The sequence below is a fragment of the Tenebrio molitor genome, chromosome 5, assembly GCF_963966145.1.
Source record: "Tenebrio molitor chromosome 5, icTenMoli1.1, whole genome shotgun sequence".
NCBI lineage: Eukaryota > Metazoa > Arthropoda > Insecta > Coleoptera > Tenebrionidae > Tenebrio > Tenebrio molitor.
Genome location: NC_091050.1, coordinates 6,320,978 through 6,436,860, shown reverse-complemented (window position 1 = coordinate 6,436,860; position 115,883 = coordinate 6,320,978). Strand labels below are relative to the sequence as shown.

General features: G+C 33.1%; 11 protein-coding genes across 24 annotated transcripts; 3 read left to right on the top strand and 8 right to left on the bottom strand.

The window, feature by feature from the left end:
• The first annotated feature begins 11,765 nt into the window (after window positions 1-11,765).
• LOC138130536 (uncharacterized) lies at window positions 11,766-16,525 on the top strand. 11 transcript variants are annotated; one of them, XM_069047061.1, is made up of 7 exons: window positions 11,766-12,080; window positions 12,278-12,314; window positions 12,368-12,415; window positions 12,467-13,019; window positions 14,985-15,138; window positions 15,198-15,590; window positions 16,155-16,525. In XM_069047061.1, exons 3-7 carry the CDS (start codon window positions 12,373-12,375, stop codon window positions 16,239-16,241), a joined length of 1,230 nt encoding a protein of 409 aa, XP_068903162.1. In that variant the 5' UTR covers window positions 11,766-12,080; window positions 12,278-12,314; window positions 12,368-12,372; the 3' UTR covers window positions 16,242-16,525. The 11 variants fall into 11 exon arrangements, with proteins under 11 accessions (XP_068903162.1, XP_068903158.1, XP_068903157.1 ...); XM_069047057.1 differs by having other exon boundaries at window positions 12,362-12,415; XM_069047056.1 differs by having other exon boundaries at window positions 12,275-12,314.
• A 131-nt stretch (window positions 16,526-16,656) lies between these two features.
• NaPi-III (Na[+]-dependent inorganic phosphate cotransporter type III) lies at window positions 16,657-22,920 on the bottom strand. Of its 2 annotated transcripts, none has more exons than XM_069047051.1 (8): window positions 22,732-22,920; window positions 18,647-18,922; window positions 18,289-18,531; window positions 17,879-18,235; window positions 17,378-17,828; window positions 17,133-17,318; window positions 16,927-17,079; window positions 16,657-16,876 (listed from the first exon to the last, which is right to left on the bottom strand). In XM_069047051.1, the coding sequence occupies exons 2-8, from the start codon at window positions 18,840-18,842 to the stop codon at window positions 16,783-16,785; spliced, it is 1,680 nt and encodes a 559-aa protein (XP_068903152.1). In that variant the 5' UTR covers window positions 18,843-18,922; window positions 22,732-22,920; the 3' UTR covers window positions 16,657-16,782. The 2 variants fall into 2 exon arrangements, with proteins under 2 accessions (XP_068903152.1, XP_068903153.1); XM_069047052.1 differs by lacking the exon at window positions 22,732-22,920 and adding an exon at window positions 22,488-22,636.
• A 1,981-nt stretch (window positions 22,921-24,901) lies between these two features.
• DCTN3-p24 (Dynactin 3, p24 subunit) lies at window positions 24,902-26,067 on the bottom strand. Its single transcript, XM_069048188.1, has 2 exons — window positions 25,916-26,067; window positions 24,902-25,860 (listed from the first exon to the last, which is right to left on the bottom strand). The coding sequence occupies exon 2, from the start codon at window positions 25,851-25,853 to the stop codon at window positions 25,290-25,292; it is 564 nt and encodes a 187-aa protein (XP_068904289.1). The 5' UTR covers window positions 25,854-25,860; window positions 25,916-26,067; the 3' UTR covers window positions 24,902-25,289.
• An 881-nt stretch (window positions 26,068-26,948) lies between these two features.
• On the bottom strand, window positions 26,949-58,181 carry LOC138132153 (uncharacterized). The gene is made up of 16 exons (XM_069049552.1): window positions 57,935-58,181; window positions 56,567-56,678; window positions 38,436-39,126; window positions 35,474-35,620; window positions 34,944-35,065; window positions 34,187-34,426; window positions 33,942-34,131; window positions 29,510-33,887; window positions 29,373-29,457; window positions 29,082-29,321; window positions 28,872-29,023; window positions 28,568-28,817; window positions 28,206-28,513; window positions 27,994-28,156; window positions 27,791-27,936; window positions 26,949-27,735 (listed from the first exon to the last, which is right to left on the bottom strand). The coding sequence occupies exons 3-16, from the start codon at window positions 39,122-39,124 to the stop codon at window positions 27,550-27,552; spliced, it is 7,296 nt and encodes a 2,431-aa protein (XP_068905653.1). The 5' UTR covers window positions 39,125-39,126; window positions 56,567-56,678; window positions 57,935-58,181; the 3' UTR covers window positions 26,949-27,549.
• Window positions 58,182-61,633: 3,452 nt separating this feature from the next.
• On the bottom strand, window positions 61,634-64,478 carry LOC138132154 (MFS-type transporter SLC18B1-like). Of its 2 annotated transcripts, XM_069049554.1 has the most exons (9): window positions 64,381-64,478; window positions 64,100-64,311; window positions 63,454-63,623; window positions 63,253-63,400; window positions 63,014-63,197; window positions 62,648-62,954; window positions 62,489-62,584; window positions 62,119-62,433; window positions 61,634-62,061 (listed from the first exon to the last, which is right to left on the bottom strand). In XM_069049554.1, exons 2-9 carry the CDS (start codon window positions 64,205-64,207, stop codon window positions 61,860-61,862), a joined length of 1,530 nt encoding a protein of 509 aa, XP_068905655.1. In that variant the 5' UTR covers window positions 64,208-64,311; window positions 64,381-64,478; the 3' UTR covers window positions 61,634-61,859. The 2 variants fall into 2 exon arrangements, with proteins under 2 accessions (XP_068905655.1, XP_068905654.1); XM_069049553.1 differs by having other exon boundaries at window positions 64,100-64,468.
• Window positions 64,479-67,598: 3,120 nt separating this feature from the next.
• LOC138132155 (protein takeout-like) lies at window positions 67,599-72,349 on the bottom strand. The gene is made up of 5 exons (XM_069049555.1): window positions 72,116-72,349; window positions 68,911-69,151; window positions 68,411-68,544; window positions 68,079-68,231; window positions 67,599-68,025 (listed from the first exon to the last, which is right to left on the bottom strand). The coding sequence occupies exons 1-5, from the start codon at window positions 72,195-72,197 to the stop codon at window positions 67,871-67,873; spliced, it is 765 nt and encodes a 254-aa protein (XP_068905656.1). The 5' UTR covers window positions 72,198-72,349; the 3' UTR covers window positions 67,599-67,870.
• A 5,347-nt stretch (window positions 72,350-77,696) lies between these two features.
• Window positions 77,697-88,515, bottom strand: LOC138130179 (protein takeout-like). Its single transcript, XM_069046581.1, has 5 exons — window positions 88,337-88,515; window positions 79,001-79,093; window positions 78,568-78,715; window positions 78,204-78,487; window positions 77,697-78,155 (listed from the first exon to the last, which is right to left on the bottom strand). Exons 1-5 carry the CDS (start codon window positions 88,431-88,433, stop codon window positions 77,959-77,961), a joined length of 819 nt encoding a protein of 272 aa, XP_068902682.1. The 5' UTR covers window positions 88,434-88,515; the 3' UTR covers window positions 77,697-77,958.
• A 559-nt stretch (window positions 88,516-89,074) lies between these two features.
• Window positions 89,075-92,978, bottom strand: LOC138130178 (protein takeout-like). 2 transcript variants are annotated; one of them, XM_069046579.1, is made up of 5 exons: window positions 92,617-92,978; window positions 92,310-92,550; window positions 92,110-92,243; window positions 90,292-90,441; window positions 89,075-89,270 (listed from the first exon to the last, which is right to left on the bottom strand). In XM_069046579.1, the coding sequence occupies exons 1-5, from the start codon at window positions 92,693-92,695 to the stop codon at window positions 89,119-89,121; spliced, it is 756 nt and encodes a 251-aa protein (XP_068902680.1). In that variant the 5' UTR covers window positions 92,696-92,978; the 3' UTR covers window positions 89,075-89,118. The 2 variants fall into 2 exon arrangements, with proteins under 2 accessions (XP_068902680.1, XP_068902679.1); XM_069046578.1 differs by having other exon boundaries at window positions 92,310-92,978.
• A 1,589-nt stretch (window positions 92,979-94,567) lies between these two features.
• On the top strand, window positions 94,568-96,657 carry LOC138130181 (protein takeout-like). The gene is made up of 3 exons (XM_069046583.1): window positions 94,568-94,709; window positions 95,639-96,004; window positions 96,094-96,657. Exons 1-3 carry the CDS (start codon window positions 94,646-94,648, stop codon window positions 96,393-96,395), a joined length of 732 nt encoding a protein of 243 aa, XP_068902684.1. The 5' UTR covers window positions 94,568-94,645; the 3' UTR covers window positions 96,396-96,657.
• A 2,169-nt stretch (window positions 96,658-98,826) lies between these two features.
• LOC138130180 (circadian clock-controlled protein daywake-like) lies at window positions 98,827-100,828 on the top strand. The gene is made up of 3 exons (XM_069046582.1): window positions 98,827-98,970; window positions 99,025-99,390; window positions 99,441-100,828. Exons 1-3 carry the CDS (start codon window positions 98,901-98,903, stop codon window positions 99,746-99,748), a joined length of 744 nt encoding a protein of 247 aa, XP_068902683.1. The 5' UTR covers window positions 98,827-98,900; the 3' UTR covers window positions 99,749-100,828.
• Window positions 100,829-102,391: 1,563 nt separating this feature from the next.
• On the bottom strand, window positions 102,392-108,454 carry LOC138130260 (uncharacterized). The gene is made up of 10 exons (XM_069046690.1): window positions 108,048-108,454; window positions 107,590-107,830; window positions 107,406-107,539; window positions 107,202-107,351; window positions 106,867-107,022; window positions 104,250-104,354; window positions 103,774-104,014; window positions 103,586-103,719; window positions 103,380-103,529; window positions 102,392-103,323 (listed from the first exon to the last, which is right to left on the bottom strand). The coding sequence occupies exons 1-10, from the start codon at window positions 108,121-108,123 to the stop codon at window positions 103,166-103,168; spliced, it is 1,545 nt and encodes a 514-aa protein (XP_068902791.1). The 5' UTR covers window positions 108,124-108,454; the 3' UTR covers window positions 102,392-103,165.
• Window positions 108,455-115,883: the final 7,429 nt, after the last annotated feature.

Here is a 115,883-nt window from a genome sequence, read left to right as displayed (position 1 = left end):
ATAAAAAGAATGAACCGACAAAAAATGAACGCAAGTAAAAGTAAAAACATGTTGATTCATTTTGTATTTACACACTTTATTACGAAACCAGATAAAAATTATTTTAATTTCTTGGTAGCTCCAAATACAATACAATAAATGTTCAAAATGCCCACCACCACATACAACATTGAGCACGTTTTATAATTGTTGCAGGTACTTGTCCAAGTGCTTCTGTATTGTTACGTGAATCCTGCCTCATCCGTGTATATCACATTATTTAAAAATTTTGATAAATGTTGCGTCTTTAATATTCACCAAATAGTACTGTGTGCAATGTTATGTTGACGTGCAAGTTTTGTAAAACTGGTACCTGGTTGATCCTCGACACTGCTCAAAATATCTTCTTCGCTTCTTCCACGACGAGGACGTTGTACACCACGATCTTGTGTTTGGGGTTTATAAGATCCATGGTCTCGGCGATGCTGAACTATTCTCACAAATGTACAGTCGATGGACAAATAAAACTGGGGCAAAAATGACAATTACATAAATTCAAAATTTACAAATTTCCATCGTTTAATTACGGCTTTATCACAAATAGGTTAACGTTGGTATGACATATTATATAGAAACTGACAAATATATTGACAATTCAATAGTCTGATTTACACGGCTTAAATGTTAAGTGTCCCAGTTTTATTTGTCCATCGACCGTACGAATGTTGGATATTCGACGATTAGGAAACTGCTCTTGTATTGATAGACGTGTTGGGCTTGGACCGTGTTTTGATCGGTTTGTCCATATGCGAGCACAATATCGGTCAATTCGTTATTTTAAGATATGCCATTTTGATTATTATTACAGTTATTATTGCTTCCGCAAATTAACACACATCACTGACAACGGCAAGACGACAACTGAAGGATGGAATTATTTTATCACTTTTTTTCAGTTTCAATTAAGAAAAAACAATGGAAAGTGATTAGGAACCTAACAACTTTTGACTTCTCACTGCTTAATTCGTTATTTTATTTACGGTCGATTTTTTTTTAATGAAATGAAAAGTTTATTTTAATAAATACAGAGATGTAAACAGCTCGTGAAATTAAAGGGGGGTAAAATGACAAAATAATTTTAAGAATTAGCAAAAATTCTAGTTTATTGAAAGAGTTCGTGTGTAAATTGGTCTTTATTTGGCACGCGAGTGCAACGAGCGTTTTAACGGCCCACGAGTGCCAAAAAAGCCCAATTTACACACGAACGAGTTGAATACAACGTTTTTTTGTTCGACGAGACACTTAAAGGCTCAAAATCGCTTAAAATCTTTGTAAAATTATTGTACCATTTCTGATACACCCTGTATATTCGATTAGACCAAGCTCTTCGGTGAAACAATTTTTTTTTTAAAGAAAACAGCTGTAGGGGGTTTCAGACGTTTCAAAATATTCAGATTTAAATTTTTAGTAGATTGTGGAACTGATGTTGTCTGAATGTTATTTAATTGAAATTTGAAAAAAAAAAAATGAATTTTTGCTCTACTCTTTCTAGGTGCGCACACCTGAACAGCATCAGAAAATCAACAAAAATACATTTTCAATAATGAAATACCATGTATGGGTTGCCAACGAGAGACGAGATTACAATGATATTCATTTCACTGTTTGACGTTTACTAAAGTTTGTTGTCTGCAAATATCTAGACGGTGAACATTTCATAGTGAATAATGCGTGAGGTCACGATAACGTATCACCGTCATAGGAATTTGATGACATGCAAACTGGTCCAATAATTGTTATTATTATTGATATCGCCCCGGCAGCAGTTACAGACGTAAGTCGCGGTTTTTCCCATGCCTCAATGTTATTATAATAAAAAGTCTGTCACCGTTGATAGTGAACTGTAGATCTACCGTCATGGTCAGTGGCTTGCCAGTTCTTGAACTTTTTATTACACATTTTAAGCGAAATAATATTTATTTGAAGGGAGAGCGGAAATGTATGCATGACGATCTTAATAATAAGCACACTCCTGAAGACAACGAAAACGCGTCCGGTCGGAGAAAGTGGCTCCAAAATGAAAATTATTTACAACTTAATAACTATTAAAGACAACGAATTGGAATCATTGCTTCCGTTACGCAACCGCAACGAGATTCGGCCGTAAATTGCGGTTTTAATGTTACTGCCAACGTTTTCATGTTAAAAAAACTGACCAATAACGCTACAAGATGATAACGCTTGGATGCACATTGATTTCTGTTGCATCGCTCCCAGTTTTATTAATTTTCCTAGACAGATGCGGGCTCTTAAAATTTGTATACGAGAGCTCAGATAATTGGTTCAATTGATAGAGTCACGAGCGACGACTATTAATGGTCGCGTGTCCCCCATATACCCTCAGCTCTCAAAATTAAAATCCAGAACCACAGTTCATTTGAATCATCCTGCAAATATCTAGTGATTCACGTTAATTCCCCTCAGATGTGTGAGGCTGGTTCTTCGAAAACCGGCGAAGCCGTCTCTGGTCAGAGGCGGATTTTTAATGGCTCAAGCTGGAACTCCGGAATCACCGCACCATATCGTTTTGCATATATCGTTGCCTTTTAATCCATTAAATTTATGCGTGAGAAATCGCTTTATTCGTTCGCAGCGGTAGACACACCAAACTTCCATATCTAAACATTTCATTTCAAATATTTATCAGCAGACGCATTAAATGAAATCAAATAAACAAACAACACAATCGCTGACCGACGTTTTCGCACCACTAATGTATTCGCTTTTATTACAGGTAGTTAACTAATTTGAACGATACTTCCATTCAGACGCTGATTTAGAAATTTATAGATTTCACTGCCAATAAATTACGAGAAGCCGTAGGACATATTATTAAATTTATGGTGTGTTTATGACTGCTGCAGCTGGAGAGTTGATGGTTTTGATTTTGTTTTATTTTTCTCATTCTGGGGGTAATTATCGATTTCATGTTGGCAGTCAAAATATTTCATTTTCAAACAAAATCTTCTGGTTGATGCACTGAGAGCTATTCAATAAAATCCACTTTAAAATTTAAATTGCACAAGTTTACGTAATAGAATTAACTGTTTTGTTGCTCATCGTGCCGTTTACACAGTTCGACAAACAGACAAGTCCGTTTTCGGTTAACGTGGGGGCAATAGAATAATAATTATGAAGTTATTATTTAGTTATTAAGAGTAGTTTGAATGTAAACACTTCAATTCAGTGAACTATACTGAATGCACTGATTAAATTATTGATCAATCTCAATACATCTTAAATGTTTTCTGACGTGTCTTACTGTGTACAAAAGAAAATTAACAAAAATAAAACGAATAACAAAATCAGACGATATTATGAACACTTTTCAAAGTTCATTTTCGTTGTTAACAAGTAAATCTTAAAATATCCGTTTTAAATGTCAGACGGGGCATGATGCGTTAGTATTTGTGTAAATATTAAGAAGTTCAAGAATAATATTTATTACATACACAAAAACACCATATAGTCATATAGTCATTTCAGGGTTGTTAAATTTCCAGTTAAATTTTCATTCTGTATAAGTGCTTAAATATATTAAAATATGTACATACATACTGCTTAAATAACAAAATATTTGCAGTATTTTACACGTAAGTATATGTAATTTCTTTGTAGATTCGTCAACCTTTGAATATAAATACTACTCGAGCTCATTTATTAAATAAAACGTTTTTTTTTTCGTTTGATTCAAAAAAGATTAACGCTTCAATCTAATTCCTAAATGATACGGCCTGCAATTATCTTTTCATCCCTTCTGGCCGGAACCACGGACCAAAGGGATCGGTTAATATTTTCCATTTTAATTTCTTCGTTTTTTTAATTGAAAATTTTGAATAAACAAAACAAAGCGATCTAAAAAATCACGTATAGCCTCAAGCGCTTCAATCTACACTGTCAAAATATTTTGACATTTTAAGCATAGACGATAACAGTGTTTTCTTTTTTACTTTTTTTGTTGTATTTTTGTTACGTAAGTGTATACTTGTGATACACATATTGTTTTCAGAATAAAAATCTCCATCAGAATTACTAAAAAAAGTATGTTCGAATTTGTAAAAAATGTTTTTAACAGTTTAGCCTTGAAGCCCTTGGGACTATACGTGATTTTATTACATCATTTTGTTTTGTTTATTCAAAATTGTATTAGGCCATTTGGTAGCGTATTCACAACCATTTAATTTGGTGTATAGATAATTAAAATAGTCCGATAAATAAGGAAGCTATGGACTCGTCTTTTTTTTGGGGGCACCTGTATAATAATAAAGATTCTACACCTAACAATGAATTGCACTTTTCATCATCTTAAGAGTGGAAAATTAACAATTTTTTAATAAATTCTTACCTTTGCAAATTTAAAAAATTTAACTTGTCATCAACATCAAGAAAGCGCTTATTAACTATGTATTTCATCTCTAGAATTCCTTGAACTTAAATAAATCCAACAGCTCCACAGACGAATTACAAAACTGTGTGATTGTCGACAGACATGCATTTATTGTGACAACAATGATGAAAAATAAATTTACTCGAAATTACACAAAACATGGTATAATAACGACCGCATCAAACAAGTTTATTCGATTGACGAAGAAAACGTACCATCATCCACGCCACCATCTCCATCGACAAACTTTCAATTAAAGAATACAAATTTTCAAGGTTCGAAGACGGAAGTTTCTTCAAAATGGTGATTACACGATCGTGGCGTATTCGTGAGCGTTGACCACAAAAACGTAGAATAATGACTCTTCCACAACATTTTCTTGACCGTACTGTACTCTAATCAACAAGGACGACTCGTCAATCAGTCAGTCAGCGTTCACGATCGTCATTCAAGAGTGAAACAATCACGCCAGAAATGACCCTTTCGCGATGGTTATTGCTCCAGTGGATCCATGTACTGGAAAGTTTCGCTTCATTACTGCTCTCCGCAGACTTTTACACATTTAAATCCAGTTTATCCCAGAACAAACGTAAACGAAACTGCGACGCTCGTCACGTGACTCCTTTCACTGCTTTGTTGCTAATTAATTGTCGGTTTATAATTATGGTCCTCGGTGTGAAACAACAATTAGCTCGACAACATGTTAAAGCAGGTGTACTCAACCCGAGCCTCGTTTTTGGAATCACAGACTCGATCCGAGTAATGACACAAGCTCGAAATAATTTGGGTGTACGCCACTGGAAGCGAAATAATAATCATCGAAAGGCAGGTGGTAGGATACCTACCTGAGAAAAAGAGCAAGATAGTGAGTCAGACCCCTTTGTATAAGGTACGGACCCCTCTCTGGCTAACTGTAACAAACGGCCGGCTCTCCACGACAAAGAAAATCTTTGGAGCCTCGTCTTGGTACAGTCCCATCAAAATAAGACATAAAAACAATAGAAACGTGCTGCTGTAAATGATACAAGAGATTGGTACACCGCGCCCAGACTTGGAACTAAAGCAAAATGTATCATCGCCGGCATATCAAAAATAAAACAAGTGCCAAAAGGGACAACGAAATTCAATCAGGAACGACTTTTTCAAACGCAATCTGCTCAAACAACGCTTTTGGACCTGTCGCTTCCGGTTTCACTAGTTGGAACTGCAGCACACCACATAAATTTTATTTTTCAGGTAGTCCCACAAACAGGTCCCAGCTCTGGCAACCCAGATGAAACAGTTGTTTGAGTTAGCAAGTTTAAAATACACCAACGTTAAACACGAACTTGAGGGTGGTACTTTCTGATAAGAACTGATTATGGTACTGGAACTGATCAGCTCATTAGAAGCATTTACACCAACCGAATTAAAAAATAAATGGCGATGCCGTGTCTTGGTGTTATTAAATCAGTGCGAGTTTCCTAGTAATTTGCCTCATAAATTACAGATCCACGATTTACGTACCTGTGCCAAACGTAAACGTAACACCTAACACTACATGATACGCATAAAAATGAAAGCACATTATTTCCCGTGTTTCATAATGTCTAATACGATTTTAATAGCACCAACACGAATAATCTAAGGTGAAACTTGTATTCTACAAACCTAAATTGAAAGAGATTTTGAAACACAATGCCACTGTCTAAAGAAAATTTACGGACAGTAAGCAGTGCGTTTGCAGCAGTTTGTTATTGCAGAAGGAAGGACGAAAGTCTAAGGCTGTGTCTTGCACACGGTAATGACAGCGAAGGTTTAATAAGAGGGAAGAGTAATGTGGCAAGATATATTCTTGGACAAAATTAATAGTACGCATTTTCAAACGCAACACCGCTAGATCTAGTTAAGACAATTAAGTATTATAGTAATTTACTTTGACAGTAAATTTTAGTCGTTTAGATGTATAATCTACTGCAGTACATTAATTTTGCGTTGAAAGCTTGTAACGGTTAAAAGTTAGAAAGGTAGCCTGGGTAATTTGTAATAAAGCAAAGGTCCCCTGCGTGTCTGATTTTAGAACGAATCCGCATTTAAATTCCCTTTACCCATCACGGTTGTTTTATATTTTGCTCATTTTTCTTCGGTGTAGCGTCGACCGCTATAAATGGCTTCGGAACCCCGAAGGTAATTAACAAATAAACGTGCTAAATGAAGAAACAAAGAAGTATTAACATGTAGGAATATGCCCAAAAGAGTACAGTGCGTTGACTTTAAGGATCAATGACTCCACCATTTTTTTTGCGGCGTTTTTTTCAGATTTCATGTAAACCGCTTACACTCAGAGTGAAGTCGGTGGGGGCTGAACGAGGAAGAGGATGCTATTCTCTTCTGGTTTGACATGATAAAGGATAATAACGCAAAGCAAACTTCCATCTATCGTTATGGGTACCTAGTCAAGACTTACGTGCATAACACCCGGCGAACACGTATAGTTCAAGGGCAGTCATCTCTTCTCTGCCGAGTTGTGGAGAAATGGCTTTAGCGGTCACTTTATAAAACCGTACCAGTGGCGGCAGCGGCTACGGCAGCGCGCATCCGGCATCTCCAAGACCAAACAAACATAGTCCAGCAGCGAGTCGTTATTTTTCGCGTGTGAAACAAGCGATAACGGCCAATAATAATCAAAAGCAGTAACTCGATATCCTGGAAAAGCTGAGTCGGCTATTATTTTAATCGAGGAATGTATTTCCATCGCGATGAATGGGTTGCAGCGTCGCGGACGAGGGTTGGGGTGGTTGGTTAACAACCCGCATTTGTCAGGAAACATAAAGGAAACGAAATAATTCGCAAGGGCGGCGAAAATAATAGAGACTAGGAAAGGAGTTTTGTTTGCGCCGAACGCGATATCATGTCTGCTAAAGTCTGTGAGAATATTTACAAACGATTCCTTGAAAAATATTGGAATACACTTCCTGTCAGTGTAATAGTTGCGAATACGCATATAAGTTACCGATAACACAGTTGCTTAGAGTTCACGTTTGTAAATAGCAATTGCGTCCCTATTATTGTTTCACTAATGTGACTTTTTAATAGTCGAATCCGGAACCGGATTTGCTTCTGAGGATGTAATTTACCACCTCTAATATCATTATTTGCGTGAATTCAGGTTAAGTTGAAGACGACCAGAAATAGTTGCTATAATACGCGAAAAATTATTGTTTGTTATGGGAACTTGCCCGCGTAAATTCAGTACCGTCCGTATCTTACAGCAGTCATCAACTTCTCGACAACACCGACGCTGTATTCTTGCCATTACGATCATCTTTTGTTGACGGGTTAGCCACCTCCGCAATATTTTTCCATTTTTTCCAGATAAAGAAATTCAAATTTTTTGTTCCATAAGAAAAATTCTACCAAATCGATAAATAATGCTTTACTATTCATTCTTCACTTTTTCACGCTGTTGCGAACAACTTGTGCGATTATTGACCAACCGTGGGTAGTATATTTACAATTTTAATAAACAAATAAGCGACAACAATAGTTAGTCTGGAATATTAATTGGCTAATTAGAATAATTTCTCGTAATTTGATAAATTACAGTCGATTAAAAACTAGTAGTAGAGTAGTGGGTATACAATTTTAAGTAAATTTGAAATACATTAAAAATTATTGATGCGATCAGTTCAAACACATCAAATGAACTTGCGAATGGAATGAATTTTAGAAACTATAGTTTTTCCTTAAATTGTAATAAATTCCTTAATTTAATATTCACCATATTCAAATATACATAACCATTAAATAACGTTTATAATAATGGTAGCTCTACACAGTTGAAATGTTATGTGCAAATATCCGGCACTCAATTTTTTTCCTTTTAAGAAATCTAAATACAGATACAGTTATTCTAAATACTCAAAACTATTTAAAGGCAGTTTCTTTATTGGCTTCATTTATTTATTTATACCTACCTGTAGATCGAATTTCTTGGAATCTTGAAAATGCTACAGTGTGGGTTTCTGCAAGTCGATAATCCTACTCCATCCAGTTCATACATTTGAAGCAATTTCAATATTTTCATTTGAGAACTATTCCCACAAGATTGATATTTAATTTAATCTTTTACAAGGTCCAAGTTATACGCATTTGAAAATTATTCTGCTCTTTTGAGGAGTAAATTTTATTAGAAAATCAAGAACTCTCAATCTAAATTGAAATAATTTATCATATCGACGTCCATAATCTTGAACATTGCGAAATGTAACGTTTCCCAGGAATATAAAGATCAAATCAAGTTTGCGCGAAGAAGTGGCATTATTTATGATTAGATAAAGACATCTAGAACCGGAATCTTTTTGAAACTGTTTTACTTCTTTATCGTAAAAAATAAGTATCTTTAGAGGCACAGACGTATTCTTGAAGTAAAATGTAAAACTTCCACTTTGGTTTTGCCCATTCAATTGCCACATTTTAAATAAAATTTTTAGTGACTGCTCATCCTCGCTGTTACATCACATTTCAGTATCATTCGCCCACAAGAGGTTTTCATTCTAATATCAACTGTCGTTATATTGTAGAACTATAAATAACTTTATTGTTAGTATCATTTTTTAGAATAGATAGGTTCAGTGATTTTTAAAACGGAACATACATTTTCCTTTTCAAGTATTTGTGGTAAATTCATTCCAATTCCATATAAAAAATTTGTAGTGATATAACGCGAGTGTTGCAACTCCAATTATCCAATTCACATCTTTAGAAGTACATACCAATATTAAGTCAAGCAAAAATGGTCGACATATGAAACGTGTTCTAAATGAAACGTAACGTTTCCTCACGTTTTTTAGTATCGCGTAGGTATTGAAAATATTTTGTGGTGGGTATATTGATGTATTTATAGTACTATGCATTTGGAATTGAAAGGTCACGGTATCCACCCTTCTATATTACTATGAAGTGCATTTAAAACCAGGTGTTAATAGATTTCTCAGATGGGGTAAATAATGTAGATCGAAACTTTTGATTATACAGTTTAGTAAGAGTGAAGCTTGTATTTTTACTTGAAAAACGTATCTAATATCTAATGACTGCAATGAATGTGCTAAACGTATTAGTTTTAAATATTTGTGGTGTTTCATAGAAAATAATGAAGTCCTCTTAGTAATGGAATGGAAAATTTAAAATAAGACTTCTTCGACAAACCTCGTATCTATATTAAATTTTAATTAAGACGTTCTTACAATTATTACATACAAATTATAACTTTCTTAATCGCTAGTTCTAAAAATAATGTACTTGAATATGTAATTTAATTTATTGAAAGAAATTTATCGTCATCGTCAGTGTGGCATGCAGTAGAAATATATTTTTTAAATCACGTATCATGTAAAAATTGTAATTACAGAAGATGAAGTTGTCATTATTTTCTGTTAAGTGTGATAATGATAATATTAATAACATAACTATTCTGTGAATCAACAAACAATGCGTTTACATTTAACAATAATATCTAATGTAAAACAATAAATGAATGTCATTGTCATATGCTCAGTAATTTGTTTACCGTTGAATGCTTTTGAATGGTGTTTTAGACGAACAGTTTCAAATTTATGTATTACAATTTAATTACATTTAACAAAAGTTGATAAATATTTCAGTTGTAAATTTTCGATTGTTCGATACCTTTTACCTTGGCTAATTGTCTTCGAACGAGTTGTCTAATTAAAAATGAATTACGAAACTCCGAATCAGTTTCAGGGAACAAATTGATCTAAATTGCTACTTAATTACGGTTTTGGATTTTTCCGAACAAAAATAAATCCTGTTATACACATAACGAATCCGAGACGAAATTTAAACAAATTAATGACGAAAGCAGTATTTAATAACGACAGAAAACAAAGGAACCGTCCGGTAAAAAAGAACAATGACCACCAGCAAGTTTCACATTCCAAAATTCGCTGCGAAGACGTGAAGAGGATGAATGAGAAAACTATCAACTATGCATTATGCCATGATTTTAACGGAGGCAAAACAATAGTTCTCTGGAAGTAGGAATTTTACTCAGCATTTTTTATACTATGACGCCAACACAGTAAAGACACAACACACTTGGGACGCACTTTTGAAATTCTGCAAACTCTGCATTACCGTAACGACTGGAATACACAATTACGAAAAATTATGTAATACCATTACGTATGAATCGTGTAATTTGTTTTATATTTCAATTTTAAAATATAAAAAAAATCCAAGGTTTTGAGCACGACAGTGGTTGCAGCTTTGGCGCGAAAATGTTTTAGAATATTCGGTAAATAAGAAAGCGATAATTTTGAATATTTGATGATGACACCAAATTTTTGGATGAGTGTGGATCTAGTCATGATTAAAATAAAACATGCACCAAACCCTCACCCATCAAAAACTTAAGGATATACCGCTCTTTTCGATTTATAAGCATTTTAAAAGAATTTCTTACCGTATATACCGCACTAGATAAGTACAGAGTTTCGGTGACCACCATCAGTTACACTATCACCAAATCGAACTGACCTCCCCTCAAGAATGTACAAACAAAAATCTAAATCTAATGATTAAATCACAGTAACCCAGACCGCTCCAAAGCCGATTTCTAAATGGGTTCCGATTTATTTTTCAAAAATTCTACGGTTGGCTTGGATGAAGTGGGAGATAATGATAGGTGCCTTGACCAATGGGAATTTTTTACGATGGTTGGAGGGGAAGAGTAGAGCCTGGCGTTGGGACGTATGTCTGAGATAAAATCATCGCAAACACACGCTACAACATAGTAGATTTAACGTGATGTTTTTTTTATTGTTCAATCGTTACGAGATTTTTTGTTGTAAAAAAAAGAATGAAACTCGTGTATGTAATTCCCAATAAATAGCGAACAATCGAAACTAGGAAATTTCAGACATGGATTGTTGGGAATCCAAGTAAATTGTGTAATCGCGTTTTCATCCAAGGCATTTTTTCGTGAATGACAACCAAATGGTATACCCGCAACAAAAATATCCGTCGTCTCCTTCTGTAACTGACTGAATTTTGAACCTATTAACGTTATAAAAATATTTATTATGTATCTTGTGTAAAATACATATTAATGAACAAGTAATCTAACAACGGTTGAGAACTTAACTAGTCTCAATATATGGCTATTGTGCGTATCAGTAAACAAATAAACATATGACATGAATCATATTATGAGGAAATACAATTTCTATTCTTTAATTTTCTTCGATACTGCAAAATATTGATTCTCTGCACCATATACAAATTTTGAGTGGACATATCGATGACGTAGCAGGATACTTCGGTCGGCTTGGTCGCCATATCGGTATGTTGGTAGAGTAACAAAAGTTGCTTGAAACTCTGCAGTCCCTAGATGTGGTGGTGCTTTCGGCATCATATTCTATTCAGAGTTGTTATAAAATACTAATAATAGTGTTAATAAATGGTAAAAACCATTTAAAATAAGTTATTGTTGTGAAAAGTGTTGAGAAAGCTTGTCACTTTTACAATTTCCTGACATAACCTAATTGTATTGACATTTGTGTGAAATTGTTTTCAAACATCAGCTGCGTAATTTCGAATGTTGTCTCTTTAATAAAATTAAATAATTAATTGCAATTTGTACTGGGTGTTACAGGTAAGGATAAATCAAAAAAAATATTTCACACACACCCATCCCCTCCATAGTGACGTCACTAGTCAATTTTGTTGCATGTTGACCTAAACATAACAGCCCAACAGATAAGTTTTTGTTGAGGACTATGCAAGATTTGTTTATTTATATTGTTTAAATTCGTTGTTAATATAAAAACAGAGTCTCCTTTGTTCTAGAAGTTGTCAAACGTTTCGATTAATGCATGACTGATTATAAGTAAGTACATTTTCAGGAAGCTGTTGCTCCTTGAATAACATTGATAGTTTAAGCATTTATGAAAATGTCGAGCCCCAATGAGTATCATATGAGAGAAGTAGGTTAGTATGGTGTGTTCAGAGTATGAATGGTAGTTTAATATTTCATTTTAGTGTTTACAGACCACCAAAGATTCCAGTCAACTAGTAGTGCTGAAGAGGAAGTTGAAACAGGTTCAGATGAGGAACAACCAATCATGTATCATTATCATACAGTTGAAAAAGCGGCTATTAAACGGCGCGGTCACTTACCCAAAGATTCTGTCAAAATTTTAAAAAACTGGTTATATGAACACCGTTTTAATGCTTACCCCACTGAAGTAGAGAAAAATATACTTTCACAGGAAACTAATTTAACAGTTCTTCAGATAAGCAATTGGTTTATTAATGCCCGAAGACGATACCTCCCTGAAATGATGAGAAGGGAGGGTTATGATTCAATGCACTACACTATTACTAGGCGCAGGAGGGTCAGGCGTGGTGTTAATGGTGAAGTGTATCATAAGGGAAGTAAACAAATGAGAATTGATGGAGGCAGTGAGGATAGCCAATCAGATTATGAAGAAAATACAAATGGCTATTGTGAAGAGGAGTCAAATGAAAGGAAATTTAATCCTTGGCAAGCTGATATTCATTATGGACTTACTGTTAATCCAGCTGATAGAGGGTAAGATGTTTTTATTGTTGAACAAAAATGTGACATATGACAGCTGTCAAATGTCAATTTCATGTCAATTTGGAAAATTGATCTTGGAGACATTTCATTTAATTAAATTATTCATTTAATATCAAATATTTTGTGGTGGAGCTTTTCAAAGAAACCACATACACATGATTAAAACGAAAAAATGAAGCGCATGATTGTTTGAATTTACATAATCACTGTGTGTTGTTTTTGTTTGCTTAGGTATATCATAATAAACATAAAAAACTAAATCTAAAAAAATTAATAGATCCTTAATAGCCGTTTGCACCGTCGTATTTTAAAATTAAGAAGAGCTTAAAACCGTTACAATTATGAAAAAATCGTAGCAACAATTGTTTTTAACTTTTTAAGCTTGGTTGAAAAATAAGGAACGTCGGTGCAAACGGCCATTAGTCTCATCTTAAGGTAAGTTGTTTCATTTTTTCATCAATTTAATTAGTTTAAGTTGAAAAAAAGGAATCTTCACCTAAGTTGACTAAGGTCCAGTTTACAGAAGCGAAATTAAGTTAATCGTAATCAAATGCGAGATTAACTGAACACGTGATCAGAGTGGACCAATCGAAGTTTCGGATTCATGGGTTAATCGAGCATTAAAATTTAATTCTCTTTCTATAAACTGGCCCTTAGTCTGTTATATCAAATTACTTGCTTTTATGAAAATTATTTTAAATGGGTTATCTCTTGTGTTTTAATTAATAATTCTCAGTATTCAGTTACAAACTGAGTATTGATTTTCGTAATTTAGTACGGTCTGAAAGTAAAGTACCTTCAAGGTTAACAATGAAAGGATTTGCATTATGAAAGTTTTTCGTAGTGACTGACAGGATAATGCTCTATTAAATATGATCAGAAGGATTGATAGAATAAGAAGCTTATCTGATAAAGGAATTTTTATTTTTGTGTGACAATTTTGTATTCTAATTATAAATATTTGTTTTTTAGTTATTAATAAAAACAAATTGTTGAAGAAAGTACATTGTTTAGTAAAAATATTTGATGCCAATAGTTATTGTTTGTCTTTGAACTGTTTACATAAAAGCGACGTGACGTAATTTGTGTTTCATTATTTTGCGTCATTATTTCAATAATGAAATAAATTTATAATTAACCATGATAAAACGTGGCTGTATGACTACTTGATCATTTATGGCTGGTGGAGAAGGAAGAGATTTATAGGCATCGTGAAAATGCATTGCAGGTTTCTTGACGCAACAAAATTCTCTAACAAGTTTATTAATAAAAAATATTTTTTTAAAACAAACGAATTAGTTTTTTTAATGTTTGAAAACTTATAATTGGAGTTACAACGCTCTAAAGGTTACTGTGGAACTGAAAAAAAACGAGGTTTCATTCACATGTTTATAACATATGCAATTAGGGTACTCGTAAATATGAAATGACTGAAATAAATAGTATGATTCCCTCGTGTCGATCATGGCTGAAACAGTGGACTAGTATTAGTTGAAATAGTCATAAATAATTATAATATAATATAGTCAGTCATCGCCAGCCAGATGTGAAATCGAAAAAATCGCCTGTTATTTGTAATGAAGTTTTTCTCAAGCAATAGACCACATCGGTAATTATGCTCGTCATCATTTCTTTTCATTTATTTTTATAAATACATAATGTGCACCTTAAATAGTTACACATAACGCTGGAATAAAAAATTATAACGTAATCAGAATTCTAAAACGTTCTTTATTTCACATTAACTCAAAGACTTCAGAATACAAATACTACAGTTTTCGTTCTCACATATTCGTTAATTATTACTTCGATAATAATTGGGCGTAACAGATAGATTTTCAAGACTTTAGACCAGACGTTCAGATGTGTCAAGAAGGAAAAAATAGTTTTTTCAATTTTATCGTAGACCAGCACCAGTGTGTAATTTCTTTACAACGTTGACCGTTACCGTTTCAGGAACGAGACTTTGGAAGTAAGTCATACGGAGGAAGTTGAAAGCACAAATGATGTATCAACCGTCACTACTTACCCATCTAGTTTGGTGATGGTAAAAACAACTTCAGGCAAAAATGTCATTTTGAAAGTGGTACCTCAACAAAGCGATGCTGATGTGAGTGGCCGGTTGAAAACCGCTATTATTTTTTCAATTTGATCGAGTCATTTTGTTAGGCACCAAAAACTTTCCTTTTGAAAACTGCGAAACTGATCAAACAAACAGCGTCGCCTCGCGAGGTCATATCAAAAGCGGAGCTTGTGGAAGACGTCGAAGACGACGATGGCCAATTGCAATATGAGCAAGAGCAAGTGGAAGAACAAGTGGGATATTGTGAGGATGTTGAAACAGAAGATGCTGAAGTGGAAGAAGAGCAAAACGTAATCGACGATGGAACATTTTTAAACGAACAGTTGTTTGAGAGCGCCATGGTTACTAAAACTTTTGATGAAGAAGTGTTTGTTAATGAGGTGACTTTGGAGGATAATGTGAACGAAGTAACAATTGAGGACGAAGTTACTTTGGAAGCGGCGTCCAGTAACGAAGAAGAAGAAGAACAGCAAGAGGAGGTAGTTGATATGCTTCAGTAATAACACACTTAACTAATTTATTTATTGCAAGTTGAGAATATTCTCCTTACATGTTATTGTAAGTTTTTTTTGTACAATGTACAATTTCTTTTATAGGATTTGGATGTAATTAATTGTACCCAAAAGTCAACTAGTTAAATAGAATATTTTTTATAAAACTTTATTCAGTTTCTAATTCATTCGCTAATCATAATTTGACATGTGCCGTACATTTTTCGTCAAGTTGTTAACAATACATTAGAAAATATATTTGAAAAAAATTTAACGTATTCAATTTTATAAATATCGCAACTTCGATGAAAATATTGTGAAATAAAACGAACTATCTTCATTCAGTTCAGTTTTATCAACAATACTTTTTCTTGCCTTCAAGATAACAATCGTTTGAACGGGAACAAGACACTGGCAAAATTATTTTTCAATATTTCAATCACAGACATGCCTCTAGAATCTAGTTCGCCAAATTAATTACAAAAATACAAACTATACACTTAACTACCCAGATGGGGTAATATTTTTCAAGTCTAAAGTAAGTTCTTTCAGGTTAGAAAAATAAATGTTTTGGTACCAAGGTTGTCGAAAGAAAAGACATCTAGAATTATTACTTCCGCTAATCTAACACCATGTTGAGACATTGATTTTAATAAAATTCTGATCATGCAGATAATATCGCTTTACTCAAAAGCCATTTATGACCAAAATCTTAAAATATCAGTGCACGCAAGTCAACTGGAATTCGAATCGCAAATACCGTTAAGGATGTAGTTCTACCACAAATCAATAATTGCCTTAATTAAGTGTAGGAGTTTCTAATTTATTCTGCATTCAAATGGGCTTTCTTCTTAAATATTAAAAGTAGTCTGTTGTAACATTTTGATTTAACATTTAATAAAGTAAAACCCTTTGAAACAGTGGTTTTGATGTATTTATTGGAAGATTTTCACGAAAAAATTAATGAACAAAATTTACCCAATAAATCGTTATCTGAGCTATCTAAGTACATAATATGTTAGTTACCGTCCACGAAGTGTTGAAAATAAAAAAATAATTGCAAGATTGTATTTTAGTCAATGAAATACACCACGAAAGTAACTATGTACATCCGAATCTGAATTTTGAATAAATAATATATTATCTGGGTGATCTGACACTACTGCTAGTGTTTAGCTTCTTAAACCAAAACTGCGTAACGCAACAGAAACATGGTTATAGCAGAGAGCAAAGCTGCTATGGGAACTGTTGTTAACCAAGCAGAAATAATATTTCTGAAAAGTAAAATGTTAAAAAACTGTATTCCATTCAGAAGAAAATATACCTAAATAAACTCCAGTCTACTCCTTTTTTCGACGAACTAAAATAACCAACGAAAACGACAGAACCGACTTTACAATGAGTGGTGGAGATCGGGATTCCTATTTTGCTAGCCAATAATACTGTAAACGCTGCGCCAATTTCAATAGTGAATCCACTGGAACAGATGTAATGTATTTTTATTTGTCTGAAGTAAGGTTGTAAACTTACGTTGAAGGGGTTATAGTGGTCAAATCTTCTCCTATAGTTTGAATAACTCGCCTCCCCCAAAGCCACAGACCTACGGATATGCCAAAGCCCCCGTACAAAAGTATGTAGATAGGAGTTTCCGATTTTTGATGAACGGTACCTTCTGTATAAATAAGCCATAGTGTTATCAACGGCCCTATCGCGTTACTGGAACAAATACATTACATTTGAGAAGTTTCACAACGAATAAAATTTACAAAATTTACCTAACGTCATTTCCACCGTGAGCAAAACTGCCAAACATGGCGGTCAGCACCTGCAAGAAACTGAACAACTTCGATACGCTCTTATTTTCTACAAGAATCTCTTCGTTATCTTTGATATCCAGAGCGCAGATGCCTTGGTCGCTCTGTGTCCTGGTACTTTTGTTAATAATTAAAGGAACTCCGCTAGAGCTTGGAGATAAAGTAGGATTCACATCACAAGCGCTTTCAACCAGTTTTAAAGTTTTAGGTCTTGCGTGAATTTCAGTCTCTTTTGCCGGCATGTAACCATTTTTGTTATCACTGGTCTGTATAGGGAAGATATATTTCGCGGCCGTTATCTTATTTTCAATGGCCTGAAGCTCGGTATTTTCTGATATAACAGTTAATTGACGTTCAGATAAAGCCGTAGAGTTTCTGTTGGACCTCTTTGGGCTACCTTCCGGAGAAGTGTCTACGAATCAAATTTTCCTAAGAGAACCTCTCGAGAGGTAACGTGTTTACCTGTCGATTCGCCGATGTTAAAATTCACCGGAGCTTTTTCGGCGAGCAAGTCGGACTTAATTTTCTTCCTGTGCCACGGGACCAAAACCAACCAGATGAAAATCATGCTGACGAAGGCAACGGAAAGACTTATGGTAGCTGCCAGCCACAACGGAATGTTATCCATGTACAGTAACTTAGGGCCATCGTGTACGATGGAAAATACGTTGACCAAGATGGTGAAGCTGTAGAACAGGGGCAAAGAAATCAGTCCAGCTTCCAGAGGGTCAGGTTTAGACAAGATAAAGCGCTTTATTATCAAAAAGAAACTGACCGAAGTCAGCCCACTTAGGACAGGTGATATAAACCATGAACCCACTGAAACAAAAACGAGTACTTTAGGAGTCCCGAGGGCACCAGGTATTAATTACCGATTTTGCCGAGTGTGCCCCAGTGCACGCCTCTGGTCCCTCGTGCAACCAAGCTGTAGCCGACAGTGGCGCCAACTATGCTATGGGTCCCCGATATAGGCAATTTGAAAAACGTGGCTACCATCAGCCAAATGGCGCTGGATGTCAAGGCGCTCAAAGATCCCAACATGAGCTCGATTTCGGCGTCGTTGTATACCTTGATGTCCAATATCCCCTTCCGCATGGTGTCCGAAACCTTGTAGCCTTGCAACACATCAATTACCACAATTAACGCCACTAATCATCATTTTATTGCCTCCAATGTCGGCTTAATTAAAGCAGTGACTAATTACTAAGATAATGCTAAGAAAGTTATTACCTATGAGAATCGCGCCGGCGATTTCGAAAACTGTGGCTAAACAGCATGCTTGGAATATGGTGAGTACTTTAGATCCAACGCTGGTACCAAATGAATTTGCCACATCGTTAGCTCCGATGCCGAAGGCTAAAATAAAGGCTATCACAAAACCCACCACGACTAGCCATATAAGACTGGGGGAGTAGGGTTCCAACATTCTTCTTTTTGTTGGTTGAAGAAAACGAAGCTTGAGATGTTAGTCTTTGTCGACGCTCATCGTGGTGAAGTTAAAGCAGCCTGGAAAAAATATTAACACTGAAACTTGCAAATTTGTTTAATGTCTTAAATAGTGTTAAAGTGATCACGTGATGGTATACAATGGGGATAGGTTTACGCGTGGTTGTACAAGAGCAATTCTGAAAAAATAATCTAAGGGATGTCTTCTTCGTTTTGCAACCGAACCGTATATAAAAGCAGCGCCGTTTATTTTTCAATTTAAAAAACGGGATTGCAGCTTTATATTTTTTTCCTGAAGTTTTGTGTTCGAATAATAAACAGACACTGTTTATTATTTAAATATTATGGTTTATTTTTCGATCAGAGAAGACTTTCGATGAAAAGTAACTTGAAAGCTGTTTGCTTGATGGAGCTTTGTCTCAATTCATTTTTATTTTTCCAATAATTCCATTCATTTGATAAAAAGATCATACTTGCTAAATTAAGTAGTAAGTCTCAGTTTATAGTCAGTGTTGTTTATCTAACATTAAAAAAATATATTTTGACTACGGAAATTCGAGTTTTAATTAATTACCTTAACATTTATGCTCAGTTAGCAGTTTCCCAAGTTTGTGGATTATATATGACAGTCTATTGAAAATAAAACAACAGGCTCTATTTGAATTAAACGTCGTAGCTGAAACTTGAGGAAATTCATGGAGTATGTCAACAGAGGCGCAGCTGCAAAGACATGAACGCTGTAAATAAAAATGTAACGATTACGAATGAAAAACAAAGGTTTAATGCTTTTTAATTAGTTCATCTGTTAATCTGAAGTCCTTTTAAATCCACCAAAGCCTCTTCCTGAAGATTTTTAACTTTTGGCAATATGAATATGCACAGAGATTAATAAAGAATCTGATCGCAGCATCTTATGAACTGTTTCCCCATGTCTTTGATTGACAATCCAACTCGAATATTTTTAACCAATTAAATTGCAGCATTTTTCAAATTTGGACCAATCAAATTGATTTTATAGTGAAAAAACACCCAGCGGAGTTTTTCCGCGAAAAAATGTATGTCAAAATGAAACGTCAAATTTATTACGTCAAAATGAAATGCAAAATTAAAATTAAATCGATACACACGTGTAACAAACAAGGCCCTAAATATATGATTAGTATTACATTCAACATTATTCTTTACTAAATATAATAATTGCTGGTACAAATGGTTGCGTATACCTATGCGTCAATTTTCTCCTTTTGTCGACTCGTGCAATTTTCGTTGCAAAAATTACTTATGTCTTAAATGACAAATTTTGTTGGAAAAAATCAGACCATTTATTGAATTATATTATATGAAAAATATTTGACAAGTTGTCAGTTCGACGAAATTCTTCAAAGTGATTTCTTTGGGTGGGATTTTACCTTCAGAGTGTCGCACTTACGATGAAGACATCCTGATATTTTAGTTATCTGCAAAAACACATATCGGGTGTGTCAAAAAGGACGGACACCAAAGAAGGTACACAATTTAGAGTGTTATTGATGTGGAAACTTAATTTATGTGCCAACTCTCAAAGGTGCCCTCAACAGATATTCAAAAATTCCTTTCATGAATACGTTTAAAATTCGTTTCTTCGTCAGTGTTAAATATGATGAAATTTGGGGTAGGGGGAGTAGTTTTAGAACGCGGCAACATTGCTAACATATCATAGCAACGAAAAAAAACCACCTTTATACGTCAAAGAAATTATGACAGTTTTCAAATTATTTTCAAAATGAGTTTTACCGTAGATGAATGTTTTAATGTGTATTTAGCTTTTGGTGACGCAGAAAATGCGTTTTCCTAACGGAAGGCATCCCAGTGTGAATGTTATTAGGCGTGTTGACCAACGACTGCGAGAAAAAAAATGTAACCATGACAACTACATACAGTAGTTTTTAATTACCTATTGCGTTGCTGCCATTTTCATTTTCACTTCTGAGAGTTTTTTCTTTAACTGAAAGCTGCAGAACAGTTTTGGGTACAAAATCGGGGTCTGTGTTATGCTATGCTATGCTACTACGCCTGTCAGTCCTTTTTGACACACCCGATATACCGAGTTTCAATGCAAAATTCACATTTTGATTTTTTAAAATAAGTTGTAGTTTTGATCTTCAGTTTTGAATAAAGTGTCATGAAAACAAAGAACTTGTAAAAAACTAATTTAAAAAACACTGCGTTTTTTATTTTACAAAAATTTAAATAAATATGGAACAAACCTAAATTGATTATTAAACTATGAACTATTGAAAATTACTAAAACATCAAAATACGTTTACTGCTATCTTCATTGATCTCTCTGTTTGTTAGGCTATAATACGTATTTATCTCGTCTAAATTCTACATTTCATTTGGATTTGCTATACGAAAATATATAACGAAGTTCGTGAAATACGGTAAAACTTTTCTAATAATAATTTGTTTACGTTTTTATTGAAACCTCTTGGAAAAAAGTTGCTGAAGTTTTGTTGATTGGTGTGCAAAAGTTACAATATCGATAAAAATCTCCAAAGTTTGCATTGTTTTCATTCCATTTTATAAAATCAATAAAAAGCACGTTCATATAAAGAACAAACAAATTTTTTTTATTTATTTAGATAACAATAACAAATTTATTAGTTGTAGGTACCTACCTACATCATAGTTTCATATTTTTTTTAACCGGATTTTGCTTATAATTTAAATAAAAACGAATCTAAATTGGTTTTCATGTAGGTGTTGAATAAATACAAGAACTTTTAACGGTGTAATTAAAAGTAACAAATGGAACACTGGTCATGTTTGTTTGGTGAACTCCCCACATTAAGTAATAATTTGCCGGATTGGTGATCATTTGTGGCTTTATATTGTGTGAAAACAGAATATTGTGTAATTAAACATTTAACGATTTGTGACGGAGGAATATACAAACAAAATTTATGATTTCTAAAAGGACGCAAAATTTTATTTTTAAACTGGTCGAGTGTAACTGAACCACGGTATTAGACTCGCTTGAAAAGTATTTCAACGTTTTGCAAAATTTTCAGAATTGAACAAGACTTTTTCAAAAAAGAACTCGTTTAATGTATTTTTTAAAACTTTTTTGCATTTATAAATGGTATTATCGTCACAAGTGAGTGCGTATGTCAATGCCTAATTAAAATTTGTACGACAAAGCTTCAAATACTACATTTAGCTTCAAGTGCATTTATTCTAAAAAAAGAAATGTGCTTCCAGCTATCACTAACCTGTCCTTACTGTATTTATATCAACTGCTTCGATACAAATATCGAATTACTGTTGCATGCGATCTTGCTAAAATCAATGACCGTTTAAAATTTTGGATAATTGTGAAATATTGCAAATGTAGAAAGGAAAGCGTCTATTTTAAGAAAGTGATGTCACGGGAAAAGATGTCTTCTTAAAGATTCCGATCTAATATTAAATGGTGTATCATCTGTCACATTCCCATCATATTGGATGAAAAATAAATTGGATTCGAAGCGACTTTTACGCGCGAAATATTACAGAAGTGGACAAAATAGACCAACATTGCTATCGATTTAAGCGAAAAGGACGAAATGGCATCAACAGATAATTATTAAGGAGAAAACCTTACTTGCACAGCTCCGGTTGCAACGTGGGTCTGTTCTCAAAAATGCTTCATTTCGAGAAATATTAAATAAAACGACTATTGATTTTGCAAGAGAGCGGTAAAGGCACGTGTTGCTGCAGCACAACTGCCGTGAATAAGCTAAAACATGCAGCCAATTCTATAGAAGGGTGTAAATTATTGGCAGGACTGATCTGGGGGTGACTAAGTTACTAATAATGCTGTTGAAAGTATGTGTAAATATATTTACTTTTGGAGCTTCGCTGGGTCGGCGACGGCGGCGGATTTCGTCATTGTTCTATGACGCCATGTTAAAGGGAACGCGCGAGGACGCATGGCATCTCGGACTGGAATTTTAGCAAGGGTGCGATGCAGGACCGGGTTAGGTTCAGTCTGACAGAATGCGATGTAGCAAATTTCGTCGCTTCATGAGGTACCACGGCAAACTGGTTTATTCGCCATTGATTTGAAAATCAATGAACGCCGAGATCGCGAGATCTTTATTAGTTCCTTGAATTTCCATGTCAGAAAGCAACCCATCATGCGTCATTTTCGTTATTTCTTGTCATCCATTTGATTTCTCAGATTTCTGTTTCAAATGCCAAATTCTAATATACCTAATTTTTAAATTCCTACAAAAGCAATATTTATCAATAAGTTTTTTTTTTGTCCTTTGAGGACCTATTCCAATAGTTTCCGATATTACTAATATGTAGGTACATATCTATATAACTGTCCCAGTCATTTCACCTTAAAGAAGCAAACATTACTTCTCTAAATCGATGATATTTTATGATAATATTGGCTTTATTTTTATTCTTTGCTTATGCAAAGTGTATAAGAAAATTCGTACTTTGAAATTTTGAAGCTGCTCAGTTGAAAAAATAAATTTGTCACGTGGACGAAATCAAACAAGTGACATCATTGGCAGTTTTCCATAGCGCAGTGTGCAAATATTTCCAACTTACTGAATAGCGTTCCATGTGGTTTCACTGTAATTATTATGACTGTAAAATTATTAGAACTGACAGGAGAGAACAAACTCTGATTTTAATTTTATCGCTACCTGAGAATAGGACAGCGTTGTGAATAAATTTGTTAACATTTTTATGTTATGAATATTTAAATAACCTGCATTTAATTTATGTACTCAGGTCACATTTAAAAGACATCTTCAAACAGGCAAGATATGTTGTGGTTTCTCCATGCCGTCAGCCTTCTGTTTACGTGACATGCTCGATAGAGTGTCGCATGGGTACCTAATAATAAATGATATTAGCCTATAAAATTGTATCCGTCTTGCTTCCAACAGTAACATGGAAGAAGGATGTATTTTTTCAGACTGTATTATGCATCTAAGTTTTCAATGAAATTTTACTCAGGAAACATCGTAGGTACTTTTGTTTAAGAACAAGTTTATTTCTGATGTTTACTTAATTCGGTTCTCATTATTTAAATTGTAAGTTAGAGAAAAAAAAATTCTTTTAAACGCAGGCGTTCTTTTACAGGAATTCTACTGACTCAAAAAGACAAAAACATAACAAGAGCAAAAATAGTACATTCTTCAACGAGCGCTTAATGAAAATTCCAACATGAGCCGTAGGCCAGTGGTGGAATCGTCCGAGTGAATAATAGCCATTATACGCGAATTGAAGACTATACTGTCTCCACGACTATAGGTACCAAGAAAAAACATTTTTTGAAAATTGAATTACATACTTTGATTTTTAATATTTGACAATTTAAATTGTGCTTCGTTTAGCGGTTGCTACGCGATGCGCAGGTGTTTCTTTGTGAAGAAACATTTGACATTTTATACGAATAACATATCAACATTATTAGTTATTAAACTGTTATAAATATTAACAGATGTCAGATATAATAGCAGTTCTACAATAAATAAAATAAGGATTTTTTTCACGTCCGTCAAAAAAAGTGCAAGATTTTTCATTCATTTAGGTTCATATAATGTGATTTTTGAATCGGTCCATAAGCGTTAAAAAAAATGCCGTAGCGTGTCATTTTTCATTCATAATACATAGTATATTATTCAACGAGTTCGTGTGTATGACATGAGTGGATCAGTTTAAAACGCGAGTGAAACGAGCGTTTTAAAGGCCCAAAAGTTTACACAGGAGAAAATTATCAAATTCTGACAGTGTCAAACAAAGTTATTTAAACTTACGGGCGACAAAATTTTTTTGTATACAACTCGTTAGTAAAGTATCTTTTTTTTATTCGGCGGATTTGCGCATTCGCTTCGCTCGTGCGGCAAATTTTCCGTCTCGTAAAAAAAGTATTTCTTTACTCACTTGTTACATAAGTCTCTAACTATTTTTTATGTTATGAAACAAATAATATTCAGTTATGTTAGAGTTCAAGGAACTATAAATCGCTCATCAAACAAGGAAAGGGAAAAATCTGTGTAAATACTTTATTACAAGCATTTCATATTTACATTGCAGTGTAAAACTTTTTAAAAACAAAGCACATTAATTGCAATACTTTATTTTTCACTGTAATAAAATAGAAACTGTTAATGTGAATGTAACAAATCTAGGTAATATTATACACAATTATTTTTTAACATGTTTTAATGTTATTCAACCATAATAGTGCTTTTACTGTACACTAAAGATTCAATAATTTTACAATAGAAAAACTACACAAGTTTACAGGATGTTACATTCTATACAGATAAGTTTGTAAACTGGGTGCTGCCACTTAAAAAATGAAGTTCTGAACATATCAAAATAAAAAAAAACACTAGTAACAAATATTCTAAGGTACAAAAATACTATTAACTTCTTACTCTTCAGTTACAAATTTAGGTAACAAGGCTGCTTCTAGATCTGTTATAGCTTTATCAAGTTGAGAAAATAAGACTTTGATTGAAGAGATTATATCATTATATTGTTGTAGCGCACAAACAGTTTTTTGAGTGACTTGCTGACTTTCTTCAAAAATTTTCAAATTGTAGACAGCCAAACTTTCTAATTTATCTGTTAACTCAGTTACTTTCAAGATACTTTCGGAGTCTGTGTAAGGAGTTAGATTTTCAAATGTTGAGATCAACTTAACTGTATCTTTCAGTTCAGGGTACAGTTCCAAAAGGTAGTGACGTTTAGCCTCAACTTCTAACTCATTTTCTCCATTACTAGGATCAAGGTATTCATTGATAGTTGTCATATGTTGTAATATGGAGGTAATAGCTTCCCTACAACTTAATGCAGAACTGATCATTGTTTGAGTTTGTAGCAAGAGATCTGAGATTTCTTGAGTTTTGTCATCTATGGCAAAATTGGGATTTTTTGGCAAAATTTGCAGTTCTAAAGCCTCAATACGTTTTTCCAAAAAATCAAGTGAATCCATCTTGGACCTACAAAAATAAAAAAACCTGCGTCTTTGGTGTCGCACATTTCTTGAAAAATTACCACAAATCCTATTTATTAACGTATTTTATCGAAAAATTGTTTGACAACTAATTGACAGTTGGTTTTGTTCATTTGTTCAAAAAAGCTGCCATCTATCTATTATTATCAACATGTGTTACCAATATTACAGAATGGGTTGTGGACCTGATTGAATTTGTTAATTTGCTATGAAGAGGGCAGTACACGAGTTTCCGTTCCATAGATAAAATAAAGTATCTATAGAACGCATGGATAGAACGCAAACTCCCTATTATTTTTGGTTCTTAAAAAAATACGCCATCTGTTGGCTTGTGGACGGTGCTACACCATAGCCTGCTAGATTGTAGATTATTGTTTTCAGAATAAAAAATCTCTATCAGAATTGCTAAAAAAAAAGTATGTGTTCCTATTTGAAAAAAAATATTTAGAGAGTTTAGCCTTGAAGCGTTTAGGCTTATACGTGAATTTATTAGGTCCTTATGTAGCCTATTCACAACCATTTAATTTGGTGTATAAATAATTAAATAAAAAATAAGGTAGTTATGGACTCGTCTTTTTTTTAGGGACACCTGTATAAAATGCGTGTTTTTTTAAATCTGGCGACGAAGTTGGCGTTGGAGAGTCGGGGCTGGAAAAAAAAAACAAACGAAAGTGAAACCATTTTATTCATCGAATGCAATAAGATGGGAACAAAAACATTTAGTTTTTACGATTCCTGTTTAGAACGTTTTCAGATTTACAAAATTGCATTCAACGTTAACGACACGTCAAAAATCGACAAATCGAAACTTAATTTTCCAAATTCCTAGAAACTTTATTTAGAAAAGTTGTTGTAATTGATGAATACTATTACCAGTTAAAATAAATGCACTTTTATTTGTTACATCCTGTATATAACAATGCAGGTTTAAAAAAAAAATGAACTGTGCGTTTCATTAAGTACCTATTGTCTGATAGTTAAAACCGTTGAATTGAGAATAGGTGAATTGTAAAATTGTTAATCATTTATTTTGATTTTTGTTATGATGTTTAACGTAACTGAATTAAAAATGGATGAAAATCGAGTTTTTATTTAGTTTAATATTGATAAAATTTAATAATAGGTACAATACTAACTTGAATATAGACAATAAAATATTAAAAGGTGTATTTACATGGTCCTTACCGTCACCTTTACTTGCATATTGGCACAAGAATGTGTGACTAGCGAACATATACAAAAACAAAAACATGTTTTTTAATTTTATTGGACGGACTTCGACCTCGAGTTAATAAAAAAAAGATAATTACGTAAAAAAACTGTTGAATACAACGAGTAACAGAAATAGAATAAAAATAATAATAGGGCAACTTAACTATACAATATTTACAGTAGTATTGAAAATGGTACTAAAATAATTACAAGTTATCTATGTAGGTAATTTAACAACTTACTCATAACCTCTTATGTTAAAACTTATCGGTGAAAAATCGGTTAATTTCATTGACTAGTTTCCACTTTTGCTTAAAGTAAAAGTGGAAGTTAGTTGTATTGTGGAATGGTAAAATAGAATTTTTTATATTTTACGTAATAATTGAGCTAAACAATATGTTTGTTAAAAAGAAATGATAATACTAAACTATATTACAGAGTCTATATTACAAAAAAATCACGATTACGCACTTCTTGCTGGTTTTTGACCTATCGTATTTATCACCCATTTTCTCATCTTTTCGTTTATCGAGGTGTAGATTGCAGGGTGCTTACTCCTCGCGCAGTTGTCGTGGTGACTCAACACGCCCTGTAATTCCCAGGTGCCAGCACTGTCTGAGAAGCACATAAGTGGCGCACCCTCGTCGTTCTGAAATTTAAAAAATTAGCAAATAATGAAAGAATCCACAGTTCAGACACCTTACATAACAAGGTGTTTTCTCCGAGTCCGTGTAACCGGCACAGATTTTATCTTTACTCATTAAGCCATTGTAGTGTTTCGTGGAGTTACATTCTTGTGAGTCGATAATGGGAACGGGCAAATAATGGAGATACTGGTTCTTATTTGATTCTGCAAACATTCGTACAATTAGAACACAATAGAAAGTACGAACCAGTAACAAATAACCTCCTGGTTTGCTGACACCCCATCCAGCGATAACGCAAAGCTGACGTGGTTCTATGTCTTTGTCTGGAAGGCACATAGCACTAACGTTTCTCGTCATCGTCAGTGGCTTAGCAAGTTCTACCAAGACCACGTCATTAGCAAACTCAAATTGAGCAAACTTTGCCTACAAAAAGAGTAATAACTTTTAAGTTGAATAATTAGCGTTTCGTTACCTGTGGATGCGGGAGAATGCGTTTGATTTGTCCCACTTGCGTCGTAGAATTGTCAGCATTACTGAAAAAGTTAGTACTTCCGGCGTACAAGATCCAGTCATTTGGTAACGCCACAGCTCGAGAATTTGAGTCGAAAATGCAAGAGTGGCTGGCGATAACCCACACAGGTGAGATAAGTGTTGCAGTACATTGCATGTTACGTCTCTTGTTGTAAAGAAGTGTTAAGCTGGGCCACTGTGTTTCGGTTCCGCGATTTCCTCCAATTATACGAGCAGACTGTACGTCTAGAGTCGAGTGGCTTCCGCAAGCTGCAAATAATTGCGTTGTTATAGATTTAGCGGAGATGAAACAGTGGTACTCACTAAATTCTTGACAAGTAACAGAAATGAAAGAATCGCAAGTGTCAGTTGTTTCCAGTTGCGATAGTATAGCAGCGCCGTAAGTGAGTGTGGACTTCAGTTTAAAGTACTGTTTAAAGTCTCCTTCAGGTTTGTTAACAGTTTCTGTGAGCGACGAGCCTCCGTATCCCAAGTCGCGACAAACCAAGTCCGAGTGAGTTTGGTTCCAGTTGTCGGAACATACTGGGAACCAAGTGCTGTTTGAAACTTTGATCTAAAATTTAATTAAAGTTATATGAAAAAATCAAAGTTACAAATTGTTGTTAACCTCTAAATATTTTTTATTTGAGATTTCCTTTTCTAATCGTAAGCAATTCCACTCGTCAGATTTGTCAGCGCAGTGGTCAACTCCGTCACATGTCTGGTTATTTTTAATGCAGCCGCCTCCAATTGCACATTTGAATTCGTCACTTGCACATTCTAGAAATATCAAGTATAAATTATCTCCGTAGATCTGAAGGTCGAAGACGTTTTTTACCGCAAGATTTTTCGTCTTCAAAGCTCATGCAGTCAGATTTTCCATCACATCTCCAACTCTTTGGTATGCAAGTGTTTTGTTCCAAACACTGGAATGAATTTTCGCTGCATTCGGTTGTCAAACAATTGTGTTCGTCGGATCCATCAGGACATTGTACTCTACCATCGCATTTCCACAATACAGGGAGACAGCGACTACCTTGTCCGCAAGACAGCTCATCAAAGCGACAAGTCCATTGATCTAAGAATCATCAGCGTAAGTCGAAGTTTTATGGACATGTCCTTGACTTACCGCATCCGACTTCGTCACTTCCGTCATTACAGTTTTGAATGCCGTCGCAAACAAGATGTCTCTTTAAGCACTGACCACTTGCGCACTAAAATTGAATTATTATTTTGGTACTTTGTGGCTTAATAAAATACACTTACTTGGAAATTGTTTGGACATCCATTTTTAACACAATCGATTTCGTCAGAAGCATCACTGCAGTCGTCAACTGAGTCACACCGGTCGCTTTCTGGAATGCAGTAACTACCGTCTTTGACTGATGTTCCATTTACGCAATGGAACTGACCATAAGAACATCTGACTAATCCGAAAATTGAGAAATTCTCTGTTACTGGTCTAATATCGCTGAACGGATGGGGTTGTTTGTCATTTGGAACTGCGGTTGTGAGAATCTCATCATTACCCACAGCAGTAAAGACTTTTTCTGATTTAACTTTCTTCTCATATTTAGGTTTCTCTTTGTCGAAATAATTTTTCTTGTTTAATTTGGTGTCATCGTATTTTGTTAATTCACGATCGACACCTCCATTTGTGTCAACATCACCGATTTTAGTCGTGGAATCAGCAACATTTTCTTGCACGGTACTGATTTCATTCAAATTGTGAAATTTATCGAGAACACTTTGTTCTTCTGCGGTAGATATATCATTGACACTGTTGTTCGTCTCAGATTCTAACTGAGGTATTACATCATGAGCCACACGTTTTTCATCAACTTTAGAAGTTACACCCTCATCGTCTGAATTCAGTGGTACTACTGATAAATCTTCATAGTCTGCTTTGGTAATTATTGGGTTTTCTGTAGTTGATTTAACAAGCAGGAAAAGTTTCTCAGTGGTAGTAAAATCAGACACAGCTTCATTCACTTCATAGTGATGAGATAAATTATTGGGTGAAACTTCCGTAGTGACTTCTTTTGTTATAGTCATGGTCACTGCGTCTTTTTCTGCATTGCTTCCAGAATTTATTTCTGCTTGTGTTGCATTATTCATATTTTCAGTATTATTAGTTTCAAAATTAATTGACTCAGTCACTGTATCTACTATTTCTGCGTGTATTGTAGTTATAGTTTGGTTTAACTTGAAAGATTCAGTTGTGGTATCAACAATGATATTTCTGTTTTCCGCCATTTTTCCTCCATGAGTTGTTGTTTCCAATGCAATTAAATCTTCAGTACTTGTACCAAGCTCGTTTGTATTATTTTGTGGGTTTGACTCCGAGACAGTTTCGTTTCCTTTTATAAACATTTCATGACTATTGGCCGCATTATCAAAGTAATTGTTACTGTGCACGTTATTAAAGATTTCTGGAGGTACCGTCGTTTTAATTACTTCCTCAGAAGATTTAGTTGTGGTTACGATATCTACCGTTGAATTTTTAACAGTTTCATCAGCAACAGAATCATTTCCATTGCTAACATAAAGAATATTAGGCAATACGTTCGAATTTTCTTCCACACTGTCGGTTAAGTTTGACGATTCTGTAACGTTGACTTGTAATGAATTTTCTTTCTCATTTTCCCTCAAGTCGGGTAATGCTGAAGTAGTTGTTATTTGTTCCTGTATCAAAACTGGAATAACGCGACTTTCTGTTTGATTTGAATCTTCGCTAGGTTTTAGCACGTTTTCTTTTTCATTTCCTGTTATACCGGACGGGGTGGTAGTGATCACTTCATCAATTTTCATTGTAACTTCTTTTACATTTTCTACTAGATTAGGTGTTGTGGTTACCACTGGTTGGTCTTGTATCACCACTGGAACAACACCATATTCAGTTTGATTTGAATCTTCACTTATTTTTGGTGGTACTGTGGCCACCATTTTGTCCAAGATTTCATTGTCGTGACTCTCTAATGGAACAACCGCAAGAGTAGGATCACCAAGGTTCGTGTCTCGAGGATTGGTTACATTCATCTGATCGTTATCAAGACGTGGTGGTGACATTTCAACCACTTCGTCGTCGTGGGTGTCATTTTGCATTTGAGGAATGATATGTTCTCCCAAATGTAATTTGTTGACAAAAGTGTCGTTGTCAATTTCTGGAAGGAAAGGCGACATGTTATCCATAGCACTCGTATTTTCCGTACTCTCAACAACTGCAATATTCATGTGAGTGCTATTAGTAGTTGCAGCAATCACTGTTTCAGTAGAATGTTCGTGTTGCTCATCTACTACTTTGTGTAGTTCTGAAAATATTTTAGTCATTTCTGCTGGCTGAGTTGTGAGTTCAACAATCTTTGGTTCAGTGGTTTCGTTTATTTCCACATTATCTGGTTGCAAAATCACAGGTTGGTTATTAACAACAATGGGCACAGGGAATGTGTTGTTTTCAGACGGTTCTGTGGTGCTTTGGACTTGCAATAATCGCGTTTGTTCATTGACCGAAACCGGTATCAAGTTTTCTTCGTTGTTTTGTTTGTTAATGGAAGTATCGGATGTCGCTGTGTGAGTTGTAATTTCGGGTTTATCAGTTGCAATACTGCTGACTTTTTCCTCGGATAATATCGCAGAACTCAAAGTAGTTGTTACAACTGATTCTTGCTTTACTTCCGAGTTAGATAGATTAGTTGTGGACATTTCTGATACAGTTTCTTCAGTAGTTGTGACTTTCTCTTCTGCAATCGGCGCTGCTTGAGATTGTCCGTTGAATACGGTTGTCATTTCAGGTTCTGCAAAAATTTCGTCGGACAGACGATTGTGTCTAAATTCGTTCTGAGCAAAGTGTATAGTTGTCGACTGCGTAACAGGAGATGATGTTGTAACGGAATCGGGACTAATTTCTGTAGAAGACGAGCTGCTAACCTCGTTATCTGACTTTGAAGACGTTTCGAAAACGAGTACAGAATGAGATGAAGATGATTCTGTAATTGTTTCAGCAGTAGGTTCGGCTGTTGGCTGCGGGATTGCTTCATCAATCATAATAACATTGTGATTATTTACAATTTCCTTGCTTGCTTCGGTTGTATTTATGGGTTCGGTTTTTGTTTCATTAACAGTTTCCACTTTGTCAGAATTTGGGTTCATCGTCATCTGAGGTGATTCGGTAAGAATTCCGTGCATCAGCTCAATTTTAGCGTCAGAAATCGATTCAGTGGTTTCTCCAGTCGGTTTGATATTTTCATTGGAAGATTGCGAAGTGGATTGAATGTTGTGTTCAGTATTGTGTTCGTTAATAGGTTCTGGAGCAGGTTCTGTATTATGCTCAGCAAACTCATATGTAAGAGGTACCACAAGATGATCCGTGCTTGACTGGGAAACAAATTCTGTAACGTGTTCTATTGCAGGTTCCGAAGACGACACAACAGAATAATTATGTTCATGTATGTTGTTTTGAGCGGTAGGTTCTGGGGTAGGTTCTGCTGCTGGTTCTGGAGTGGGTTCTGCTACTGGCTCCGAAGTAGGTTCTGCAATAGGTTCGTGAATGTGTTCGAAAGATTTCATTGTAGTTTCAACATTATGTTGTGAAATTGGTTCTGATGTAGGTTCTGCAACAACTTCTGGAACATGTTCGACCGTAATTTCGGTACTGTGTTCCATATTTGTTTGAGTAGTCTCAAAATGATGTAGTATATTTTCTGTTGCGCGATCTTTAGCTGGTTCGGTTGCGGGTTCTGCAGTTGGCTCCGCTGCAGGTTCTGCAGTCGGTTCCGCTGCGGGTTCGGCAGCCGGTTCAGCTGAAGGTTCTAGATTGTGGTGATCACTGTGTACGTGTGCTTCAGTGGTAGGTTCGGCACTAGGTTCAGCACTAGGTTCAGCACTAGGTTCAGCGGTAGGTTCGGCATTTGGTTCAGCGGTGGGTTCGACTGTCGGCACTAGGCCTTCATGGAAGTGGATGTAATTTTCATGCGATACTTCGTCAGGTTTGTTCGTTGGTTCCGGTTCCGGCGACGCTGGAGGTTCCGGTGAAGGTTCTGCTGTTGGCTCGGGTTCAGGTGAAGGTTCAGCTGTGGGTTCAGGTTCAGGTGAAGGTTCAGCTGTGGGTTCAACATAGTGATGGTTGTAATTGTGTTCGTCATGACTGAATTTTGCCTCAGAGGATGGTTCTGGTTCGGATGTTGGTTCTGGTTCGGATGATGGTTCTGGTTCGGACGAGGGTTCTGGTTCAGAAGAGGGTTCTGGCACAACGTTTGGATTTCCAGTGGTATGATAGTGATGTTCGTGCATATTAACAACATTGTAATCGATTGGTTCTGGTTCAACAATCTGTTGGTCAACGCAAGATTTTTGATCGTGTCCTAGATGTTTGCCTTCAGGGCAGGAACAAACGAAATCTGCTAATTTATAATCAAAGGAACAGTTGTGTTCACATCCATTGTTTTCTATTTTACACAAATCGAGTACTCTTTCAACGGTAACGGCGTTATCAGAAATGTGATATGAGTTTATGAAACCGTTGTCTTTATCCAGAATATTCCTCATTTTTCGTTTTAATGTTTCTTCGTCTATTGGATCTTTGGTATTATGAATTCCGTCTTTGAAAACCCAAGTAATTCGATACTTCGCTACAACACTTCCGGATCTGAAATCATTACAAATAAGTCAAAAATCGCGATTAATTGAGGTAGTTTCTTACGCAAAATCGACGACTTTAATTTCAATGTCGGCAGCACCATATTTTAAGATATCACTTGAAAATAATGAATTTTTCAGTTCAGTCTCTAAAGCTTCAGCAAGCTCTTTGTATTCAGTACTATTTTTGTCCGCTAAGGCAGGTGTGAATTCGAGATTATCTATCACTAATTGAGATTCCAGCGCTCGAGGAACTACAAAATCGATTGATTTAATTTTTGGTTTTTTAGTTTATCTTTTTTTATCCACCTTGAATCATCGACGTTTCGGTAGTAGGCAACATACTGGAAACAGTGAAAACAGGAGGACCGGGAGTCAAACGTTGCGTTTGTGTTTCGGGCGGTATCGTCGTGTCATCAGTAATATCCCGGGGGAGACCGAAAACGCCTCCTGCCGCTTTTACTTCAGGCTCGTTTGTTGATGAGGAACCAAAGTGACGTGCGCTTACTTCTTGGACGGGGTGAGGTCCTTGGTTACCGATTACTCCAACTATAAATAAAGGATACGGTTTGGTGCCGAACACATCAAGAAATTTCAATAAGATGTCGTCATAAACAACAGGATTTTTGCAAATAAAAAAATAGCACAATCGCTTTAATAACGTTTTATGTTGAAGAAAGTTCCCACAAATATTTCAAGTACGAAAATTAATAGCAATGTCACAGAGTGGGTTGGTTCATGGTTAAATGTGAATTGTGCTTATCGACTACCAGACCTACATTTTTTGAAAGTCTACAAGTATCTCTATGTAAGGACCGGTTTGTTTACTAAATTCTAACTACAATCGAAAACATAAAATTGAAGAACGAACTCTTTAAGATATAATTATTGCGATTGATAAAATGGTGAAAGGTAAGTGAGTCATTCTATTTTAGTAGGGTATTGTTGAACAATGCAAATCATGCTTTCATTACCGATTGTATCTGTTTGAAGAAGAGTCTTGAGAAATTTCCAAGAACTTCTTTTCCGATCAATTTTGTGAGGAAGTAAAACTTGTTAGACTTACCTGCTGCCAAGATACCTATGATAACAGCAGCGGCGACGATGCACAAGCAAAGACCCCAACACAAACATTTGTTTCTTTTTTTCTTATTTCTTTTATCCATGGTAACATATAACTTTTCACCTCTGCAAATAAAACCTCGTTAAAATTCGTCTTGCTTTTAAGTGAAAAGAGCTGCAGCTTAATGCCAGTTATGATTAAACTTGATGATAAGCAAGTTGTTAGATTTATCTCTGAAAGCAACTATTACTTATAGAGAAAAGTCTCTGTATGTCACCATTCCGCCCAAGTTGTTTCCATTGTGTGTGGGGGTTAAAGGGCTTTAGCGTCTAAAGTATATTAAACCAACACCCAGTCATATCCACCATACACCAATGTTTTCCCCCATGAAGTTTTGTTTGTATTTAGATCGAATAAAATTATTGATTTGTATCGCCATGCACGTTTTGTCAATAGTTTTATTCAAACTATATAGTGGTACCCAAACTCCCGGTACCATTTAATGGTGTAGTGGTATGAATGAATGTTGGTACCGTGTGTTTTCTAATGACGTCAGCCAGTCTGGGTATTCCACTACACCCTGTTCCGGGGCTGTTATGGATAGTCCAGTCATATTGTCAACTCCAGTGGTAGCTATCATCTCAGCAAAAGTGACACTGTTGCGACCCTTTCGAGTTTTACTACAGTCAGAAGGAAAAAATAACTTTTTATTGTGTGCAACGGAACGTAAAAGTTGGAACATCTTAATACCAGCGTTTGCATGCCGGTTCATCATTCGAAATCAATTCGTTCAAATTTTGACGGAATATTGATGAGCATTTTAGCGCTCTTCTGCTGAATAACAAACAACGAAAGCGAAAGCACGAAATTAACAATTGAGTTTTTTGGGTGGGTATGAATGGTAAAAATGCTTTGTCAATATCGAAACACTTCCTTGGTTCCAGAGTCGACTTTTAATTTTGTACACGTCGTCGATGAGGCAAGACGTGTCATCATTTTTTCGGTCTATGATTTAGTAGATTGTTACAATAGTAGGTTTTATTTAGGCGATGATGATTTAGACTTTCCAAAAAAAAGCGAGCTAGATTTGTACAGTATTTGGATATGCAACACGACTTCAAATAATTAGTGAATGTCGATGTTGTAAGAATAATGAAAAGTTTTAATTAAGCAGGTATTTATTAATTTTCATAAAAAGGTATGTTAATCAACGGAAATAGTTGGGCGAATGTTTCATAAAACTGAGCTTTTATTAAGTGTTGCATGAAATCTTCGAATTATGCAAGCTTGCATAATAGTAGAAATTCCATGTTTCTAAAAGCGATCTAATTGTTCTCCCTGATTTAAGAATAGCTTTTTCTACAGCCAGCATCGCAAGTGGACTATTTGAACTCAAAATTTAGGTCCGTAACGAGCACTTATAGTCAAGGGCAAAAAAAAAAAATAAAAGGACCCGCTGGATGTAAACAAAACAATAGAAAAATCATAATTCAATAAACAGTTTACGTAAACATTACAAAATTTTATTTATTGACATTAAACGTCAAGGAACGTCAAAACTGTCAAAACATTCAATCAAAAATTTTATGTACCGTCGATGGACAAATAAAACTGGGACAAAAATGACAGACACATAAGTCAAAATTTACAAATTTGCATCGTTTAATTACGACTTTATCACAAATAGGTTAACTTTAGTATGACATATTATATAGAGACTGACAAATATATTGACAATTCAATGGTCTAATTTACATTGATTAAATTTTGAGTGTCCCAGTTTTATTTGTCCACCGACCGTACCTTGAAACGTAGTGTTTTTTTACTTTGAATGATTTTGTGCGGCTTGGTATACAATTCTCGGTAAAAGAAGTGCACCTTTGGTGCATAAATAACTACATATTACGATATGTACAGTGGAGATCATTACTATCCGTCCACTAGATAAAAATAAAGTTGGCAGAGTTATCTTCTAGTACTTTCTGCTTTATATTGTTGGCAGCTTTGAGCTTTGTCCGCAGGGCCGTTCAACCAATTATTGTATGTCTGACAGTTACCGCAATTACATTTGCACGCTTTAAATAGGTCTTGTTGCGGATTTCATGATTATACGATCTAATTTGACGGTTTTTGACATTTGACTCTATGAACGGTTTTCTCCAAAATATAACTTATACCACACGATTTTGTAAAATTTGCACTAGGGAGTAGGAACGAATAGCAGTGACCTCAGTTCAGTATAGTTTTAAAATGAGATCGTATTTTAAATTTCATACATTGTGTCTATTTTAATCATTCTAAATGTCGCAACAAACTATTTTCAGACAACAAACAACAAATATTTTGAAAAAATATTTATTTTGAGTTACAATTTTACACATTTGTCAATTAATTGTCCACTTGACAATATCTATCAAATAATTTTTTTAAATATCACTGAATTTTGACAATAATTCTAACCTATCTCTCGTAAGAAGGTTTCACACTATGGAAAAATGTAAAAATGTGTCAATTTTATTCTGACAGTTCCTGTTTTTTTTGCAACCAACTGTAACAGAGATTCATTTGCATCCTTAATGAAATATATCAGTTACTTTGCGTAATAAGGACTAAATTTGTAAAATTGTCCACAAGAATTCTATCGAATTGTAATTATATTCTAACGATTTCTAAACACCATAGAACGTGTTTTATAACCAAAAATAATACTGTTTCTAGTTAATTGTTTAAAAAACTGCTATATGCTGATTTCATTTTACTGGCAACTAGAACTTTACAATGTTTTGTTGGTTGTAAATGAAATGATACAGCATTGTGGCTTTTAATGATTGTTATTAAAAACTTAATGGGTTTAGAATTTACGGAAAAGTTTAAGATTACAAACGTTTCAAATTTTATAAATTACGTTCGTTTCAAAATTAAGTATTTTAAAATTTTGAAGACTTCAGTTTTTGTGTTCTTTGATCGTGTAATTTTTAAAATGTTGCCTTATAATAATTATTTATTAAAATTTTCCATTGTAGATTATTCATTCAAAGATTTACGTCCTTCAACCGTTTATGGTCTACATAATTTAAAAATATATTTGTTTCTTTTACTTTTTTTACTAAAACATGAATCACGAAATTTCACAAATCTGCGTTATCCATAATGCAGAACATATTTTTATATACATACTACTAAATTTTTAGAAAAAATAAGGATTTTTTACAATAATACTGTTCTATTTAGTTCTTGAATTGTGGAACTTTTTCTAAAGACAATTCATTAAATACATTAGTTTCACATTGTGCATTTTAACAGGCACAGTCAGTTCCTTTAAATAGATTTATAGAAACATACAGGACTAGTATGTAGTAGATGCATTCGAATTTAAAAATGTTTTAGTGTGATGTGTTTAGATTCTCTTGGTAATATCTCGTTGTCTCTTTTTAAATTATAGCCACAGACGAGTCAATTTTAATTGAAGCTTAGAAACTGAAAAATATTACTCACCTCATGTATTTTCGGTGCTCGTTAACAGGAACAAAATACTCATCGTAAGGATTACCAATCTCAGCGTCATTCTCTTTTTTAACAGGAATGCTAGTCATTCCATTTGTGCCATTCTCGTAAGCCCCAGTCACATCTTTTCCTGTCGGCTTGAGATTGATTAATTCTAAATTAACAGCTTCAGTCAAGGGCTCATCATTCTTATTTGGTGACGTCAGTCCCAGCATCGCTGACGAGTTCAAGTCTCCATTATATGGCTTATTATTATCGAAAGTCGACTTGACTTCCGGTTTGTACTCTTCCTCCTGGAAAGCAGGATTGTCGACCCCCGCGTCTGACTTTTTCCTCATCTTCGGTGATTCGTTTAAGTAATTCGTGCTCTTGTAGTTCTTGCTCATCTCTTCGAGATTACTGTGGTGTTCTAGGGTGTCGTTGATGTTCAGATTAGCCGTCGACATGTAGTGAGGCTGCTTGGGGGACTTGTTCTCTTGGAAATCCGTCTCGTCGTAGTTCACTGGAAGGGTGATTTCGTTCTTGTGGTAGAAGTTGTTGGGCTCTTGCTGTTGGGTGTCCACGTCATTGACGGTTGTCGAAACGTCATTATGGGTGGTTTCTAACGAGGAACTGTTATCGTGGCCCGAGTGCGAATCTTGAGCGGTGTCGCTGCCGCCGTAGCTGCTGTCAGCGTCCATTTCTGCAAACCAAAAATGTGCATAAGATTAATTGGAAGAGCGTACTTTCACTGGCAGGAATTGGTGCCGAGTGAATAACAGATAAGGTGTCGAAATGCACCTATGATAAAAAATCCTTTCTCCCGGTGTGCTTCGAGTGGTTTTATTTTCTTTCGGTTTGGAATTCAAAGTGATGCATGAATGGAGAGAGCATTTCACCTGCTAGGCCCTCGAGGGGATCGAGCCAGACGCGAAGAGCTACTCTCACGCCCGTGCCAACCCCGAAACACACATACTTTTCTCGGCTGCACCTTACGACTCGCCGAACAGATAAATAATTGTTGAATCTTACGGACGAGACCAATTCTCGTAATCACTTGTCCAGATTGCCGTAAATTGCTGGATAATAAAATTTTGTGGCGGTGGAACAAAGAACCATTTTATGGAAAATTATATGCCAGATTAACATTACGATCGGATCTCTTGATTGTGATTGCAAAATGATTAGAAACTAAGATGAAAAATGACCAAACAGCAATTTCTTCTAAACAATGACGGGAAAATGAATTTTGATAAACTCCGTAAAAATGTTGCATCCATTAAGACAAAACAAAGTGAACACACACCTACCACACATCCGTCAGGATCCATCCGTCTAAATTACAGGTTTCATTCATTGTGTGAATCTGGTACGTTCCGTTGCTATTCTAATTATCATCATTACATAATAAATTTATAAACTGTTGGATGCTTGAGACAAAGTCAAGAAACGCGTGTGAATACTATGAGATGACGGAAGTCGAACTCACAATACAATTAGACTTGGCTATGAACGTTACTTTCAGTGAGTATTACGTGATTAGATCGTGCATTATAATCCTTGCAACTACCTAAGCTACCCACGCAGCAGTTCCGACCTGGATTTTTATTGTTTGCTAATGCAGTAACGCTATGAGTGTCCTTATTGCATCTCTCAACCGCAAGGTATTTTACGCTGCGATTTTTCCCAAATAGCTATTACGATAAATACCCAGTTACTTTACCCTTTTTCCGTGAGGCGATATATTCTCAGTGTAAATACTATTAAGTGGAAAAGAGGACTAAAAAAGATAACTAGTACCTAGCCGTAACGCCAGTTAATTTCGTACCTTGACCGTAATTACTAAAGTGCTAGAGATTAAGTAGTATATGGTTTTTACAAGTTGACAGGGAGGAAGCTCTTTTCAGTTTTATCTTTTTGTAGATCTGAGACGGTTAAAGCTCGCCGACATCTCGCTCGTGCAGGAAACGCAGACGAGCTTTGTTTTTCTTCAGTCCAGTAACCGTCTCGATCTTGAAACAATGAACTAAGAACTTATAGGAACTGCAGTCGGTGAGTTCGTTTTATGCGATATGAGTAATGGTAGTTACGGAATTGTGTTTCTTGGACAGGCGAAACGGTTGGGTTCTTTTCCTTCCCATCGAACAGTTGGTGGGACTATCAAGGTCAACCACTCTCTCGCTCTTGGTTTAGGATGTCTGGTCATAGCCGTTGGCGGACATGGTCACGTATTGCCGTTGATCTTGTGTACGTATGCATGTAAAACGGCCGCCGCCGACCAGTTTTTCGACGAAATTCGCACGGCGGACTTCATCGGTGGTTCGGTTTCCGAAATTGGGTTGACACGAATAGCTCCCCGCCGACGGCCATTATTTTCCCACCAACACTCATTGAGTCATTGATCTATCAGCCTCCCCTCGAGTCGCCATTATGTCTTATTAACGAATTTATGAAAATGATAGCTTGCACAGGCTATCTTAGATAAACTCCGCTCTCCCACACTATCATTATTTGGTACCCACCATTTTTTCAAATCCTAGATTCTATTTTTTCACAAAAAGTGGTTCTAGAAGAATATTTTAGTAATTTGACTATTTTTTTGTTGTATTCCATCATAAAACCACAGAAACGTTGACAGATTGCAGGTAGACATAATATTTCCTCCGTTTCTGTATGAATTTTTCAAACTTTATCTAAATTGCCATACCAACGTGCCACAAGTGAGTTTACTGTTTACTGCTACACAGAAATACTAAGGCAAGTCGCACGTTTTCAGTTCTTCGTGCTGATATTAAAAAGTAACACTTAGATTTGTCTCATAAATACCACTAGGTTATTGTTCCTTGGCAGTTTGTTTGATACAAATTTGTCTTGTGTTGTGTTCTCACTCTAATTGTTGGTTCGTTCGGTGCTGCCATTATCAATACAGAAACTGAATCATCAAATACGTGTTAATAAGAGATTTTATTAGGTCATACTTATACAAATAGTAGGCGAACTTATTGGAGCACATTTTTTTCAATCTCATTTCAATACATGTATCTCCTAATGGACGGTTTGTGGTTGGCGCACACCATAAATTTATTAGTAACACTTAAAAAAGTGATTGGTATATAATCCATTTAGTGGAAGGAAATTTAGTAGGTATCGTGAACAAAAATTATAGAATTATTTACATAATGATGACAGAACTGGAATTAGTTGTCCAATATTTCCAAAAATTGATTTGATTTCAACTCGACACGTTTTACGGCTTCGAATGAATATATTTTTAATAGTTTAGTGATCAGTTTCAAATTACAATTTTTGTATTTCTCTGCACCTTACGTATGTAATTATAAATTGGCACATACATATTTTTTACAGAGTTGAAATACCATCTCCCGGCTGTCTAGCATTTGATTCCATTATATCTATATAAATGTTGTATTTTTATGTACAGGAACATCACTCTAGATAATTTATGGATCACTTCTTTCATGAGAGCCCACGTCCAAAACATGTTCTCCGTTTTTAGTTACATTAACTGTGCCGATTTTGGAAAGGTACCTTTGTTAAAAGGTCAATACACTAATTTGCTGTTGTTATGGCTATTCTGAACCAAGATATAATCAAATAATGTTCATGTCATTCGACCAATAGATACGTTATGTCGTTGCGAAGGTCATTTCTTAAAGGGAGATCAGTATTCTTTGTTTACCAAAAAATTAAATAATAAACGATTAGGAAATTTTCTAATGGTAGGTTGGTTAGAGTCTTGTTGTAACCATATTTAAAGAAAGTGGCTGGCAATGTGTCAAAACCAGGCGGAGGTGTTACTCTTGTTAAAAAAGAATGTGTCTGTATAATACAATAGAAAAAAAGGGTGATGTGGTTACAAAACAATTTTTTGTTATGTGGGTATACAGAATAATAATTATGGTTGTCTAACAAATCTTCAAGTTCGGAGATAGAATCATCATCGTCCACTGACATTTGAATATATCGCTAAAATACCAAACACGTTGTTGTAATCTCTTAATTAATAACTTTGTCCTACATTTAATACTAATATTTATTTAACAGGTTTTAAATAAGATTTAAGTGTTATGTTGACAAACGAGTGACATAAATGACCATGTCGAATTTTAATGGTTTTTATATCTGTAATCCAAAATAAACTTTATTGTGTTTTTGAGCTTCACACAAATTTCTGTGGTTCCTAAATACATAGTGTCAAATTAATTGAAGTGGGGCAATAAGGAAGTGCTTTACTATACTCCTTTTCTGTTCATTGCCAAATTTAATATTGTTTACAAAAATGTACCTTAACAATGATCTAATTTTGGTTTACGTTTGTCATAAATTCACCCACTTTTCTGTAAATTTTTAAACTGGTTCGAAGCATTAAATGTCAGCACAGTTACAGTTTTAATTAAGTCGGTAGGTAGGCAAACCTGACTTGAAATGCAAAATGCAAAAAAGTCATAAATTGTTACAACACTATTAATAGTAGTAATTTGAAAGTCTATTGAAATTGTGAAATAGTTAGACAAAGGGACAGTTATACTGTAATGAAATGAAATCTTTTGTTTCAAAAGTCGGAATGCTTACAAGAAATGGTACATTTCATTGGGTAACACACTAAACAATAAAATAATTACTTTATTTTCCTCCTAAGATAAATTACATTTTTTTAACAACTGAATAATATTATTTTGTCTTGGTTCATCATTATGCAAATACATTTTTTTGTGTCTTATTATTTATACTTGGTTATTAAGATCAAGAATGGACTTCACACTAATTTCCTTTTATTGCTACTCCGCTGCTTTGCGTTTTTAAGCTCTGTTGCATTTTTTACAATAGCACTACCGGAAATTGAACCAGATTGATATGATAAAATTCGGTGTTAAGTCAAGGTCATTTTTGTTTGAGCTTGCAATTACGACTGACTTAATGTTATAATCATTCTAAATTATCATCATTACGCGAACATCTCGCGCATGTCGAAGCGCATTAATGTCATAAATAAATATTTTTTGTTATTAACAAACTAGAGAAATGTTTCTCCTATACCTAACATAATTACATTAAATGATGATTTAACAAGGACGGTGAGTTACCTTACCGATAATTATTATTATCGTGTCTTTGAAAAACATTGTTTTATAATACGAACGATAATAAACCTAATTATTGTAAATGTCGTTAGGGTCAGCTCGGACATCGTCGGCGCCAGTGGAAAGTCTGTCAAAAATTCAACATAGATTGGATCGGTTTTAAAAAAAGTGACATTCGAATGTAAAATTACAGGTCCTGCAGAATTATTTAAATTTGTCCGGTGTTTTGACCATGAAACATTCGAACAACGCATTCCAGTTTTTTCCCCAGAGCGGACTTCCTAATAACGCCAAACAATTGATAAACTGCGGAAGAATAGCAGAACTCAAGACAGGATTATGCCGAGTCAAAGAACATTAACCTCACTTTCAGACATACGACCATAAATGCAAAACCGAACCAATAAACGTTGTAGGCGTCTCTGCAATTACCGTAGCCTTAATGCCATGTTGCAGACGAACAGAAGAAACCAACAACTCCCGATCGTGTCCAGACTGAAAACATCATCCACGGCTAGCTTATGACGTCAACCGTTCCTCAACTCTAACCTCACCGGCGCTATTGTTCTTCGGCGACGAATCCTGCAACGGCTTTTGCAACAAAGTCGACTCTCTTGGTTCTCGCAACCGAGCCGAAATCAATTAGATCTGAACTTGACCCACAAGTGTAACGGAAAGAATTCGTACTTAGTTACCAAATCCCTTTCACTTTTTTCTGCAGATATTATCGTTATATAAAATTCCTTTTCTTCGGTCACTTGAACAATGTCCGCAAATAAATCCTTGGCACGCGGTGCCCACCACATCCACTGATAATTTATGACAATTTTCGCCAACTAGAACAGCCATACCTAGGCATTATAAATTAAGGTGGATATAGGTATGGCCTCGTTGCAAAAATTGATTCGGTTGGTTTGTGTAACCAGTTGATGTATCGGCCCAAGCACATATGGGGTGGTCTTAACTGTACCGCCGAGGTGAGTAACTTTTTCCGTTCTCAGAAGAAAACTGTGTCGAGAGGAACGCGCGGAATCTCAAAGACACCAACCTAATACAACAATGTCGACCTTAAAAGGTACGATGCAATGTGTATCGACCACGTTTCACTTTCGTTTCAAACGTGAATCTATGCATCTCGCCTATGGGTTATAACGGAATGTTATTCCGACAGAAGATCTCCACGTCTAAATGTCAAACAGTGCGTAGATGTTTGTGACATTTTGTGATGAGAAATAAAAAATTGGCGACCTCATCGGAGCGAGAGGAAATAATTATCTATTTCATACTTTTGAGAAGGTGATGCAACCGTTTCCACTTTTTTGGTTCGAAAATTACACACGATTATGTCTGTGGAATTGTTTGTTGTACTGTGGATTTAACGCTTAACCACATTTATGGGTGTCTATCTCTTAGTTACGTAATGAGCACTCAGCAAGGTCAAGATCATTAAAAAAATGAAGAAGATTTGATCTTTGTCCTTTGGCTCTTGTGGTTTCTACTTTTATCTGCGTTTCTCGAATTTCATTCAGTAAAGTGGAACATCAAAAATGACACAAATCTATATCTCGAGCCCACATGCGTTGGAAAATAAGTGGGCACTACAGAGTTATCTCTACATGTGAAAGTGTCCCGCAGAATTATACACACAATTACATTTCAGTTCTGGGGCGTAGTTTTGTGCAGATGTAGCGGTGTTATCGTTGGACTGAAATGGTGTCGTCTCGAAAAGGATCGTCATGCGACCATTGCTGCGCTTAGATTAACATAAAATCGATTGGAAATTGAAATTAAGTAAACGGCATAAAAGTAATTCAATTATGTCACTATAGCATTGCGTAATCTGTTTTAATTATCCCAACTGCAAACAGAAAACTTCTGAGAATTTTGTATTATGCTTGTGCAGAATAAACTGGTCGAGTGTGAAGTGTGAAATGAGTCTCTTACTTTTTACGCGAACGTTCGTAATTTTGAAAGTAATATTAATAATAAGTTGGCCTCCATGCAAGAAAGATTAAATCGACATAATCCGCCGCCGATGTAAACAAAGATATTTACCACTGAATAGCCTCAGATTGATGATTATTCTGCTCTGGCGCTCCCCATCGGAATTGGAAATGTGTTTTTTGTGGTGGTTGTTCTATACCATGGCGTGTCTGACTAAACGAACAAAAATTTGTGCATCTATAAGCGGTTATATCTATGCAAATCCACAGAAATGGGATTGGACCGCTAAGCCAAGTATTCGCTTAAGAATCTTAACTAAATTAATGTAATATACAACAGTAGACCTATTATTCCAAAGAAGAATGTTGTCTCGATCCATTTGGAAATTGATAGAATGTTTTAGAAATTTATGGGCAAGGAATTTCATCATGGCCAACTGTTGCACTTTCACGTTGTACATCTTAATTTCCTAGGAAACGAGCCAAAGTCATACGTTTTTACATCAAATTAACTTATCACAAGAAGGTTCATCTTTTCTACAGCAATCTGCTTCCACAACTTTCATTTTTACTGTCGCTTTGATTCATTCTTTATTATTTTGTTTGTGTTTTTGTTGCATAAGTAAAAGTAAGCTAATGCTCTGCATTTTGAACGGCAATTTACCATCCCATCTACACTTGATTACTTTCTTTTCCGATGTTTAGATAGAAATAATGGTCTCATCACAGCGGTCAACCACACTGCAGCTCTAACAATAATTTAATTAACTGTGGCAGAGGTGAAAATACGGCACATTGTCAAAGAGTTGCAACAGTCACTCAATTAAAGACTTCTTAGATTTATTAAGTCAACCATTTTCCTTTTGCCGCCCACTGAATTATGTACATCTACATCTCGGATTGACATTACTGACATTCTTAAACACTCCCAATACACCGAACGAGAGAAAAGCTGCTCGAGGTAATGGCGAGTCTGCTGACGGCTGAGTGAAATAAAATAGCATTTTTTAAACGATCGTTGAATTACATAAAAACTTTAACCCAGTTTCCGGTTTTTGGACTTTACGTTGCCAAATAAGGAGCCGGTTATGATTTTTATGCACTTTTATTTTATCATATGCCAGTCACAATATTGTGAAACTCGAAACTGCAATTACATTAATTGGGGTGGCTGGATATTTTATGGTTGAATTTTTTATACGACTTATGATCTCTTTAGTGAAATGCACTTTCTAAATACCGAAGCGATGAATATTTCTATTTGTTTCTTAAAAAGCGTGGTGCTATACATGCAACGTGACGTTAATGACGAATAATTACCTGCTAAATAGTCTAAAGAAAAACGATTAAGTGATACAAAATAAAATTAACAATTTAATCACTCCAGTTGGTAATCTTATAATTATAGAAAGATTTTTCTGCGTAGTAGGTTTTCATAATTATTCGACATGTTGTTGTAACAAGGTTGCTTAGTTTATAATTTTTATTCAAAACAAAATAAAAACACAGGCATTTTATCAAACGTCTTTTTTAATAAAGTTTGGACATTTGTTTCAAATCTATTGTTTACAATGGATTAACATTAAAATTTCGTCTTTTTCATTGGTGCTCATTAAAAACTGTATAATTTTTGACACACACAAAATGTACAACGTTCATACAAAAAACATTTGATCCTATCTCATGCAATTAGGAAAATCCTTTATTCTTTTGTTATGCGCTGATGGTTGTAATTCAGATAACAAACCGCAAATAAAATTGTAAATTATGTATAATGGTAAAGGAGATTTTCCAAACCAAATCGAAGAACGTGAACAGGCAATTTAATGTATTCGTGTAAGAATAAATAAATATTTTATTTGCAAGAACTGGTCAATTTCATGAAATAGATTTCGCTTTCTTCTATCAAAACAAACTCGCCTAGAAATTTTATGTGTTTATATTCAAATTGGAAAGCAGTGAGTAAGTAAAAATGTTCGTTTAGGTTCTTTTCGTATGTATTTGATTTAACTGTGTGATAAAAAAACAAACAAAAAGCAATATCACTATTTAGCAGGGTTAAAACAATGGTTGAAACATTAAACACCAATTTTTATTTCGTCTAGCTATTAATGGTTACTGTTATGAGGTTATGACAATTGGCGACAATTCTTCATGAAAAAAAGATAAACATAAATTAGTGCTATTACTTAGAATACAACTATTCAACACCAAACAAATTTTTTCTAACAAAACTTAGTGAGGAAATGTCATTTTTATAGAACACAGCTACTCACTAACATAAATGTTTGAAAGACGAACTTAGAAATGATGCAAAAACAGTTATTAACCTAAAAAAGAGATGCCAAGCAGGAGCTAAAATTAATAATTACTGAATTAATTATTTTTGTGCATATTTTCCTTGTAAATTGTTTTGTCAAAGTTCACTGCATGTTCTGCACACCAGGTCAATGTCAATATAAAACACAACTTTTACCCGAAACTTTTTTGTGTATAAATTCGAAAAATGTTTGAAGAAAGAAAGTAAACATGTAAATATCTGATCTCGCTTTATCAGATATTCAAATGGAGAATAATATAATGTAATGTAACACACCGAGCAGAGTGGCAGACTAAAAGGAAGTGCGTTTTAAACCTTATAAAATGTTATATTTTACTCACGTTTGCGTTATGTATTAAAAATCTTGCAAGAGTAGTTATTTCGTAATGTACAGAAACAGAACATCTAAGTAGATTTTAACATAGGTTAAGGTTTGTGTGTGGTCGTATTGCCGAAAAGTTAAATTCACATTGTATGTAAAAGAATCGCATAATTTGTGATGCCATTAACATGTTTTACAACATAATATCGACACATAGGAATGAAAAATATTTATATAATGGTTTTCGAGGGGTTTGGTATTACATAGTTGTATTTATTACCAGAGTGATTGTAAGTTTCAATTGGGCAAAGTGATTACTGGAAATTGCCTGGCATATTATGTGTCACTCATAATAACATTTTGAAGACAATTTTTGTACAATATTTCAAGCACGAATGCTAGTTATTTTCTTCTTTTTCCCTGATACTTTTCTGACCAAATTGTGATTTGTTTAAGCAACTAAATCATTTATTTTACAAATGATTAATTACAGAAAATTCGATTGTTAACTGTTAATAATAATGAACTCTATCTAGCCATCATCCTGTATATTTAAGGCACTTCCTTAATCACACAACGCTACCGTTACTCTGGTGGGAACGTTCATCTCAAATATCAGGAATTGTACAATAAGCCATTTATCACATAATAGGTTCACTGTGCATAATTTTTCGGTAAAAAACATTTATAATAATATTTTAGCACAGCCGTGTTAAATTATTACGGATAATTAAACTTTGAAAATTACTGAACAGAACCGGGGGATTTAACGTTAATACTTGGAAAAATTCATAACACCGTTTTGTACGATTGCTTTGGTGGTTTTATTATAATGATGCATAAACAGTGCTTTTCAGAAAGAGTGACACAACTAGTAGAACCGTTGGAAAAGTTTTGACTCCGACTTAAACTTAAATACCAGTTTATGATTAATAACGATTATATGGAACGTGTTTGCAGATTTACACATTAAGTGCTAATTTCAGACTGCGACCTTCAAGATTTCAATAAGCTTCGATCAACAATAATTATGATTCGGGTATTTTTAACTCCTCGTCGCAACAACAAAGACATCATCATTTTCTATATTGTACTTGTGGTAAACTATAACTGCATCATTAACGTTAAGTCTTTGTAATGTTTGCGTTATCTTAATTGTGCAATATCTCGAGATTTTTTTTGTGAAATTTGTCCAGTTGCTCAATTCGCTAATTAATAATTTGATGCGTGTTCATTGTTTTAATAACGTCCTTGTCTAAATTTTACACGTGGTAACTTTTGTTAAATGTATTGCAAAAATAGTAATTGCTACCAGCATGTTTTTTGCTAGAAGCTGTAACTTTCCTTTATATTTACGAGAAAGACACAAGTCTACTTCTGTAATTAGAGCTCTTTGATTGGTTACTTGAAGTTTCAGGTATTTTTTTGGTCACTTTCTCTGTTCTCTACAAACTTCTGCGACTGCTAACATATAATTATCAAATTAATGATTTTTATCAATTGTCAAATCATCTGTTAAACTATGTCGTACACATCATTCTTATAGACAAAGGCGTCGGCTAAATTTCTCGTATCTGTTAATATCTTGAAGCAAGGAAAACCGTTGCAACAGACTATGACGTGTCAAATATTATCCTGCTTATGAATGGATAAAGAACGGTTGAAGGACAACCTCTCCTTATATGAGAGGTCTCCATGTGCAAAACGGTTCCTGTTACATATTCATACAATAGCATTGTCGTTGGAGGAATGTGTTCAGTTTCATTCTAACTTAATAATGTTAAAACAGCAAAAACCAACCGCTCGTATTGATCACCTGTTTGGTGTTAAGTAATTATTTCTTGTCTTATAGTTTTCAGTCATGCATTCTTGACGTCTTTTGCTTAATAAGTTTGCGATAAAAATTCTTAAAATCAATAGTCATGTTGCTTGCTCAGCAGATAAAAATACCTAAGCGGTGACAATTTGTACATTTGATGCCAGTCACAATCGTAGGTGATGTCAATATGTCAATGTTTGTATTGTAGTTAACTTAAAAAATAATCTCATTTGTGATGCAATAAGCTGACAACTGGTCTTACCAGTCGGCCTGAAACTGCAACACAGAGTAATATCGTAATTACAATTAGAGCAAGTAATTGTTATCAATCAACCTGATTTTATTTGAAAGGGTTTTAATTTCTTTAATTGGTAGTTTGACACACCAAGGCAAATCGTGAATATGCACTAAGTAGGTTTAAGACGACGATAACCAGTTCTGAAGAGCTTCTGGTGCTATATGATGAGAAATTGCCGCAAAAAAAGGCGACAGTTCAAAGTTTGTGTCGTGACTGCACGTTGAACTCTCTTCACTTGGGTTCTTTGTGTGCATCTTCTGAGGTCGCGTACACGCTCACCTCAAAAAAATTGTCTTTCTATCCACATTTTCCCCTCGAATTTCACTTCTGAAATACATTTCATTTGTGATTTGACTATTATGTCACTTTACCTTTAAGGTAAGTTGATTTCGTTACGTAAGAGGCTATACAAAGTTTTTACTATCTTTTATTAATCGATCTTAATTAAATTTTGGAACAGTTAATTAACGACTTAATTTCAACGATAATATTCCGACATTGACGATGAAAAAACTGACCAAGGTTTCCCGACCATAGAAAGTAAAACTGCAAGGAAAATGTTTCCTCTTATCATTCAAAACTCGTTCTGAAAATAAATGGTTGTGTAAATTGACTTTCAGATGGTACCTATTAAGGTGAAGCTGTTGTTCACCTTTAGCAAAATTTGAAACCTACAGTTTTAATTACACGATTTTCCACAATATTTCATGGAGTAGTCAATTTGTGCGGTTCGTCATAGCCATAAACCATAATTTAATTGAGTTCAATATTTATCGCTTCCTTGTTGGAGATGTGCTATAATCTATTTACACTTGAGCGTTGGTCGTGGAATTTGTTTTTTATGTTTTTTTTTTTATTGTTACCTTCAACAACTGTTTTATTATTATAAAAGCTTCTTGTACCGTTATTACACATTCAAATGCTGTCTCTAAGTAAAAGTGAAATTCAAGATATTTGCTGAAGGCGTTGGTCTATATAGTGTATGGTATATTACAAGTACGTCCTTGCAAATCGTACCAGGCTAATCAACCGTAGCCTCTTTAATGTAAATTGCATCAAATCTTGCGGTAATTTTCAAGCATTCTTGTGTCGAGGTTTCTGTTGGCGAAACCATTGTTTTATTTACCTACAAATTGACGAATAGTGTCATTTTGCTTATTGGTAAATTTATGCGAAATACTCGTGAAAATGAAAAAACGATTGACTCACTACTGCAATTTTGTAACAATGACGAGTTTATTTGCACGTACACATATTTTCAGGTCAGTGTCCTGTGAGATGAATGCCCTAAATTAGATGTTTTACAATTGATTGTTGTGTACTTTTTGTGGAAGGGTGCTAAGGCAAGCGTGTAATGTGAGAGTTTCATATATCTCATAACACGAGACTACTGAAACGGATTTTTTTCTGATTTCATTCATGAAAGAAACAATACTACGTTCTTATAGTACAAAAAACACACACACAGGTGTTTTTAGACGTTACGATAAGATTTAAAACAGAAATCATTTTCCGTCAGAAATCGTCAACAGTTGAACAGAGCCTAGACAATTCATTTGATGTCCACAGGACGTTCAAAAATAAACTGATAATAAAATATATATGTCCTTTAAAATAGCCCAATGTTTGTGGAGACAAGAAAGTGAACACATTTCAGCAACATGGTTTTACTTGAAAAGAAATATTTTTGTGTATTCAAAACCACGCAAGTAGGTACTAATATTGTAGTCAGATTAAGCTACACTCTCTCAAGTGACATATTTAATAATCATGTGTCCTGAAAACTGGTTAGGACAAAGAGGCTTTATATATTCCTGTCACAAAGGGGCAAACACCTGCACTAAAAATTTTAAAGAAACTAGACATGACTGTTTTGTAGAAGTTATTGTTATTTGTTTTAAAAATTTTATAGTCCATACAAGTTTTTTACACCATGTTCGAATGAAGTTAACGGATATATTACAAAGGTCAGTTGCATCAAGCTCATTTGTTTTTGCCAGGAATGTCTGAGGAAGTTAAATTGATTATGATTTCTACTCCACATGTAATAATTAATAGACTTAAAAACCAATCACGCTGTAACGTTGTTACTTTGACTTTGTCTTAGGGTAATCAAATCATTACAAGGATCCTGAGTATATTCTTTAGGTATGGAGGCTGGAACCACTTGGTGTGGTCTTAATTAAATTAAAATTAGATATCTATTAAGATTACCTATCAAGAAATGAACTGATAAGGGACAGTTTTAGGGTTAACATTTTTACTGACGTAAAATAATATCTGATTATGTATGTACAAATGAAATCTGAAGTTGGTTCCGAAAGCAAAACTGGTGTTTTTTAATAAAAAATGTAAAAGAAAGTGAACGGCTTGTTCGTTAATTTACTTTTAAAGTCAACAGATTTTTTTATTATGTTTTAGTTATTAGAAATTAACATATTTTCTTGTGGTCTGCTATAATAATGCGTTATCAGATTGTTATAACTGGAGGAAAAATGTTGTTTATCTACGAAATAAGTACGAGTATACCTACTAGATTTTGAGTTTGATGTCCAATAGAAATCGTGTCTAAATATACGACAATGTCATGAATTTGCTCGTTTTTTTCGACTTAAGTGTATTTAAATACAATAGCAGTAATTACTCAAATTGTTACTTTGTGATAAGTGCTAAATTTTGTTTTTTCTCTAAATGCACGGTTCACTACCTTATATTTAGGCGAAGCATAAAAATGTAGCACATCACGACATATGTTCATCACGTTTTTTCCGTACTTTTTATTGCCACATCTAATATTTAAATACTAGTTTAAATAGCCTTAGGTTATATTAAATCCAAACTTATTGGTTATTACGTGATGGTTTAGACACACACTTGAGTTAAACTTGAATAATGTACCTACTCTGGATTCAAGAGAAAGCTCATTCTCTTAAAGCAAGTTTGAAGTTAAATCAAAAAGTAAAAGCGTTAATTTTGGAAATATGAATTCTGATTTTCGATAACAATCAAGAGAAACATGATCGTTTCAGGTTCTTATTGAACCAACCTTGCTAAAATGAGTTTAGGACTGGGAAGTCATTGACACAATTAAATTTTGTAAAAAGGCCAAGAAAATCATTATAATTAGTAATAAATTAAATTAGTTTAAAAGTGATTAAGAAATGATTGATTACGATTTTTTTAAATCTTTAGCATAACTGAAAACATTTATTAACCAACAAAAATAAATTTAATTAATATAAACGAGTTTTGCATTGTTTTGACCTTGACCTCATCAAAAGGTTTAAAGAACACCTGTGAACTATAACAGTGTACCAGATACCAATGTCTTTTTTTATAATTAATAACTTAAGAATCTCTTAATATTTTAGATCATGTAGTTTAACATCATTATCTGTGATCACATTGAACACTCGAACGAATATTTCACGTGGAGCAACTACAAAGCCAATCATTTTGTTTGTTTTGTAGAAAAGCACAGAACAATTATGCTTCATTATGGCGTAAACACTTGCTCCGGGAGCAAAAACCCAAGAACTATTAATCAAACAAATAAGTGACGCGCCGAGTATTTTTCCCTACGAACAAACTGCGTCCATAATTTCTGTTTATCATTAGTTATTGATTTTGTAATTTATCTCTGATGCCAAGATGTCGTTGCTTTTTCACGTCTAATTAACGTTATTGCGGAAACACCGCGCGAAACAACTCAAAATTCTTACATCGCAATTTATTGTAAAATAGAACACGAGAATTATTGTGGTCATCTTTTACAGTTAGAGTCGCTGTGAGGTGAGTTTTGTCTTCGTTTATATCAATTATTATGCGATTTTCATTATTGCTGTGTGGCACTACAGCCCACTTCCTCCTGACACCTGTATTATAATAGAGTGTGAACCTATCTTGCAGATATGGCTATTAACATTTGATAACTTTACAATGACAAAATTGTTTATGGCGTTTTGAAAGTGGCGTTCCTTTTTAAAATTTGTTTATTACAAACATAACCATAAATCATCGCCAAGCCAACGACATCTTCATTTTCTTTTACTTTTCCTGTTAGCATTACTAACTAAAATTTTTGTCAAACTGTATTTGCACAATCATAAAAAGACGTATTTTTAAGGTAGGTATACTTGTGTAATTTTACTTTTGAAATTTTAAGTCAAATTCTGCGCCATTTCTACTCAGGTTCAAACATTTAAAAACAATTTATATGTATATGACAAGTGATGCTTGACATTTAGTTCCATAATGCCATCTGGTGTTAATTTCTTCAATATTTGGAAGACTATTATGATTAATTACCACAGATGAGTGAAGAAATTTTACTTAGTCACGAATGCATACGTCGTGTCTGTCATTTGCTGATTCTAGTATGAGAATATAAAATATAAGCAACAAACCATGAAGGGCTTTTATCACTTTATCACTTATTCCCTTGTGACGATCCTTAGCGGTAATTTCTGCTATTGCTGTGGATTCAGGTAAATACTTATAGTCACTGTATGAAATAAGTATGTAATAAGAATGTCAGAACATAATGACTTGGATTTTTGACCCATATTAAAATGACATTAAAATATCCACTCCCTGTCGTTAACAAAGTGGAGAAAACAGATAAATACATACATGTTAAAAATAAATCGAATTGCTTACATGTAATTCGAAACTGCCAATTTCTAGAACAACGTTTGAAGCTAATTAGCATAACCGCCACTAGCCAATGTAAATTAGCTTCGAAGTCAATGCTATTTTAGTGGTCACCGATTTTGTGACGGCAATTATTACACATGTTGTTCACGTGGGTTCAAATAACTAATTGTGACATTTCACAAGTTTCAAATTTCGGACATGATACTGTGACCTATTATGTGATCTTAACAGCAGCCGGTGGTAATTTTTAAAATGCGCTATGACCTTGGGGAGTACCAAATGAAAGTCGTAAATTATTTTCACTAGCGGTCTCAGTTTTGATTTCTATTTGTACTGGGAGTTCATTGCATCCATAATAAGGAGATAACGTTCATTTTGATATTTCTTGTCTATTAGAAAGTGTGCGCAAATAGTTGCATTAAAACCCGTGTTTACTGCAGTTTTGTCATAGATCTGCGGGTACGTTTTCTAATGTACTGTTGAAGTCTCCGCGTTTCGCGCCTCGTAACCGTACGGTTACGAAATTAGTCGGTGAGGATTGAGGATTGGTTAATGATTTTGTTCTTTATGATGCAGTGCGGCCAAAATTTAAAAATGGTCACGGTCGATCGGGCTAACCCATAGCTGTTCATTGGACAAGAGACGTTTGCCATGGACATACTGATTAGTCATCGGTCATTGAGCACAGTATAACATCCTGTTAGGTACGGACTGAAATGTTCTCAGAACCGTAGTGTGTTGGAGAAGTCAGACTTTCAGAGGTCAAATGTTTGCAGATTAGAAAAATCATCGTCGCTCTGGAGTGCACATACTTTTTGCATTGCAAATTCGACCGCGATAAGTGGGAGGTACAACTGCAAACAGTAAAATATGCAATTAGGGCTAATTGGCTTGTGGGGAATTCACAAAACTAATCGCTACAAGATGATAACAATCATTTTCAATCACGTTGTATTTTTTTATTAGTGGTAATTAATCGACAAATAAAACCGAAAGGATTGAAAAACCTGCCACGTTTTCGATGTCTAATTAAAGAGCGAAGTTTATTAAACGATTTATGTTAATTTTTTTCAGTAATAGAAAAATATGATTAAGCAACTCTGTCCCGGAATTTCCGGCTCCAGATATGAATATCAAAATATTGGAAGTGCAAAAGCCACCCGTCACCTGTCGAATTTGGTAATTATTGTTATTACAGCCATTGCGGAAGAGAAATGTGTTTTTTTATCGCCACTGAATTAGATTCACTTAAGTCATTTTTGAACTGAAATTTAAGCATCTTTTAATTCTGGTTTGGAGCGTTCTAATCAAATAATTAAAACGTATCATTGAAGAAACCTTTACGTAACCTTTTCAAGAACCGAACCAAAATAATTTATCACACAGAACTTACTTGGTTAAAATGCAAATTTGTCGACCCACTTGTATTGAAATTCAAGCGAGTACCTACCTTTCCAGTTTCGGTAGGAAAATTAACAAATCGTATCTAATGGCAAAAATGCACAGTGAGAAAGTAAACAAGAAAATTTCAAATGTTGCATTGGCTTAATTGTTTGTTCGTCTAACAGTCGTACAAATTTGAATTTTACATTAAGTTCATTTGAGTTTCTTTATTAACGAGTGACGGCTAACTTAGCGATAATGTGATTATCGGTCCTTACAATACGACTGAATTTAACTCACCTGTTGACGATGCAGGATGGACACACTATATCATGTTATAAAGTGTCGCACTTGTCTACCGCCTTTAAAAAATGTAATCGCTGTTTAAGGTAGCAGGTTGCGAACGGGCCACCTGAAAAGGGTAAATCAGAAATAAAGAAACGCTAATTTGTAAATAGCATGTTACATCAATATTTTATTTTTCAAATGCGGTTATTAATCAAATGTTTTCATGTATGGATGCTCCAAATAACACGTTTGGCTAATGATTAAGCTAATCAGTTACGAAGAAAGCTTAATGTATTCTAATAATTCAGTTTAAAAGTGAACGTAAAGCAATAAGCACAAGTAAAAGTTTTAAGCGGGCAACTAATTTGTCATTTACACATTTAGAGTTTGTACATTCTTTCAGTTCCGTTTTCTATCCTAGTCGTTAATTTTGAAATTAAAATATTTCTTACGAGATGCTCGAGTTACACGTACAATGCAAAATAATTTCGAGTTCTAAATTACAATATTTCTTTATCGATGATTAGCATATTTTAATTAAATTATCACAAGCAAAACATTTTAATTAATCGTGAATGGTGAAATAAAATGGGCTTTCAAATTCACCAGTAACAGACTGTGGTTTATATGTGTTGTGTGAACTATCCTTTCGTTTGCTTTTTTCGTTACATTGTTAGATGACCTTTATTACAGAAAATTAATTCGCGCAAGAACAAAAGGATTGCTTTTGAATGAATTAAAGTCTTAAATGTGATTTATTATTTAATTGCTATAAGTTCAGTTTTTGTCACCAATAGTTTAAGGCAGAAGAATGATACTATTGATTGATCACCATATAATAAAGACGAGGAAGATATAAAATTATTAACTACAAGAGAATTTTATTATCCAAGCGGAATGTTCAGTCCTATTAGACTACCATATATTTTTTTTTGTAGTCTTCAGAATGGATCTGGAAAAAACTGTTGTAGATCCGGTGAAGTACAGTTTTGAAATGTCACAGATTTTGAAGTCTGGTTTGAGGTCTTAAATTTTAAAATGCAATTATATAAACATTACTCAACTCTGGCCAGTGAACGATAACATTTAGAGGAGATTTATTTTATGAACCAACATATTTGTAGGCTTACATAAAACTTTGGTAAATATGCAAATATTGGTTTGTGTATTTATAACTTTTTTTCTTCTGTGATTTATTCATCCGCCATAAAATCGTCTTTCAGTTCCTTTGTTAGATGCCCATATGAGTGGGTGTCTTATTTTAGAAAAACCCGTTTCAGCCAGGTTTTGTTTTTTTTTTTTGTTAAAATATCAAAATATGAACAATGAAAATTTCCATTGCCTGTGACAAAAATATTTTTTAAGACGACGATGACCCACCATTAATCGATGCGATGAGAAATCCTCCCGGATGCTGTATATGCCGGGCAAATATTGCACACATTCACTTTTTTATAATTGAGTTGTGCTAACCATGAACTATTAACAATCTCTTAACAATCCACGAAGAGACACTATGGTGTATGGAGAGTATAGTCAGTAAGGCACTCGGTATAACGAACTCCTTCGCCACTTGTCGCCCGCTTATTGTTGATCGCTTACTGAGGGTACATGACGAAGAGAACCACAGGTAACGCCGGTTCACCTGTTGAATGCAAGGTGGGGCGCACCAGAGGTGTGTTGCGGAATAGCTGGTCCAAAAATAATGCTCCAAAAATTATTGATCACACATATGTTTCATTGCATAGTAGATATTTGTGCCGAGTATTTCAGCAACTGAAAATAATTAAAATTTAGATTTTAAGGATGCAAAACGCTTGTTCTAATTCTAATTCATGATATTTGGCGTATAATGAAAGACTATATTTCTATTTGTTAAAAAAATAATACGACTTTGAATATCAATAAATGGTTCACTGTTCTGTATATCAACCGGATCAACGTAGCAGCGTTCCCTGATTTTATTTTCCGAATGGTATGATCAACGAAAAAAGAAGTATGTAAGAGACAGCCATGGAAAACAAAATTTCTAAAAACTTGCAGCGTAATGTCATAAACTGTCACTTGTCAATTTTGACATTGAGATGAATTTTATTTTAAGAAATGGTTTCTAATCGAAAAGTCATATACAACTTCGTTTGTTGAAGTTTAGGCAACATCTCTCTTCACTCTTCATCACCGCTGTGGCTGATGAAGCTAAGCGCTGCACGTTTTCAGGAGGTTTGTTTGTCTTCTATAACTGCCCCTTATCTTATTTTCTTGTTGCTCATATTGTATTCTTACAAGTTAATTGTTATTAATTTATAATTTACTATGCTTTACGTTTGTATCTGTTAATTTAATAATAATAGTAATATTGGATGAACCTGGATTGTGCTATTCTGATGCTTTGATTGGTTCAAACCACCATTTTCGCCTACTCTGATTTTTTTTTATTTGATCGCACGGTATTTACACATGTTTAAAGATCATGTTATTGTAAATTTGCTATTATAATATCTAAAGTGAAGACATTCTGGATGAATAGGTATATTTTTAGTTACAGAAAACTAAACAATTTTTATAGTTTTTAAAATTGTATTTCTTTAATAATTGAAAATAATAAAGTTCTATTAATTATAGTACGTAACTACATAATTAAAAAGTACGAGAATTCTATTTCCTCTTTGGCCGTCTGTTGGTGAATAATGTATATCCGGTGTTTTACAAGCAGGTAAATTTGAGGGAGCCGTTACGTCTTAAGAAGGAATCAACCCCACGGAAATAAAGAAATTTATATGATCGCAGATGGTCTTTAATTATTATTCACAAATAATTCTGGAGATTTTCTTTGACAATGGTATGTACAAAAGTAGGTAGTAGCATCAACATTGTTAGAAACTTGCTACATAGTTATTATTGATTTTTGCTACTCAACTACAATTTAAATTCTATGAAGTGAAATTTCTTACATAATACATTTTTTATGAATTGTTGAAATATTCCAAGCATGAGTAGATTGTTAGAACGTTGCGCTTATGTTATTTCAGTTTCACATACCGAAAAAGTGTCACCATGAAATTTAATAACTATATTTTAAAACGGCAACAACATAAGAAATATATTTTTTACTTCGACGGCTGTTAACTTAGCTAATGTTGTTGTGTTGTAACTTTAAATCTATTTATTGCGGCCATTAGTACTATAAATAGATATACCTACATACTTCGTTTTTAATGTTTTCAGTAACTGGAAAATGTTTGTTCTAAAATATACAATTTTTTTCGTATGAATTAATAGTTTTTGGCAGTAATTGTAAATAATATTATAGTCGAAATTATTTTGTCATGTCCGTGAATGAGATGATAAAATAAACAGACAATTTAGTTGTTGAAACTAAATTCCCTCTAAGCGGTCCAATACAAAGGAATGTAAATATGTATGATAATATCATTTATCATTCAAGAAAGGAAACCTAACGAGACATCAGGTAAAAAGTAAATAAATTAAAATTTTTTATTATACATTTCAGCTATTATAATTTGTTCATTTGAGCGACAAAGTGAGGCTTATTTATAATTTTTAGAATCAATGTACAACGTTGATTAAATTTTTTTTGTTCTATTATTCACTGTTTAAAATTTAAAGTTTTACTTTGTGGCTTGCATTTTGATAAGCAACAATTGTTTAAGTTACTTATCTTTAAACTATTAATTCTCAATGGACAATCAGCCATGACGATCTGACTTAAAGATTCGCCATGTATAATTAAAGTAAATAGTGAATCAACCAAGCATAGAGATCACAATCTGAAACGAACCAGAGGATCGTTTTCGGTACCGTTCTTTCTTACTTCTTGGAATTATATTACTTTTTGATTTAAAATTTGATATCTATATTTTTTAACCAATAGAGGAGTTATACTTAAAATGATATGTTTTCGTACGTACTTTCGACAACATTAGTTTTTTGACAGTTTTTTTCTTGGCCATTCTGGTGAATTTGTTCTAAATTTTATGTTTACGATTTGGAGAAATATGTACCAGGAGGTTAGAAAACCAGTAATACACTTTAGACAATACAGAGCGATAATGAGCCCGACGGAATTGAAAATGCAACCCACAATACATTTCCAAAGTGCACGTGGATATTTGTTGTGTGACTCACGTGAAAACGTCGCTCATGAGAGGATTTTCAAAAAGTTGTAGGAAGTTTTTCTTTGCATACATCTTACATCACATTTAGAGCCCGATTTCAAGTCAGGGTGACAAATAGATGATGCAGCGCAAATGTGTAGCTATCTTTGTCCTGCACATTAATTACTAATATGCGTCATCTTTTTCAAACTTGCAATTTTGTGCCGTTACCATGACAATACAAGTTGCAAGTCAACTTGAAATCGGCCTATTATTCTATACTGTCCTGAGTTTATTGAAGGTTGAGATAATTTTCATAAGTGTAAAATGCAAACTGTCTACATCATCTCTTAAATTAAAGATTAATTAATTAGTAGCTACGTAATTATGTAGCTAATTACCTACGTCAATGGTTATAAAAAATCAATCTTTTGAATTAAATACTTGCATATCTGTAATTCTTGGGAATTATGTGCAATACACAGATATATTAATATGTAATTAATTTCGTCCTCTTTTGTAGATCAGAAATGCAGGTACGTAATAAGTTACAGTATGTAAAGTTGACTCAAGTTGCAAAAAACCATTTTGCATTTGCAATAGCGTTTTTATGGCATTAGTATTAGTCATTTGAAATTACTGTAAAACTGTACTAATATGGAAAGTATTCAACCCAAACTATGATTTTCTGGCCCCTTTGTGCCTTTATTTGGTTCAAAACTATGAGAAAAATGCTGTTGCAAATGACAAGTGGTTTTTTGCAACTTGAGTCGGATTTACTTACATACTTCATATTCAATAGTGTATCTTGGAATCAAGTCACAGAGAAATAATATTACTCAACATCAAGTGTTATTCAGATTTTTTTTATATTTTGGGTTCGTGATGTTTTTTATTAAATCATTAAATTAAATATAATTAAATTATATTGTTGTAATGGAGCTAGGTATAAAGAAAAAGATAATTTAAAAAATCAAAATAAGATAATGTTTATTTTTGCGTAGGTATTGTATATGTATATCTCGATTGTGGCGTAATAACTTAATGTATGATTCAATACAATGTTCCTAAGATGTTTTAAGTTACGTTCGTTATTAATAAAATAAAATGTATTAATAAAAACCATTTCACTATGTTGTCCTAAAATATAGCAATCATGCATTCACAGAACAATATTAAAAATCTGGCATTTAAGCGACTCCTTGCAGGTACGATGTTGTCGCCCCATTTCTATCCACTGCACCGTAACTGTAGCTGTAGGGCCCCAAAGTTAAACTTGTCGCATCTCGTTTAGGCCAAGCTTGACTTTTGTAACTGTTACACGCAATCAAACTGTTCATTGCTGGTGGTCTACTCTTTTCGATGGATATTCCGTTTCCAACTGACCTTATACTGTAATAAATAAAAATGATGAGTAGTTAATCACTCAATTATTTATTTAAAACTTACCTCTTTACACTCTCCGTGACACTAATTTGTTGCGACCTCATACCACTAGTGTCGATATCGCCGTTCGCTAAGTGTTTTTCATCCTTCAGTTCCACATAAGCTGGCGTTCGCTTACCCAAGAAGATGAAGAGAGTGACAGTCATCCCAATTAATAAGTGTATGCCGACAATGAACATTGAAGCATTTCTGAATCCTATGTTATCATAAAGAATTCCGCTGACTGAAGGGCCTATGAAGGCGCCTAAGGCAAAAGTGCTAGTCCATAATCCCGAAATTAGGGCGAAGGTTTCAAGATTGTTAGGGAAACCGTGAGCTCTGCAAAGATAAGGTGTCTATTATATAAATTCAATAATTAGGAGTTTCAACGCACACGGTGGTTCTAAGTGCATCAGTAAAAGAGGCAACTAGTTGAGCAGCTATTCCTAAGCCGTGAAGAACCAGACCCACGATTGTAACCCACATAATTCTGAAACGAAAAATATAGAATTTGATATTTATAAAAGTACAACGTTGCATAACATTTTCTTACGTTTTTGTTGGAATAAAAGGTGCTGGTCCAAGCAAAGAAAAACCTGCCGCTACAAGCAAAGTGCCTAAAACTGTAATAACTTTTGGGGGACAATACTTATCGCAGAGCATTCCAAATCCTGGGGCAGTAATTGCGTATACGCCCCCATTAATCACAAACATTAGTCCCAAAATTACGGGAGATAAGTAAAATTGACGAAGATGTGGCTCGAGTGTGGCTTGCAAAAATCCTATGCTCATACTGGTGACCACAATGCTACCGCAGGAAACGAGAACACCAGGAATCTTCACCGCCTTAAACATTGACGCTAAAACAGATAAATGAAAATACATAAGTGAATTCAAAGAGGAAAATCAATTGACTTACGACCCTTTTCTCTGTCTGTTCCATCTTCGTGTCTCGGTAAAACAAACGCTGTTAAAATCGCCGACAGGAATAGTGTTGATCCCATCACTGCGAAAGGTAATGTGTAGCCACCTGCCTGATACAGAGCACCTCCTACGGTTGGACCTACAATTAAACCTAACCCGAAGAATGTTTCTAACGAGGCCTGAAATTTAATGTTTACTGGGATATGTTCAAAGGTAGATCCACAAGAACCTTACGAAAGTAGTGGCAACGTTATTGGGAAATTCCTTGGCAATTATGGCAAAACTTGCTGTTAAAAAAGCAGCGTTGCCCATAGCTTCGACTATCCTGATGATAAAGCTCAAAATAATAAAGGGATAATGGCCGTCGATTTTATCCAAAAGGCTGCAATATTTTGTAATTTAAATTTAGTTCGCACGGATTTGTGAGTAAGTTACCCAAATAAAATGGCGCAAATCCCAGTTGTGTAAATCCCTCCATTGAATGTTACTTTTGGGCCTATTTTGTTTAAATGTTGACCGTATACTGGGCTTATAAGAAATACAACTAATTCGAAAATACCGAAAACTAGACCATATTCTGTTGCAGTGCATCCTTTACGTTCTGCCTGAAAGATATTTCACTTACTTTGATTGAACTTCTTGATTTAATACAATGGTTTTGCTTTTATTTCATATTTAAGGCTAAGGTCACTTAAGATAAATGTATGTATTATATTACATGCTTCGTTTAAATCAAAATTAAAAATAATATATATTTTAATGATTGTTAGATTAAGCTAATTGATTGGCACGTTGTTGGGGAGAATATGCCATAACAGACAAATATTTTTGATATTAATTATATCAGTTTGTTAATGACGCAATAGATTCTGTAATAAACTTGTTTTCATCAAATATTATTTACCACCATTTAATTATTTTAGTACATTATGTATAACATTAAAAAGAAAACAATACTGTAATAATTGTTCTCTGAAATGATAATTTGCGATAGTATTTATGTTGTAATAATAGATGCATAATTGATGTCAATAGTTTACAATAACGGTAATATATATATTTTTTTTTGATAAAAACTTACCTCTTGGGGGTAGAACGGTGCTTGTAGAGAGACACAAATAGCGTTACAAAAGTCTGCAATACTAATAACGATCAAAGTTAACCACTGTCTTCTCGTAAACTCCACCATTTTGACTGTTCTTTTTGGTAAATAACACTAAATTATCAATTCTCGAGAGTTTTTGCACACAGAAAAATAAAAAAAAAACTTAGCAGTTAGTCGATGTTCTTTCACTAAATCAAATAAAAATACGACAATTCCATCAGTATCAAATAATTGTTGTAGAAGAAAATTCGATTTACCATATTGTCTGGAGTAACATCGTTACACTACTACCAATACTTTTTCCAGAACTTGATGAATTTGAACGCAAAATTCGAATGATTTGGCTCCACTGGTCTCTTAAAGGAGGAGCCACGTCTCGGTTCAAAGTTTACAAAGTTTATCAGTATTGGCATGGTTGTGATAAATAATATGTTTTCACTTCATTACAAAAATTGAATTTCTTCGGGACATGTTGTTTAAGAAGTATTTAATTAACCGACGCACTTCTTGTCGGGTCCCTGTCAATAAAAATAAGTTATTATCATAATTACTTGTTGAGATTAGAGACAGGTCTTGTTTTTAGGATCATACATTGAAAATATTTGTAGCAAAATCAGTATCTACTAAATTGTACTCGTAATAACCTCAAAACGAGCGAGAACAGTAACAATAGCAATAATATGTCAACAATAAATTATTAGAATAATACTTTTCTTTCTTACTCATCGTTGTTATCTAGTAACAATATTTACATTTCAAATAGACAATCACATAATTATAGTTTAGTAGATCAAAGTTCGTCTAATTTTTGTTGTTGGGGCTGAAGACGATTGATGTGAGAATTGGTTTCTAAGCGACCCACTACATTTTACGAATTTATAAATAAAAGATTAAAAAAGAGGACGAGGCTACGCAGTAAAATTATCTGTTAATCAAATTTAAGAAAACCATTTTTAGAAACACATATTGATATTTTTTTTTAATGAATAATGATTTAGTACGTAATTATTAGAAATTGTAAATATTACTCCAATGCAAAAGATATTTCTAGAGTTGTGTTATCTGAACATAGAAATTAACAGTCAGAGAACTAGTACTGTCTCATTGTACTTGTGTATGATGATCTGTGTATATTTTGAAACTGCTTGTTGCATGTATCATAATAATTTTTAATTTTTGAATTCAAAATTTGTTTTGCGTTTCTATGCAAGTAGATTTTAATGGTGTTATTAAAAAATCCGCATCTCCAATAATTTAATCGTAACTTATGATGATAAGTGTAATAATGATGTCTGATGTAATTTTATGAAATGCGATTGGTTTTCAAGTTGTTTTTGCAAATGGTCTAGGCCACACAACAAATTTGTGATATATTTTATGATCGATAAGTAAATTTCCACGTTCAGTGTCAGTTTACAAATTATTTATTAATCTGTGTTACGAATTTTTATTTGTGAAGTATGTAGCTGTTATGTGCATGACCCACCATCGTAAGAATGAAATGACGCAATTCAAGTAAAATTTACTATTACTATTCATTTCAATATTTATAGTTTAGCTTATTTCTCCGTGGTTTTGAGTGTTTTGACACATTTAATTCTTAGAAATTATTTTTTTCAAATCAAACAAACTACGTTCTATTAATTTACATACATAGATTGGTTTTTACTCTATAGTTTACAATACCCGTTCCATCAAATTATTTTCAGAATACATTAAATAAATAATAAATTCGCTGGTGGTTTTTGTGATTTTACTCCCAAAACTTGTGAATGACTCCAAAGAAACGAAAGTACATAAAGTACTTGCATTGCGTAACATTTTTAAGGAAAAGAAAGGCTTTAAATAATAAATGTTTTTTTGAAATTTAAAATTAAAAATGAATTAGTTTTTAATACTTATCTCAGTTGTAAATTTGCAATTGCAATTTATCTCAACACATTCAAATTTGTGTTCCAAAATAAAATAGGTGCCAAAAATATACTCGCATACTTTACGGTTGATAAAAGAGTCTCTTTGTTTTTTAAACGTAAATTTAAAAATACCGAGTTGTTATCTTTAGGTCATTGCCTTTAAATTTTCGGTTTAAAACAATTTACGCAGCAGTCAGTCACGTATGGTTAAAAAAATTATTATTGTAAGAATAATCACTAAAATGTGGTGATAAATGATTATATGTGTGTTTTAACTTTCGGTCTTTGATTTTGTTTACTATATTTAAGACGAGCTCGGTTGTGATTCAGTTTTAATAGACATATTGTCGAGGATAAGACAGAATTTCCCCTTTTTTTTAAATTAAATCGATAACAATATGTTTTCCTTAATTTCTGTCAAAAAGTGTAATTAGTAATTACCTACTTGGTCTATTTGAAGTACATACATATGCATTTGATACCAGCAGGTTTATATTTTTCCATATCTAGCATATTTTAATATTAAAATTGAGGTTACATTTTTCAGATCTTATGTATCTAATATAAAAATTTAAAAAAAGATTATATGTATTATATTTTTGTAATTTACTTCTCAAAAATTTCGAATTTGTAAGATAATTTCACAAAAAACTTTCTTGCTTTCATTAAAAGTGTATCGATTAATTATAACACAAATAAATTAAACCCAATTATTCACAATGGTAAGAATGAAAAAGTTAGTACGTTTTTATAAAAATAATTTTAATAATTTAGAGAGGAAATCATCAAGATATATTTAATAAGGCTCCAGTGGTATGTTAAGAAGTTTTATTGTCTTAAAATGCCGTACAAATTGACGCTCATCACAGAAAAAAGTCAAAACGACAATTTGTCGCGTAAGTGTGAAATATTTATTGATTATAATCTGTTAATTGCATGTCTCGTAATATTTTTATTTAGTTGAACTAAAATGACCTTATGATTATGCAGAGGTTGTTTCAATCAGTTCACTTATCACAGTTATTATCCAAAGTTAAGACCATATTAAATTTACGTAAATTTAACACATCATTAATGAGGTTACTCAAATTTTTCCTCAGACTAAATACAATTAGGTATTACATATACAAAATCTGTGTCATTTAAGCTCTTTTCAATAACTTTTCAGTAAAAACTACATTTAATTCCTGCTTTTCCATAATATTTGCCGCTATGTAAAGCAGCAAATATTTTATAATAATTTAATCATTGATAGATAATAATTTATGTGTTTTGTCTTTGAGTCATGCTGATAACTAATCTGAAAGGACATCCAAAGTTAAGGTTCAAAATTGTACGAGTTTTGACAAATTGGAGAAAGACATAATCATCAATAAATTATATCGCTAATTTGAAATCATCATTTGCAAAATTCTAAACCTCCAATTTTAAATAAACTAAAATGAAAAATAAATGAAAATGATAATGATTATCAGAATGACTTTGATAACAGCCAGAAAGTGAACACTACAAGGTAGTATTATCTATTTTTCTGGCATATGTAGAATTAAAACACCCATAAGTCTTGTACAAAAGGTTTAATATAAACAATCAATTAAAGAAATAAAAGTTTAAACATGTTTTTCACCCTTATATAAAAAATGACTAAATTAAACAAGGTATGTTTCAGTAGAGAGCCACAGAGCTATTTTTAATTATAATTTTGCAAAATCGGCGTCTGACACTGACACTTCTTGTTTAGAAATATTTTATTTCTAAATGGCAATTATTTGAAAAAATTGCCAATAGATCAATTTGTTACAAATAATAATTAACTACATTATAACTACGTCGCCTACGCATCAGGCAACCAAACTTTAAGAGGTAATTTAAGGAACGCCCCATTTAAAAATGCTTTAAAATGTTTAGCTATTGCAGCATTAGCAGCAGGCTTCATTTCGGCTATAATTTCATTTGCGTTGTTATTCAAAAATTGGTTCATAGCTTCACCTGGAATGAACATTAGATGAATTAAAAGTAAAAAGGGGTATCGTAGCACTCACCTATTATATTACCATGGTTGATATTATCGCGTACCCTAAATCTGCTCTTTTGCAACCTAAAATCTATTAATAATTTTTCAATTTTCATGTATCTCGTGTTGTCTTTATCTTGAAATTCCTTTCCAAAAATTCTGGCGGCTGCATCTACATCGACTAAAAAAGTAAACATTATGAGCACTCTTATTGGGTAATAATTCTTACAAGAATTAAAGTTTCTATTACCTAATTGTTCAAATATGCAAATTAAATACTTGCTATGTGGAGTTCTGTTCTGAATTTTTAATTTCTGTATTTACCACTTACGCCATATAGTAAACAATGGTGTTACTTACGAAAAATGGCCCAGAAATCCCCCTTGGATCTCACAGGAAACAAAAGGACATTTCCGTTGACTTCGTATTTTCCTTTAATTTCAACTCGCGGCAGTTTGAAACCGAGTTCTATGTTGTAATTGATCACGTCGGCTCTGAAATAAGAGCATTGCAAATTCACACGGAACGTGATAAAACACTAATGATTATTATTATTATTATGTTGTGATGGTCCTAATTGATATTATTAATGTAGTTATTGTATTAGGATTCGCGTGAAGTACAGCGTGTGTAGTAAAATACTGAAACTGTCATTGTAATCAAATTTTGTATTCAGTCGCACATAGCGTCCTTGACATGTAAACAACAATCGATTGCTTCATTTAGATGCCGAAGAAAAATGTGGAAATATGTAATAGATTTTATTGTCAAGTCAATTTATTGGTACACAGGAGAGTAGGACTGTTTCATAAACATATTCTTTTATTAGTTTCATGTTAACAGTAAAACTCTTTTCTTACTTTATTTTGTTGATGGTATAGTTGCTTCCACCGGAAGCTGTGACGTTATGGAAGAGGGCGCGAATCCTGAACGCTCCTTGACCATTTTCCATAAGAAGTCGATCTATTTTTAAGGGATCTATGCTAGGCACGTCTATGTCTTTTATTCCAGTTAATAAGTACGGTCGTAAGTGATTGAATGTGTGTTGCAAACATTTGTTAATTTCGGGATCTGATTTGTAACAGGGAATGATATATTCAGCTGGAAAGAAAAAAATGATAAATTATGGTGATTTTATGACTGTGAAATGTAAATAGTAAATGCATCTATAACAGCTCAAGATAAGCAGATAACAGATAGTAAAAAAGAAATTATTAACTCTGATTTACGGTAAATAATTTTTAATTATACATATTAGATTATCAAAAATAAGAAGTGCTGAATAGAAGAATAAAGCAAAACAACATTATACTGAATATCTGCGCGTAAAGTTTTGTGAGTCAGCACACACGTGACGTAATTTTGTATACTTGTCATGTTATTACTTATGCTCTAGCCGCCCCAACCATCCCCACTTCAGAATTGCAAATAACACCCTATATGTTTAGTAACACATTACAAAAGAGCAGATTTTTTTAAGTTAATCTCTGCAAAAAAAGATAAGATTATTGACAAAAGTTTCTGACATACATATTTAACTTTAAAATGAATGATTAGAATAATCCCCTTGGCGTAATTTAACACCAACATTTTTTAAATTGTTAAAAATGAATTTGTACTATACTTTGTGCACTTTATTCATTTGTCTTACCAGGGTGACTTAATTTTTTTAATCTTTAACAATATTAAATGTTATAAATTCAAATATTTCAAGAACTTTTTTACATAATCCGTCACTGAAAATTTAGAATATCATTTAAAATCTGGAATTAGGAGTGGTTGGGGGCGGCTGGTGGCAAACATACTAAATTATGTCTCTCTACACGCTGACTCGCAAGTTAAAATTATAAATTTGTAACGTTAAAAAAATTCGAAAAGTTCGAATGTTTCATTGAAGCATTCGAACTTTTCGAGCGGACACTCGGTATATTTTTAGGAACATATATCTTGCTAGAAATATTAAGATCTCAAAATTATGTAACCAATTGCAAATTTTCTTTAAGGTAGTGTTAATTACGTGGAAATTTGAATTAGGACAGTATCGTTTCTCACTTTCGTAATTTCCGTTGATTGAAAAATGTAATATACGTCACTGTTTGATGTTAGCGTGTTTTTTGCATTTTTCTGCTATGTTTTGTTAAGTAAAGCATTATATTAAAATGAAGCGTATCGAACTAGTTTGATTCGTTCTACATTAAATAATTAAATTTATATAACGCTAAAGTTGTTTCATTGATTATTAGTTTCGGTTTGGGCAAAATTTACAGGCTGCAGAATTCCTAATAAAATCAATTGAACTGTGTTTGGTTTTATTTAAATTAAAATCTACATTCGAATAGTTTTTAACAAAGAAAATATTACAATAATGTAGCAAATTTTAGTTTGCTGAAAAAATAAAAGTAGTAAAGCAAAACGTGTTAATATGTATTTTAAAATTTTTGACAAAATAGGAAACGTGTACATCACTCTCTACCTACAGACAGTCTACACCAAGAATTATTAATCACAATTTTAAAAAATTAAATAAGAAAAAAATGTTCATTAAAAAATTAAACTAAACACTAAAGAGTGATGGATTGTAGGTCACATTTATGCATCAATTGTGGAGCGTATTTCAGTACTTCAGTAGTGTTTAAGTAAACTATCACACCATTTGTACTCTACTGAAAAACAAAAATTGCAACTATTACAGTTATTGTACCTTATAAAAATTACCTAATGCAGTATTTCCTGAGAGGATCAGGTACCTAGAAATGATGTTTGTAGGTCGTCTTCTCTTGTATTAAGAGTAAATATTATCTAACATTCTCTGACAATGAGAGTGAAAGTGACACTGAGTAGACAATATGCTTTCTCCTTTTACAAGTACTATAGCAACTTGCACATGAGAGAAAAAGATGGCAAAAAAGCCGTCATCAGTCCTCTAGACGGAACTTGGTACACATTATTATAATCCGCGGAAATGATATAACCGTTACATAATAACAAAATGAGACCGTGACATACCTACAATCATAACCGAAAAGATCTTCGTATAGCAAGTTACATTTCAATCGTTTCGTTTATGTATTGGAGAACTTTCTTTACTACACCACGTAGTTATATAACTAGAGGAACTTGATGTTCAATCCTTACATCACTTCGAAGCATAAAAGTATGTAGTATATTATAGCGATAATTGAAACAGTTATTGGAACATCAAAGAAAATTGCAGAAACACATGGAAACAGGAAGTATCTTTTTATCCTGTTGTCTTGTCCTGAATGACATTTTAGATTTCGAAATTTTTAGTTGATGTACTTACAATTTAGATTAAGTAACAATTTATACCACACGCTATATATCATTATAAAGTCACAGTGAAATGATCGTTAAAATTACATTTGTCCACCTTGTTACATCTGATGATTATGAGAATTGGGCATTGTTAAGAAAGGTTGGAATTAAATGTCGCGGAGTAAATTCCTGCTTTTACCACTTTTCCTGCTTTGAAATTAGTGAGATAAAGACATCAGTAAGAGAGATATACAAACCTGGTAAAATGTTAGTATAACAATCATTAATTCTTACATTTTCAATACATGCCATGAAATTTAATTAAAAATAACAGTGTTGAAATAACAAAATATTCATTTCCGCTTTTACCAGTAAAAAAAAGCTGTTGCTATTGCAAGTTAACCTATTTTAATTCATGTTCGGAAATTATATTTCAAGCTAGAAAAAAATACATAAAATAACAATCCGCGCGTACATATTGTATAATATAAGAAATTTCGTTTATATACGTTTGCAACTACAAACGTTGTATTTTTTTAAATAATCCATTATGGCAGTAGAATTATTGTACTAGTAACACTCCTAAATATGTAACGTCCGAAACTAATTGTTGTTTTTTTTAATGTTTTTTGTTAAATTACTGACAAACATCAAAAATTATATTATACAAATTTGCGTTCTTCGTTTCAAATTTTTTTTTTCTAATCATGGTTTTACCGGTTGACAATATCGGTTTTCAATACGTAAACCCTTCAAACACTTCCACATATAACGAAAAATTTAACTTACGTGTCTTGAAAGTGTCATTCTTTTCAGCAGCATTTATCACTTTAAATAAAACTATGACTGTACATACTATTAACTTCATCATTTTTCAATCACAAAATATTCTAAGAAAACTACTACACTTGACTTCAGACTTAACAGGATCGACAATTGTTTGTCATTACTTGGCGTACATTATTTTGCATTAACAATCATGGAGAAAGCATGTGTACCTTTTCGTTTTATACGGGGGTTTAGTTTTGGTAGGGGTCTGTGTAAGCGGCGGCAGGACCTTTGCCGACTGATTATGTTGGTAGGGATAACAACAAAGAGTACCACCCATGTGTTACATGGTAATCCAAACAATTTGTATGCATTGTGCAATGAGGATGTCAGAAAGAATCTATTGATGAAATCTCACTAAGGTCATAATTGACTATTAGCAAAGAGCTTATTGGTGGTGTTGATGGTAAATGCCAAAAGGAAGCTTAATTATTATATTGTTAGACTGTGTCGACAATACTGAACTGATCTTGTTTCCTGTACTGTTATTGAGACGTAATTGTTTGTGGAACATGTTCTTGTAATGTAAGGACCAAATCTTATATGTACTAAACTTCACTCAGATATGTACAAATTGATAGTTATTGCGTGAATTTTTATTTTGTTGACTCAACAAATACAAATATTAAATTGTCATTTTGACTTGCACGCACGTGCACTACATTTTTATCAGTCTTAAATTTCAAGGATTAAATCGTCAATGTTTTACTTTACGCTCATTTATAGTTGTTTATTTTGATTATAAAGTGTTATTGTTTATTGATAAAATATCACTCGAAAACTTATTGAACAACACCAGTTTTAGGCAAATGACGAAAATTTTCTGTTAATTACACAAGACAAATGCTGTTTCTGTACGTTTTACAAAACGATTACAACGCTGTTTGTATGTACCTACATCAATTGTTCCTTCATTACGTTAAAATCAAAAACTGCATTTGCAGCCGAGAAAATTAAAATAAAATCAACAAGGTTGTTTAGTGGAAAATGAAAATATGTGGGGGTTTATTATCATTCAGTTTATTACTAATTATAGCTACAACAATTTTTGTCTCAAACAGTATTGTTTTAGATTGACCCAGTCTATTACTTACAATACACAAAAATTTTGATATAATATTCTAAACGGTTACAATAAATAAGCAAAAAATAAGTACTTAATCCAACAAGTGGTGGTTTATTTTTATTTTGGCACATAATACCGGGTGACTTTTAATGATTGAAATTATTTTTGTTCGGTTGGCAACGCATTTAAGATTTTATGTTGGTACACTTGACTGTCAAATTCAAATATGACAGTTCAAAAGTGAAAATAAATCAAATTTTAACTAAATCATAAGCTAGAAAGCGAATCAACAGGCCTTCTTTGACAAATGACTAGGCGTACCAATTATTCGGGAGTGCCAACCCACTCAATCATTAAAAGTCACTCGGTATATAAGGTATGTAATAATAGATATGTTTATAATATTTGTGTAAGAATAATATCATACCAAAAATGATTTAGTGCTTCTTCGAGGTCAGCTAATGCTAACAAACCTTGTCTGTAATATCGTTCATGAAAATTTTGGTTTTTCCTCACGACTTGACCCTTGATAAGAAAAATAAAGCAAAATTTTGACTATTAAAAAATGTTTATTTTATTTATGCCAATTTATGTATTTCATGCAGAAAAATGTAACAAACACAACAAAAAATATGTATTAAAAAAACATACACTGTGCCCATTTTATCGGTTCCCGCCTTAAAACTACAAAATAGGCAACACAATTTACTTTTCGGAGATTGCTGTTTAAAAAAAAATGTTTTTGAAAATTTTCAAAAGCTTGCATTGAATATTACCGTCATGGATGACATCAGTCATCAAATACTGCAAAAATTTGGAAATAGAGGAACTCTAGTTTAAAAAATAAATAATATCCACCAAGATATCTGTGCAATGTATTATGTGTTGCCTATTGCTAAACCGTAAGGCGGGAAGAGATAGAATGGGCACCCTGTACATACATACAGGATGTCTCAAAATTCGCGAATTCCGAATTCAGAGCGTTGTAGTGGATCACTTCAGTAGTTCAAATATGGAAATTAAAAAATATCGGGAGTCCCTCCACAAAGATACATTGATCTGAAGGTGCACTTTTTGAACTGCGCTTTTTTCAAGTACAGGCTGAAAAGTGTTTATTATTATTTATGGTGTAGATGATTGTGGAAAATAATAACGTAAAACACTTTTTTGAAGAAAAGCTTTACTTTGGAGTAAAAAATCTAAAATGATTATTATGTATTATTATTCTTAAAAATGAAACGGCAACGTAGCTGGAATAGTATTTTGTTACTGTGGACTCTTCTTCAGGAAGAACGATTTTTTTTTCTAAGTATTTACGAGCTCCACTGGATCCTTCCCTACCACGCTCTGAATTCGGAATTCGCGCATTTTGAAACACCAAATATATTGATAATGAAGAAAAAACAATAAAAGACTATAAATAAAAATGGTGATATTTTATAGTGACATTTAAAAATAGGCTAAGGTATTATTAATAATTTGTGTGTATTTAGATACCATGCTTAGATACACACAAGATACAAACTTTGTATTGAAGAACAGTGAAGATTGTTAATTTATTACTAAACAATTGTACGAAAAAATTTGATAACCTAAGACACAGTTAGGTATGTACGAGGGTATGTACTACTATCTAAAAAACTCAGTTGTTACTAGATACTTAATTCGAAATGAAAGATTTTGAAATGAAATGAGACTACATATAAGAAAACTATGTTTTTTAATTACATTTACTTAAAGAAACGAAAAGTGTATATTTCTAAATTTTAATTTTTAATTATGTGGTATCCATATACAGGGTGTTATGGAAGACCACGTAATAAATTTAATCACTAATACACACTTCGTTTATGGGATAATCATCAATTGAACCAAAGAGTGAGTGAAAATGTTTTTGTGCGATAAAAACTTTATAGCTTTTTTAAAGAAAGAACGACCGCTGTTTTAATACTAACAGTTTTCACTGTCTTTCATTCGAGTATTTTAATCGAGTTATTTTTTTTTTGTCGTGCTTCGTGCAGGTATGAATTCTAGGGTTCATGATGAACAAAACAAATGTTTATTTTAACGAGTCCTATTGGTGGTTAAATTTATTACGTGGACTTCCATAACACCCGGTATATAAAATATTGAGTATTTAATTAATAATACCTTATGTTTAAAAAAATCTGATTAAGAGCGCCTGTGAAAAACAAAAATTTTGAAGATTTATCACTAATTTGAATCGTTCAGCAGTGAAATGTGGTGTGTATTTTTGAAGGAGGCAACTTTGTAGGTAGTCAACAAAATTAATATTTATTTCAGCGTTTATTGTAGTTCATTGTTTTGATAAGTTTATTTGAATGTACGTAATATTTTTTTTAATTCAATTTAAAGTAAACTCATCATTGATGCGGCGTGCTGGAGTCTCTGAATTCAAAGAATAAGTTCTAAAGCTTCTTTAGATAATTGAAGAGACGGAAGAGACTGAAGACACACTCGAGGGACGAGGGTTTGGTTGTTGAATGTCTTTTCCATAGTGAGAATTGTTTGACCAAAAAAAAAATTTTTTAATAATGAAAACCTTCTCTACGATGTGAAGCGCTATTGTAGCAAAACTTTCCTTTTTCATCCTATACCATGATAAAGTCCTGGTAATTTTTGAAATCGCTGTACATGTTAACAGGATAAAGAATAAATTACATGTCATTCAGGTGGTGATGTAAGTATTTTCCATTTTTGAAAGACTATGGACGCATTTTATGTTGTAACAATATTTGTGGTAAGAGTAGGTAACATTACATGGTTCCTGAACGTAATTTTTTTACATTAATTGCTGGTTTTATGCAATATAAATGCAGCAAAGTATCGACAGAAAATTTTGCAACCATTTTTTGAGGAACTGCATGCTGATGAACTGCAGGAAAGATACTTTCAACAGGATGGAAAATTTAGAAGAAAACTTGAAGAAATTAATATCGTCCCGAACATGTTAGAAATGTTATTAAATGCATTAAAAATGCGAACATTAAAGTGTAGCGAAGAAAAAGGTAGACATTTCCAGCATCTCAATTAATAAATTGATTAAGTTGTGCGTGAATTGTAATTGTGTTAATTTTTATCATAATTCGTGTCATGCTGTTATTTTATAGTGAGGTTATGTCGTATTTTAACGCTGCGACATCCGTTTTTCAAAACAAAAGATTTCCATAGGTGATGCTACCAGAATATTAAATGAACACCCGATATTTGCCGTTTCGTTAATGATTTGCAAATTATTATTCGAGTTTCGTGAGTTCCCTGGCAACCAACTTTACATCCATGCTGTTAACTGGACGGTTTTTGTTATTTAGAATTTAAACATAAGATACTGTAAAGAAAAATCTTACTGTTTTAAAATTTAAGCAGTATTTGGTTTTGACAGCAAGTAATAAAGTGAAGTTCAGAATTGCTCCAGATTTTACCATATCAGAAAATTTCAACGAATTTAAATTTCCTTTTCCTTGTGTTTTCTATGCGTCTCATTTTTTATCGTTAAATTTCCCTATTTTATAAATGACATAAGCTTAAACCTTGATTTTGAATGTCTTTTTATACTTCAGCCGGATTTATGGAAAATAACTGTGGTGCGGTCGAAACGCAATGTCTATGTACCCTAACAAACTTTGTTTCAGGCAGACAAACTTACAAACAACCAAAACCTACTAAAATATCTTCTGTATTGCAAAAAGAACACACAATATTGAAAATTTGTTTATACTTCGACATATTCACAGACAGACACTCCAATTTATTAGTCCGTTTTTTTTTGACCTGAGTCAAGGTCAAAGATAAAGGAATTTTATTTTTGTATTTTGAATTGAATTACTACAAAACTAACAATCTTTTGTTGTTAATACATTTTTTATATTAGTGACAAAATCAAATTTTCAAATTTGTCAGACCTGACCTGACCTGACCTGCCCTTATTTTGAAAAATGCCAAAAAATTACAAAACAAAAAAAACTGATTTTAAAATATATTCATAAATTCAATGAGAAAAATACATCCTAATCTCTACTAGCAAATGTTCAAAAGCTTTTACAAGTTTAATGCAACTTTATTTTGCGTTAACCAAAAATACATAAACAAACCCCATTTAAATTTTAATGAAAAATATTGAAAATAGTTACTAAAGTTATTAGATTTAGGTATTCAGGTCAAAAAAAAAATCCCCACTGTATGTTGGTTACATTCTGGTCAATTATTATTTTTCACAATTTATTTTTATGGAGTCTTTGCAGTTTGTTGTGAATTTAATATTACCTTGAAAATGTTTATAAATAGCTTGGCTTACCTGACCGCATCTGAGTTATAGGGTTAAGAAAAAAACTCTTATTTATTGTTTGCATTGTCCTGATTAAAATTCAGTTTCAGATGTCTACTAATATGAACATCTTTTATTTGTGTTTATAAAGTATCTGTTTCCCAGGAATACAAATAATGTGATACATCAAATTAAAAATCAAACAAACTTTATTCTTTATGAAAATATAAAATAAATAAACTAACATATTTATAATCCGCTCATCAAGTATAAAACAATGGAAAAACATAGACTTCAACATTAAAACCCATCTACATTTGATTAAAACAAAATCTTCTATTGAGCAGTATTAGTGTTAGAGCAACACATCACATCGATGTACGTTAAGACGTTATTAACATTTAAAATTACCTAATCTTATACTAAGAGATAATTTGATAAGTTATCTCGAGATCACTTTGTACTTTTCAGTTCTTTTTGGTACTCTTCGTATTGTTCATCAGTTAACAACCAAAGATCAGTCGGAATTTTTGTATAAATATTATTTATAATATCGGTAAAGATACTGGCTAAACTTTCCCCAATGTTGTCTTTCAGCTCTCCTATGATTTCTAAAGCGTTTTGATTTATAAATTGGTTGACAGTTTGTCCTAAAATAATATTTTAAGTAACGTGTAACAGTAATTTAACTGCCTTACCTAAAACCTTATTTCCGTTGAAGAGATTCTGGAGCTTCATCTTCATACCTCCAACATCGAAAGAAACATGCATGCTCTCAATTTTCACAATTTCACGACCTTCGATTAGTGGAATGCTTATATTAGTAGTAACTTTAGTTTGCACATTTATCAATCGCAGGTCACAAGCACCGTGTCCCACCAACGGCAGAACTAAGATTTTACCTTTAAGATTATATTGAGATTTGATGTTTAGTAAAGGCAAATTCAGTCCAAAATTCCACTTTTTCTTTGCTAGGTCAAATCTAAAACAGTCAATGAAGACAAATAAGGTCGATTCAAGGTCCGCATATATATTTTTTTTGCATGAAGTAAAAATCCTTACTCGGTGAAAGTAGGAGTGGAATTTGAAGGTCCATACACGACCAGGTTGAATAACCCTCCTGTCAAAGTTATAGCTCCTGAACCTTTACTTATAGTTACTTGATCTAAATGGAGGGGCTCGAAGGCATCTATATTCATCTCGGGAATACCTACAGTAATAAATACATTGCATACATTTTGCCAAGTTAAATTAATGCCAGTTCGATATACTGAAGTACTGCTTATTCTTATTTTGCTTCGAGGAGATCAAATTCGTATGTGGTACGGCTGCACTATAATTAATTATTTGCTACAAGCAATGTTACCAATAATTGAGAATAAACAAATTTAAGTTGATAATCATATAATTGTTAATTGATTTTTTGCAGAATTATTAGTGATATCACCGGAGTGGTTCTACGAATTAGTAATTGATCTTAAACCTACATACTTACCTTTGGCTAATTGTGGAAACATTTCCAAGAATAAGTCATTTAGACATTCGTTTAATTTTGGATCTGATCTTCGGCATGCTTTTAACCAGGGTGCTAAAAATTACAAATTTTTTATTATGTCAACCTAAAATGATAAATAAGATATCAAACATATACAGGGTGATTTACGAGGAATAATGAGCCCGACGGAATAGAAAATGCAACCCGCAATTCATCAGGAGAAAAACCCCGACATTTACCGCTTCAATGTCCGGCTTTTTGTTGCAATGTATTGTGGGTTGCATTTTCTATTCCGTCGGGCTCATTATTCCTCGTAAATCACCCTGTACATAGATTATAATTGAAGTAGACATGGAATAAAACTAAAAAATATTGGAAACAATTAAGTATGTAAATTAAGTAAATAAAATGCTTAAATGTTGTATTATTTAAAACAAAGTCATTAAGCGAAAATTATTTTTTGCTCATTTGTTTTTATTGAAGGCGATTAATGAAAGTATTAAAATTATACAAAACTATAAAAACAAGTTACTTTTTTACTGATTATTATTAAATTTTATTTAGTTCAGTAGATACAAAACTTTCTTAAAATTGGGAAATACACAAGTTAATGTCATTTAACAATAAAAAGTTTTCAAATTGTATTATATCTGCGTGTAGGTATACCGGTTGTAGAACTGGTTTACGAGACATAGGATTTTACATGTAAAAATAAAGAGTTTCAATTATTGGCTCCCCTAACCATTTTATGGCAAAATAGTTAAATTGAAAGTTAGAGAGAATTAAAAGTACTGTCTAATTCCACTCTTTGTTTTTTTCTAACATCTTGTGGTACTGAAAGAAAGGCAAGAAAAGAGTTAACACAAAAATACTAAAAAATACTACCAGGCATGAAATTTTATTTCTTTCTTTAAATGGTATTATGGAGGATCTTCTTTAAGAAACTTCCAAGCAACATTTGCTTCAGGTTTCCCAGACCGACCAATTTCAGCCATAGAAACAATTCGAAGAATTAGAACATTTAATGGAAGATACCTTTTCATTCTTCCTGTAGTCCTGTACGAATTCAGGGCAGATCAAAAGAAAATTAAATAATAGTGAAACCACCCGACAAATAGTTTTAGAAGTAAAATTTCACTGCTAATATGTACTGTTTTTTAGTATTTTTAGATGTTAGAAAAAAATTAGACAGTACTTTTAATTCTCTGTAACTTTCATTTTAACCATTTTGCCATAAAATTAGTATGTACAGTGAACGATTAATCACTGTTGGGTGGTGATATTAGCCGTTCAAATGATATAGTCGTCTTTGTATAACTACTTAAAAACTTTATTGTATGACAAAATGTTGATGTACAAGTGTTAAGTACCAAGGATAGTGGTAGACTCTCGTTTTTACCGCTATATCTCGACTTAAATAAGGGTGGGTGATTTCACCCCTCTCACAAAGAAAGTAGGCAGGACTACCTGCTACAGTACCTCTTTCTAACAATAACATTCAAAATTGCATTATTTTGTACATATACCGCCCCCCTTGAAGGCACGGACTTCAAAAATATTGGAATTAGCAAAGATCGAACATGGTTATTAGAAAAAGGATTGTTACATAATAAACATGACAAAAAACATTAAAAAATACAAACATTGAAGTCAATTGTAAAAAAAAGGGTTAATGCATAATTATAACAAATATTTACACGATACAAACATAGTCTATTCATTCGCTGGCAGAACGCACACCTTTCGCGTGGCTCTTTTGAAGATGCCATTGACAGTCTTTACGGACACTACGCGCACAACACCGTCACTTCCGGGATGAAGTTCTACGATGCGTCCCAATTTCCATTGTAGTGGCGGCGTGTTGTCCTCAACTAGAATCACCATGGAACCAACTTCCAAGGCGGGGGTAGACGGTCTGGAACCGGAACCACGGAGCTGCTTGGAACGATTGATGTTTTGAACAAGGTACTCCCTTTGCCAGCGGTGCCAAAAGTGCTGCCTCATCTGTTCCACTCTTTGCCATTGCGTCAATCGGTTGATCCTCGTCGTCGTAAGATCTCTTTCGCTTATAGAAGTTAATGGCTCTCCGATGAGGAAGTGACCAGGGGTTATGGGATTAAGGTCATTAGGATCGTTACTCAAGGGACACAAAGGTCTGGAGTTTAGGACTGCTTCAATTCTTGTTAACAGGGTATACAATTCTTCGTAGGAAAGCACGACTTCTCCAATTGTTCTCTTTAAATGACCTTTAATGGATTTTACGTTTATTTCCCAAATACCGCCCATGTGCGGGGATCTGGGGGGAATGAAATGCCACGAGATACCCTTATTAGCCAGATTTTCTGTAATTTGACTAAATGAAGCTGACTTTAGAAATGTTCTTAGTTCCAGTAATTCTCTATTGGCGCCAACGAAATTTGTAGCATTGTCCGAATAAAGATGGTACACATGACCACGTCTTGATATGAAGCGTTTTAGCGCATTCAAAAAGGTTTGAGTCGTTAAGTCACCAACTAGTTCTAAATGAACGGCTTTAGTTGAAAAACAGACAAAGACGCAAATATATGCCTTCACAGTACGCTCACTGCGACCACGACATTCCTTGATGTAAATAGGCCCGGCATAATCTACGCCACTGATTGAAAATGGTCTGGTTGGTTCGACACGGGATTTGGGCAAATTACCCATAATAGGATACATAACGCTTGGTTTGACTTTAAAACATTGCAAACACTGGTGCAAAATCTTGCGTACCACACTGCGTGGAGAAATTATCCAAAAATTTTGACGTAACGCGGCTAAAGTTCCCTGAACACCAGCGTGCAGTTGCTCAATGTGCACGTGTTTGACTAATGCCTTAATCAAATGGTGATCGTTTGGTAGCACGATGGGATGTTTGACATCGTAAGTTAAGGATGAGTTTTGCAACCTACCTCCCGCGCGAATTAAATTATCATTCTTGTCGAGAAAAATATTTAAGCACAGTAAACGTGATTTCTTGTTAATCGGTTTGTTTTGTTTAAGGCAAGCTAATTCATCGTTGAATGCAACTTCTTGAATTAAACGCATGATGGCCTTCATGGAATCTTTTAATTCTTCACATGTTAAAGAACTAGAGATTTGCCTTTGGTTTGGCTTCCTACAATTGTTGATGAACCGTAATACCCATGACATTACGCGTTCAGTTTTTTTGTAATTTGAAAATTTTGTAAGAAGCGGTAGTTGTCTTTCGCGAGAATGAATATTGGTCAGAGTGACAGTTCGCCGTTCTGGAATTTCAATATCCGAAAGATTTACGTTAGATACGGGCCAAGTGTCGTTGTTTTCTGACAGCCAATCAGGACCGTTCCACCACAGTTTATTAGTTTTGAGTTGACCAGGTAAAGCACCTCGGCTTAGTACATCCGCAGGGTTACTTTCGCTTTTGACATGATACCAATCTTTCGCATCCGTTAGCGTTTGAATTTCGGAAACTCGATTTCCTACAAATGTTTGTAAGTTTGAAGATGTAGCGTTTATCCATGCCAGAACGACTGTGGAATCTGTCCAGAGAAATTGCTGATCAATTTTGACATTTATCGTTCGTAAAACTGTATTAAATAATCGCGACAACGTTAAGGCGGCACACAGCTCCAAGCGTGGTAACGTAACAGCGCGAAGAGGAGCCACACGAGATTTAGCGCAAATTAAGTGAACTTGATGATTGCCACTATGATCAGTTGTTCTTAGATAGACAGCAGCGCCATATGCGATTTGCGATGCGTCACCAAAACCATGTAGTTGCACCTGTACGGGGCTTGATTTTATTATGTTTCTGGGAATTTCGATTTCGTTTAAGTGAGCGAGTTCTTGCAAGATCTTAACCCATGCACAATAAATAGTTTCAGGTAATAGATCGTCCCATCCAATTTTCAAACTCCAGCATTGTTGAAGGATTATTTTTGCTTTTACTACTACTGGCGCCACAAGACCCAATGGATCGAATACCTGGGCAGTTTTAGACAGGATTTCGCGTTTTGTTAGTCTTTTCGGAATGTCGCACTGTTTTACCTGATAGCGTAACGAATCGTGATTAGGATTCCAAAAAAGCCCTAACGTTTTAGTGTAAGCATCCTTATCGAAACTGACGTTGAGATTAGGCTCGTGACTATCTGGAATTAATGCAGGATGATTGGCGGCCCATTTACGTAATAAGAAACCACCATGAGCTAAAATTTGAATTATTTGATCTCGTAAAGTGATTAGGTTTTCAAGTGAGTCTCCTCCCGTCAGAAGATCGTCTACGTAAAAATCCCGTTGAATTGCTTTAGCGGCTTCCGGGTACTGATTTACGTTTTGAAGAGCTAGTTCTTTAAGACATCTTGTTGCTAGAAAACTGGCCGGTTTTGTACCGTAGGTTAGAGTGGTTAATCTATACGTTTTTAGCGGATCTTCGGTGTTCTCGCGCCAAACAATTCGTTGATAGTCACTGTGATCGGGATGTATTTCTATCATACGGTACATTTTAGCTATGTCCCCGTTTACGACGTATTTAAAAGTTCTGAATCTCAACAAAATTGCAAAAAGCTCTGGCTGGATTGTAGGTCCTGCCATAAGATTGTCATTTAGACTTAATGCATCAGCTGAGCGAAATGACGCGTTAAAAACAACTCTTAACTTGGTCGATGTAGAATCCTTGAGTACCGCGTGATGAGGCAAATATGTACAGTTCGGTTTATTTAATTCGCAACCCGGAACTTCCTCCATGTGACCCAAAGAGATGTAATCCCGCATGAATTGCACATAATCTGATTTTAGTGTAGGCCTTTTGTTTAGGTTTCGTTCCAGATTGTTAAAAAACTTTACAGCACTATCGCGGTTTGACTTGAGAATTGGAGGATCATTTTTTAATGGCAGTTTAACAAGAAACTTTCCGTTTGTTTGTCTGCACGTATTTTGAATAAAATGTTGCTCGCACATAATCTCTTCATTTGAAAAGCATTTTTGTTCGGAAGGGTTGCTGCATTGTTCTAGTTCGAAGAATTTCTGCACCTGGTTCTCTAAAATGTCGGTTACCGACGTTAGAGAAAGCGAGCAGGTGCTTGAGCTATTGTTATTGTTCATATTTAGTGACCCACCCGCAATGAAACCTAAATGGGTATTTTGCAGCATTAGTTTGTTATGGTTCTTCAGTGTTATTTCCTTGCGGTCTTGACATAAAAGGTTCCAAAACAAATCAGCCCCGATAAGTAAGTCTACTGGTGCAGTTTCTAAGAATTTCGGATCGGCTAGCTGTAATTCCTTTGGAATATTTATTGCAGACATGTTTATGGTCACCAGGGGAAGATTTCCGGTTATTTTTTCCAGAACAAAACAACTTAAGTTCGCCGAAAACTTATTGTACTGAGACTTGATGTTTACCTGGACGGCCTGTTTGATGTTCGTCGAAATTTGACCAATTCCGCCAACGGTTATATTTACGGCTTTCTGCTGTAGACGTAATTTTTTGGAAAATGATGACGTAATATAACTGTTCATGGACCCTGCATCCAGGAGAGCTCTACATTTATGTGACTTATTATTACGATCTTCTATGAGAACGATCGCGGTTGATAACAAAATAATTGATGATTGGGACCTCATAGAATGAGCGTTTAAACTTTCTACCTGTGCTGGTGTTTCATTGGTTTGCGTGATTTGTCTTTCTTTGTGAAGCAGCGTATTGTGGCTTTGATTGCATTTACGGCATTTGAATTTGGACTGACAGTTGTTAACAAAATGATTGGTTCTTAGACAATTAAGACATAACTTCAGGTTTCGAGCTTGAGCGTTTCTTTCCTCTACATTTAATTTTGTAAATTCATTGCACTGAAAGATTGTATGATCGTCATTTTTACAAAATGTACAATGTAGTTTGTTTGTGGCAACATAAGATGTAGTGCTTCGTTTTTGTGACATATTGTTTTTTGCATTATTGTGATTCGGATTGACGTTCGATTTGGGGTGCAATAGATTTAAGGATTCCAACAACTGACATTTCTTTTCTAAAAATTCGATCGTTTGACCGTAAGTTGGAACCTCGTCGGTTAATGTAGCCTGCCATTCTCTTGCAAGATTGTCGTCTAATTTGTCCACAATTATTACGACTAGAAGAGCGTGCCAAGTATCAATCGGTACTTCTAGCTGTCTTAACGCGGCAACATTTGAATTCAACGTATCTAAAAAACACCTAAGTGACGAATGCGAGGCTTTAATTACTTGGGGTGCCTTTGTGATGGCTATTATGTGATCGTGAACGATCAGCCGTTTGTTGCAGAACCGTTTCTTTAAGATATCCCACGCTACATTATAATTTTCTGATGACACCGTTAATGACTCGACTGCTCGCAAAGCTTCACCAGATAAACATGATCGCAAATATTGGAAACGTTGACAGTTGTTTAGCATGTTGTTTTCGTCTTCAATAATGGATTTAAATGAATTTTGAAATGACAACCATTCCTTATAGCAACCAGTGAAAGATTTTAAATTTAAAGTTGGCAGATTCAATTTGATTGATTGATCACGATTAGAGCAATGTGAATTAGCGCTGGAACAACTACCGTTAGGATTCGCTGTGGCCGCAGTGTGCGGTGGAGGCGTCGTTTGTCTAATTTTTGTTTGAATTGATGATAATACATCGAGATACTTTAAATCAATTTCGTCGCGGTCCTGAGTCTGTGTCTCAATCGCCTCTGATGAAAGATCGAGTGATTCAATTTCAGTCTGTACCTCGTCATATTCTTTGAATATTTGTTCGATGAATGTTTTTCTAGTTTCTAGTGGAGACACATCATTATCATTTGATTGAAAATTAGACACAAAGTTCTGAATACGCGTAATTCTAGCTTTTAATGAGGTTCTTTTCCTTTTTAGAGCCTCTAATTTGGCAATTGATTCATCTAATAAGGATGTCTCGGGCATAATGATTGATTTGATTTACGTGGTCGAGATGAAAATTTGCGAAATTAGGAACAATAGAAAAAGTCGTACGTAGTAATGCAGTTTGGAAGGGAAATTGAAAGGATTGAGAGCCACTAACCTTTGTTGATGTCTTGAGTGATGATCGCTTCGCTGCTACCCAATTCGGTGACTATTCGTGCTGCCCTTTTGCCCTTGCTGAAGGTGACGAAATCGTTGCTGCCCTCTGGGTGTCGAAACTGTTTCTTGAATTGTTGTTGTATTACACTTGTTATTACACTAGACGACCGTCGTGTGATATGGATTTAATCATCCGGCTCGAAGGACCAAAATTATGAACGATTAATCACTGTTGGGTGGTGATATTAGCCGTTCAAATGATATAGTCGTCTTTGTATAACTACTTAAAAACTTTATTGTATGACAAAATGTTGATGTACAAGTGTTAAGTACCAAGGATAGTGGTAGACTCTCGTTTTTACCGCTATATCTCGACTTAAATAAGGGTGGGTGATTTCACCCCTCTCACAAAGAAAGTAGGCAGGACTACCTGCTACAGTACCTCTTTCTAACAATAACATTCAAAATTGCATTATTTTGTACATACAGTGTGGAATAAATTCAGTAATGAATGATATTTTTGTAAAACGCTAGAACAATTTTTATTTTAAAGTGCGCTGGTTTTAAATTATTGCACCTATTTGTGACGTCATCGCTGTCAGGCATTTTTTAAATATGTCATGTAGGATTTGTTACAAAACTAAAACAAAAATTTTTGCATTGCATATGATAGCTCAAAAATGGATGAGGTCATGAACAAGTGAAGCAACATAAAATAAGCATTATAAGAAATAAAAATTGACCTGTTTCAGCGTTTTCGACAAATATGATTATTTTTGAAATTATTGAATTTATAAGCAATGAATAAACAATGATAATATGTATTTTGTTTTAATTATATTCAAAGTGGACAAATGATTAATAGCTAATTAATAATTATGTTTATAAATATATAAAAAAGATATTTCGACCTTGAGGAAGAAATTAAACTCCCAAGACGTCAATACTCTGACGTTTTATATTTATCGTACTTCAAGGTATTTCGCTGCTCTTTGGTTGTCAATTTAACAACAATTATATTTAAATTAGAATAATAATGAATGCAACAATTGCATGAAATACTACTTTCGATTGGAAGTTGAATCGTACGAGGCGTAGAAAAAAAAAATTTTTTTCACTAAATATCAAAACAACAAAGTTATCAGATTTGGTTACCTGGGTCAAAAAAAAAATGTACTACATATAAATGAACAGTGTTAAAATAAAATTCGGATTTGGTGACGAATACAAAAGTTATTTAGTAATAAATAATAGAAACAAACTGTTAGTGCCAATTATGTGGCAGTTTTTTCATAGAAGTTTGTGAATATGTCTCCCACTGGGAAGGAACAGAAAGTTTTATTTACGTGCTCAAGCTCAAGTACGTTAAAATTATGAGCAGTTTATGTGATTGAATTGACGTTGAATCGGTTGAATTAAAATAAAGTGTGTGTCTGACTGTATTAAAGTAGCAACAAGGAGTGTTGAATGACTTTGGAGGAACGAAAAGATACGGATTTAGTCAATACTGGAATTTCTCTTCTACAATCGCATTGAAAAACCTAGAAAATGTACTAATTTAGCGGAACATGAATTGAATATTGAATAATGTCCAAAATATGGCACATAATTTTCATCTCACTGAAAGATGAAAAATGAAAAATATTTACTTGTTTACGAAAATGTGTGCGGCCACGTAATTCAGACTATTTAAGTGATACTGACTGAAAATAAAGGTACCTGAATTAGTCATAATTGTTTGTGATGAATATGATTAAGTGATTTTGATTTTAATTATAGTGATGTGGAATAAAATTGCAAAATTAGGGTCATTATAACTTCTTTGCGCTGACTTTCTCCCACCTATTCCGACATCAATGTCCTAACTGCCACTGACAACTTATTTTTATGCCATAAACAACTTTTGTTTTCGCCACCAAATTCGGGTTTTACTCTATTTTTGTGTATGTTAATAATTCAAATTACTAGACTTATATCGGGCTTTAGATTTATCCGGATATAATTCCAAAGAATTAATGTTTGCTCCTCATCCATGTTAAAATCTTCATCACTGTTTTTGTTGTTTTCCAAGTTTCTTATACATTCTTAGTCCACCATTGTTGTATTTTAATTTTTATATATATTTATTACTCAAATTGTAATAACTGTTTATTATATCGGTAGTTAGACAAATACAGAAAAGAATGAATCTATAAAAGTTGTACTGGATAAGTAACACATAACAAAGTGCACGGACATTTCCACGAAAACTTATTTATAAAACAATTTGTTACTTACGTCGTTTTGTTAGAAGAGGTGCATCCTTAACTTGATAGCCGTGGATTTCTTTATGGAAGAAACACAGAATCAGTGCAAAAATGCAATAATAATGCATTTTCTGAAACCGTAGATACCCTGTTGGTTATCACAAAACTCATATACGAATGGGACTCTATTTTCATGGCTAGTACAACAAATTTACTTCACCCCATCTTATCTTAGCTTACACTTCGCATAAAACAAGCCAATATGATACTTCTTACCTTAATCATTAAGGTGTATATTGCAGCATTTGGTAAGTGAAAGTGGAAACAAGACATTTCTCTTGGAAGGAATGCGCCATATTACGTATTACATTATTTCTGAGATATTGGTAATCTATAATTAACAATTATTTTCTGTGAATTACAAGTTTTCCAAAAATAATTAACAATCATTTTGTGATACTTCTGATCATGTTTGCTTCCTAACACAATTGATTAACAACGTTTGTTTAAAAAAAGCTTGTTTTATATTAGCAACCCACGTTTGTTAAAGTTTTTATATTTCCTTAATTTACGTTTACTTTCTCCTATTATCAAAATATGTTCATGTATTATTATATAATCGAAAGAAAATATTACGTCAAGGATACATCAAATAAACATTAACTCATCCGAACAATAATTATCGTAATGTTTAAATACTCACTAAATGTCTTAACGTGTTAAGACCATTGTAGGTCAAATATGTGTGGTTATGGGTAAATGAGTATGATTTGTTTAAAACGAAAATACTTTTATTGATAACGTAATGGTCTATTATTTTGGCAATAATAAGTTCAACGGATATTTATGATAAATTTTGTTCGATAGTTTCTTAAATATACTGGCAATTGTGTCTTCTAGAACAGGTTTGATTTCGTTTGCAACATTTTTCCAGTTGTCGTTCAAAAACAAATTCATTGCCTCACCTAAAATGTAATAAAATATTAAGCAATAACTTGATAGGTAAAGAGTAAGCGAAGTCGAAACCGTAGAAATATTGTATGTCCCAATAAATAATTTAAACGTTCTCCTAAACTATAAATAAAATGTTATCATAGAATAATTACATATTTGTATTAGGGAAAGTGTGCTAAGTATATTAATACTTATTTTTATATGAGATATGAACCACACAGATGTCATACTGACTGACAAACTCTTCAAAGCAAAAGTAGAGAAATGATTCGAATGTCCATAATCATTTAAAACCCATGCATTCTATTTTGATCAATAATTAAGTTACGGAGTTAATTATTTGATTTGATTTCTGAGAATGTTATGATTAAACAAGTACAGGGATTTTAAAATTAAAAGAAAAAATTAAAAATTTAAAAGTTAGTATAGTATCTGAGTGGGTCATATACCTTTACAATTTAGGAACCTCTGTCAAGGCCGTTACTTGTTTTTATTGTAAGTTTGAAGTTTTTTAAAAGAATGGTATAACGGACAAAATGAACGTAAAATTATACACAGACAATTGATCATTTGACAAATAATTTGTGTTGAAATTATTCTACTGTTAATTTATTTTAATTCCTATAATTCTTATGTAACTGGTAGAACCTCAAACAGAAGTGCTACTAGATATCTTGCAGAATACTAATGCTTAAGGCAATGAATTTTTAACTGTTGCGAAGACATAAAATAAGTGGATACTTGGGTAATGGCAAATATTGTCAATTTGTGTCATCATTTTTGCAATTGATAAACCATTGGCCAATTTACTTGAAAATTTGATGCAATTATAGATTAAAGAGAAAAGTGAATAATATCAAGAAATTTGTAATAAAATACATGTTAAATAGTACCTACGTCTTCACTTCATTAAATTTGCCTTAAACTTAGTATAAAATAATAATTATAAATAATAACAAAACGTACATATCCAATTATGTTGCTCAATACTCCTTTGTAAATTTATTAAACATTTTTTTACATATTGCTCACCTAGTTCTTTGTCTCCATTGAAAAGATCATCAAGTTGTATCGTGGCATGCCCGATGTTGAAGTCTATGTAAAAATCTTTTATGTTGAAATATGTTTCATTGTCCTTTTTAATCCGTTGTCCTTGCATAATGACGTTAGCATCGATGTTAGCTAGAAAATTTTACCGTGTAATTAGCTTTAATGTTACTTGATAATTGATCGATTTTATTTTTGTTTTTGCTCTCGCGTGATTTGCGTCAATATATTGAATATTTGTTCAGGAATTCCAACTGTAATTGTTATTATTATGTAACAAGAAGTAACTTTTGTGCGATTAATTTTTCAAAATTGTTAAACTGATAGGATTTATTAAATAGTAAGAGGCAAAGTTATTATATTTTAGTTTATTATGTAAAAAAATATGGAGAAAGCAAAACAAATACATATTACGATAAAATATAGTTTTGAATTTAAAAAAATAAAATCTCCGTATTGAATTGTGTAAATTTACTTAAATTAAAGCTAATGCAAACAGAAATCGTCACCTTGACTCGCAAAGGTCGTAAATCTACGTTTATCCCAAAATCAGACATTGGTGTCATCTGTTAGAATCATCTGTCATCTACTTCTCATGGGAAAAATGATCTTATGTACAAAAATATTTGATATTTAAGTAAAATGCTAAAAACCAAATGTTAATAGTATCGGCCACAAGAAATAGCGACAGAAATTGGCGTGACTTTCGCATAATTAATATGAGGTTGAATGGGTAAAACTAAAAAGTAATGTGAATTCCCGAGTAAACTGGAGCACAATATACTCGTAACAAAATCGTATAGCATAATGTTTTTTGTTAATTTACCAAGTGTAAATTAAGGTGATGAAATATGTGTATTACTGAAAACGTCCACTCTTCTTATATTTATTCAATATTTACCAGATGTTTCTGCAGGTTTATTTACCGATGTTACATCGATGGTTTTGTTTTTTTTTTTGGTTAAAAAGATCTATTTACGTATTAGTAAATTATATTTATGTGTAAAAATACTTCCCATGTTTGTGGCAATTTTTTTCAAGATTTAGTAATAATGAATAACAAAAAGGATTAATTTACACCCATCATGCAGTTCTGTACTCTTTAACGCCTGGGTGAAATTATGAAATTACTTTTTTTATAATAAAGGTAGAGAACAAAATTAGCCTTCTATAACCATTTAATCAATGTTATAAAACTTTTACCGTTTTATTTCTATCAAGTACAACACATAGGTAGTAGTTTTCAAAGTTGATGAAATGTACTTGGAAAACGTTTTTTCTTTGTGTTGACAAGAAAAACCCATCATAATGTGAAATTTTCAAGAGTATCAAGACTATGACTTGTACTATGAATATTCTACTTTTATTTTTCGATAAATAACCTTCAGTACTTAGGTTGCTATAATTCTCAAATTTGATTTGCATTAGATGCAAATTTTATTGGTCACACACTCAGTCTGTTGCAACAGTGACAGCTTACTTACAGGTTCAAAGCAACACCTATGTCATAAATATAAACAAAAGAAGTAATAAAAATGAGGATGTCGTTTGCTTTCACAATTTTTGTTGTTTGACTAGAGAAAGGCATTAATAATGGCTATGTACATACAAATAATAAATCTTTGATGGTAATTATAAAAAATTGTTTTAACAAATATTATTTCATATAAAGTCAGTGTCAACTAAAATCAATTAAAATTTTGCTTGAAAATTTAAGTTATGTTTTACGTTAATTATCATATTTTAGGTTCCCAGGTACTTGGTAGTTTCAGTCAAACATGAAATTTGCTTTGAATATCTTACAATAGTTTCCTCTGCTTATTCCACTTCCCGAAATAGGCATCATCAAGATTCGTCCTTCCATTGTGTACCTGCTTGTTAATTCCAAATACGGCAACCACAGCTTAATTTTTATTCTATCTCTGTCCATATCGATCCTACAATTAAATTTGTACAAAAATGCACTGAATTTCAGTTGAATTATTTTTCTTCACAGGACTCACTTAACATGTCTAAGGATGAATTTGGAAGGCCCGTAAACTTTAACGTTTCGATAAGTTGATCGAACAGCTACGGCACCGGAACCTTGATCAATTACGACTTCCGGTATACAAAGTGGTTCACAACTTGGTATATCGAATTCCGGAATTCCTTTCGCTAAAAGTGGTCTTAAATGTTCAACAGAATTTTTTATGCAGTCGTTTAGATGTGGATCTGAACGTCGACATACTTTTATGAAAGACGCTGAAAAATCGTGATGTTTGCTAGAGATGAAGTCAAACACAGAACTTGAGAATAAAAGATACTCACGTAACTTGGGTTTCCCCTCGAAAGACTTCAAAACCGCAACGTAAATAATTGCGAACACAATACTTTTTTTATGAAACATTCTATTTAACGTAGTAACGAGTACCTATATAAGGTTGGCACTAGTAATTGTATCGGAGTTGTACAAGTTTAAAGTCAGCAAATTTTTTGACACACATTATCTTTTGCAATTGTAGTTGTAATAAACAAAGTAATCAAGACTTGCTTTATCAGAAAATATATTGCTTCAGGTATTAATTGTCAATCATCAAATTGGAGATATTTGAAGGTATTTTTGTGGTTTTTATTACCCTTAACTTAAATTAATTTTTTTGTACTTTACTGCGAAGGGTCATACGATAAACTATTCAAATTCTGTTTTATTTAATTATTATCTAGGTAATTCGTATCAAAAAGCAACAAAACTTGCCTCTTTGATGTTTTTATATTGTACACATTTTTAATTGATTAGTAACACATTTTACTTTCTGATGAAGTAAAAAGTAAACAAACGTTAATGCAACACTAATTTTAACAACTATTGGACTTTCTCAAGTAACGAGAGTGAAATTGTTGCAATTTTAAATAGTTTCGTAAAAATATTTTTATTTTAAAGAGGTACTGATAAATTCATCCAACAATACATAATTGTTTAGCAAATAACCATATTAACTACAATGAAACACTCAAATTAATAATTATTACTTAATCTATAAAATAATCAAATTACAAAGTTTGTGTATTCGAAATACTCGTATGTACAATTAAATTTGAACGTTAAACTACTTGTGATGAGGTGTTCTATTAATATTAGACATTATCCTTTAATTATTTTGAGCAGTTTCCTTGTTGAATAATACTTCAAAATATTGATTATTTTAACTACAATATATTTTACAAAAAATTGCATTTTTTTCTTGATGTTGACAGATACTTCTCAACTTGTTGAAGAATGTTTTTTAATGTAAAATGATTGCTCAGCTTAAAATCATTGGAACTGGTAAGTTTCAGTGTTCACGATGTGAAAGGCAAGAATGATAATATGATTTAAAAAACTAGAACTAGTTTCAGACAAATCAAGGATTTAAAGTTCTCTTTACAGCAATAAAAATTTTAGATCGTGATTTAATTGTTTTAATTTGACTTGAAGCCAAGAATTTAACAAATAAATATACATAATTCATTAGCAGTGGTTCATCTTATACTGTTATTTTCCATTTTGAACAGACAAGAATTAGGTAATTAAGAAAATAATACAGTACTTTAAGTGATGATCTACATAAAGTAGGCACAGGACATATTTTATTTATTTTGTCGTATATTTAAACCAAGCTAGAATATGAATTTTTTTCAGTTTTCAGAATTATTTTATTTATACAGAATTTTTTGTAGTGGTAAATTTAATAGAAGCTCTATATCGTTATTGATGTTTTCTAAATTAACTAACAGCAATTTCGAAATATAGTTGTCATCTATTTTTTTATATTTTCTTTTAGTTTCTTGAACCTATCCAATTATCTTTTCTCAGCAAATGCATTCTGACCACTGTAAATATGTACTTTTGTATGGGAACAGGAATAAAATATGTATTTATTTATTATTTATTTATACGTATCTACTAATTTTGATATTTACAATTATCGACATACACTTAAGTGAAATGTTGAAAGCTGTACGATTAATAAATATGACAATGCCAGCGCAGTCTTTCAGCCAAGTAACTTGTTCATATTCGTTCGTTTATTTTCTTATTTTGTTGTAGACTTTTAAATTTCCTGTAATTAACAGTTTTATACAGTTTAATAATTTAATACAATGAGAATTGCCAGTCAAAATGTAAATTACTTATTGCAAGACAAGGCTACCTTGCAAGATTATTTTATTTTGAATTTAAACTCGAACACTTAAATGAGTCGTTTTTTATGATAATACCGTATATAAAAAAAAAAACTTGCAAGGTTCATATAAACGCAGCGTGTAACATTGGCCTTAGAGTATTTTTCAATCGAAAGCTGAGTGGTGTGCGCGTAAAATGAATCTCACTCTAGTCTTGTCTGTGCTTCTGTGTATATGTTGTTCTAGTTCGAAAAAAATACGTAAGTATTACATTTAATTTAAATTTGAAGTAACCATAATGTTTTTAACATGTCAAGAAATATTCAAAGATTTAAATTCGTTACTTACAATAAAATTTTATTTTCTGGTCTTAGTACATTTATGTAATTAAATTTTCATTTACAAATTTTACAGATATGTACATTAATTTTCTTAGATTATCTTTGATTAACTCAAATATTTATTAAAAAGGCAAAAACAAATCAGATTTTTTTGGAGATGTTCTAATGCAATAATTAAGTCTATTTAAAATAAAGATTACTAATTGGGATAATGATACTCATCACATTTTTTTTAAATTTGTTTCCTGAATCATTATTTTGTTAATAATTGAATATGGAATGAGTAATTCCAAAAAAATATTAATTACTGCATTCAAACAGAACCTTAAATTTACAGGTTACCAGCATTGCAGTAAATACATATGTACCTATGTTATGAAATCAATTGAGTGTGTACGACCGACAAAGAATATGCAATAAAGACCTGGTTTCAATAAACTTGTTGAACAAAGCAAAATTATTTTCACTTACATACCAATAATTGATATAACTAAATATACTAAACAATAATTAAATCGAAAGAACATTTTTAAATAATAAATGTATAAAGAAATGTTTCACCAAATTTAATTATTTAATGTACTAATGACTCATTGGTGATTTTCTGGATAGATTTACAAGTAACTTCCTCTATTTATTCATTACTTTAGTGCGAAATCTTGTTATTTAAATTGCACGCATTGCAAAATTCAGTAAATCCTTACAAGCAGACCAGCAATTCAGATAGTAGTTTAGATAGTAAGTTATTCTCAGTTGGTCACTGTTGACTTCAGATAATGAAAATTGTACAGTTGAAAACACGTGTCGTAATGACGAAACTTACAATTAGTATAGAATGTTTTTTGCAGCTTCGTACATCACCTTGTGCCATCGAAAAGATCCAAACTTAGGAACATGCTTTCAAAAAGCTGTAGAACAGATCAGGCCTCACATGAAAGATGGGATCCCCGAATTATTTATTCCCCCTATGAGCCCTTTAGTTTTACCTCAGGCTGGCCTTGACAATGGCGATAATTTCAAAGCCTCATTCAGAAACATCGAAGTGTACTATGTAGATGAATTTAGAGTCGATAATTTAAATGTAGATTTAGATAACGTTATTTTCGATGTAGCCATCAGCTTTCCAAGGTTAAGGATTAAATCTCAATATAACATTGACGGAAAAATTTTAATTTTGCAACTTAAAGGACAAGGACCAGCAGATGGAAATTTCAGTAAGTTGATAATCATTGTATTGTTTATGTTCTCTGTAGAGTTAAATGCGCAGTTTTATGTATTTTTAAACGTTTTTTCTATTTTCCAGCCGATGTTTCCGGCAAATTGATGGTCAACGGAAACATTTTTACAAAAAAGGGAAAAGAATATATAGACGTTAAAAACGCAAAACTCGACTTAAATCTAGGAAAACCTGTTTTTAAATTTGAGAATTTGTTCCGAGAAAATCGAGAATTAAACGAGCAAACTAATAAGATTGTTAATGAGAATGTTGTAGAAATTATTGATGAACTTAGACCTATCATAGATCAAACTGTTACAGAATTTGTCTTCGGAGTAATAACTCGAATATTCAACAGATTCTCTATGGACGATCTTTTTATTAAGTAAGCTGCACTTTCGTAAATTTTATTTTGTAATAGGATCACAGGATTTTCAAAATAAATTTCCAAAATGTTAAATTAATTGTGACTTTAACCTATACCTACATGTTTTAGCAACTTCATTTTTATATGTACTTTGGATTGTTTTGGATGAACGTTTGTGATTGTTTTATTGTAGTTAATGTAGTTTTAAATTTATGTATAATATTATTTTTACAGAACAATTTATAATAATTTATAAATCTAATAAAGTTTACTTTTTAATATTATTTTTTCTGTTTTCTCATATTGATTTAATTTCTAGTACCCTTTGTATATTTAGTTGCAGAAATAACCAGTCACTAGCTTTTCCGTGTTTTAACAAAGACAAAATGGAGAATCATGAATCAATCACATAATCCATCCAATATAGTATTTGAAGTAAGGATAAAATCACCCGTTCTCGATACTTAGTATCTCGTGTCATTCTAAAACAATAACTTTGCTTTTTTATGTCTAACAGATTAATGCATTGCGAGTATTTGCTAGGCAACCAATTATACCACAAACCTGTCAAAAATTGTCGAAACATCGACTAGAAATGAATGTCATTCAAGATTAAATTTTGAAATAATGTTAAAAATTGTCGCAAATTTATATCTAAATATACAGGTGTCCCTAAAAAAGAAGACGAGTCCATAGCTTCCTTATTTATCGGACGATTTTAATTATCTATGTACCAAATTAAATGGATGTGAATAGGCTACAAGATGGCCTAGTAAATTCACGTATAGTCCTAAAGGCTTCAAGGTTAAACTGTTAAAAAAAAAAATCAAATAGGAACACATACTTTTTTTTTTTAGATATTCTGAGAGTATTACAGGTATAACCTCACACAAAAAAAATAGCACTAACTTTTGAAACAAATGACGAGCACCAAGCGACTAGCTATCATCAAAATGCATTGCGTTACAGTGTAATAACCAAATTAAGTTAGCTGGAAAAACAAGTGACAAATAATAACATAGGGATTGCGCAAAGATGCCGCCAATGTTTAGCGCAAAATGGAGCGCATAGATAATAGTAGCGTTTTTTTAACATTTTAAACATTTAGCACACGAATGACAGATATTACTGAATTTGTTTCACGGCTACTAGAGTATTTTCAAATGTAAATACAAATTGTTAATGTCAGTTACCAACCCACGCAAAAGTCCCTAGCCTAATATGAAAACTGGAGATAAAATAGTATATTACACTCGTTTAATAAGACGTATTATCACACTCATTCCATTAAAGCACTCCTCGCTACGCTCGTCGTGCTTTAAACACATTCGTATGATAATAAAGCGTCTTATTAAACTCGTATAATAATATACTAGGTAGGTACTTATTGAAATTATCAGTAGAAAAACTTCATTATTTCCAGCATTTCCAAGAAGTGATTTTATGTGGGTTTTACATCAGATAACATACATATACGAGTAGCAACATGGCCTTGATTGCTCTTTCTCATTTGCTCATTTACATGGATACAAAAAAATTAAATATTTCAGGATTATTGGGATAAATCGAATTATTTTAAATGGGGCCAAATATAAAAAGGTCAATCTTCTATAAAAACGTACTGCTAAGCTGTTCTGCGAATTTTGAGGCACTCTGTATATCCCTTTCAGTCGCATTCTGTCACCGTTCTATCAATCACATTCTAAATGACATCTAACAGCGTAAAGCAAATATATTAAGTAAACGATTGTTGTCATCTTCCTGTATCAAATTAATGCTGAAGGCAATGATAAATACTGGTACAGAAGTTTAAGAAAACGCCTAAGTTTATGTCAATAATCTAGGTACAAGTACACATTTGGTCAACGTCATTCAAAGCTATATTTAAAATAGTTCTTGGTGAAATATGTAGTTAATTAAATTTTAAATTAGATTTAAACAAATATGAATTTTTTCAAATGCTCTATAAAATATTACGTCCTCCAGAACCAAAACTGAAAGAACTGTTTTGGTGTTGGCAGACGCAAGATTTTGAATGTACGCACACGAACTGAAATATTTGGAAACACTTTAATCTATAATGTGCTAATTATGACCTTACTTATCACACGTGAAAAAAAAATGCGTTGTATTTTTTGCTTATTTAATAATTATCACCTTTAATAAATTATGTTGTTTTAAGATATAATTGAGATGCTGACAAAGAGATTATGGAGGCGTTTACTTCTGGCTAATTTATGCAAAATATGGTTACGGGATTACGAATTTAAAAAAATTGCTCTTACAATTTCCTCACCTTTGGTAAATTGACTTAAGTTGTGATTAAATATGCAATAAAACTTGTGTACACTTCTCGTATGTTTCTTAGTATACCCTCGTAAAAATTCGATCGTCATGTTTAAATGCTATCTGGCATAAACCAGGAAATGTCACGTGACCCATTGTGTGCTTTTAGCAAAAATCGACATATATAACTCCCACCTGCATTTCGGAAACTTTAGTTTGCGCAAAAAAGTTTTTGAGAACTATGATGGTACCAGGAATTGTAGTGCTTGTTTTTCTGTTACTGTGCGTTACCGGCAATTCTAAACGTTTTCGTAAGTTTAACGAAAACCCCATTGGGTTTTATTTTAAATAAACAATTTTTTAAGCATCATATATAAAAAAATGTAGTCAGAGTGATTCAAATGCCAAGCTTTGTTACATTAAGGCTGTGAATGAGATAAGAGACCATTTTAATAGTGGAATACCTGAATTCGGTTTGCCTCCGATGGATCCTCTGGTTGTTCCCGAAATCTCATTGGACAGTAACGACAGCTTTAAAGCTTCATTCAAAAATGTTAAGATCTATCACTTAAATGAATTGAAAATAGAAGATATCAGTGTTAATTGGAACGATAATGTTGTTAAGATTAAATTACAATTGCCGCACTTAAGGATGACGTCTGATTACAGTTTACAAGGGAAAATTCTTTTCTTGCAGTTACAAGGAGAAGGAAAAGCTGATGGAAATTTTAGTAACATTCAGCTTAAAATTATTTAAATACCATTAACCATATTATTTTAGCTGACATTGAAGCTGATATTAAACTGCAAGCACAACGGTACAAGAAAGAATCCAAGGAGTACTTGAAATTTGTAACGATGGAGATTAATGAAAAATTGCATCAGTCAGTGTTTAGATTTGAGGGACTTTTTAAAAATAATCCTGAACTTACGGAGCAAACTAATAAAATCATTAATGAAAATATTGACGATATTTTAGAGGAGCTTCGACCGCCCATTCATTCGGTAATCAGTAAAACTGTTCTTGGTTTGATTAGCCGCTTGTTTGAAAAATTTTCTACCCAAGAATTATTTCTTAATAGTAGCTAAACTCTTGATATCTTAAATTTAATGGACTTTTTGGTACCCTATTAAATATACACAATGTTTTTGAAATATACATACAAAGATTCTGGAATTAGTGACGATATACAGGTGTCCCAGAACTCGCGGGTCAAACTTAGAGTGCGTTTTCTTTGGTGAAAGCAATAGCGTCAAAAAATGGTCAGAGTGTAGTAGATTTTTTATAATTAACAATTAAAGTTGACCAATCAGAAGGTCGCTGTTCAATTTCAGGTAAATTCAAAGAAACACTTTAAATTGTAATGATTGGTAAAAAAATTTTCAATCTTCAATTTTGAGATAAAAGAAACTAAACCTTTTTGAAATTTTCCAATGCACTGCTGAATGAAAGGTGATTAATAATGTTTGCCGGGTTGTTTAGTTATCCCCATCATATCAGATAATTAATGAAAGGTTTGGTGAACATTTTGGAACCCTCCCAACAGCTCATAATTTTTTTGTACGTGTATTTCAAAAACATCCTGTATACAAAAAATATCCAAACCATCGTTCTTCTGCACACAAATTGAATCATATCATAATTTTATAAACAAGAAAAATTATATTTATACATTATTTTTACCTTTTGTAGTCTTTGCTGATATTATAAATGGGACTTCGATGTAAGAACTATACTTATTTAATATTTCTCCCAGTATACATCCAACAGAAAATTTATTCTCCTAAACAAAGCATGTACTTACTACAAAACATTTTCATTTGGTGATTCCACTTGTGTAGTGGAAAAATATTCCATCAAACAAACGGCAATCTGTGTCTATTGGCATTATGTCTTGTGACATTATCTTTAAAAAGATTCCTAGCAACTTCATTTGAAGCATTAATGGGTTAGGTCGCATAATCCACGTGTTTAGAAGTGCGTTATTTAAACATCATCCTTGTTTTTTTTTACCCCATTCAGATCAATCAGTGAAGATTAATTTTTAATAAATTTAGGAAAGTAACTATAAAAAATTGTGATTATTTTTGATAGGTTGGTAGTGATATGTATTTGAAATATTTGTTGTTAATTAATTTTCTAAGATAATAAACATTTCTGAAAATGGATTTCACTGATTCAAATCTATTAGATGTGTTACACTAGCAGCTACACCAGATGCCATGGAAAATGTTAACCAAAGTATTCAACAACATCGACACATTTCCGTGCGTTATGTATCCCAACAAATCTGAATTAAAAATTAACCCATTTCCTTTCCTTCTCAAATTTAATTTCCTTCATTTAAGAACTTTCCCATAAATCCCCAAAAAAAAATTTACATTTACATGTTTGCAAATGGTTCGAGAAATATTCCTTGTTTGCATAAGATGGACAACATTTCGAACATTTTCTCTAATGTACTCGTATGTGATGAAAAAAAAAAACAAATCAGAGCAGGTGTTGCAAATTAGCAGTCATGTCGTAGCGGAAGTCTATGCAAATAAGTGTTCAACGCATGGACGTAGGCAATTTGTGGTCTCAAACGCTACTTTATAATAAATCATACATCATGAATTTTAGACGTTGAAATTATAATTGTAAATTTTATTATTATTATCTGATAATGACGAAAATTCATAAAATAAACAAGAGCAACGTTTTACATTCGTACCAATAGGTAATTTACCTTTATTGCCAAATGCGAAACCACTAGTAAGCAGATTTTTCGCGGAAATGTCAAAGAAACGTCAACGATGTATTGTTGTTAACCTAGAAAACAACTTTTCGATTTCGGCAAAATTTACAGACGTACAGAATAATTGGTAAAATGGGCTTTACTATTGAGGATAAACCTTTAATTATTAATAATAGATTTTTCAAATCTACGACATTTGAGCGCGCGACAAATGAGCGCGCGACAAAAGAGAGCCGCAATATGAGCGCAGCGACAAAAGAGCGCAGCGACAAAAGAGCGCCACGACAAAAGAGCGCCGCGACAAAAGAGCGCCGCGACAAAATAGCGTGACACAAATAAACACTGTGACAAGACAGGATTTTGAAAAAGCAGCAGTCAATGTATTTACGGAGGAGGTTGCTTTTTCCATTTTTCGCAGGCAATTTATCGGCATGTCCAATCTCTAGGACTCCAAGCATCTTATGCTGCAAATCCTGAATTTGCACTCATGTTGCGCCACCTGCCAGCATTGGCATTTGTGCCAATACAAAATGTACAGGATTATTTGGTAATTGTTCACTTTAACTACTTCTGGAATTTTCGCGTTTTTTCTGGCTAGACAGCCTCAGGGCGTCCTCCTAGATCGTGTCCCACCATTCAAACCTTGTGCAAATGCCTTTTTTTCTCTCTAGTTGTGTTTCAAGGTCACGTCAAGGTCGCGCCAAGTCTTAGTATAACTAAAAGGTAAGGAAAATTTTCATTCAATATGGAAATTATTTATTGCCTTAAGAAAGGCAAAGGTAAAGGCAACCTGTATTTACCTTCTTTTGTGGTCACGCTCTTTTGTCGCCGCGCTCTTATGTCGTCGCGCTCTTATGTCGCCGCGCTTTTATGTCGCCGCGCTCTTATGTCGCCGCGCTCTTATGTCGCACGCTCTTTTGTCGCGCGCTATTTTTGCGGCGCGCTTTTGTCGCGATACCAGATTTTTCGAGAGGTAGGCAACCAATAAAACGACTGTGCATAGCAAGTATAATTCTGCATATAAACTAACTAAGACAAACATTTCAATAAAATATCATTCGGTATTGTTAAACACAGAATTGGTATTGAAATGACAACATTTACATTGTCAACGTAGGAAAAAATGTTATAACTTTTTATATGCACTTGGTGTAAATACGTAATCGGGCGTGATCCGCATGTCTTTTGATTGATATGATGTCGAGATCGGACCTGTGTTTCAAGCTGTATTTATTGGAGCGTGGAGTTCAAGTAACGACATACGATTTCGGATTCATGGATAACTCGATTACAAATGAATTTGATCGTTCTTTACCTTTCATTTAAATTTTAAACTTTATAAAAAAATATAGATTTTTTTTGATAAATAGTTTTTTTATGATAAAATAAGCAGAGTTCAATAGATCATTTTAAAAACATCATGATTCACAAGTTTACCAAATATCACTATAATCCAACATTTAATTTTTTTTAACTATCTCTCATTGTTCAGCACAAGAGAAGGCAACTAACAATTTTTCCACTGATTTTAGACACGTTTGATAACCCTGGTTGATTATATGACGTTTATAAAAACATTATCTTTTTAAGAGAAACACCTAAAACTTTGTATGAAGCAACTCCTGATGTTTCTATACCTACTAACATTTTATTTGTAATAATTTTATAATTATATCACAGCCTCTATAAAAATAAATTGTCAACCTAAATCCCTTTTTCTTATTTCATTAAGCGTTATGTCAGCAATGATAACTGAAAATGTGTTATTTTACTGGTGTAGGGGATACAGTTTGTCGTACGGTATTCTGAGAACACTTTTGAATAGTACGTCGTTTGCGATCCTGACGAAAACTTCTTCTAGAGCAGGTTTCACCTCGTCTATTATTTCTTTCAAATTCTCATTGATTACTTGTTTAGCAGCTTTTGCTGAAAACAAATTGTAAATTGAAAATTCAAACCACATTATTATTGGTCGTTTTTACCAAGCACTTCGTTCTGGTCAAATAATCCAGTATAATCAGTTTGAACATCCCCTACATACAGTTTAACCACGCTTCTCTCAACGTCCATGTAGGATATACCCTTTCTTGTTACCAATTTTGCTTGCGTTGTAAGAGTTCCATTAGAATTAGCTATAAAAATGTAATAAATGGGTATAATGGCAAAGCTCAAATCTACTTTGGCTTACTGATATTGGTGTTTAAGGTTCCTACGCCTTCAATGGGTACTGTCAACAGTTTGCCTTTTATAGAATAATTGCTTTTAATATTCAAGAAACCCATCTCAACAGAACTATTGAAGAATAATTTTTTTACGTCAAAGCTTAAATAAAAATTAAAACATTATCTTTGATAACTGATTATTAGATGTACTTACTCAAATTGTCTAAATTTGTAATTATCGAGTCCTGTAATAACCACGTTCGTTAAAGTATCTTTGTAACTGAGAACGTTGGTTCCTTGTTGGAGGTTTATTTCGGGAATGTGAAAAGGTGAAATTGGAGGTAGATTTAATTCAGGCACACCTTTCTGCAAAAAAGGTTTTACTTGTTCTGTGGCTTTTAGTAAACATTGATTTATATTAGGGTCATCTCTGTAACATCTAGGATAATAGGCGGCTAAAATAATACAGATAATAATAAATTAATCTTAAATACATATATAAATTTTCAAATATAATAAAGAATTGTACGGAGAAAGTTAACTTTATTGTGAATTAAACTAAAATCCTTGAACATGCAGTTAAATGCATCATTCAACCTTAAAAACAAGATCTTAGCACCTTGACTGATATTTGTTTACATTATAGTGGTTTATATATTTACCACAAATTTAAAAACAAAAATTACTTACGTAATTCTTTCTGCCCCTTTATGAAACAAAATTGCGAATAAAAAATTATAGAAATAAATAATACACTTTTCAGATACATGTTATCAATTTTAACAAGCCACCAGTACAGTTATCACTAAAGCAGTGTGCAAAGAAGTTATTATATTTATACCTACGTACGCATCTGGTATTGCCCTCCAAGTTTTATTTTAATCATGAGAATGTATTTCATTGGTTATAAAGAGGTAAACGGGTTTGTTCATGGAGTTTTAACGTATCGCTGTTAGCTAATTTAGAGAGTGGAAATAAAAATTAATAGAAACTACATTTTTTTTTTTGGTTATATAAATAAATAATTATTTTTTATTAATTTCTTTGTGTAGAATATGATTTTAAGCATTCAGAAGTTTGTTGATTCTTTCGTTTACATAAACAATATTTACACTGTTTTTCTTTTGGTTTTCCTCTTTTGTCAATCCTATTTCAATATTTCTCAAAACTGTTTCATATTTTCCCTTTGACATTTAATAGAGATAGGAAATAGTTTTGAGAAATAGTGAAAAACAATTGACAAAAGAGGAAAACCAAAAGGAAAACACTGTAATTGTTCTCGTTGTTATTGTTGTTAATTAATTCAAAATAAGAAATGTGTATAAATATTCGGTAATACTTATCTACCAGTAATTTTCAATTCTTAGTGTTTGAATATGAGCTACCACTAAGCATCGAAATTAACAAAAAATAATAATAATGCAGAGCATTGTATAAATTATATGATAAGTTGATAAGTGATATTTATTTATATTTCACTTATTGTGAGATAGAACAAAAGTGAGTTGTTACTTTTTTTAATATTAAGTATTGAATATCAGGTTAATATTCCTTGCTTTAACTATCGTCTACTTTTGTAATGATGTCAAAATAATTAACGTTGTAGTAGAAGAACATTAGAATATTCTGCGAAAAAAATGCGGTAGTGCTACAAGAAATTTTATATGATCATTATGTAAAGATACCTTTTGGTTATGGGTTATGGTTTATGTGACAACAAGATTAATAAATTGCTCATAGCGTGTAGAAATAGCAAACATTTTCCACTCGACGTATGCGCGTCTCGTATAGTTGTTGACAGAAAAAAGTAGGACAATGTGTTTTCGCTAATGTAGTCTGTTTGAAATTTTACTCTTTCTATGGTTGCTATTGACATATTTATAGTTTATTATGTATTTTGTGTTGCATATTTTGATCATATGAACTCCGTTTTTTATTAATATTATAGCGGTGGGCAATTTGTTGGCAATTTGTCTGATCGACATTCCTTCTTCCGCCCTATCAATTACCAAACACTTCACAATTTCATTAATTCGAGGCATTTTTTTAAATTCGATTCGACAATTCAGTTTTTGAAAAATTTGTGTGACAAATGTATTATAATAATAATTATAAAGCTAAAGTCAAGCAACTAAATTTTATAGAAGAAAACCTTACTTGCTTTTTTGACTTGTCTTATTTTTTCTGTTCGCGACTGTACATAGCAAGAGACAAGGTAACTTAAACTGTCATTCTTGTTAGTTATGTTATCCACACGTCCAAAAAATCCTATTTCTCACTAGTGTAATTGAGGCAGTCTACTTTGTTTCGTGCCATACTTGTGGAAAATTGTCACTTTTCGGCACTTATTATAAAATACACTTTTAAAAAACGGGGCTGTGAATTCGCTTCGCTCATGAGGACTTTGTCCGAATTTGTTTGGACGAAACCGTATTCATTTTTGTGCTGAAGTGGCCCAACAAAAAACAGGGTAGATTCCTTAAAATTTTAACTTTTAAAAAAGCTGCCTTAAAAAACAGGGCAGATTCTTAAAAATGTTTACTTTTTAAAAAGGGTGCCTTTGGAAAAACAGAGCAAAATTCTTAATGTTAATTGTTTTTCAAAGGTGAATTTGTTTGGTCGAAATGGTACTCATCTTGTAAAAAAACGGGTATATTCCTTAAAATTGTGACTTTTTATAAAGAGGTGCCTTTAAAAGAACAGAATAGATTCTTTAAAAATTTAAATTAAAAAAAGTACCTTGAAAAACGGGGTAGATTTGTTAAAAAAAATGATGTGTGCTGAAGGGGCCTTACTAGTAGTTTTATACGATTCCCACTTTGACGAATATTCCAGGAAAAATAACTAAAACACATTTTCAAGTATGTACTGTTTTTATAATTATAATTGACGTAAACTATGTACATACAATCTACATGTATATAATATGTATTTTTTTAAAGAAATTTAACAACAATATCTATTTTACAAATTGCGGAACTGAGGGATCGTGAACTAAGGAATGGTGTTACTACTAGTCTGTAATTACTACTAATTACACTCCAATGATAAACATTTTCTGCCATATAAATTCGAGCAAAACATTTTCGAGAAATTGCCGTTCGAGACACTTGTATTTCGAGAAAAGTTACAATCGAGCAATTTCATTTTCGACCAAGGAGGTTAAAACTATTTTAACCTCCTTGCCGGAGACGGTACAACAGGCACAAAATTGAAGTGACGAATTACAGAACACGACGAATTATCGAGTTAATATTGTAAACGTAATTTATTTACAAAAATATATTTTACATATATAAATTAAGTTAGTCAACAGGGTACAATTTATCAAACGGTACATTATCTTCAAGACCTTTGAAAAGCCACTGTTCTAAAATATTGGTTACTATTTCTTCTATGACAGGTTTCAAATCTTCAAATAATTCGTTGACATTATCGCTAATAACCCTATTAGTCACTCTATCTGTAAAGAATTATTATTAAAATGTGGTTATTGCAATCAACGCCTATTCTTAAGTGATATTTTTACCACTTAAATCAATTTCCACGTTTTCTTGTGATATGTTACAACAACCTCGTTGCCTTTGCATGCAACACTGTTTCATAATAAAACGACAGTATTATCTGTGTAAAAAAACTTACTTAGCTCTTCATTTCCATCAAATAATCCATCTAAATGAACTTTTGGGCCTCCAACTATCATGGTGGTATTGGTAGAAACTGGACGTACATAATCGACTCCCTTCTTTTTAATAAATTCTACTTGTTGATAGGCAGTGATGTTCGAATTTGCTGTAAAAATATTACATCAATTAGGTTTCACACAAAACTATTTAAACTAAATACCTATGCTAGCCACGAATCGCCCGTTCCCTCGGATAGGCGCCAAAAGTACCTTCCCGGTCACCGTGTAATCACCCTCTAGGTCCAAAGTATTAATCGTGGCTTCGCAAAACCACTGCAAATTTGGAACGTCGAAACTAGCAAAAGCAAAAATTAACTTGAATAATTTCACAAGCAATTCACATACTCAAATTTTGAAAATTTGTAACCTCCCAGTCCTTTTACCACAACATTTTTCAACTGAGCCTTGAAATTTAATGCTTGAGTACCTTGCTCTAAGGTTATCTCAGGTATGGTATATGGTTCTATGGCCGGTATTCCCAATTCAGGTACACCTTTTATTAAAAATGGTTTCACGATTTCTGTGGCTTTCAACAAACAATCATTTAATTTTGGGTCGTAGCGTTTACATCTCGGAAAATAGGAAGCTAGAAAATAAATACACAAAACAAGTTATGGTGAACTGAGGTCTTATGACCTGCATAACTATACTTTCAATTATTTCTTACTTTTACCAGTGACGAAATGTGTTCATGATTTGTTATTGTAATTAATTAAACTATTAAATTTTACGCCGATACAGTCAGTTTTTTTAGAATAATTGAAATTTTATAACTTTATAATAAAAGAAAAAAGTATACTTACGAAGATCGCGAGTTGCAGCTTGCACGAGAACCAGATATGCCAAAACTGCACAGATATTTTTAATTACCACCGACATATCGTCGTTTTACATGAACGTTCCTCCGTTCGTGTGCTGCGGCATATGTTGCACTCGTAAATGTCGCAAGACAAACTGCTTGCAATCAAAGTTGAGAAATTTATATGTTTCAACCAATGTTATTCGATACAATGAGGGAGTAGATACCTTGGAGTGGAATGAATATCTCTCAACGTCCAAATTAAAGCATTCTCGATTAGATGTTGCAGTTATTAATTATTTTTAGCAGGGGTAAATAAATGAGGTAAAAATATTTAGCAAGGTGAAAAAATTTCATAAAATCCATTTTACACGAAGTAAAATTTATTGGAATCGGTGCGCCCTACGTTCTGTTGTTCACATTAAAGCCCTATAAATTAATAAACATCACATTTAGTCCAGTCGGTGGGGGATAAACATGCTCGTTGCCTTGCAAAAGGTGGGGTTGTACTGATTTTGAAATATGTTGTTTGACTAGTGACCCTGATGAAAAATACAAGTTTTCGACCTTGGGGGGATGAGCGCGAGCCGCCATCTTGAATGAAAGGTACAAAAAACATGTTTTCACAGAATAACTCGATAACCGTTCATTATATGAGAAAAATATTCAAATAAAAGTTGTAAAGAATAAAATTTGGTAACTTTTTTGTACATATATGTACTTTTCTTGTAAGTTCAATAGGGACTAAGATACAATCGACGAAAAATGCTATTTAACGACATTTTTACTCCAAAAAACGTCAAATTATATTGTTAGTAAATTTTGCAAATGATCAAATCAAAGATTTTGTGGGGTCAGAGTCACTCAAACAACATAATATTTCAAAATCATTTCTACCCCACCAACAATCTATTCACATCAAGCGCTAGCTGTAAAATATAATACATATTACGATAAAAAACTGTTTAGTTAAAAATGGATTGTGTACTGTAATGAAGACTATTTTTGTAGATATTAATTATTGTTTGTCTTTAAATTCACAAATGTACGACTATTATTTCAATTTTGTACGTACTTAATGAATTTAATTTGCGGATTTCCGAAATTATAAGTTGACAATACTTCAATACTTGTGGTCATAAACATTTTTTTGGATACTTCTTTAATGAATGCACCAAAGGATACTAATCTTATTATTAAAATTGGGTCGTGTGATTGCACAAACGAGAAATAGGAAATTTGTTTAGGAATAAATAAACTGATCTACTTTTATATCACATGTAACCAGTTAGGAGTTATTATAGGTGTAGATTCGTTTTGTTTTATTATTGACCAAAAGAACAGTCCATAAGCTTATTCATTTTTGCAAATACATAATACATATGTAACCTTATATTGATGAAATTGCGCAGCGTTTAACTGTCCAGTTCTTCAATATGAGCAACCTTTTACTTTTTATTTTAACACTTCATGATGCGCACGTACGATGAGGCATATAAATTGTTATTAAGTAATTATGAATAATGTCATAAAAATTATTACTGCACGTTGCAATTAGGGTCTTATGTGGAACAAGCGCAACAAGGTAAATTGTATAAAATGAAAAATTTACTTCTTTACAATGAAATTTCAATTAACTATTGGGAAATTAGATATAATTTTTGTTTACTATCATTAATATATGATACTGCGTTAACTGAATAATCCACACAATGGAAGAGCGCTTTTAAAACTATGTATTTGAAAAAACGATTTAAAAACAATCAGCAAATTTAAATACATAATAATACCAGGATAACATGTTCTCCAAAACGTTGAACTGTTACAGATGCAACACATTGTGGAAATCCTTGAGAGACTTTTGAAATACAAAACGTTATACACTAAAAAATAGACAAGCCCGTAAACCATTATTTGATTTAATTAAAATTATACACATCAAGGTTATTTCAAGGTAAAACACATGCATTAGTAAGATTATTTTATCTACGAGTGCATTTAAGAACGCATAATGAAACACTGTTGTTATTTCTAAATAATAATTTAAACATGAAAACTTATTTAAAACTAAATTATTACTCAATTATTTGCAATTATCATCATTATAAACACTCTTATTAGTTATTAAATTATAACAATAAAACTTGCTTGTTAATTTTCATTTATATGGCAAACGTAGTTCACATTATAACTGCATAACTACCCTTACTTGTTTTTTTTTTAATTGATTAGAATATGATGAGAATAATAAACAAATGAAACTTATTTTAAGGCAATAAGAGCTGAAATACATACTTTTAGAGGAAATCTATTGCAAAATCTAGGAAACCCTGTAAAAGCAATCAGTTGTGACTTGAAAAATTGGATTCTGTGCGTAAGAAAAGGGTCAAGTATCATGTGCTTGATATAAATTTAAAATGAACGTTTTGCAAGTATTAATGTGCATTATAAAATTTAAAAAATGTGGAGATTAATTTGAAATAATTAAAATAATCAAAGAATGCTTTTTTTACATGAGTCTAATTTTGCCATTGCTGCAGCAATAATCTATTTCATGGTGACATGTAAACTGTACCTTTCTGGTTTCGTTAACTCTCAAATTTATAGAATTTGGTCAGCATATTATGTATATAACCCCCATAATGTTATTGAGGACCCATCTCGGGAGCCATCGCCTCCACTTACAATTAATATTTAGGTTGTCCAGAAGTTGAATTATTAGCCCAGTCTTTTAATGAAACTATTAACGCTCAAAGATATCAAAGACTCTCTCTTCTATAAATCACCTGACGTGCAACTAACCCACGACTATTTCCAACATTCAGCCACGAACAACAATTTGCGTGCAGCAAGGTGCAGCATTTCGAACATTTTCTCTAATCACTTAGCTTTATTTAATTTTTAAAATATGTAGTGTTTCTTTTAATTAAATCGATGAATTCACTTCTTTCTCGTCCTCCTTATATGCTATAAAAATGGCTATGTTTTGTTAAACACGGAATTATGGGCAGAATGACCAACGTTTGCATATAAAAAAAAACGTCACAACCTTGTATAGTCGCTGAGTATCTGTTCTAGTTAACTATTACATAACTAAATGAATCGATAATGTAGAAGTTATTTAGTAGTTACCAACTTTCTCATTTAAATAAAATCATAATTTGTTTATTTCGAAGTTTATGCTACACGTATTACCTACACCAACTGCGTAAAGACAGTAACACCAAAATGTTTAAGAATGAAATTGACATCCAAGGATAAAAAGTGAAATTTTTGGTTCTACTGAATTCAAACAGGAAAATACGAATTATTTACATCATATAGGTACATATGTTATGAAAAGCATCATGCTGAAGAATTTGGAGTTTGTTGTATTTTCCGTCTTTTTAAAATCACGTTAACTTTGTCATTTGTTTCAGTTTTTATACTCGTCATCTAATATTCGGTCATCCCGTTAATACTGCGGTATTTTCAGGTTGATCGGAGTTAACAACGCCTAATTGTGATCAATAGGTAAATAGGTAAATAGGTAGGAGGTAAATCATGCAACACTGGAATTTTTTCCTCTGTAGAGAGGAAAAACGAATTTTCCTCACTATTTTGCGAGAAGAAAGTTACGCTTTCTGGACATGGCAGTTTTTTGTAATTAAATGGCATCAACACTGAACGTAAAAATAAAATAATGTTAAAATTTTGTTGCCGGTTGTTGACACTAGACATAGTTTTCTGCGTCAACTCTTGCGACAAACGTAGTAAAGCACGGCGTTATGCTTTAATGATGATCTGAACGCATTGTCTCGAAATGTCTACTAGGTATGTATACCGGGTATTATGGAAGTCCACGTAATAAATTTAACCACAAATAGAACATTATTTACATATTGATGTTTTTTTAATGGAATATTTTGTTACATTGTTCTAACCCCTAATTTGGCACTTATGCCCATGGGATAATCTCATCAATTGAAACGAAAGAGTAAGTGAAAATGTTTTTGTGCGGCAGTTTTTCGAAGAAAGAACGACCGCTGTTCTAATACTAACAGTTTTTACTGTTTTTCATTCGAGCATTTTGATCTAGTAATTTTTTTTCGTGCTTCGTTGTCAATGGATGTGTAAGCACATGAACGGGTATGAATTTGATTGATAGTTTGCGGAAAAAATGATAACAGTCCTGTCGGTGGTTAAATTTATTACGTGGACATAGTTATGGAAATAACACCCGGTGTTATACCGATTTCAGTGTCAAGCGTAATAATTACAATAATTTTGATATCAATTCATAATATTTTCAAGACAACATAATCAGTATTTTTCAAATTATGGTATAACCTTGGAAAAATCAGTTAATCTGAAAAAACCAGAATAACCTTGGTTGTAAATAGTCCCTCCCTCCTCTTAACTTTTGTACTTTTGAACCAGGCAAGAGACATTGGCCAGAAACAGAATTAAATGGTATGGCGTTTACAGAATTTTATAGCGCGCCACTTTACATTCGGGAGGTCCCGGGTTCTAACCCCGGTGCCGCCTGACCAGGTGTGGGTTTTTTTCAGAGGTTTCCCCACACCATCACATCGTGGTATGTCTCATATCACAGATAAGGCGAATGCTGGGTCAGTATCAACCTCTCAGTACCTACCACCTTCCTTCCGCACCCATCCTCACCGTACCCATCCCGAATCTTCCCGTCAGTGTGGCTGAAAAGGCTGAAAGCCTCAGCAGCCCGCCCCCCTTCGGGGGGGAATGAAAGATGTACCGTTTCCTTTTTCCAGAATTTTAACGTATAACTGGCGCTGGGAGTGCTGACAATTTTGAAATTTCGAATAGCAAAGAGGTCATGTGATACGTCACTTGAAATATTCTCTAGCCAACAGTGCCTTGACTTTTCAACTCCGTATTAGTTCTGGATTTGTGACGTTTGAATGTGGTTTCATAGATACGCTGCATTAATTAATTGTTTCACTAACGTAGTTATAGTAATTTTCGAAAAAAAAAATGCCATTCAGCAACATATTTGAGATGAACATCAATATGCAGGATGGAACTACCTCACATTATGTTAGACATAAGATAACCTGGACCAAACATATCTGAATAGGTGGATTGGTTCATATGATCCAATTGAATAACTTTTTTTGAAAAGTACCTTAAACAGGTGACTACAACAATTTTTTCAGCACGTCTGTTGAATTGAAAATTAAAACGGGCACCTTTTACCTTTGACTATTATTGTTGCTAAACTACCAAGATAATCAGGTAATCACCTTTAATTCAGCAGCGTACTAGCAATTTTGACCAAATTTTCAATCATTTGTATCTCGAAAACGAAAAAAATTTTATAAGAAAATTTTTTTGTCTATGACTTCTTCTTATCGTCACCAATTACCGGGGTATTTTTCCAAACTTATTTCAGAATCACCCTGTATGTTTTTTTTAAACACTTTGCTCGTAAACTTCGGTTTTGATAATAATAAGTAATAAGCAATAACTTATGGCTTAGGCTCTTCATGTGTCCATAATTTAAGATTCCATGTCTCAAGGTCTTCTTTCATTTCAGTGTTAAATCTTGTTTAGTAGTTTCGGCAATTTCTTCAAGCGGCATTGCTTTAGGAGTTGATATCCGTATGAAAGAATGTACTATCGGTGGACATTAAAAGCTGGGACATCCAAAATTTGTTCATTGTATATCAGACTTTTAAATTGCCAGTCAAAATAAAAATTGTTAGTTTACTTTTTGAACCAAAGAGGAGCCAGATCAATTGTGTTATACAGGGTTAGTCAAAATTATGGAATGGGCGGTTTATTTCCGTAAATATGATCGTTATGACAAAATCTCTTTCACATTTATTAGATTTTTATATATATTACTAGCTGACCCGGCGAACTTCGTACCGCCTCAGAATAAGTAAATGTTGTGTTAACTTATTAGCTGAATTGAATTACGTTTTTTTATTAAGATAAAATGAATAATCAATTGAAATTTAATGATTTACACAAATTTAATGCTAAGCACTACGCCCTCTGACGGAGATAGTTGGTATTCACGTCACGTGATGTGCAAATGTGATTAACTCCGATGAATTTACGACAATTCATTGATAGAGTACTGAAAAATTAAGTTTTTTCGGTGAATTCATTTGCAAGTGAGAGTATAATGAGTAGTAGAGCAAATTGCTGTGTCCCGAGTTGTAACTAACTATACAGTGAATTTTTTATCAATGAACCATAGGGATTACCATGGTGTAAACTTTATTTCATGTCCGAAAAATAATTTGGAAATTAGCAATAGAAACACTATTGACGCGAAATAAAGTTTATACTTTATACCATGTAAATCTCTATGGTTCATTCATAAAAAAATTCACTGGTTGAGATACAGTCAACTTAGCCATGACATAGCAGCGGGTATGTTCGCAATTTCTGCACGGATGTTGGCCTTCAGGTCTTGTAGGGTCCTTTGATGGTTGATATAAACGCGAGATTTAAAAAAAAAAACACAAACAAAATTGCAAGGGGACAAACCGGGCGAGCGGGCTCTCTATTACAAATTGCCCCTTATTGAGGTGAGACTCCAATTCTTCGTCTTATTGCATTCCCGGTTTGTCTGAAATCATGGTCTGAACGTAGTGATCCATGTAACAATTGATTTTTGGTTCAGGACACGACCCAACATTGAAGCGATTTCGGAAGGGTTGCAATCACAGAATATCAGTTTGAAAAGTAGACCTCGACGGCAAACGCAGGCTTTCCGCTCTTCCAACGCATGATGGCAGCTGACAGGGATAGGGAACAAATCTTTAAAACCACGGCTTCCGAATCAGACCACTCCCGTCCCATTACGACCCCTACAGTCTGAATAGCGCGCATTTCAAAAAGGAAGTTATGTTGTCGCACCCTGTACAATGAAAAAATAGGTGTTGGTGTTGTTGATCACAATTGATCACACTTGGTGTTAAAACTCAGCTGACGTTAAATCTCAATTAAGTTCAAATTGTCGATGCGCGCACAATGACAGATTGTGACAGATGACATAATCTTTCAAAATGAATTTTCTTCATAATTTTTTTTTTCGTTAGTTATTCGATGTTTTAATAGTTATTCTGCTAATCGGGGCGGAGTCAAATCCAACAATATAAAGATCATAAAAATCTGTCCAGCGTGTAACACAATAAAAATCATTGGTGTGAGCTCGTGACACATGTCGAGTACCTACTTTTGAGGTTATATGAAATCACTGAATTAACTGAACGATCAAGTTATCGACCGGGGTTGAACATTATTGAATTACTAATATCGCTATTAAACAATAGGGGTTGATGGTAGAAGGGTGTAAATTTAGGGTTGTATGTATTTTTTAATGCCACATCATAAAAAAATAAAAATAAACAATTTTGTCCAAAAAATAAAAAATAAAAATTTGGGGTGGACCACCCTTATCACTTAGGGATATAAAAAATAGATAGCAACCTATTCTCAGACCTACTGAATATACGTATAAAGTTTCATCAAAATCGGTTAAGCCGTTTCGGAGGAGTATGATAACTAAAACTGTGACACGAGAATTTTATATATTAGATATTATACAGGGTATTTTACGAGTGATAATGAGCCCGATAGAATTGAAAATACAACCCACAATACATTTGCAACGCTAACGCGGATATTTTAAATATCCTATTGTTTTAAAATAAAATTATGAATTCTTGATAGCTTTGCTTCCAATAATAATTTTATTTGTCACAACTGACACGAAAAATACGACGATTAAAATGTATTCGAACGAAGAGAAAACAGACAAAATAACTAGTTACATTGATTTTTATCTACAACAAATTCAAGCAGT

What these genes read in the sequence shown, in the direction of transcription:
- LOC138130536 (XM_069047060.1), top strand. Translation starts at nt 12,373, where the DNA reads ATGAAAATGTCGAGCCCCAATGAGTATCATATGAGAGAAGTAG. An exon ending in GTATCATATGAGAGAAGTAG is followed by an intron (nt 12,416 to 12,466) that starts GTTAGTATGGTG and finishes ATTTCATTTTAG; the next exon opens with TGTTTACAGACCACCAAAGA. An exon ending in GTTAATCCAGCTGATAGAGG is followed by an intron (nt 13,020 to 14,984) that starts GTAAGATGTTTT and finishes TTACCGTTTCAG; the next exon opens with GAACGAGACTTTGGAAGTAA.
- NaPi-III (XM_069047051.1), bottom strand. Translation starts at nt 18,842, where the DNA reads ATGTTGGAACCCTACTCCCCCAGTCTTATATGGCTAGTCGTGGTGGGT. An exon ending in CGCCGGCGCGATTCTCATAG is followed by an intron (nt 18,532 to 18,646) that starts GTAATAACTTTC and finishes ATGTGTTGCAAG; the next exon opens with GCTACAAGGTTTCGGACACC. An exon ending in TAACATCGGCGAATCGACAG is followed by an intron (nt 17,829 to 17,878) that starts GTAAACACGTTA and finishes TTTGATTCGTAG; the next exon opens with ACACTTCTCCGGAAGGTAGC.
- DCTN3-p24 (XM_069048188.1), bottom strand. Translation starts at nt 25,853, where the DNA reads ATGGATTCACTTGATTTTTTGGAAAAACGTATTGAGGCTTTAGAACTG.
- LOC138132153 (XM_069049552.1), bottom strand. Translation starts at nt 39,124, where the DNA reads ATGGACGCTGACAGCAGCTACGGCGGCAGCGACACCGCTCAAGATTCG. An exon ending in AAGTGACGAAGTCGGATGCG is followed by an intron (nt 29,322 to 29,372) that starts GTAAGTCAAGGA and finishes GATGATTCTTAG; the next exon opens with ATCAATGGACTTGTCGCTTT. An exon ending in GGGTGTCAGCAAACCAGGAG is followed by an intron (nt 27,937 to 27,993) that starts GTTATTTGTTAC and finishes GAATGTTTGCAG; the next exon opens with AATCAAATAAGAACCAGTAT.
- LOC138132154 (XM_069049554.1), bottom strand. Translation starts at nt 64,207, where the DNA reads ATGGTGGAGTTTACGAGAAGACAGTGGTTAACTTTGATCGTTATTAGT. An exon ending in ATAACGTTGCCACTACTTTC is followed by an intron (nt 63,198 to 63,252) that starts GTAAGGTTCTTG and finishes ATTAAATTTCAG; the next exon opens with GCCTCGTTAGAAACATTCTT. An exon ending in CCTTTTATTCCAACAAAAAC is followed by an intron (nt 62,585 to 62,647) that starts GTAAGAAAATGT and finishes TTTTCGTTTCAG; the next exon opens with AATTATGTGGGTTACAATCG.
- LOC138132155 (XM_069049555.1), bottom strand. Translation starts at nt 72,197, where the DNA reads ATGATGAAGTTAATAGTATGTACAGTCATAGTTTTATTTAAAGTGATA. An exon ending in GAATGACACTTTCAAGACAC is followed by an intron (nt 69,152 to 72,115) that starts GTAAGTTAAATT and finishes TTTTCTTTCCAG; the next exon opens with CTGAATATATCATTCCCTGT. An exon ending in GGATTTCTGGGCCATTTTTC is followed by an intron (nt 68,232 to 68,410) that starts GTAAGTAACACC and finishes TTACTTTTTTAG; the next exon opens with TCGATGTAGATGCAGCCGCC.
- LOC138130179 (XM_069046581.1), bottom strand. Translation starts at nt 88,433, where the DNA reads ATGCATTATTATTGCATTTTTGCACTGATTCTGTGTTTCTTCCATAAA. An exon ending in GTTTCCACAATTAGCCAAAG is followed by an intron (nt 78,716 to 79,000) that starts GTAAGTATGTAG and finishes TTATTACTGTAG; the next exon opens with GTATTCCCGAGATGAATATA. An exon ending in CAACGGAAATAAGGTTTTAG is followed by an intron (nt 78,156 to 78,203) that starts GTAAGGCAGTTA and finishes ATATTATTTTAG; the next exon opens with GACAAACTGTCAACCAATTT.
- LOC138130178 (XM_069046578.1), bottom strand. Translation starts at nt 92,695, where the DNA reads ATGTTTCATAAAAAAAGTATTGTGTTCGCAATTATTTACGTTGCGGTT. An exon ending in AATAAGCAGAGGAAACTATT is followed by an intron (nt 90,442 to 92,109) that starts GTAAGATATTCA and finishes AAAATTTTCTAG; the next exon opens with CTAACATCGATGCTAACGTC. An exon ending in CAATGGAGACAAAGAACTAG is followed by an intron (nt 89,271 to 90,291) that starts GTGAGCAATATG and finishes ATTACATTTTAG; the next exon opens with GTGAGGCAATGAATTTGTTT.
- LOC138130181 (XM_069046583.1), top strand. Translation starts at nt 94,646, where the DNA reads ATGAATCTCACTCTAGTCTTGTCTGTGCTTCTGTGTATATGTTGTTCT. An exon ending in TTCTAGTTCGAAAAAAATAC is followed by an intron (nt 94,710 to 95,638) that starts GTAAGTATTACA and finishes TGTTTTTTGCAG; the next exon opens with CTTCGTACATCACCTTGTGC. An exon ending in ACCAGCAGATGGAAATTTCA is followed by an intron (nt 96,005 to 96,093) that starts GTAAGTTGATAA and finishes TCTATTTTCCAG; the next exon opens with CCGATGTTTCCGGCAAATTG.
- LOC138130180 (XM_069046582.1), top strand. Translation starts at nt 98,901, where the DNA reads ATGATGGTACCAGGAATTGTAGTGCTTGTTTTTCTGTTACTGTGCGTT. An exon ending in CGGCAATTCTAAACGTTTTC is followed by an intron (nt 98,971 to 99,024) that starts GTAAGTTTAACG and finishes CAATTTTTTAAG; the next exon opens with CATCATATATAAAAAAATGT. An exon ending in AAAAGCTGATGGAAATTTTA is followed by an intron (nt 99,391 to 99,440) that starts GTAACATTCAGC and finishes ATATTATTTTAG; the next exon opens with CTGACATTGAAGCTGATATT.
- LOC138130260 (XM_069046690.1), bottom strand. Translation starts at nt 108,123, where the DNA reads ATGTCGGTGGTAATTAAAAATATCTGTGCAGTTTTGGCATATCTGGTT. An exon ending in GCGATTCGTGGCTAGCATAG is followed by an intron (nt 107,352 to 107,405) that starts GTATTTAGTTTA and finishes ATATTTTTACAG; the next exon opens with CAAATTCGAACATCACTGCC. An exon ending in AAAGGGGCAGAAAGAATTAC is followed by an intron (nt 104,015 to 104,249) that starts GTAAGTAATTTT and finishes GTATTATTTTAG; the next exon opens with CCGCCTATTATCCTAGATGT.